At 41.9% G+C, this 121,896-nt stretch overlaps 2 protein-coding genes across 7 annotated transcripts; one reads left to right on the top strand and one right to left on the bottom strand.

Annotated features, from left to right (window-relative positions):
• Window positions 1–39,166: 39,166 nt before the first annotated feature.
• Window positions 39,167–106,833, top strand: TPP2 (tripeptidyl peptidase 2). 6 transcript variants are annotated; one of them, XM_042979820.1, is made up of 31 exons: window positions 39,168–39,390; window positions 46,563–46,691; window positions 55,251–55,346; window positions 57,104–57,208; window positions 59,130–59,254; window positions 62,165–62,328; window positions 65,426–65,580; window positions 66,200–66,276; window positions 68,246–68,373; window positions 70,473–70,572; window positions 73,856–74,004; window positions 75,772–75,887; window positions 76,396–76,564; window positions 77,244–77,401; window positions 77,684–77,760; window positions 79,720–79,826; window positions 81,788–81,942; window positions 83,053–83,169; window positions 83,411–83,511; window positions 84,129–84,225; window positions 85,268–85,405; window positions 86,712–86,956; window positions 87,213–87,291; window positions 89,458–89,496; window positions 94,949–95,100; window positions 96,197–96,293; window positions 97,332–97,462; window positions 101,693–101,900; window positions 101,994–102,065; window positions 103,647–103,766; window positions 105,865–106,833. In XM_042979820.1, the coding sequence occupies exons 1-31, from the start codon at window positions 39,226–39,228 to the stop codon at window positions 105,952–105,954; spliced, it is 3,861 nt and encodes a 1,286-aa protein (XP_042835754.1). In that variant the 5' UTR covers window positions 39,168–39,225; the 3' UTR covers window positions 105,955–106,833. The 6 variants fall into 6 exon arrangements, with proteins under 6 accessions (XP_042835767.1, XP_042835768.1, XP_042835754.1 ...); XM_042979824.1 differs by lacking the exon at window positions 101,994–102,065; XM_042979822.1 differs by lacking the exon at window positions 89,458–89,496.
• Window positions 106,834–113,201: 6,368 nt separating this feature from the next.
• On the bottom strand, window positions 113,202–121,692 carry METTL21C (methyltransferase 21C, AARS1 lysine). Its single transcript, XM_007075304.3, has 5 exons — window positions 121,584–121,692; window positions 121,221–121,355; window positions 117,752–117,903; window positions 114,609–114,726; window positions 113,202–113,596 (listed from the first exon to the last, which is right to left on the bottom strand). The coding sequence occupies exons 1-5, from the start codon at window positions 121,690–121,692 to the stop codon at window positions 113,202–113,204; spliced, it is 909 nt and encodes a 302-aa protein (XP_007075366.1).
• Between the last annotated feature and the right edge of the window lie 204 nt (window positions 121,693–121,896).

Below are 121,896 nucleotides of genomic sequence, written 5' to 3' on the forward strand. Positions count from 1 at the left end.
TCACAGTGTTCTTTGTGGGGGGAAGATGGTAGAAAACTATTCGGCCATTTTGCTGACATCATTCTGTGCAGAACCCTGCAGCGTCCCTCCACAGAGTCCCTCTACAGCAACTAATATTTAAGCACCCTCACTTCTGGAGTGGGGCCCTGGAAACTGTACTTTAAGCAAATATCCCAAATGACTCTCGGACAAGTAGTCTGTGCCATACTGTAAAAAATATTTCAAATACAAAGGCTTCAATTCAGACCTGTCCCACCGTGTTCATGTTTTTGCTTTTTTGATATCACAGTATTTCCTGAATTCAAGATAAACACTGAATAACAAAACTATTCTTTATATACAATACATTAGAACATCCTGTCTTTGTTTAAGCCAAGTATGTATCCTCTACCATTAAATATGATTGCTAAATTAAAGTGGCCTCAATTAACTGAGAACAAGCCATTATCAATACTAAATTACTAAAATTGTTAACATCATCGAAAATAGGAAAGAGAAATAAAGGGGCCTTTTCAGACAAGGACTTAATAAGGGAGATGGTTTCACTTGCCAAGAAAATAAGAGCTATTCCTTATGTCAGAAGAGTCTTGGCCAAAAAAAGCCATTGAAGTCAAAGCTTGTCAGTGACAATTATAAATTAGCTCTAACCACTTTCTCCTGTCCTCTGGTTAGCGATGGGATCTACAGCAGCTCTTAAAAATGTGGTCGTCAGACCAACAGCAGCATCACCCAGGACACCCTCAAAATGTAACTTCTCAACCACCCCCCACCAGACCTCCTGAGTGAAAAACCTTGGGGATCAGGAACCCATCAATCTATGCTTCAACAAGCTTTAACAAGAAACTCCTGGCAGAGGTCGTGCCTCATTGGTAGGGATGTGGAGAAAATGGAACCCTTGTTCACTGATGATGGGAATGTAAAACAGTACAGCCACTCTGGAACACAGTGGGAAGGTCATTCGAAAAATGAAAAGTACGAGTACCATATGATCCAGCAATCCCACTTCTGGGTATTTGTCCAAAAAATATTGAAATTGGGATCTCGAAAAGATAATCCACAACTCCCATATTCATTGCAGTATTCACAATAGCCAAGATGTGGAAACAACCTAAATGTCCATGATCAGATGAATGGATACAACAAATGTGTTATACATGCACATCAGGATACCATGTAATCTGTAGGAAGAAGGAGATGTTACAGTATATGACAACAAAAGATGAACCTGGACGACATTGTGCTGAGTGATATACGCCAGTCACAGGCAGGTGAATACTGTGTGATTCTACTTACATGAAGTTTCTGAAGAGGTCAAAGTCATAGAAGCAGAGAACAGCATAGAGGTTGCCAGGGACCAGGAAATTGAGAGTATTAATCAATGAGCTTAAAGTTTCAGTTCGGCAAAAGAAAGAAGCTGTGACGATTGTACCTATAGCCAACAATATTGAAAACTCTTGAAAATTTATGAAGAGGGTTAAGTGTTCTATGGAATGGAATGGAATGGAATGGAATGGAATGGAAATCTCCTGGTGACTGACACAGGCTTAAGTCTGAGAACCTCTAGCATAGAGAGAACATGTTATTTCTGTATCTTGCAGTGACTGAAAGAACGACTACACTCAAGTAGTTACAGGAAACGATGTAAGAAGCACTAAGGAAAAAATCGGCACAACTCTGATGTACACAGAATCTGGTTATTTTCAGACAGCTGATTCAGATGCTCTAACCCTTTACAGCACCCTCCTCCCACCTCTAGTCTACGCTTTCCCTCCACCCTTCCCCACCCCCCGCTGGAAAAATCCTCCCAATAAATTTGATTAGCATTACAGTTTACTAGGTGTGTTCCTACACATTATCTCATTTTATCCTCATAGTAATCCATGCAATAGGCAGGGATTATTCCCATTTTATAAATGAGACAGCAGAATTGGAGAGATTAAGAGATTTACATGAAATCACACAACTATTAATTAGCAGAACCAGAACCTAAATTCTACACCTTTGCTCATTCTCTAATCCATTCTGCCTTTTTATTGACTAAATTTAGCTACTTTCTTTATTGATTTCCTTAAGGATTTAGTCCAGAGTTTCTCAGCCTCCGCATTTTGAACTGCTGGGCTCTTTGTTGGGGGTGGGGGTGGGGGTGGGGGGGCAGGGAAAGGGCCCCCCCCCCGCATGGTTAAGATGCTCAGCAGCATCCCTGCCCTCTACCCACTAGATGGCAGTAGCTCCCTTCTCTCAGTTGTTACAACCAACAATGTCTCTAGACATTGTCAAAAGTCTCCAGGAGGCGGTGGAGGGCAAATCCACCCCTGTTGAGAACAACTGATGTAGTTTAAACCTCCAACAGCATCATCTGCAGACCTCCTTAAACTTCAGATGGCTGGGCCCCACCCTCAGAGTTTCTGATTCAATAGATCTTGTGCCATCTGAGAATTTGCATCTTTAACAAGCTCCCAGGTGAGGGCACTGGTTGGGATGAGCACTGGATGTTATATGTAAGTGATGAATCACTAAGTTCCACTCCTGAAACCAAAACTACACTATATGTTAACTAACTATAATTTAAATAAAAATTCAGGAAAAACAACCAAACAAGTTCCCAGGCAATGCTAATACTGCTGGTTTGGAGACCCCACTTTGAGAAGCACCTGTCTAAACTGTTTGCGAAGTCAGAAAGTATATCCCCGAAAAAGTGTATTTGCTATTGAAAACATTTCGTCCCCAAAATAAATGAATAATAAAAACAAGCAAATCCAGGGCACGGTGGTTCTGTACGTATACCTTCTTCCCGCACACCCAAGCTGAAACGGAAGCTCAAATGAGTTTCCATTATTAATACATGGCCCTTGGATATTATTTAAACAAAAAGCACTCTTATGCTGCTGAGGGGAAATCCCTCATACTTTTACTTCCCACATCTTTTTATGAAATTTTAAAATTTATTTGACCTTCAAATCTCTCTGGTGATACAGGAAAGGTGCCATTCTCACTCCTTCTGCTTACCACAGTTACCAGAGTGGGAATCCCTCACACAACTACAGAAAGGATCATATCTTTTAATGAATTTGAAAATGCTCTCTGAGAGAGAGAGAAATACTGAAGGCCTGAATATAGAACTTTTTGATAGATGTTCATATTCAGAAGCTAACACAAGTCCGTTTCTATGGACAAAAGATTCTATCTTGTTACTTCCTGGATTTTAAGGAACTATTAATGTGTTTCATTCAAGATGTACAAATATTACCTTCTTAATCTCTTTTGAGATAGATTTTTAAATATTTTAAAGTATTTTTGTTTTATAACTCTGAGATTCATTTTTAGAAATTTGATTTTTATGACACAAGAACAGACACTCAGATCAATGGAACAGAATAGAGAACCCAGAAATGGACCCACAAATGTATGGCCAACTAATCTTTGACAAAGCAGGAAAGAATATCCAATGGAATAAAGACAGTCTCTTCAGCAAGTGGTGTTGGGAAAACTGGACAGCGACATGCAGAAGAATGAACCTGGACCACTTTCTTACACCATACACAAAAATAAACTCAAAATGGATGAAAGACCTCAATGTAAGACAGGAAGTCATCAAAATCCTCCAGGAGAAAGCAGGCAAAAACCTCTTTGATCTTGGCCACGGCAACTTCTTACTCAACACGTCTCCCGAGGCAAGGGAAACAAAAGCAAAAATGAACTACTGGGACCTCATCAAAATAAAAAGCTTCTGCACAGCGAAGGAAACAATCAGCAAAACTAAAAGGCAACCGACAGAATAGGAGAAGATATTTGCAAACGACATATCAGATAAAGGATTAGTATCCAAAATTTATGAAGAACTTATCAAACTCAACACCCAAAAAACAAATAATCCAGTGAAGAAATGGACAAAAGACATGAATAGACACTTCTCCAAAGAAGACATCCAGATGGCCAACTGACACATGAAAAAATGCTCCACATCACTCATCATCAGGGAAATACAAATCAAAACCACAATGAGATACCACCTTACACCTGTCAGAATGGCTAACATTAACAACTCAGGCAACGACAGATGTTGGCGAGGATGCGAAGAGGATCTCTTTTGCACTGTTGGTGGGAATGCAAGCTGGTGCAGTCAATCTACAAAACAGTATGGAGGTTCCTCAAAAAACTAAAAATAGAACCACCCTACGACCCAGCATTTGCACTACTAGGCATTTATCCACGGGATATAGGTGTGCTGTTTCAAAGGGACACATGCATCCCCATGTTTATAACAGCACTACCAAGAATAGCCAAAGTTGGGGCGCCTGGGTGGCTCGGTCGGTTGAGCGTCCGACTTCGGCTCAGGTCATGATCTCACAGTCCGTGAGTTCGAGCCCCACATCGGGCTCTGTGCTGACAGCTCAGAGCCTGGAGCCTGTTTCGGATTCTGTGTCTCCCTCTCTCTCTGCCCCTCCCCTGTTCATGCTCTGCCTCTCTCTGTCTCAAAAATAAATAAAACGTTAAAAAAAAATGTAAAGAATAGCCAAAGTATGGAAAGAGCCCAAATGTCCATCGATGGATGAATAGATAAAGAAGATGTGGTATATATATACAATGGAGTATTACTCAGCAATCAAATAGAATGAAATCTTGCCATTTGCAACTACGTGGATGGAACTGGATGGAGGGTATTATGCTAAGTGAAATTAGTCAGAGAAAGACAAAAATCATATGAGTTCACTCATATGAGGACGTTAAGAGACAAAACAGATGAACATAAGGGAAGGGAAACAAAAATAATATAAAAACAGGGAGGGGGACAAAACAGAAGAGACTCATAAATATGGAGAACAAACTGAGGGTTACTCGAGGGGTTGTGGGAGGGGGGATGGGCTAAATGGGTAAGGGGCACTAAGGAATCTACTCCTGGAATCATTGTTGCACTGTATGCTAACTAATTTGGATGTGAATTTTTAAAAATAAAAAATAAATTTTTTAAAAAAAGAAAGAAATTTGATTTTTAAAGTAAGATTTTTTAAGAAAGACTTTTTTTCATTAAAAGAATGACTTGCTTTTATTCAAAGATTTCCAAGTTTATAATGCTAAGAAAAATGTCCATAGTAAACACTTTTAAAGCAGTCGTTTTGACAAAATACAGCATCCATTCTTGATAAAAACCCTCAACAAAGTAGGGCTCGGTGGAACATACCTCAACATCATAAAGACCGTATACAAAAGACCCACAGCTAATACCATCCTTAATGGGGAAAAACTGAGGGTCTTTCCTGTATGATCAGGAACAAGACAAGATGTCCACTCTCACCATTACTATTTAACATAGTACTGGAAGTCTTAGCCTCAGCAATCAGACAACAAAAAGAAACAAAAGTCAACCAAATAAGCTAGGAAGAAGTCAAACTTTCACTATTTGCAGATGGCATGATACTCTATGTAGAAAATCTGAAAGACTCCACCAAAAAATTGCTAGAACTAATACGTGAATCCAGCAAAGTCACAGGATATAAAATCAACGTGTGAAAATCTATTGCATTTCTATACACCAATGATGAAGCAGCAGAAAAAGAAATCATGGAATTGATCCCATTTGCAATTGCACCAAAAACAATAATACACCTAAGAATAAGCCTAAATAAAGAGGTGAAAGATCTATACTCTGAAAGCTATAGAATACATCTGAAAGAAATTGAAAAGGCTACAAAGAAATGGAGAATTCCATGCTCATGGATTTGAAGAGAAAATATTGTTAAAATGTCAATACTACCCAAAGCAATCTACACATTTAATGCAACCCCTATCAAAATACCACCAGCATTTTTCACAGAGCTAGTAAAAACAATCCTAAAATTTGTATGGAACCACAAAAGACCCCGAATAGCCAAAGCAATCCTGAAAAAGAAAAACAAAACTGGAGGCATCATAATTCCAGATTTCAAGCTGTATTTCAAAGCTGTAGTCATCAAGACAGTGTGGTACTGGCACAAAAAAAGACACATAAATCAATGGAATAGGATAGAAAACCCAGAAATGGACCCACAACTATACAGTCAAGTAATATTTGACAAAGCAGGAAAGAATACCCAATGGAAAAAAGACAATCTCTTCAACACATGGTGTTGGGAAAACTGGACAGCGACATGCAGAAGAATGAGACCAAACCACTTTCTTACACCATACACAAAAATAAATCAAAATCAAAAGAAAGACTTACATGTGAGACAGGAAACCATCAAAATCCTAGAGGAGAGCACAGGTAGAAACCTCTTTGACTTTGGCCACAGCAACTTCATACTAGACACATCACTAAAGGCAAGGGAAGCAAAAGCAAACATGAAGTATTGGGATGTCATCAAGATAAAAAGCTTCTGCACAACAAAGGAAACAATTAACAAAACTGAAAGGCAGCCTACAGAATGGGAGAAGATATTTGCAAACAACATATCTGATGAAAGGTTAGTATCCAAAATCTGTAAAGAATTTATCAAACTCAACACCCAAAAAACCCCAAATAAACCAGTTAAGAAATGGGCAGAAGATATGAATAGACATTTTTCCAACAGACACATGAAAAACTGCTCAACGTCACTCATCATCAGGGAAATACAAATCAAAACCATGATGAGATACCACTTCACACCTGTAAGAATGGCTAAAATCAGGGCATCTGTGTGGCTCAGTTGGTTAAATGTCTGACTTCGGCTCAGGTCATGAACTCGTGGTTCATGAGTTTGAGCTCCGCATCAGTATCTGTGCTGACGGCTCAGAGTCTGGAGCCTGCTTCAGATTCTGTGTCTCCCTCTCTCTCTGTTCTTCCTCCACTCGCATTCTGTCTCTCACTCTCTCAAAAATAAAAATTTTTTAAAAATTTAAAAAGAATGGCTAAAAATTAACAACACAAGAAACAACAGGGGTGTTGGCGAGGATGCAGAGAAAGAGGAACCCTCTTGCACTGTTGATGGAAATGCAAATTTGTGCATTCCCTCTGGAAACAGTATGGAGGTTCTTCATGAAACTAAAAATAGAACTACCCTACGATCCAATAATTGTACTACTAGGTATTTACCCAAAGGATACAAAAATACTGATTTGAAGGGACACGTGCACCCCCAATGTTTATAGCAGCATTATCAACAATAGTCAAACCATATAGAAAGCCCAAATGTCCACCCACTAATGCATGGATGAATAAGATGTGGTATATACATACCATGGAATATTACTCAGCCATCAAAAAGAATGAAATCTTGCCGTTTCTAATGACAAGGATGGAACTAGAAGTATTATGCTAATGAAATAAGTCAATCAGAGAAAGACAGATACCATTATGATTTCACTCATCTGTAGAATTCAAGAAACAAAACAGACGAAAATATGGGACCAGGGGACGGGGGAGAGAAGAGAAGGAAAAAACAACAAGAGACTCTTAACAATAGAGAACTAACTGAGGGTTGCTGAAGGACAGGTGGGTGGAGGGTGGGCTAGATGGGTGATGAGTACTAAGGAGGGCACTTGTGATGAGCACTGAGTGTGGTATGTAAGTGATCAATCACTGAATTCTACTCCTGAAACCAATATTGCACTGTATGTTAACTAAAATTTAAATTAAATAAATAAACATAAAAATAAAAATAAAGCAATAGGAAGATCAGCCAAAGGGAATTATCCCCTATGATGTGCATTTCATAGCCAGTCCCTACAGACAGACCTCAATTCTGCCCTGCAAGCCAGTTTTCAAGGACTACTGAGACAACTAAAGGTTAAAACATTTCGCTAAGTCTTTGATGCTTAAAGTGTAGTCCCAAAGCATTAGCGTCACCTGGGAGCTTGTTATAAATTCAGAGTCTCAGGCCTAACGCAGACCTATTAAATCAGAATCTGCACTTTCACAAGATTCCCAGGGAGTCACATGCATTAAAACCTGAGAAGCATTGCCTAGATGAAGCTGACAATTCTCCAAAATAGAGTGATTAAATAGAAAGAAATTTAGGGAACAGAAAAGGCCAAAATCAATTCCTTCTACAAACCAAACCAGATCCATTCAAAGAAGCTCATAGATGTTCAGCTTCGATTTAAACCATTTCATTGAAGACACATTGTGTATATTAAACTTCTCTGAATTTTTAGAAACAAAATGATTGCTATTGAGGGGTGGCCTGTAAATAAATGCTTTTTCTTTTCATATTTACTCTTTTTCAATAAAAAAATATATAAAGGCTATACCTAAGATTCAAAGTAGACAATATCATAGCTAAGAGAATTCTTAAGTTCCAATCTTAATTTTGGACAAAATTTGTTTCAGAATTTGAGTCTAGATGACTTTCTGGTTCAATTTCGTCTGAACTGAACAGCTAGTTAACTAGATTCATTCATATAGGCAAGCTGGCCATTTAATTTTTATTTTCTTGTTAAAATATTATTTCACTGAGTTTTTTTCCTTCCTCTATATTTTCAAAGTGATATTCAGTAGGTCAGTAACACTGATGTAAAATATCTTGAGGTCATCATGAGAAGGAGCAGTTGCTTTATGTGTTCTACCTTCAGAGAGAAAAAAACAGGGATGTTTGTGCAATGCGATTAAAAAATTATTTTGCTTTGATGGTGCTAACTGAAATACAGCAAATCCATTTCTGTTGCATATCTTACTTTTCGGATCTCATTTAACATTTCAAAATCCAAGCATCACATTTTAACAACCAGTAATTATGTAATTAGAGTCTGTGTATGTTTACATGTTCGAAAGGGTAATGGCACAGGACAAATGTTTTATAATTAATTGAATGTTTTATATGAAAAAATAGAAAAATGACTCAAGGCTAAAATAAGGAAAACTTGCAAATTTTTTTGTTTTAAATAAATTCACTGCATATTCCATTTAGCTGTATAAGTGTAAGAAGGATGTAAATGGGAAATGGATAATTCAAGCAAATATTTTATGGCTTATTCGTGCAGAAGAGCTATCTTTGCCATTCTGGGTATAAGCAGTTGCTCTGAAGATTTAAAAACAGGGTTTTTTGGGGGCACCTGGGTGGCTCAGTCGGTTAAGCGTCCGACTTCGGCTCAGGTCATGATCTCATGGTCCGTGAGTTCGAGCCCCGCGTCGGGCTCTGTGCTGACAGCTCAGAGCCTGGAGCCCGTTTCAGATTCTGTGTCTCCCTCTCTCTCTGCCCCTCCCCTGTTCATGCTCTGTCTCTCTCTGTCTCAAAAATAAATAAACGTTAAAAAAATTTAAAAAAAAACACCAGGGTTTTTTTTCAGGCAAAACTTATTTCCAATACTTATTTCACAATTTCCCTTCTCCTTCAAGTGCTCATCTCCAGGTGCCTAGGGATGCCAAGTGACTGTATCAACCCTACTGCTAGCTGACCCACCAGAGAGGTCTGATACACTAATATGCTCTGATGTTAGTAGCTCTCTAAGGTAAGTGCATTTTCAAGGCAGTCTTCAATGGTCTGCACTAAAGGAAGTACTTCAGCCCTGGCTCTCCTTGGCTTTTTCCCTGGGCCATTATCTGTACAAACCTGAGCCTCAGACCACTTTGGAGAGCCAGAGGGACTCCTAAAACCCTGTAATTATGAGGCTCCCAATAATAGTGCAAAGACCAGTCTCACACCAGTATTTCCACACAAATAGTTCAACCACTTCTTTTTCTCCTAAAATGTCTGCTGTAGGGTTCTCCCCTTACCCCCTTACCAACTGACCATTTGGCTTGTTATCCATCAGCCATGGAAAGTGAATGTAATTCCCTGAAACTTAACTGAACGGGAAAGGGAATCTGAAGACAATTACCTGTTTGACTCAAACAAACAAATGCTTCAGTTGTATTACCTAATAGAAAAGAAACCAGACTAGGTGATTTTTGTGATAACAAAATAAAGTAAAAAATTTGGGCATTACAATACCCAAGGTGGATTTTATCTTGAATTAGCCATTTGTGCTGCCTATTTAACCTAAATTAAACAAATAATGCTTAATCAACATCTCCCCACAAGAGCTTGAATGTTCACAGGCTCCATTGTCTGAATATTTGAGGGAGATTGTTTCTGTCTTACACCATCTACACAATTCCCTTCCTTGTCTACTTCCCACTGGGACCATGGACCACCTGGGAAAGGCATCACATTCCATCAGTCTCCTTCCAACACAGAAATTCCACAAAAAATAGCCAGCTACATCGTTAGTCCTTACTAACGTGACATGGAAATCCTGGTACTATTTAACTTGTAAATATTTCAAAGATAACCATGGAAATGTTCAAAGAAAAATTGAGCTAGGAAGAGTACATCGTGACTTCCTTTATTTTGTGTTGTTAATACATGTATTGAACACGACGTGTCACAAACGATGCCCATGACGATGGACACAAAAGTACGGTCCAGCCTTTGCCTTCAAACAGTTCATGCTCTAGTAGGTAAGATAAAACCAATCATTGCAGATGCTGACTACAAGTATACATAAAAATTCCCAGAGAGCCTTAGGAGTAGATTTGGAGGTCTCTATAAAGTGTTCTACGCAGGAGGGCGGTTGAGGAAAAGGAGGTTTGAGTAGAGAACGGGGAAAAGAACTTGAAGATCAAGGGCAGGATATAGAAACTGTAATTAGCCTTGAGGCTTTCACAGTAGTGACTATAAGGGGGTGTCATGTATGTATTGACATGGCTAATTCGTTTTAAGAAGGGAAAGTACATGTAAAGTGATTTAAAGACATCCTTGAACCTGAGGGGTGTTTAAACATGTTAATTTTACCCTTTTAATATTTAAAGCCCAAGTGAGCCTTATTATGTATCAAGTTTCTGTGTTTATGGATCTCTCAAGGCTGTTTATATTAAACACTTTAGTTTTGGAATAGCTAATATTCTCCTATATTTAAGTCTCTCTGCCATTAAAAAGCTCTCTCCCTTCACACATTGTTTCTCTTCATGTCTCTGCTCCCTGAGGTTAATAATAATGAGTCGATGTGAAACCTTCACAAAACACTTTAAATTGCTCTGGAAATGAAAATCTCAATTATTGTGATTAAATAATCCCTCTATAGAAAAATGAAGAATAATTGGGGGCTGCTAGCAAAGTTAAGCAAAACAATATCCTGAAACATGTTTTTTCAACATATTTTCAATTCCCATTAATATTTCCTGGCATTTTAACATTGTTTTTCCTGAGTGTTATAGCCACTTTCTATGTCTCTTTAAAAAACCATAATAGCCTTAGGATATAGTCCAAAGGGAGCAAGCATTGGGATAGAGGCAAATAAGACCGGAAGCAATGGGAGGAATAATTCCAGAAAAAAAATCACTAAGTAGAAAATTAAACTTGCCAGTTTTACGAGAGCTTTCTGAGAGAATAAATACTATTTTATCAATATGGGAACATAGAGTCCTACTGATGTTCTGATGGAATTACAGTGATGTAAACATACATACAGAAATACATATGTACTCTCTCTACAGAAATATATATACATGAATAGATAACTATATATACTATATACATATACACACATTTATTTACATATTACAATCTATACATACACACAAGACATATACATTATATATGTTATACACATACATCATATGTGTGTATAGATATATAATTTTTTTAATATTTATTTTTGAGAGACAGAGTGTGAGCAGTGGAGGGGCAGAGAGAGAGGGAGACACAGAATCTGAAGCAGGCTCCAGGCTCTGAGCTATTGTGGGGCTCGAACCCTTTAACCCTTGAACCAAGAGATCACGACCTGAGCTGAAGTTGGATGCTTAACCAACTGAGCCACTCAGGTGCCCTGGTATATATGTGTGTGTGTATATATATATACACACACACATATATACATACACACACACGTATACATACACACACACATATATAACATATATAATGTATTTGTCTGTGTGTATGTATAGATTGTATATATATATATATATATACACACATATCTTGCTATCATGTCACTGATCAGTTGCACAGAGAAAATTTTACAGATTTTTTTAAAGTTTATTTATTTTGCGAGCGAGCGAGAGTGCACATGCGTGCGTACGTGCACGCGAGTGGGGAGAGGCAGAGAGAATCCCAAGCTATCAGCACAGAGCCCTATGTAGGCCCAAACCCATGAACCAAGAGATCATGGCCTGAGCTGAAATGAAGAGCCAGATGCTTAACAGACTAAGCCACCCAGGTGCCCTCCATTTTCATGACTAAGGAAGAAGAAAACAAGAAACTATGAGATAACAGGTTGAAACATAACACAGCTGCAGGTTATTTGAGTTCCTGAAAACCATAGAACCGAGTGGACTGTTCAATAGACGAAACCTCACTCTGAACACAAAAGCCTATGCTCTTGATCACCAAAGTATAGGTCCTGGGATTGATGATAATGAAAGGTGTTTTTAGTAGTTACTAATTTCCTGTTGCTATCGTAACAAATTACAACCAAAGTTCACTGAAAGCAGCACATGTGTTATCTTACATTCTGGAGGCCAGAAATCTGAAGTCAGTTTCACCGGGCTAACGTCAGGGTGTCAGCAGGACTGATTTTTTCTGGAGACCTAAGCAGGGGATCCCTTTCCTTGACTTTTCCAGCTTCTGGAAGCTGCCTGTATTCCTTGGCTTGTGGCCCCTTCCTCTCCAAAGTGCATCACGCAGACCTCTGGTGCCGTGGTCACATCATCTTCTCTCTGACTCTGACTTCTCTCTGACTCTTTCATCCAACTCTTAGGAGCCCTGTGATTCCACGGGACCCATGAGAATAATCCGGGACAATCCCCATCTCAACATCCTTAATCACATCTGCAAAGTCCCTTTTGCCATGATAAAGTAACACTCACATGTTTCAGGTATAAGGTGGACATCTTTGGTAGGCCATTGTTCAGTGTATCACAAAAGGACAATAAAGATAAAAGAGATCACAAACCATAGACAACGAAAGAAGACAAATATAAGAGGAACCTGGGTAAGAAGCTTTCTACAAATAAACATATATATATTGGTGACTTAGTAGCAGTCAAAGGCAGAAGAAAATATACTGTATTTTGTTAGCTGGAATAACATGCCAAGAAACTCAACAATTACAGAAGCAGAATTAATTTGCTTGCTTCCAGTTGCTACATTCATCAATGCCACCTACATTAAAGTTTAGGGTCGGAACTATAGACACGCATGAAATTGCCACACACCATCCCTGCTGACGAGCCTTGTGCGCCTCTGCCCTGACTGGCCCAGAAACCAGTCCCCCACAGCTTGCCAGGCCTGGTGTATGAAGGATAGAAGAGGAGAGAAGCCAGGGGAGGATGAGAAACCGAGCCTGTGTGCATCCCTATTTCCTGAAACACCTCAGTTCTCCCCGGAGTCACAGCCTAGCAGGTCACAGAGGGCCTTGTGGGCCATTCTAAGCAATTAGGTGTCTGCTCAGAATGCTCGGGGGTGGGTAAGCAGAGAAGGGAGGCAACCTCAGATGGAGGGGGAACAAGGGCAGAGCATGGAGAGTTAGGGGAACCTCCCTGACGACGTGAGCTCTGCCCTTGTCCATCCCCTATGCCAACCCAATCCCCACCAGCTCTCTCTGGATGACTGCACACGGTGGGTTTCAAGGTCCAGACACACATCCCTCGCAGCTCCAGTGAGTCTCCCGTGTGCCCCCAGCTTTGTCTTAACACAGACCGAACTCTGTCCCGTCCCCACTCTCCTACTAACCAGCTGGAGTGAGCTCCATGTTCTAGTCCATAAAATCCTACCTTCTTTCTCAGAGAAGACCGTTCCCAATCTGTGCACTAAGTGCCCCCACACCTGAATCTGAGTGCCCCTGTCACAATTCTTCATGTCTCTTTATATTGTCGCTTGTTACACAGAAAGATAGTCACCATCTCACCCACTGTTGCTGGATCTCTAAAACAGCATGGCCCTATGGTGGGAAATTTTGCAATATTTCCAAATTTACAAAGGTACTTTTCACTTCAGCTGGTAATCCCATGGCTAGTAATTTATATCCTGCAAACATATGAAATAACAGGTATAAGATGGCTCATTCCTGCATGGTTTGTGATAATAAAAGATTGGAAGTGACCCAAGTGGTCCTCACTAGAAGACTTTAACCCAGAGGTTCTCAACCAAGGTGATTTATTTTTGGCTGTCACACCGAAGAAGGTGGTCCTGGCATCTAGTGGGCAAAGGCCAGGACTGCTGCTCAGTATTCTACATTGCAAGGGACAACCTCCATAACAACACTTATCTACATTGCAAGGGACAACCTCCATAACAACACTTATCACTACCCCAAATTTCAGTAGTGCCAAGGGTGAAAATCCCGGGTTAAAGAATCATACACAGAATGGATATTATACAGCTTTTTTTAAAAAATGTAATCCTAGTATAGTTAATATAGTTAATATATAAAATCACATTCTGGTTATAGTTATGTTATAGTATGTTATAGTAATAGTTATGTTATATTAGTTTCAGGTACACAATAGAGTGATGCAACACCATCACCCCGCGCTCATCATGATAAGTGCACTCAGTCCCCTCCGTCTTTCACCCATCCGCCTACCCACTTCCCTTCTGATAAGCCTCAGCTTGTTCTTTATAGTCAAGCCTGGGGTTTTTTGTTTGTTGGTTTTTTTTTTTCTTTGTTCATTTGTTTTATTTCTTAAGTGCTACGTGTGAGTGAAATCACATGGTATTTGTCTTTCTCTAAGTGACTTATTTCACTTAGCATGATACCCTCTAGGACCATCTGTGTTGTTGCAAATGGCAAGATTTCATTCTTTTTTATGGCTGAGCAACATTCCATTATAGATTCCATTGTATGTTCCATTCCACTGTGTGTGTTTGTGTACATATATCACATCTTCTTTATCTATTCATCTACCAGTGGATACTTGAGTTGCTTCCACAATTTGGCTATTGTAAATAAGGCTGCAGTAAACTTGGGGATGCATGTATCTTTTCAAATTAGTGTTTTCATATTCTTTGGGCAAATGCCCACTAGTGGAATTACTGCATTATATGGTAACTCTATTTTTAATTTTTTGAGGAAACTCCATACTGTGTTCCAGAGTGCTTACACCAGTTTGCATTCCCACCAAGGGTTCCTTTTTCTTCGCATCCTCACCAACACTTGTTTTTGGTGTCAGAAACACTTGTTTTTGATTTTAGCCATTCTGACAGATGTGAAGTGATATCTCATTGTGGTTTTGATTTGCATTCCCCTGATGATTAGTGATGTTGAGCATCTTTTCGTGTGTCTGTTAGCCATCTGTGTGTCTTCTTTGGAGAAATGTTTCTTCATGCCTTCTGCCCATTTTAATTGGATTATTTGCTTTTTTGGTGTTGAATTGTATAAGTTCTTTGTATATTTTGGATACTGACCCTTTGTCAGATATATGCAGTCATTAAAATAGGGTAAGAACACTATGTACAGAAATAAAAAGATCTTTGGAAGACATTAAGTGGCAAAGTAAGGTAAGACTGGTTTATGTGCTAACTTTTTTTAATTTAATTTTTTAATGTTTATTTATTTTTGAGAGAGACTGAACATGAGTGAGGGAGGGGCAGAGAGAGGGGGAGACACAGAACTCGAAGCAGGCTCCAGGCTCTGTGCTATTAGCACAGAGCCTGACATAGGGCTCAAACTCACGAACCGTGAGATCATGACCTGAGCTGAAGTCAGATCCTTAATCAACTGAACCACCCAGGCACCCCATGTGCTAACTTTTTATGAAAAAGAAAATAAGAAAATATGTGTACATGTGTATTTGCTTGCATCTATATAATGCAACATTAAAAGGACATGTTAAATTAATAAAAATGATTACCAACTTGGGATTAATGGGACTTGGAGCCAGGATGAGCGGAGACATAAGTAGGAGCTACACTTCTCAATGTAAATCTCAATACATTGCTTTAACTTGGAACCACATGTCTCTTGTACCTATTTAAAACAATACATAAAGATTTGGATATAAAGATTTTTAAAAAGACATGTGAGGTCCTTGAGAATAAAGACTCTATCTCATTTATCTTTGTGTCCTAATTATCTGGAATTAAGCCTTCTCTAAAACAGGTACTTAAATATTAGATTTAAATTATATTTATTATTTATTTTTATATTTTATATTTTATATATTTTTTATATTTTATATTATTAAGTATATTAAATTATACTTAAAATAATTTAGTTGAATTTAAGCCAACAGCTTTCATACTATTAAGTACCTATATAAATACATTCATAAGCATGGGGAAAAATTAAAAATAATACATGAAAAGTGTAACCTGTAGCCTTTGACCTCATGAAGGTTACAGTACAGGTGTGGAAACAAACACATAAAACAGTTAAAGAACAATACAATTTTTAGTATATGTGCTGCCGAAGCGAGCACAACAATACAATTTTTATATACCCAAAGAATACAAAAGTACTAATTCAAAGGAATACATATACCCCAATGTTCATGGTAGCATTACCTACAATAGCCAAATTATGGAAACAACCCAAATGTCCATCGACTGATGAATGGATAAAAATGTGGTATGCATATACACATATATATATGTGTATATGCACACACGCACGCACAATGGAATATTACTCTGCCATCAAAAAGAATGAAAATCTTGCCATTTGCAACAATGCAGATGGGACTAGAGAGTATTATACTAAGTGAAATAAGTCAGAGAAAAATAAATACCGTATGACTTCACTCCTATGTGGAATTTAAGAAACAAAACAAATGAGCAAAGGGGGGGGAAAGGGGGGCAAACCAGGAAACAGACTCTTACGGGGGTGGGGGATGGGTGAAATAGAGGGTGGAGATTAGACTGCACACGTGATGAACCCTGGGTGATTTACAGAATTGTGGAATCACTATATTGTACACCTGAAACTAATATTACACTGTACGTTAAGTAACTGGAATTTAAATAAAAACTTTATTTAAAAAAAAAGAACACTCCATTTTTTGGGTGACTTAGTGGAAAAAAATGAATTTTTCACCATAATTTTCAGAAAAGTGGAAGTGAGCTAAATTAAGCTGTAAGCCAGTTTATCAACTGCTTCTTTCATTGAACATGCAAATTTGTCCTCTTTTAATTTACAAAGACATCTGACTTTGATTCATATGTTTACTATTTTAGTTAATGGAAGGAAGCATAGAATTAAAACAGTGACATCACATCACATTTGAATAGAGAAGACAGAGCAAACCAGACAACGTGGATTCACTGGAAGCTTACATCATCCCATCTGGGAAAATGACATTAAGTACTAAGGAGTTGCTGCCCCCTAGAGGTCAATCAAAAAACTCCAAAATTAAAAGGATGACATTTAATCATCAAAAGCCAAGCAATTAAGAAGGAATGACAGAGCATGAGACTCGTTTTATACAGGAGTGAGACCCAAATCCACTATTCTGGAAGAAAAAAAAAAGGAAGGGAAGTTTGGCTCCCCTAAGAGTGAAGAAGTGTTTACAGCAAAGGAAAAATAAGCAAAAGTTTTTGCTCATTGCATCCAATGAACACCAGGGGCAATGGGGGGGGGAGGGGGGGTTATTAACTTGAAAATTTTTACTTTTTTATTGCTTCTGCTTCATATTTCTCCACAGATGCTAGTGGTTAGCAACCACTAAACATAGCTAGAGGGCTCTGTGCTTGCTTCAGTGTTTTTGGGAAAAGCTGTGAGCTTTGCTCTACTCAGCAGTAGGCCAAAGCAGGGAAACCCCCAGCAAAATCAACTGTTGAATGCACTGGAAAGGAAAGCCTGCACACAGAAGCCTGAACCACAAAGCTCTTCTTAAAATGGGAAGCAGAAGGAAGAAAGTCTGGGCCCCTAGGTGTCCACTAGGTGTCCAATCTAGCGAAAAAATAGGCGTTTTGCTCCCCAAAGCCTCGGATCTCTTTCACCTCATTTTTAAGCCCCTGCCTCATCAGAAATCCTACCAAGCCAATCCTACCAAGTTCTCAGATGGCTTCCAGTAATTCAGAGTTCAAGTTTTCCTAAACTCTGCTCTTACAACTGGAAAGGCTCTATTCAAACTTCATCAAATTGGAATTCATACGTGAACATTCATTTATGGCTGTGTAGATTGATGTACAGATACACTGTAGGTTCAATAGGTGTGTAGCAGATATTGCTTCTCTGAAGGCCAAGAGCACGCTGTATACACTGTATGTTAGCCAACTTGACAATAAATTATATTTTAAAAAAAAAGAAATACAGTAGGGAAACTGAATGGTTGTAGGAGGACCTAAGTTCATTGAATTTTTAAAAATGAAAAAAAATTGTTTAAATTTCAAATTACTGACTTTTAGAAATTTCTGAAAAAGCGGAATAAACCAGTAAAAAGTCTTCAGGTTTTGGAGTCAAAGAGAGCAAATTCCAGGTATGATTCTGCCCTGTATTCGTTGTCACTTACCTTCCCTGAATTGCAGCTTCCTCATTTATAAAATATGGTTAATACCTTGCAGCATTTCTGAAGGGGTTAGAGATGATATATATGATGCACACACAAAACATATATTCTCAGGAAGTGGTAGCTATTATTACACAATCAGGATTCACCTGTACCAGGCTACATAATGTGGGATCAAATTTAATTGATACTCCAAAATATTTTCTACGAAAACTGTGAGGCTACAGGCCATTAGGAAGGGGAGATCAATGTTGGCTAGAAATTTGAGTAGACTGTATGAATTACTGAGATGAAACCTGAGCAAAACCATGTAGTTCGTTTGAAAAAAAATGTCATTACCACCTTGAAATCTTTGCAGAGATCAAAGACACAAAGTGTCTAATGCGCTTCCAGGCTTGGCTAAACATTAAACTATTACAAAAAGACTTGTCGGCCATATCAAGAAAATGACTTTCGTCATGAGATTATACCTTCTGAATATGGCCATGATGATGACAAGTCCGTATACTTCTGAAAATGGTACTCTATTTTAAAGAGACATATGATTATGGGCAAGACTCTTCCTCTATTCAATTAAAAGCTATATATTGCTTCCCTGGAGCTGCTATAACAAATTACTACAAACTCGATGGCTGAAAATACCAGAACTGTATTCTCCCCCACTTCTGAAGACCCGAAGTCTAAAATCAAGTGTCAGAAAGCAACACTCCCTTTGAAGACTGGAGGAAATTCTCTCCTTGCACCTTCCAGTTTCTGGTGGCCCTGGAATTCCTTCATGTTCCCTGGTTTGTAGCTACATAACTCCAGTCCCTTTCTTTGTCTACACATAGTGTTCCCCCTGTGTCCCCATGTCAGATCTCCCTCTCTTTATGGGCCATTGGATTTAGGGCCCCTCGTATGTAGAATGACCTCATCCCCAAATCCTTTACTAAGTTACATTTGCAAAGACCTTTTTCTAAATAAGGTCAAAATCACAGGTCCCAGGGGTTACTACTTGGACACACCTTGTAGGGGGTCACCATTCAACCGACTACAAGTCATTTCTAGTGAACCTTGGCATATTGCTCTTATTTACATATACCCTCTTAACACATTGGGTAGTTTATTTTGCAGAAGTCTCAAAAAATAGCAACCTGTTATCTGTGTAGGAATCAGAAAATCCTAGTATTAACTAGAACTTCCATGCAGTGGGAAAAGCATGTGTAAACACAGGTGGGTAGAAGGGGCCACAACACAGGCAGTGGCTGCTGAAGATAACTTTCACCAACACAATCAAAATGTATTTAGGATTCACGCTTACTGATCCATATCCTTGCCAACTTGAGCACTTTGTTACAAATGATTTTACCCTAATTATGGTTTACTTATGGCTTTTTCTGCCTGCCCTGACACCCCAATCCCACAATCCCACATTGTAGGCTCTGGTTACATTAAGTCCTTTGCTTTTCCCCCAAATATCCCAATACTCTGTTCAGCTCCTGTCCTCCAGGCACACTACGTGCCATTCAAGCTCAAGGCTGTACCTTATTTGCACAAAGACAGCATCCACTAACCAAGCCCAGTGCCAAGGGGAACGCATCTCCCCCGTGAGGTGCCTTCTTTCCCTCCAAAGCTTGAAGGGGGGCTAGTCAGACTGGCTGATGTGAGACCTGAAAATCCAGGACTGCAAAAGCAGGGCAAAGCCAAGGAAGGGAGAGGGGTTGGAATTAACAGATGGGGGTTTATGATGAAGAAAGAAGAAAAGGATCCAAGAAATCCAGAAGCCATGGTGAATTGATTTTAAGACAGATGAATAGATGGTAAGGATGGAGCCAAGAAAGTCAGAAGCAACAGCTGAGGACTGTCTAGGGGAAAAACCCAAAATGAGTTTAAGAAAATAGTTTGCATTTTTAAACTAGTAGCTCACAACTGACTGATTCTAACATGGTTGTTTGGCCTTAACTTCATCTTTATCACATGGACAGAACAGACAAAGAATAGAGTGGGTTATGTTCTTACTTCTACTTCAAAAAAATTTTTAAGGTTTATTTTTGAGAGAGACAGACAGAGACAGAGTGAGAGTAGGGGAGAGTCAGAGAGAGAGGGAGACACAGGATCCAAAGCAGGCTCCAGGCTCTGAGCTGTCAGCACAGAGCCCGACATGGGGCTTGAACTCACGAACATGAGATCATCACCTGAGCCAAAGTCGGCACTCAACTGACTGAGCCACCCAGGAGCACCTTCGTATTTCTACTTTAATCCGTCAGGTTTTTTTTTTTGCCTTGTTGCATGAAGGATTTAGGAAGTGTGGCATAGTGGTTATGGTGTAGGCATCCATGCCAAATAGACATGATGTCTTAAGCTCCGTCTTTTGGAACCTCAAAATGAGATTCATAATATACCTTGCATGGTTATTGTGAAAAAAGTAAAAGACTATAATTTATGAAAATGTCTAATATAGTATCAGACTCATAGCTGGCCTTCAATAAACATTAAATTTGTTTAGGTTTAGGGTAGAAGTTCAGGTTATTAAGTATGAATGAAAAGTTAAAATCAGAACCAATTAAAGTTTCATTGGAAGACTGGGCGGGGGCCGGGGGGGGGGGGACATTGGATGCAGGTGTGGAAGCCATAAGCGTTGTGGTGAACACACAAATGCACCACCAAGGTCCCCTTTCAGTGAAGAAACTGCGGCCCAGCCAAGGGCAATGCTGTCACATTTTAGGAGTAGTCATCATCACAGTCGAAGGGGCAAGGTCAGAGATCATGTACTGAAAACCAGAAAGAATAAGTATAATAGAAGAGTATTCTGTTCTTCCTTCAGTAGAGGGACAAGGCCAACTCACAGAAAGACAGAAGCTGTGGAAGTTGGTACCCTGGCCTTCCTCTCCTCTCTCCATCCCATCCCTGCCAGGGAGAGAGGCCAAAAGATAGAGGAAAGGGGCCCATGGGTGACAAGGTCTGTCTCCTGGAGCACAGAGAAGGACAAAGAAGAATAGAAAGCAGCCTTGGAGGAATAAATGGAAAATATCCAGTGCACACTGACCCCTCAGTGTAAAAGCAATCTTTCTTCTCTGGAGCCCTAAAGTCCCTACCCCCCCAAATGACTCTAAGGTTAATGAACCAGCTTCAACAAGCAGCAAGAGTGCCCCCTTCTTCCAGCAGGAAGAGCTGTTTCTGAGCACATCTTCCCATAATTCTGGTGGCTTCGTTCCTCCATGCCTCCCAGAGTTACCAGCAACCAGTTTCCTTAGAAAACTCCTATAACCGGTTGGCAACCAAATCCAGACTGCTTGGCTTCCAAACAGATGCTGTGTTCCTCATTGACATGGTTGCTTTTCCTCTGGCCTCATAAAACCCCTACTAGGATGCTCTCTGAACTGAACCTCAAACCCATGGTGTGTGTCCAGTGGACTGTGGTCCATCTCTCTTGGGATAATCGGAGAAAAATGAATGGGAGACTCATGCCTTCTCTTCATGATGACACTGCCTTGTTTCCTTTACTAAAGTCTGTTCCATATGAAGAGCCATCATGTAATTCATTATGAGTCCTGTTGTATGACAGTGACATCCAGTGTGGGGCACCACCCTATTAACCACTTTGCACTTGGTACAACCACCTACTGTGGATTTCAAAAAAAGGTAGGTATATACTCTCCTTAATCTCTGCACTTCGCTGGTGTACATAAAGCAAAAGCCAGGGGGTAGTGACTATGGCTCCTTACAAAACAAAATTTTTGTGACAGATATGGAAAGGAAATTTGGAATACAAATTTCTGGAGTTCTCAACTATGTATATGAAAATTGTAAATGAAGCTGCTTGTCATAATTGACACGAAAACGAATCCCAGTCAACTTAGCAAAGATCTTTTTAAGTATCTATTATACACTATGGCTTTTGGTAAGGACAAAAGAAACAAAAAATTAAAACTTAGAATTCAGTGAAAATAAAATTGAGGGCATTCAGATAGCAATAATGAAAGGAATTGACTTCCTGCCTCATGACTTGATACTTCTGTGCTCAAAATCCGTGATGTGTCCGGCAAACCCATGTCCCTCTTCCCAGGGAGCTGGCCAGGGTGGCGGTTCCATGTTCTCAGCAACGCCTCCCATCAGACCACAGCTGATGCATGCAAGGATGCGTTTGTGTGTTGAGCTGTCCAGTGGGATTTCCTTGGGAATTTTGACCGTCTGACTCAGAAATACAAATTAATGGCCACCTTCCCATTCCCCCAGCATTATTATCCAAAGACATTCAACTTAATACTGGACAGACTAAAGGATAATCTTTCCTCAGTGGAACCATGAGACATTTAACTCAATGGCCATGTGCCCATCAAATGCAGGAAGTATATGAAATAAGAGAGGAGAATGAAGCCAACATACTGAGTAAAACAGAGTCCAGAGCTGGCAAAAATGGCCCTGGTGGCATTTGTGTCCCTGGTTCTGGTCAGTCCTCAGGCCCACCGCATCTCTTCCTTTCCCAAGGTTTATATGGTTGACACTTCCTTAGATTCCTTTGGGTCCTGCATCCCTCAACTAACTTGAAAGCCATTTTCTTGTTAATCTAATGATGTCCTAAGTAACTCAGAGTCCTCTTGTGCACACCTCAGTAAACAGAGGCATGTCCGGGGGTGTCTCTCCATAGTTGTGACACCCAGGGTGGCTGGGGAAATCAAGAATGGTTGAAGGCACGGCAAATTACAAGGGTTCCTTGTGCCCTAGTACAACTAGACCAGACAAGTTGGCCTCCCTCTGCAAGTTTCCTCCCACAGACTCCAGCCATTGCTTCCCTCATCTCAACACACCCCCCACCCCTACCATAACATTCTGCTTCCTGCCCTGCACCTGCCCTTTACTGCTGCACATGGTCCCTACCTCTCAACTCTAGCAAATAGGACACTCATCCCAGTATTGAAAGAGCAGTATCCGCCCAATGGGAGAAATCATAACTGCTCCAAAGCTGGTAGGAACACCACAAGTGTGTGAAATCACCCAACAAATTATAAAATGTAAGCCACGGTTCTATGTCATTGAGTATTTTCTCATGATAGCAAACAAAAATGGACTCCCAGGGCCATCTTGGAGAGAGACCTTCCACGAAGAAGATGTCATTACTCCAACACTATTATTTTACCCACCATATACACCTGTGATGTCACTAGTTACTAGTTTATGAACATTCTCCTTGTCACAGAATAACTCATCTGGCACTAAGCTCCAACATTACTATTGCAGATAGCAATTTGGAGTAAATTCTCTTGTGTCACTAAAGCATTGGAAAGTGACCTGCTAATGCTCCCTTATCAAAGAGTGTCATATATTCTAAGTGAATTTATTACTTTGTGAAGACATGAAGAGCTTGAATCATTCTCTATTGCTTAGAAGTAAAATTTCAGTTTATTACAAAACAAATTATGAAAATCCTCCTTTGGGGTAAACTTTGTTAAGTGGTATATTTTTGGCTTAGGGTGGGAGTTGATTTTTCTGCTAAACTAATACATCCATGTGTCTTCATGATCTCGGGAATACATTTTTTAAAATATTTAGTTACACTCTTATCTCTGATAATTAACACAATTTCTATCTTAAGCTAACAAAAATATGTCCTTACCTTCACATTTAAAAAATGCAACATATAGGGCGCCTGGGTGGCTCAGTCAGTTAAACGTCCGACTTCAACTCAGGTCACGATCTCACAGTTTGTGAGTTTGAGCCCTGCATCGGGCTCTGTGCTGAAAGCTCAGAGCCTGGATCTTGCTTCGGATTCTCTCTCTCTCTCTCTCTCTCTCTCTCTCTCTCTCTCTCAAAAATAAACATTTAATTAAAATAAAATAAAACATGCCTTGTGTTAAGTCCTGGGATCCTCCAGAGATAGATTATAGATGTGAAATACCTTACTAAAAAGGAAGAGGAAGAAATGTCTACTTTAGAGTATACCCTGTTCCAATAAGCTGATTTAATGCCAAAGTGGAGACATTTTTAGCATGCTTCCCAACGGAGACCAAACAGATGCCTTCCCATTTGAGGGGGTGTCACAGGGAATCATCTGAGCAGTCAGACGATGTCACATCGTCACATATGTATGCTCAACAGAATTCAGCATAAACAATTGGGGAATTGCAGTCTGGTAGGAAATTTATGATATTAGATTGTTTCCTTGGGTATTTGCAGACTTAGAAATACAGAGTTGGCCAGTTTTGTCAGAACTTCCATTTCTCCAGCCAGAATGGTGGGCTTGCATTGATAATGTAAGTCCTAGAAACCAGCAATCACAAATATTTATGAAGTATCTATTGTGCTCAAATCCCTTGGCTCAGAAAATCTCTTACATCAAAGACTTCTTACAACACACAGCCCCTCTTGCTACAGAGCGTGGTGTTGCCTAACAGCAAAGAAGAGTCTTCACTGTGCATGCCATCTGCCATGGAAGGCACTTCCCAACCTAGTATGGGAGCCTGTACAACCCCAGAAATTCAGTGAAATGGTCAAATCTGGGAGGGAGGAAGGCAACCATCCAGCAGTGAAGGGCTGTAAACAACAGAAAAGACATAGGAACTGTGGATGACAGTCTACAAAGGAGCACGTGCAGAAAGTACATGGAAATCTCACAGGGACCCTTTCTGGTTCAAGGACTGTTGGTCCCAGTTCTGACACTGAGCCCCTCCCTCTGCCCTGGGAGCTATATACCAGATAACACAGCACAGCATTCCAATGCTGGCCTCACCCAGGCAGTCACCCTCGGGCACCCATACTTGTTAAACACTTTCCTTACTTCTCCTCAGCTTTAGCCCTTAACCGGCACCTATGGACCTGCTTTACAAGCATCTGAATGTCTTATTTTTAAAAGGAAAGAAAAAGTCCCTACAAATAACACTTTTCCAGCCTATTTACTGTATTTGAAGAAAGTTTCTCCTCCAATCTCCATTGAAGGGCGGAGCTAATTTCTCCGGAAATATCACCCATTCTTTCTTTCTTGGCAGTTATGCAAAAGAACATTCTACACATACGGTATTTATTTTTTATTTTTTTATTTTTGAGAGAGAGAGCGAGACAAAGAATACGAGCAGGGGGAGGGGCAGAGAGAGAGAGAGAGACAGAATCCAAAGCAGGCTCCAGGCTCCGAGCTGTCAGCACAGAGCCTGATGCAGGGCTTGAACTCATGAGCCCTGAGATGATGACCTGAGCCAAAGTCAGTGCTCAACCAACTGAGCCATCCAGGCGCCCCTTTATTTTATTTTTTTAATGTTTATTACCCGAAGCAGACTCCAGGCTCTGGAGCTTTCAGCACAGAGCCCAACGTGGGACTTGAACTCACAGACCTCAAGATCATGACCTGAGCCAAAGTCGAACACTTAACCAACTAAGCCAGTCAGGCACCCCATACAGTATTTTCCCCCTGTGCCTTCTCACTCTTATTATTTTAAGTTTATTTATTTATTTTGAGAGAGAGAGAGAGAGAGAGAGAGAGAGAGAGAGAGAGAGAGACCAAACAGGGGAAGGGCAAAGAGGCGGGGAAAGAGAGAGAATCCCAAGCAGGCTCCGCACTGACAGTGTAGAACCCAATGCAGGGCTTGAACTCACAAACCATGAGATCGTGACCTTAGCAGAAATCAAGAGTCAGACACTTCACCAACTGAGCTTCCCAGGCACCTGTCACTCTTATTTTATCATGCTATACTGTAGATGTTCTCAGAGACTTTCAAAGAAAATCTCTTTAAGTCTCTCTGTTATTAATTTTATTAGCCACATGAAATCATTGAATGGTTAAAGTCATTGAGAATGGTTAAAGGAGGGCAGATAAGGAACTCGCTTTCCTTTTCTTTTTTTTAGTTGACATACAACATTGTGTGGTTTTAAGGTGTTGATTTGATACACTATTGCAAAATGATTGCACCCCTAGCGTTAGCTACACCTGCATAACATCACATGGTTACCATTTCTTTTTTGTGGTGAGAACATTTAAGATCTACTCTCTCAGCAACTTTCAAGTATAGAATACAGTATTATTAACTATAATCAAGGAACTCGCTTTTCTAAAGTAAAAAAAAAAAATCTTCACCAACTTGAGCATCTGGGAAGCTATAAATTGAAAGTAATAAAGATTGATCAACCTTCACTGGAAAAAACTCCCACAGACCTTGAAATACTTTTGTGTAGGAGATAAGTAAGACCTCTGACTAATGATCTCACAAATCCAAACATAGCAGGTGAACTGGAGATGCCTGTAGGTTCTTCTGTGTTTGGAGTATGGCTCAGGTCCTACTTCTCTGAGAGAAACCTATATTTACATGCTCCCAGATCTGGTTTGTCAAATCCACTTTTAGCTGAGGTGACTAACTGAGATTCTGATAACATGAACAATTTTCACAAGTGTGTGTGTGTGTGTGTGTGTGTGTGAGAGAGAGAGAGAGAGACAGAGAGGGAGAGAGACAAAGACAGAGAGAGACAGATTTAAGAGATTTGCTTGCCATTAGATTTAGAGAAGGAATAAAAGGAAACAATAATTATCAATTTTTTAATATTCATTTATCAATTCAGGACTCAATTTTGGTTTCTGTGCCTCAACTGAGATCAGCTGGCCCTTTAAGTCAGCTTTATTTTCTGTTGAGAAGTTTGTTTGACAAGTTCACAAAATAACAACAGAAAGGTCAGTTAAGTCTTTTAGGTGTCATTTTTACCTCAGAAAAGACCTCTGAATTATTTTCTATAATTGAGAATTGGTATATGTCTTTTGCTTAAAAGTATCACAATACGACAGAGGATTTCACACACCTAGATACTAGTTTGGTAAGCTGTTGGTGGCCTTAGCTATGGGGAAAATTTGCTTTCAGTACATTGTGAAAGGTTGAATAAATGGGAGTAAATAGTGTAGCTACAGTCATTGAATTTGAGGCATCAAGATAGGAGATTCTCAGCCTGAGAGTCTTGGTGTGAGTTGTCCTGATTATTTGTGAGGTTTGTCACAAATAAATTGTCACCGCTAACAAATTGCCAATTTTATGTTAACCAGGGGCTGCTTGATAGGAAAGGAGTTTCTTATGTTTACCCAGAGACTGGATCCAAGAACAAACGCAGTGAAAACATCCTTGAGCTTTTCACATTAGAGGGAATTCAAGGGTTTTCCTATAACAAAGAGACTCCCATTCATTCTACAAGTGTCTCTGAGAAAGTGAAGGAAAGTGAGAAATCTGGGGGACTAAACATATCTTGTACCTGAATTTAGCAGTAAGTAACCTTTACTATTGAATCTGAATAGTTATGTTGGGTACAAATTGCTGTAATGCATTATTTTTACCAAAAGTAGGAGAAGCTTTTGTGAAAATCTGGGCAAGTTTATGGAAAATTTTAACTTCATACTTCAAAAGGGGAAAGGTGAGGGGGTAGGTTTAAACACTGTCACTGTAGATGGACTCAAATGGCTATCTTCAAATGCTCTTATGAAAGCTCAGTAGATACCGTAGTGGCCCAAAAGACCTATCTTGGTCGTTCCTGACCTCCACATGTGCAAGGTTTTAAGACAGAGTTTTTTGGATATAATCATTTCATCTGGCCACTTCTGCGACTTATTCAGTTGTATTGTATCCTTCTAAAAAACTTTTTAATGTTTATTTATTTTTGAAAAAGAGACAGAGACAGAGTGTGAGCGAGGGAGGGGCAGAGAGAGAGGGAGACACAGAATCCAAAGCAGGCACCAGCCTCTGAACGGTCAGCACAGAGCCCAACGCGGGGCTCGAACTCACCAACTGTGAGATCATGACCTGAGCCCAAGTTGGGCACTTAACCGACTGAGCCACCCAGGCGCCCCCTATTATATCTTTCTAAAAGAGAATTGGCAAATCAGAAGCAAAGAACCATTCCAAGTTTAGACACATTCTTGGTTTATTTATACGCTTAGTTTCCTGCATTCTGAATGTTTTTTCATAATTTAGCACCTATCAGAGCAGCATCTTTAGTGGGTAGTCTCCGGAGATTGATTTACCATGGCTCACTCAAGTATCCCCCGGAACAAAATCACAATTTACCAGGCAGGATGGAACGAGCGTGAACAAGACGCCTGCTTGTAAAGGCAAACTCTTACCAGAAGATGGCACTATTGCAAAACCGATGCTGAGTAGAAAACCCTCCCACACCACCACCCCCCCCCCCCCCAACAAATTACTTTTGAAACATAATATTTTTCTAGGAGCTACTCACACACTTCACACAAATAGATACTGAATCAAAGTTTACATGGATAAGAAAACAGAAATTTTTACTCCCATTAAGGCTAATTATAAAGGAATTATAATTGTAAAACTGAACACATAGTTTCCAACCCCAAAAGCATGCTTTCCTATAAATATGTAGATTTGCAGTCTACTTTCCACTGTAGCCAATTTTTAGTTGTAGATACGACCACCATTTAAGCAAAGCAGTAAACACTTTTCTAGAAATCTCTCACCATGTGCCGGAAGAGTTCTAAGCACCTTACACAAAGTCAATTAATCTTAATGGGCCACTCTGAGGACACTCTTTTTTTTGGAGGCATCGAGTGAGGACACACTGTGGCTATTTTCTACCACGTTCTCCACTCTACCTGCCGAGCTGTATTCTAGTATCTGAAAATGACCTTGGTCCATTTGGCTTGAAATTCTTTCAAAAAGCTGGCCACCATGGTTGTTTGAGAAGAGTCACCTAATTAGAACCAATATGCTTCCATATTCATTTCTTGTTGATTCTTGAACGCTTTTTTCCCACAAGGTCAGGTTTTCATAATTCAAATCTGAAAAATCTTTTCATGCATTTTGAGTAGGAAATGTGAAAATGTATGTACTGTGAGAAATTCCAAAATTCTGGTACCTTTTCTAAGGAAATAATCACAGATACAATCAAGATTTGGGTTTTGTAAGGATGTTTGTTATAGCATTGCTTATAAAGGCAAAACCTTAGAAACAATGTAAATATTCAAAAATAGGGAATGGTTTTAAAACTTTCAACATATTTATTGAACTATAAGTAAATCATGTTTATAAATAAGTCTTTAAAACTGCAAATGTGAATAATATAATGTTAGATGAAAAGTTTGTATATGAAATTCTAAAGACAGTCTAATTTTGGTCTAAGAAGAAGTCTAATTTTGGTCATTGATCTCTATTTCAGGGGAGTGGATTTAGGATGCTTTTCATTAAAATCAAAATCACAATGAGATGTCACCTCACGCCTGTTGGGATATTAAACAAACAAACAAAAAAAGGTAAGTGTTGGCAAGGATGCTGAGACTTTGGAAGCCATGGATACTCTTCTGTTTCTCAGATTTTTGTTATTCTTTTTTTAATGTTTATTTATTTTGAGGAAAAGAGAGAGAGTACATGTGTGTGAGCTGGGGAGGGGTAGAGAGGGAGTAGAGAGGGGGAGAGAGAGAGGCAGGGGAGGGGCCGAGAGAGGGGGAGAGAGAATCCCAAGCAGGTTCCATGTTATCAGTGCAGAGCCCAGAACTTGATCCCACGGACCATGAGATCATGACCTGAGCCAAAATCAAAAGCAGGACACTTAACTGACTGAGCCACCTGGGCACCCCTATTATTTTAATTTCAGTATAATTAACGAACAGTGGTTTGTCAGTTTCAAGTGCATTCACCAATTCTGTGCATTACTCAGTGTTCGTCACGGTAAGTGTACTCAGTCCTCTTCACCTATTTCACCCATCCCCCCCCCTCTGGTAACCATCAGTTTGTTCTCTATAGTTAGGTCTGGGGGGGGGGTTGTCCCTTCTTTTTCTTTGTTTTTTTCTTGAATTCCACATATGCGTGAAATCATATGGTACTTGTCTTTCTCTGACTGACATATTTCACTTAGCACTATACCCTCTGGATCTATCCGTGTTGTGGCAAGGTTATTCCATTCTTTTTACGGCTGTGCAATATTCCATTGTATATGTACACCACTTCTTCTTTAACCATTCATGTGCTGATAGGCAGTTGGATGCTTCCATATTTGAGCTATTGTAAACAGCGCTGCAGTAAAGACAGGAGTGCATTATCTCTTGTCAAACTAGTGTTTTTGTATTCTTTGGGAAGTACCCAGTGGTGAAATTACTGGATCACATGGAAATTCTATTTTTAATTTCTTGAGGAACCTCCATACCGTTTTCCACAGTGGCTGCACCTCTTTGTATTCTCACCAACAGTGCGCGGGGGTGAGACCTGTGTGCATGCTCAATGGGAATGATAAATGGTGCAGCCACTAAGGAGAATAGTATGGAGATCCTCAAAAAATTAAAAATAGAACTACCATATGAACCAGCAATCCCACTTCTTGGTATATATCCAAAAGAATTAACACCAGGTTCCTAAAGAGATACCTACACCCCATGTTCACTGCAGCATTATTTACAATAGCTGAGATATGGAAATAACCAAAATGTCCATTGACAGATGAGTAGATGAAGAAAATGTAGCATAAACATACAACGGAATATAGTTCAGACTTAAAAAACGAAGGAAATTCTGCCATTTGCATGGATGGACCTGGAAGATGTTATGCCAACGGAAATAAGTCAATCACAGAAGGACAAATACTGCATGAGTGCATGAGTCCTTTTATATGAGGCACCTAAAACAGTCAAAGGTACGGAGGTAAGCAACAGAATGGTGGTTGTCTGATGAGGTAGGAGGATGTGCAGAGCTATTATTCAACGGATATAAAGTTACAGTTACACAAGATGAGTACTTTCCAGGGATGTGCTGTCCAACATAGTGCTTCTGGTCAACAGCGAGGTACTGCACACTTATCAACTTGTAAAGACAGTTGAGCAGGTCTCTGGAGCTTGTCTAGAGTAGTTTCTGTTTGTTCCTAGAGCTGTTTCACAAAGAACCTTCTAATGGCTGAGACAAAAGGAAGGAAAAGGGTTCTGCCTCGCTGAACAGTATATTTAATTCACAGCCCCAATGCCTCACATCGTGTGGCGGTCAACACGAAACTGCAGTTTCTTGAGGACAGGGACTGTCGTGTTCCCCACAGTGCCTAATGCAACATTTGCATGTGGTAGATGTTCTGTAAATATCTGTTGACAGGTCTGCCCTCGGAACAGTTCTAAATGAGATGCTGAGGATGCCCCAGATGGAGTGATAGCAGAAAGCAGTGTCTAGGTTTCAGTTCTAACTTTGTCATCAATAATAACTACCATTTACCAAGCACTTACTTACTAGGTACCAGTCACAGCTGTCTTCCTTTATGTGAAGCCTCTGACTCAGGGTAAAGCATTTTCTGTGGACGGGCCAGACTGCCAGGTTAGAGGAGAGTCCCACTGGTAGTAGGGACACATTCTCCTCTCTGTGAGCTCTGAGCATCCAATACATGTGATGCCTCTGCCCCAGCTTTGAAACCATTGCCAGTACAGAAGCCATCCTTTTGCTGCGCTGTCTGTGGTTTTCTGTTATCTTGTCATAGCATCCCACACAGACGAAGACAGAAGGTCATCTTGACAATAGCAGAACCTAGCCTATCATGATAGAGGAGGCTACTGTGTAACCCAGACAGACATCCTGTTGGCTCGAATGAAGGAGTTGGCAGTGAAGGCGATGACAAGGGATCAGACTCTAGGTGGATCTGGAAGATAAAGCCAACAGGTTTCACTGACGACTTGGATGCATGAAGAAGAGTGAGGAGACAAGGAAGATTTCACGATTTCTTACCTAAGCGACTAGAAGCATGATGTTTCCAATAACTGCAAAGATCACTGGGAGAAGAACAGGTCCGAGGAAGATCAGCAGCTGAGTGTTGGAGCTTGTAAAGTGTTGATGTTTTGTTAGATAACCAAGTAGGTATCAAACAGGCAGATGGAATTTAGGAGAGAGAGCCAAGCTGACAACTCAGATTTTGGAATCTTCAGTGAGTAGACGATAGAGAGCCACGCCACAAGATTTCATCATCAAGGAACTTCGGTGTAAATAGAAAAGAGAAGTCTGAGGACCAAGTGGGCTGGCATCTCTAATCCAGAGGTCAAGAGAAAAGGAGGAACCAGCAAAGGAGACATAGTGAAACAGGAAGGCCAAGAAGATAAAACCAAAGGTTGTGTTTTGAAAACCAAAGTCTGTCAAGGGGGACACGGCATTTGGCTGTGTTGAATAGTGTTGTTGATGGTCAAGGAAAAAGGAAGCCACTTTCTGTTAGCCGTGTGGAGGTCCTTGAAGTACATTTTCAAAAGTGGGGGAAATATCCTAATCCTAGTGGGTTCTTAAGAAGCTGGGAGGACTTCACTTGGAAACCACAAACATACACAACCAGCAAAGCTTGGAATGGTGGCAACCGGCAGGGGAGGCACACTTCCAGGGCCCAGCTCCCTTATCGCAAAGCAGGGCAGAGCAGGGTGGGTCTGAATCTGAGAGGCAATACATTGATAGTTGGCCCCCTACCCAGTGAAACAAAACAGCTTAAAGAAACTTTTCAGTTTTAATTCTCTGTGCTGCTGAGCTATCTTAGAACAGAATAGGGCAAATCTCCTAGAAGTAGAGTTTCCCAAACTTTAGTGATGAGAAGAATCGCCTGGGTCTTTGTTAAAAATACACATTCTCCGGGCGCCTGGGTGGTTCGGTCGGTTAAGCGTCCGACTTCGGCTCGGGTCATGATCTCACGGTCTGTGAGTTCGAGCCCCGCATTGGGCTCTGTGCTGACAGCTCAGAGCCTGGAGCCTGTTTCAGATTCTGTGTCTCCCTCTCTCTCTGCCCCTCCCCAGTTCATGCTCTGTCTCTCTCTGTCTCAAAAATAAATAAACGTTAAAAAAAAATTAAAAAAAAATACACATTCTCATGGGTACCTCCCCAAATGCCCCCTCCCCACTAAACATTCTGATTCAATGAGTTTGAGGTAGACACCAGGTCATCTGCATTTTTATCAGGGGCGCTGGATGATTTGGATCATTGGACCAGTTTAGAGACCTCGGTTGAAGAAATTTTTCCTTCGGTCTTCATGTGATTACTACTTCCTGGCTTTGAATGTGTATGTGGTGTGTGTTTAAGTATTATGCATACGATGTGCTTTCGTTAAAATCTTTATCTCAACCTAACAAACATGTATTTAAAAGTTTTAGGAACTCAATAAAGACTTTAATTTTTTAAATTTTTCTAATGTTTTTTATTTATTTTTGAGAGAGACACAGACAGACAGAGCATGAATAGGCACAGAGAGAGAGGGAGACACAGAATCCGAAGCAGACTCCAGGCTCTGAACTCTCAGCACAGAGCTGCGTGTGGGTCTCGAATGCATGAATCATGAGATCATGACCTGAGCCGAAGTCAGACACCCAACCAACTGAGCCACCCAGGTGCCTCAAAAGACTAATTTTCTTAAAGTCTCTTCTTCCACCTTATTTTCTTCTCAAAGGCTTTTATATTCCCTAAAGCTAGCCAGAAAAGCTAAAATTGCTTTGTGATTTATTGGGAATCTTTTTTCCCCCAGATTTTAGTCAGTTTCAGAAGACTTCAAAGAATCTCAGTTTGACATCCCAAAATGCTACCACCAGTGTATGTGGGTGCATGCGCGCGCGCGCACACACACACACACACACACACACACACACACACCCAAACAAGGATTATTATAAGCTGTTCTCCATTTGTGTTTTCTTATTAGAGGAAAAAGAATAGCTCAATAAGATTGGAAATATATCGTGTTAAAGAAAATTCCCCTGCTCACATGCGCTCCTCTCTCTTTCAAAATGATAAACATTAAAAAAGAGAGAGACAGAGGCACCTGGGTGGCTCAGTTAGGTGGCCAGCTCTTGATCACGGCTCAGGTCATGATCCCACGGTTCATGAGTTCAAGCCCTGAGTCAGGCTTTACACTGACAGTGTGGAGCCTGCTTGGGATTCTCTTCCTCTCCCTCTCTCTCTGACCCTCCCCTGCTCATGTTCTTTCTCTGTGTCTATATTGTGTTTCACAAATTCACAAACTGACCTCCTTATCTCAAGGAAACAGGCTTTAAGGTTCTACTATACGCTACCTTGATTTTCAAAAACCAGTTCTTGCAAACTACATATCCTTTGGGGAAAAAATTGCTTTGTCTACTTTATCGAACTCTCTAACTCCCAACGTTAGGTAGTAGGATGCCAAACGAGACAGCCAGGCCTAGTGCATACCAGCTACACTATACTAACAGCAGTTATTTATTGGCACTGTGGGGGGTTCATTTTCCCATTTAGTTCTGATAGAACCCTCAGATTTGTAGTTGAGGACCCTGGGGTCTTGTTAAATGTCATGAAGCTAATTAGTGGCAGAACTAGTCCTCGAAGAGACACTCCCTTAACTTCTAAGTGCTTTTCCCAGCCTATTTTCTGCTTTTCTTGCTCAAGTCAGGATATTCAGGATCATCGCTAGGATTCACCTTTCGTTGGAATGCTAAGGCTAACATGTTTTTCTGGCACCCCAAGTCTGAGCCCCTGGGAGGAGCAATGTCACTACAAATGCTGCCCAGGATTTCAAAACCCAGCAGCTGGGACAAGGTGGATGCTTTCAAAATCTCAACACAGTTTTGGAAACTTGATTAAAAAATATTCTCTAAATGGTGTGGTGCCACAATAGTTGCAAAGAAGGTGAGTCATGGGAAACTACTGCCTCTCACGGCCCCTTTGCATTGGCTTGCAGCCTGGATGGGCCGGGTGATGGGAAAGCAAGGAGGTAGACGGCAGGAACACCTGGCTTAGCACTTCCTACTCTCAACAATGTTGTGTGGGAGGGTTTCGTGTGTGCAGCCTGTTGCTTTACCCCAGATGGGGTAATTGATGCCTTGGTCTGACCCTGTTGTGTCCTGTCCACCCCTTCCTCCTCCTCCTCCCATTCCTAAGCCCTTATTTGATTTATCTGTATCTTCATTGTTCCCTCCTAGTGTCCTCTACTTGTCTCCTTCCCACATCCAAAGAATCAAGCTGTTTGTCAAGTGATGTAAACTGACTCAGCATTGAAAGATTCCTCTCGACTGAGAATGTCATTGAATCAAAGGAAGAAGAGCGTAAACACAGAGTGCAAATACTAAGGATGTGACGACAGAGAATAAATGACTTTGTTTGGAGTTAAAGTGATTTCAGGGGTTATATGAGATAGTGGTTTTCAACTGTGGTGCAAAGTCACAGATAATTTCAACACAATCAATATCTAGACACTGAAAAGTCATGTCTACTCTTTTCTAAACTTCTCTGCTTAAAACTGATCTGCCTGTGGTGGAAGGTAATACCTACTCTCCTTTGCACCTGTGTCACATCTGGGTCTCTCTCACTTGTTAGTAGTAAAGGCATCTTACTATTGGGCAGTGCCCACAGGTAAAATAGACGGTGGGGCATCAAATAAGGGGACAGTTTGAAATATTGTCTGTGAAAGCGTCTTTAACCAAAGCCCAATAACATGTATGTCATGCACCTTTTTAAAAGCTACATTTTAAATAACAATTTTGTTTTTGTTCTGTAATTTGTAATCAAAGCTTAAGATGTATCCATATCATTTTGATCAACTTCCTAGTAATTAAAAGGTAACTTAATCCAAAAGAAAAATGTTAACACTTTTGTCCAGGAAAAAAATTTAAATATTAACACACATTTCTGTTATAGATCATAAATGATCAATAGGATTTTGCATTATAAATATAGATTTCATTAGAAAACTCAGTACAGAATGGAAATAAAGTTTCAAGAAAGAGTGATGTAAAATGACTGATTTTACATATGTTTTGGGGGTGCCTGGCTGGCTCAGTCAGTAAAGCTGGCAACTAACTCTTGATTTCAGGTTCATGAGTTCAAGCTCCATTTTGGGTGAAGAGCTTATGTAAAAAAATACATTTGAGGGGCACCTGGGTGGCTCAGTCGGTTAAGCTTCCAACTTCGGCTCAGGTCATGATCTCACGGTTCATGAGTTCAAGCCCCACCTCAGGCTCCGTGCTGACAGCTGGGAGCCTAAAGCCTGCATCAGATTCTGTATGTCCTTCTCTCTCTTCCCCTCCCCTGTTCATGCTCTGGTTCTCTCTCTCTCTCAAAAATAAGTATTTTTAAAAATTAAGAAAAAAAATATATATATATATGTATATTTGAATATGTCTTTGAATATGTCCAGATAGTTTATAAACAGACACTGGTAAGTATCAAAGAGTAGCATTCAACTGGATATATTTAAATGGGTGATGTAAAAAGTTTCATGAAAGAATGCCAAAACTTTAACATGTCAGATATTACATTCTTTTTTTTTTAACTTTTTTAATGTTAATTTATCTTTTTTTTTTTTCAAAAAAAAATTTTTTAACGTTTATTTATTTTTGAGACAGGGAGAGACAGAGCATGAACAGGGGAGGGTCAGAGAGAGAGGGAGACACAGAATCTGAAACAGGCTCCAGGCTCTGAGCTGTCAGCACAGAGCCTGACGCGGGGCTCGAACTCACAGAGTGCGAGATCGTGACCTGAGCCGAAGTCGGCCGCTTAACCGACTGAGCCACCCAGGTGCCCCAATGTTAATTTATCTTTGAGAGAGACAAAGACGGAGTGAGAGCGGGGGAGGGGTAGAGAGAGAAGGAGACACAGACTCTGAGCTGTCAGCACAGGGCAGCTCCCAGCTCTGAGCTGTCAGCACAGAGCCCGACGCGGGCCTCGAACCCACGAACTGCGAAATCATGAGCTGAGCCAAAGTCAGACACTCAACTAACTGAGTCACCCAGGCACCCTAGATATTACATTCTTTATAATTCCTTAAGCTTATGACAAATCTCAAATGTTATCTTAAAACTATACAAGAAGATACATTATTTTTCTAAAACATTTTTCTAGGACTCATAAGAAAAAAAAAATTAAAGAACACTGGTACAGGAGGCTAATAAGTATGCCATCTCATAATGAACAGTTCATTCCCCATCCAGTCGTTGGGTGGTACAGTAGAGAACAATGTGATAGGAGAGAAAATACCGAGGACTGTGAGAACAGAAATCCAGCTTTCTCACTCTTTTTGTTACTTACTGCAGTCAACCTTTGCAGTCCAGCTTTGTTTGCTCATCTGTAAAATGACAGAACTAGACTATGGTTCATTTTAAACTGGGAGCTATTTCATTCTGTCACCAAATGCTCTACATTGGTTATATTCTTAGAGTTTGTCTTTCTCTTTTCTTTCCTGTTAATTTGAAGTTCTTTTCTAGAGGTAGCATACACAGTTGAGAACAGGAAGGAAAGTGTTAACTATTCTTTTCTTCCTCACCACTAAAGAGAATACAGTTCTCTAAGACTTATGAAATGAATAAATGGTCAAATAATCATTAAAACAGTCACACAGCCATTGTAGTCATTTCTGGGAGTGCATGGAAGATTTTCTAAACCCTGTGGATTGGAAAACGACATACACAGGGCTGGCTTCCCTTTCCATCAGGCATTCTCAGCCTTGGGTCCATGATGGAATCCAAGGGGTTCAAAAACTTGTGTAAGAAAAAGGGAAAAAAATACATCTTTATTTTCATGAGCCTCTTAAATCTGTTTTCTTCGGTTACACATGTAAGCAATACGCAGAGTAGTTATTAGCAGTTACTGTTTGTTACTTTGTCACCAACACAAGTATACAGTGCTAGCTCTGTTATTTAATGTTTATTTATTTTGAAAGAGCAAGAGCATAAGCAGGGGAAGGGGAGAGATAGAGAAGGAGAGAATCCCAAGCAAGTTCCACACGGTCAGTGCAGAGCCCCAGTGAGGCTCCATGTCACCAATGATGAGATGATGACCTGAGCCTAAATCAAGAGTGGCACGGTCGCTTAACCCACTGAGCCACCCAGGCGCCCCGGTTTTAATACTTTTGATAACTATATTTCAACATAATTTTCTTTGTAATCCTATATATTTCATTTTATGCGTTTGAAAACGTTGCTGAAAAGTCCCTAAACTTCACCAGATTGCCAAAAGAGTCTTTGGCACAAACTAAAAGTCTAAGATTACTCAGGCGTGAATATAGACGTAGATCATTAAAGAACCCCTAGCGCGGGCTGCAAGAAGCAATTGACAGCCACTGTGAACTTGAAAAAATGCAAATTGTTTCGATAATTGAGTGAACCTTAAAGAACAACCAGGAACTTCAATTTAAAGGGCCAAAAAGAATGTTGTTTAGAAATCTCGGAAGCCAAAGGTTAGCAATGATGATAGGAACGGCCCGCTTCGGCCTCCTACGTTGTCACTGCCTAAGAGGCCGACTCAATGGCCAAGAACCCACTTCCTGTTGACAGAGGCTCGGGTCTAATCCACCCTGTTCCTCCCAGTCTGGGCCGCGATCAAAGGAGTACACAAATCCTACACCACAGAATCAAAAAACTGTCCTTCAAAAATGTATATCGGGGCAAATCGCCGATATCCTACGACTCCAGGGGGTTTAGCGTTCGAGAGTCGGCTCCCTTTCCTCGGGGCAGCTGGGACTCCTGCAGCAGCGGACCGAAAACTTTCGTCCACAACTTGAAGTTAGGAAGGGTTTCCGCTACTCCAGGCCGGCGGCTCATTTCCTTCCCTGTCCCTCGGAGAGGGTTTCTCCCGGGACTCACAGACCCTTCCCTCGGAGCGCAGCCCTCTCCTAAAAAAAAAATCCCAAGTGCAGGTCTCTTTAAGACCCCAAGTCTAAGAGCCGAAATCTCCAACACCGGAGCCAGACTCCGCCTCCTTCTCTGCGGCCCGGGCAACACTCCGGCCCAGGTCCTGAGAGCGGCGCCGTTGGGTTACGTAGCGGCACGTGATTGGCCGCCTGCCCCTGGCGGGCCGGGATTGGCCGGCGCCCGGCCCCGCCCCTCGCCCCCGCCCAGGCCCGCGGCCGCCCGGGTGTCCTCGCGCCGCTCGTCCACGCGCAGCCTGGCAGTTTGCCTCTTCCTCGTCCTGCAGCCTGCGTCCATGGCCACCGCAGCGGCCGAGGAGCCCTTCCCCTTCCACGGCCTCCTGCCCAAGAAAGAGACCGGGGCCGCCTCCTTCCTCTGTCGCTACCCAGAGTATGACGGGCGGGGGGTGCTCATCGCCGTCCTGGACACGGGGGTGGACCCCGGGGCTCCTGGCATGCAGGTGCGGCAGCCGCGGAGGGCGCGGGGGCGCGGGCGGCCGGCTGGCCGGCGGGCTGGCGGGGGACGTGGAGGGGACGCAGCCTCGCAGCGCGGCAGGCCGAAGCCCGCTCGGCGGCCGAGCGGGAGCCGGCACCGGGAGGAGGCATGGGGGCTCGGGCTGGGCCGTCAGCCCGGCCCAGACAAAAGCGGCGTGCCAGGCGCGGCCGGCCGGGGTGCCTAGGTCCGCCTTTCGCCCAGGAAGCCCCTTCCTGCCCAGGTGCTGCCAGGCCCGGGCCCCGGGGCCGCTTCCCGCCGCGCTGCCTTCCTCCGCAGGTCCCTAGCGTCTCGGGTACCGGCCCGTGCCTACTGTTTTTTGACGGGGATTTTACAATTTTTATTAGTTGTCGGGGGTGGGGGCGGGGAGGAAACAGAACAGTGGCGAACGACCTATCAGACCCTTTTTATTGCTGTCGTTCGGGGGATTTGGTTCTGGGGAGAATTGTTGGTCTTTAGCACCAAAGCCGGGTTTCGAGAAGATAACTCGGTCAACTTCCTCTGGTAGTTTCCTCTGGTAGTTTCCTCTGGTAGTTTTATGTGTTCTATTTTTAAACCATCTTCTGCACTGTACTTGTTTAGGGTCATTGAAGCGCATGGCTTCGTCTTTGTTTTACATAAGAACCCAATTTAGTTTGTTTTTGGCCAACTCTTCAGGCTCTATTAAATTAGGCTTCTTTAATTTTTTTTTTATCTCCAAATATAAAACAACATGCTTTAATTACGATTTTAAAAAATTGCTTAATTTTGCCAGATGCACCTTTGAAATCTTTAAAGTACTGTGCCAAAAGGTAATTTTTTTAAAAATGTGTCTCTTGATTAAAAGTATTCCGTCTAAAGTCTTTGAAGTTTGGCTTCTGTAGATTTCACCTTAGCATTTAATGAAATACAGTCATAAACAAAATATCACTGTTGAAGATCCATCTTTTAAAAATCTAATCTGGATGTAATCCTCTCCCTCTGATCAACCCTTCATCTGTGTATCTTACTCTCCTTTCTTCACTATACTCTGAAGTTTAGTAATTCTCTCCCTCCCCCAAGTCCCCTCTGGCCTCTGGATCCTTTATTGTACTTTGCAATAATCGAGGTAGCATTTTGGAGGTTAAGATGTCGTGCTGGGGAGGGGGCGGGAAGGGGAACCAGTCTGACTGTACAGGATCCCTTTAGGAATCTTGCTTTCTCCTGTTAAGTCTTCAGCAGCACTCTGGAGTACAACACACCTTGGGCTTTTGGGACCAGGAAGCTTTGGTGAATCAGAATAGAGAGTCATACTGTTCCCTCCTGGTAGCTCTAGTGATACAGTTGTTGCATTAATAACTCTGAAGCTTTGCAACAGTGACAGCTATCACCTCATTGAGGCTTGATTGCAGAGTGGTCATGGTTTCCATTCTGTCCTAGTGTATGTTTACTTTTTATAGGGATAAGTGGGAGGAGAACAGCTGGGGTAAGTGGTTCACTGGTTCTTTTGTCAGGATAATAAAAGGATCAGGAGAGTTTGGAGGAGTACTGTCTCAGTAAAAATGCTTTTGTAGAATTTCCCAGTCTGCTTATCACTTTGTTCCGTTACTCTCTGTAAAGTAACAGCAGTTCTCAACACAGTGTTGCTGTGGACATTGATTGAGAAGATTAATTACATGTGACTTTTTCAAATGCTCAAGCAGAGTATTAAGCAAACACTGATTTTTTTTTTAAAGCAAGTTTATTTAGAAGTTGAGGTTGGGATTTAAATCACCCACTGTGTGAAGTATAAATACACACTAGATATTGGCATGTAATAACAAATGTTCAAGCAGTAAAATATTGAAATAAAATGAAAACGTAACTCTTGTCTTCCAACAACTTTAACTCTGAGATACTGACATAAATATGACCAGTTAAAGAAATTCAGTACAGTGGCTTGCACATGAGTGAATTGTCAAGGTTTTTTTTCCCCTGCTTTTGCCAATTTATTTTGTAGATCTGTGTATACATCATTAAGATAAGAAAGTGGATAGAAATAGGAAGGAAAGAAAAAAAGGAGTGGACATTTAGAATGCCAGGTGGGGTCTGCATGGAGGACCAGAGATACAAATAAACCCTTTGGAGATGGCAATGGGGTGTCATTCTTCAGTGAGTGCTTTGGGCCCAGTGGTCTTTTGTGACAGCTGTCTGGGCTTGTGAAAAGCAGAGGGTGGTGGGAACCTGGATGCTTCAGTCGGTTAAGCGTCTGACTCTTGGTTTCGGCTCAGGTCACGATGTCACAGTTCGTGGGATCGAGCCCCTCATGGGACTCTGCGCTGACAATGCAGAGCCTGCTTGGGATTCTCTCTCCCTCTCTGCCCCTCCCCTGCGCATTCTCTCTCTCTCTCTCTCAAAATAAATAAACTTCAAAAAAAAAAAAAAAAAGTAGAGGGCAGACAGCATGAAAGGAGTAATAAGTGCATAAATGATTACATCTTTCCTCATCGAATATCCAGGCACCTGGCAGGTGCCCAAGGGTGAGTTAAAAGCCTTCCTCCTGCAGGCGTCACCAGGATTGATCAGGGGCCAGTGAGAGCTGGCTTTGAGGCCGAGATGGGACTTGCACTGACCTGGAAAGAATACACAGTGGCCAGTTGGTCTCCTGCCACCAGTCTTCTCTTGGCTCCACCCTTTACAATGCCAGATTATTTTCCTTAGAAAAAATAAGAAACTGCTTCTGTAACACCCTTGTGTAATACAAAACAAAGCACTTAATTTTGGCATTCCAGTTGCCTTTGCCTAAAAATTCCAGAATTTGAATATTGTGTGGCGCTTCTCCGTGCAGCTTGACCTCCTCGTGGTGCTTTGCTTCTCACTGTTTGCCCTATGCTTCCATCCAGAACATTCCACCCTTTCCACTCACCCCCGTGTTTCAGGCCTTTCCTCAACACATGAGTTAATCTGCCCGCAAGCCTTCCACCCTCACCTGTAACTTGCGTAATCCTTTAAGACCCACCTGGGTCTTGACCCTATTAGCTTTTGGGACCTCTACTGGCTGAATTAAGACCCCAGCATATATCTACACGTGTGTGCCCAGCATTGTGTTTGACCCGAGGCTTCAGGATGAATAAGGCCCATCCTTACCAACAGTTATTTGGGTGCTTTTTTTCTTTTTGCTTTCCTAGCAATGTGTTCATATCCCCCCTCCCCGCCCCCCCTGTAGCGCTTAAAATGTTTCATTTTAGTATTTCTGTTTACGTGACCTTTTTTCCTGCATAAGTTAAAATTCTTTGACAGCATATGTCCAAATGCATTTTGTAGGAGACGTGCCTATCACATTATTTTTGTTGAATGAGAAAAAAAAAATGTGTTCACAGCGTGCATAATTTCCTCATGGAGAAAAAAATGGCTTGGGGAAGGTTACAAGTGGTCCTATAAAAATCTTTGTTTTTACATTTCCTGAAGTAATAAAGTAAATCATAGATACATAATTGGTTACAAATGTTGGATGCTATGCAGTTGGTTTTAATTTTTATTACCTTTCTCTCGGTTAGTCTTCCCTAATTCCCCCAAGCTGGGTTTTATATTCTTACATGCTTTCATACACACTGTCCTTACCTTTTTTATTTATTGTCCTGTGTTGCAGTTATCTCTTTACTAATCTGTTTTCCAACTGGATTGTAAGCTTTCTGAAAGTGGAGCCTGTCCGATTCATTCATCATTACGTCCTCAGAATAAGTCATTTAATAGTACTTGCTTATGAAATATCTTCCCTTGCTTAAAAGAGTATTTTCAAGTAAATGCTTCTACATTCACCTTGTTTTGCTCAGGATGATTTGCAACTCCCCTTTCCTGCTTTCTTCTGATCCTCGTGTTTAATGACGGGAGCTCCCAGCCCTCACCAGCTTCCTCACCAGCTTCCTCACCATAATCAATTCAGTGGAGACACAAAGTGATTTCGAGTCTTGACGTGGGGGAAACCTTTAGACAATTTCTGTTTTGTTTGTCCAGCATAGCCCCCTAGGCCTTTCTCAGTCCCCCACCCCAGTGCACACGGCGTACTACCCTAGCTCTGCTCATAACATCCTCCTCCTCCCCCTGCAAAGAGGAGGGAATTCATTCTGATGGTAGCAGTTCACTGTCCTACTTCTCCCAAAGCTCCATTGCAAAATCCTCAGCCAGTTTGCCTTTTTTAACACCTCTCCTCCCTAACCCCAAATTCCCTCTTGTGTCTTATTGTCTCCAGTGGCGTGGTTTCCTTTACCTAATGGAGAAAGAAGTACAGGGATAGAAAAATGCATATGTAAGAAGTTGTAATGAAAGAGACAGACTAATAAGTAAAGCTGGTGGCAATAGTAGATGGTAAATAAGTCACCAAATCCCATTAGGTTTTCTTCCTTTGTTCACACACTGATAATGAGGTTTCTAGTGAGAGGGATCTGTTATCTGGCTTGTTAGTGATCTCTTGTGATTCTTGATCTCAAGTCACTGAAGTTGTTTGCTCATTGAGAAGATAAAGATAGGTGATTGTGTTCCTAGTGCTATGGCTTAGCTTTCAAGTTACAGACTTATTTGGAATGCATTTTGAAATCGATTATTTTCTTATGTGATTTAGCTAGTTTTAATTTTATAAGGGAGTATTTCCATTTTGTATTGTGGTTGATTTTCTTATATTTTCCTTCATTTATTTTATTTCCAAAGATGCTTAGCCAATCCCTTCAAAGCCAGTAGCGGATTTAATCAGTTAATTTTATCATGATCTTATCAGAATTTGGTTTGACTTCCAAAGTCGTTTTTTTAAACTGATTTTGAGCCTCCTGAGTATATTATTTTGTTACTAGTATAGACAATTTCCAAGAAATAAGTATCCAGCTTAAAGTTTCCGTTAAAAAATTTAAAAAAGGCAGCTGTACCTGGGAGGCCTTTATGGCCCCAGGTGGTTCTATAGCAATGTCGTTGGAAGAAGATTTGGGGCCCGCCAAGAACCTCTTTGCTTCTGCCTCATAAAGAAAAACTTGTGCCTTTGTTTCCTCTACGTGGTAACTTTCCCTCTCCTCCCTTGGTAACCCTTACCTACAGGGCTTTGAGGACACTACAGTGGGAGAAGTGCCTGGAAAGACACACAGAGGGACACTTAGCTTGATCTTAAAGAGTGTGAATGTGAATTCTCTGGGTGGAAAGGAGTTGGAAGACCTTGTGCTTCTCTGATGCTCTTGGCATTTTTTTTGCGTTCCCTTTTTTCTCTGCCCCCGCCCCTCCTTGAGGATAGGTAGGGGGTTGTCTTTTTTTTTTTAATTTTTTTTTTTTAACATTTATTTATTTTTGAGACAGAGAGAGACAGAGCATGAGCAGGGGAGGGTCAGAGAGAGAGGGAGACACAGAATCCAAAACAGGCTCCAGGCTCTGAGCTGTCAGCCCAGAGCCCGATGCGGGGGCTCGAACTCATGGACCGCGAGATCATGACCTGAGCCGAAGTCCGACACCCAATCGACTGAGCCACCCAGGCGCCCTGGGGGATTGTCTTTTTTCGGTCGTCTTTGTGTCTCCATGCCTGACGATTCCCTGCTGGTAACTCAGTACCTCTATCTTGAATGCTACAGATTCCCTTTGCAAAGCAAGCCAAGAAGTGATTTTTCCAACGAAAGCAGTGTGGAAATATAGGACTGCTGTTACCTGTAGTAGTCTGCATGGCCCCAAAGAAAATTTGTGAACTGGCCAAGAAGCCAGGCCTTAGAAAAATCAGTCTTAATGCTGAGCGGTTTGTGTCAGATCGTTCAGTAATTAAATCTGTATTGAGCACCAACCAGGCACTGCTAGGTTTGGGAGAATTTGGTGAATAAAATAGACCTAGTCCTTGCCCTTAGGGAACTTACTTTCTAATAGTGGAAATAGATGAGGAATCAGCTAACTGTAGAATTACAAATTCTGTGAAGGAAACAAGGCCCAGTGAGGAGGAGTAAGGCTCAGGTTTAGGGTGGTGACTGCCCACAGAAGAGGTCATCACGGAGGCCTTCTGAAGAGGTGACATTTTAGTAGAAGGCCGAAAGATGAGATGGGGATTTCTATGGAACAGCTGAAGGGACAGACAGAGGATCCCAAGCGGAAGGACCGTGTGCACAGAGTCGTGGGGCAGGGAAAGGTTGGCACATGGCAGGAACCTAGAGGAGGCCAGTGTGGTTACAATGGTCCAGGGCCACGGTGGAACGGGTCGCTCAGAGGCTTTTGTGCTGAGTGCGGGAGCTCCATGGCGGGGGGCCGCATGGGAGCTGGCGGCTGCCATCGCACAGCTTGTCCTCTTGCTTCTGGTGCGGGCCATGAACGCACCCGGGAGACCTGCACAGAGCATCAGTGTCACGAAGGCAAGGGTGGTGGTGGGGAGAGGGTTGGGATAGAGGTGGCGAAAATCCAGAGAAGATGGACTCGAACTGTATTTTAGAGGTGGAATGAAGATGACTTCCTGACAGATTTGATGTGGGCAGCAAACCAGAGAAAGGAATCCGAGAAGGACATTGAACTCTCTGGTTTGAGCAACTGGGTATGTGCCGATTCCTGAGATGGCAGAGCCTGGAGGGAAGGAAGTTCGAATGTTAAGTTTGAACTTTGAACTTAACGAAGTTTGAGTGCCGGTGGGCATCCTGTAATGAAATGTCATTACATGTTTTCCCCTGAAGGTTTGTGCTCGTCGGGCCCAGAGCTTACCTTCTTCAGATCTTTTCTCAGATGTTACCTTCTCAGTGAGATCTTTCTTAACCAACCTAGTTACTGAAAACCCCACGCTACCTCCTCCTTCTCCTTAATTTTTCTCCATAATAATTATCACCGTCTGGTGTTAGGTATCTGACATGTTAATTGAGTAGAACAGAAGATCTGTGAGACCAGGGACTTCTAGGTATTGATCATTACTGTGTGTGTCCCCAACACCTAAACAAGTGGCCTGTGGTAAATGCTTAGTAAGTATTTATTAACTGTGTAAAATCACTTGAAGGATTCTTTGTTTTTCATGAGTAATTTTTTTGTAAGTATATCTCCAGCTTTTGGCTTAAAACAACTCAATTTTCTTTTTTAAATGAATGCAGATTTTATAGGGTATTTTATGTATGTGTGCATGTGTGCACACATATATGGGGGTTGGCATTGCTTTTTATAATGATTAAGAAATTAAATCTATAATTCATATTTCAGTTATCCCTTCATTTTCAGGTCACAACTGATGGAAAACCAAAAATCATCGATATCATTGATACAACAGGAAGTGGTGATGTGAATACTGCTACAGTAGTAGAGCCCAAAGATGGTGAGATTGTTGGTCTTTCAGGAAGAGTGCTCAAGGTTAGAGCTTTAATCTTTTAATCGAATTTTTCTTTCCTTTTTTTTGTACTGTTGCCTCAAAGCATTTAGTGTTTTTAGCTTATGGTTACTGGTAGGTTACTAGTTACCTGTTGCTGTTTAACAGATTACCCCCAAAACTTCATGGTTTAAAACAACAAACATTTATCATCTCACAATTTCTGCGTGTCAGTAATCTGGGTTTGACTTAGCTCGGTGCCTCTTGTTTAAGATCTCTCCTGAGCTTGGCCAGGGCTGCAGTTTCATCTGAAGGCTCAGCCTGAGTGGGGAAGGGGAGTCTGTTGCAAGCTCACTCAAGTGGTTATTGGCAGGCTTAGGGTCCTCTCCACGGGGCTGCTATACGCCATGTAGCTGTCTTCCCCCTGGGTGAGTAGTCCAGGAGAGTACCCAAGATGGAGGCCGTGGTCTTTTTACATATTAATCTTGGGATTCACATTCCATTGCTTCTGCCATTTTGTTTTCATTGGAAATGAGCCATGAAACCCAGCACACACTTAAAGGGGAAGGGAATTTTACGAGAGCATGAGGACCAGGGGTCATCTTAGAAGAAGTCATTTGTTTTGTTGTGTGACAGTGGGCTTAGAATTAGGATATATTTTTCATTGTGGTTGCCAAATTCCAAAAATTTTTAAGTTTTGGATAGAAAGATGGGAAAAGTGACCAGGTTATAGTTTTGCCTTGTTTCCTGTTCCTTCTGAGAACTTGAACAGGAAATATTTAGGATTTAATCATTGTGGACTTAAGTAACTGGCTTTGTGTTAACTCTTTGTGCTTGGTAGAAAGGTGAGCTAACATGAAAAATGATTAGATTGCTAACATAAAGCAATTCATGAGATGTTAGCTAATGAGCTTATAGATGTCAAGAATTTGTGGTTTGGTATTTTAAACCAATAAGCAGAATTAGTTTGGAAAATGAATTTGTGCTTATTTATATGTTTAAAGAGCTGTATTTAACTCTGGCCATCTTTTACCGTCTCTCTGAATTATGCTTAGGCATCCTCTTCTGGATAAGGTTGTTGTGCTATGTAGTGAGTTAACACAAATTCAGCTGCTTAAAGCTACATACATTCCTGCATTTATTATTTTACTGTTTCCACGGGTCAGCACTGCTTTCTGTGGTTCTCTGGTCAGTGTCTCACAAGACTGTACTCAGGTATTGGTTGGAACTGTGGTTTCATCTGAGGCTCAGGATCCTCTTCCAACTTCATTCTTCTTGTTGGAAGAAAATATTTCTCTTGCAGCTGTTGAGCTCACCACAGTTTGCTTCTTCCAGGCCAGCAGGAGAATCTCTCTGACCATTGGAATGGCCCCTGTCTGTTTTAAGGAGCCTACCTGATTAGGTAGGCTCACCAGGGCAGTCTCCTTTTTTATTAAATCAGTCACCTAATTACAGACCTTAATTGTATCTGCACAATGCCTTCACCTTTGCTATATTACTTACCATAATACAGTCACAGGAGTGCTAGTCACAGGCCCTGCCTTTACCAAGGGGAGAGGGCTATACAAGGGCATGGGTCTTCTTGAGAATCTGCTACCATAGGCACACAGCAGGCATTAACATCCACGACTGAATTGTTTGTATGACCCCAAAAGTCATATGTTGAAGCCCTGACACCCAATTTGATAGTATTTGGAGATGGTGTTAGGGGTAGGTGAGCTCATGGGAGCGAGCCCCTCATGACAGGATTAGTCCGTGTTCTCTCTCTCTCTCTCTCTCTCTCCCCCTCTCCCCCTCTCCCCCTCTCCCCCTCTCCCCCCCTCCCCCCCTCTACCGTGTGAGAATACAGTGAGAAGGCTGTGCCTGCAAGTTAGGAAGAGTCTCCCCAGAACCTGACCATGCTGGCACTCTAATCCCATGCCCCCAGCCTTCAGAACTGAGAAAATAAATTTCTGGTGTTTGAGCTACCCAGTATTCTGTGGTATTTTCTTACGGTGCCTGAAGTAAGACACCATCTGCCGAAAGAAAAGAAAGAAAGAGAGAGAGAGAGAAAGAAAGAGAGAGAGAGAGAAAGAAAGAAAGAGGAAGGAAGGAAGGAAGGAAGGAAGGAAGGAAGGAAGGAAGGAAGGAAGATTGTAAACTAGAGGGAAAGGAATTTCTGCACATCTGCATTATTCTGAGGTTTTGCCTGCCTTCCCCAAGTCTGTGTTGTTATTTAGACTATATTTCAGAGAAGACACATTGGGATTCCTGTGAGTTACATTCTTTGGGAAATTAGGGAATGCTTCTAGTAGGTTCCAAAGATTTAGAATCCTGTAAAGTTTTGTCCTCAATTGTTGTTTTATAAGTTTATTTTATGAGAGAGAGAGAGAGAGAGAGTGTGAGTGCGTGAGCCGGGGAGGGGCAGAGAGAGAGAATCCCAAGCAGGCTCCGCACATTGTGGAGCCTGACATGGGGCTCGAACCCGTGAACTGTGAGATCATGACCTGAGCTGAATTCAAGAGTCAGATGCTTAACTGACTGAGCCACCAAGGCACCCACTCAGTTGTTTATTTTAAATAACTGTAATAGCCCATGCTTTAAACCACATGGACTGATAACACCACTCGTGCTCAAAGGCAGAAGTGGATGTACCATGTATATGGTAGGAAATAAGATCAGAAAATCGACAGATTACTACTTAAATCTTTTCTCAACCTGATGACCTACTTCTTTAGCTCTACTGTTAACTATTCTCTGCCCATCAATATAGCGGGAGGTTTTAACTTAATTTTTTTTGTATTCATTGTGTCTTCAGAATTTAAAAGGACAAATGCTTGTCCACAGCTTCTAACAGGAGAAGCCGAGTGTGGTGCCCTGCGTCTCCCCTTTCACCACCGATTCCCACTCTCCGAGAGGGAAGTCTTTGATGTTACATTTTCTTCAGGGTTTTAAGTAACATACTCTTCTTAATTCTTGAATTTTTATCTGTGGAATTAGCAGTGTGGAAGAAGAGAGTTCACCTTCCAGGTCGTTCATTTCTGAGAAGTTTCCTGGTATTGTCTCTGGGGTTCTTCCTTCCACTGTTTTTGCTGTTCTTTTATCTGGAATCCTGTTAATTGGACATTGGACCTCTTGAGTTGATCTTCCAATTTTCTTATGTTTTTCCACCCTTATTGCTTGTGTTTGTTTTTTTCCTTCCTGAGAGATTTCTGAGATTTCTCAGTATTCTTTGCTAACTCTCAAATTGAATATTGTTAATTTTTGCCTATTATTTTTAAATGTAAGTCTGTTAATGTCCACTCAGAGCATATCTTCGTGTCATGTATACAACATTTTATGTGGGAATATTGTCTAAATTTTTTTTTCTAGTTTCTTCATCCTCTCTTTACTCACCTTACTCTTCCTCCCATTCTCCTTTCCCCTTTCTCTTCCTTTTTCTTCGCCCCTCCTGTTCCCTCCTCCCTCTTCCCTTTCTCTTCCTCCTCTTCTCCTGCTCCCTCTACCTCTCCCCCTTCCTTGTGCTCTACTTTCTACCTGAGAGCTTTCCCCCAGCTGTCTAGCTACCCTGGCTGTCTCTTGGTTAACAAGGCACCTAAAGGGAACAGAGGTGCTCTCTGCCTTTGCAGGGCCTTGGGGTGTGGGTCTCAGTGATGCTATTGTGACAGACTCCAAAGTGACAGTATATGGCATACTTTTTCCCATTGAGATATGCTCATTTACCTCCAAGAGGACTTGGCCAGTTCGGCCTGGGGTTTGGGGGAGAGGGAGAGAAGCCTCTCAGGGGCTCATGCCTGGAAAGGTGCCTGGAGAGATCTCTTGCAGACTCTTAAGTATGTCTCACCTCTCCGCTCTGCTGTGTGAATCCCTCAAGAAAGCTGACATTTCCATGTCTCTGGTTCAGCGTCCAGTTGACTGGCTGGTCAGGTTTGGGCAGCCCATGGGATGTGCAGCAGGTGTCTGATTGTTCCTCATACAGGCTTTCCACCAGTCTTCTTGGTGTTAGCTCTTTATCTGAACACAGAACATACCCACATACATGTTCAGCTTATTTTCTTTCAAGGAAGTGCAGGTGTTCAGATACTTTGCAGTGGGCATCAGAAAGAATAGTGTTGCTAGTCAGTGGTATTCTGGCTAGCTCGGATCTCTCAGAGCTCTTTAGCACACAGTTCTTAGCAACGTAGCGAAGTATTCAGGTTTCTTTGACTTGACCATGCCTTAAGATGAATTAAATAGCTGTATTTCAGCTTCTTCGAAATCGCCCATAAACTGTTGACAGTTAATGTCTTGCTTTCCCTGTTTGAGATGAACTACTGGTTAAGTGCTTTGAACATTCCAATAATCTCTTTCTCTAAGGAGGCCATTCCTAGGCCTTCTTGAGAAACTAGTGGTCAGTTACTTTGGAAAGTGACACTCCTATGAGCAAGTAGAAGCAAAAAAGTGAACAGGAGCTTAAAATCTTTTCTGATGAAATGTACAGGCATAAAGGAAAGTGCATAAAACACATACGTACAGCTTGATGAATACTGAAGTGGATGCCGCTTTATCTACTACCCAGATGGGACAAAGAACATGACCATACCTCAGAAGCTTCCTGCATTCTCCCAGATCACAACCTACTTGGGCTTTTGTGATGATCATTTCTGTGCTTTGCTTTATAGTTTTACCACCTCTGTGTGGATACATGAAATACATTGTTGGTTTTGCCTGTTTGTGGACTTTATATGAATGACCTCATTTGTGTATCATTTTATATCAGTTGTTTGCAAGATTCTTGCCACTCAAGCCAGGATGTTGCATGTAGTAATGAGTTGTTTAATTTCATTGCTGTTCGAGATACTGAGGTTTGTATATACCAGTTCTGTCCACTCCACTGAGGATGAGCCGTTGTTTCCAGTTTGGGAGTCACTAACAGCTCTTCAGAGAACATTCATGTGTATGTATCTTTTGCACATGTGTGTAGATAACCTCCAGGATGCATACCTAGAATTGCTGAGTCTTAGAGATACAACTTAACTAGGTGATGTCAAACAGATTTTCCAAGTATTTGCACTAACCTGCATTTCTACTAGCAGTGTGCAAGACATTTGATAGCTGCACTGGTAACACTTGGTATTTTTAGGCTAAAATCTTTGCAAATATGTGGGGAATCTAGGTGTATCATGTTGTGGTTTTAATTCATATTCTCTAATTACTAATAAGATTGAACTCCTTTTTATATATTGATTAGACATGAGGATTTCCTCTCTTGGAAGGTACGTGTTCGAGTCCATTTGCCCTCTCTCCCCCAGTGAGTTGTCTTGTTTCTTACTAATTTGCAGAATTTCGTTATGTATTCTGAGAACCTGTCCTGTGATGGACTGTGGGTCAGGTGTCTTCTCCCATTTTGTATGTCTGTGTTCACTTTCTGGGCGGTGTCCTTTGAGAGCTAGAAGTCGTTAAATTTAATGTATTTGGATATTAGTCTTTGCCTTTTTGATTAGGGTTTTTCATGTCTTAATGACCTTTGCATGTCCTTCCTGACCCCAAGATCAAGAAGGTATTCTCCTCTATTATTTTCTAAAAACTTTTGCCATGTTTCTTTTCCTATTCTAGATAATTCAGCTGGTATTGATTTTAGGCTGTATCTGTTTTTCCATCTGAAGACCAGTTGCCATAATCTCCCCACAAATTTTCAGTGTTGCCTTTTACTTTGCAACCTTCACAGTGGGGTGATATAGTTTCAAAGTCTCATTTCCAATTCTCTGTGTCCTTTGGATGTTTTTTTCCTCATTTTCCTTAGTCTAACTTTAGTAGCCATTTGGAAGGGAGCACAGTGCTTTTTAAAATTTACCACATTTAACTTGAAGTCAGTCTTTAAATCATCAGTATTTATTCTTTGTGTGTGTGTGTGTGTGTGTGTGTGTGTGTATATGTAAAAAAGTCCAGGCCTAGTGAATCACTTGGCCAAATGTGGCACCATATTTAGATGCAGTGATAGCTGGCAGGTCCATGAGGCTGACAAGGCTGACATAAAGTTTGAAGTTAAAAAAAAAAAAAAAAAAAAAAAGGGACATTAACACTTATGATGACATTTGGCTTGTTAAGGAAATGTTCAATTCATTAGGCATCCCCTTAAAAGAGTCAGGGAAAAGAGGTGTAATTAGTAATCAAAGAGACTCTGTTTCTTTTATGAAAATGATCTTATTCCATTGCAGTGTTAACCTTAAAAATAAAACTGCCAGTTATTTACCAGCAAAAGTGGGTTTATTCCAGCATAGCAGAGAACTGCAATCCGGATTGAGCAGCCTTTGGCAAAATCGTAGACAAGTCCCCAGAACAAAGGAGAGGACTGCTATTTCATATAGAGGAAAGAGGGGAAGGCAGGAGGCCTGGTGGACACGAAGCGCCCCTTGCAGTAAACTGCCTCCTGCCTGGATGGGAAAGTCTGTGCACCCGCGAGGTCCCCCTCCATGAGTGGTAGTGCATGAGAGCACCCCCTGCTGGCCGCCTGACTCCATGCGAGCAGGTCTCTAGTTCTACAGTAGTTACCATGTAATAAAACCATTTTAAAGAAACCCACTTAAGTGGTCAAAATATAAAGCTTGGATTCTTAAAAGAGACCGAAAATAAGTTCATGTGAATAAAATACTCAAATAGGCAAAATGACATACTCCATAATTGCTTCATAGGATAAAGTTAGCTTTACTCAAATTTGGTTAACTCTAGATAGCAGAACTGTGATTATAACATTTATGATTTTTGTAGTTGAATTTTTAATAAATAACCAGTCTGCCTTTACTGTGAGGAAAATACATAGTAGTGATTTGAAAAGTATCTGGTTGTGTGGACACTGCAGATTTTGGTCTCATTTATGATTAAGTATAAATTATGTCTAGTGTATTATTTTTATTGCGTTACATATATTGTAAGTAATTGTGGTTAAATACGTGTTCGCACCTGTTGATCTTGCTGTTATTTCAGTCAGTCACTCCGTTTAATCCTTCGGCATTTCACGGCCTTTTATAATCTCCTTGTACGAGAAGTTGCCACTAGCCTAGGGTTACAAGACCTGTGTAGTGGGACACCTGTGATGAAATAGTGTTTGAATTTGCCAGCCAGGGATTACTTACTTTTTTGTTGTTGCAACACTGTATTGTTGTGATGTCAAGGGCTGCTGCAGGAACATTAAGAGTTAAGAATTCCTGTTCTCTAAAAGAGATCGGTAAATTGTGAATGAAAAGCACCAGTTTATATGCCATCATATACTCCAGACATCCATTCGATTCAGAAATGTTTACTGACATATGCAGACTTTTAAAAAGTCGATCTTTGAAGTGCTGTGAATGGTGGGTTTTTCCCTCTATTCAGTCATGAGAAAATTTCATCCAAAAGTTTCTTTCCTGGGGACTAACTTGATGAGGGACCAGGGGTGAGCCAGTTACAGATAACTACCCGAGTGAGAACTCAGGAGTCAGCCAACTCTGAGTGGTTGATAGTTCAACCTCATGTTTTATACACATTTGAAAGCTGTTTTTGATGACCGGGGGTCCTGTGATTACAAAGAGAGTGAACATTCCACATTTTCTTGATTGACATTTGAAGTTGGTTGATGTTCAGTGTACTTGTGCAAATCATAAGGTGGAGATTATTTATTTTTTTCCTTTTACACACCGGGAAGTAGGAACCTGTGGGTCCACTCTGGTTAGTGGTAGAGTTTGGGTTCACAGCCAGGTTTATCTTTACACTGGATGTTTTGGTCTCCATGATAGAGCTAGATTCTAGCTTTCTTTTCAGCCTTCCTGTGGTTTGGGCAAGCAGTGTGATTTCTTTTTGTTTCTTTGCTTTTTCCATGTGTACACTGGGCATGCTGTTTACATCATTCTGTTAATTAGAGGCTTTAAGTGTTATTTTTAAATACTTTGAGATATTTAGAAAGACTATTATGTTATATATAATTAATGTAATCTTATATAACTTTTTTCTTAAAGAGCTTGTTTTAAGTATCTAGGCATTATCCCTGTTGATTGTAGAGAATGCACTTCTTAACAGAAAATCTAAGCATGGAGAGGGTCTGTTAACTGCTTCTCTTTGCCCCTAGTTGGGCAGTAAGTAGGTCTGAGAAGGGAGGGAGAGGTGAGGTTTCCTTGATGCTTGAGAACTAAAGATTGTAGCAGTTTAATGAGGTAGCTTATGTTGAAAGCACTTTATAGACCATGAAACATTGTAATTCAAAGGTATCTTGGGGCGCCTGGGTGGCTCAGTGGGTTAAGTGCCCAACTCTTGATTTCAGGTCAGGTCATGATCTCACAGTGGTGGGATTGAGCCCTGTGTGGAGTTCTGGGCTGAGCATGGAGCCTGCTTAGGATTCTCTCTCTCTTCCTCTGCCCCTCTTCCTTGCCCCTGCTTTCTCTCTAGAAAGAAAAAGAAAGATATCCTGAGTGAAACATCTTACGTATGAATGAGAAAAACTCGAGAGAGATATTAAGTGGCATCTTAGAATATGAGAAATATTGCTCTAATACACAACCTTGCTTATCCAAGTTGAGCCATTAGGATAGAAGTGAAATAACCTTTCTCCCCAGTAGTAAATCATTGGAATTGGGAAGCATTTAGTGAGTCAACAATTTGCTCTTTTTCTATAGATTCCTGTGAGCTGGATAAATCCCTCAGGCAAATATCATATTGGCATTAAAAATGGCTATGACTTCTATCCAAAGGCGCTCAAGGAAAGGATACAGGTAATGTCCAGTCTAGAATCAATGACTTCTTCCTCAAATTTTTTTCCTACTGAAGGAAAAAAATTTTCATAAGATCCTGTTAACTCTTAATTATTGTGGAGACCGGGAGCCTTTCAGACAATGACTGCTTAAAGGTTCTGGTCAGTGGAATGTTACCCATTTAAAGTCACCATTCTTAATCTTGGATACATGGCTAAGTTTAGAGAATGTTGTGAATACATTGAAATTCAAGTTTTTGTATATTTGTGTTTTTCTGGGAGTTCGAATATAGCTTTCATTGGAGTTTTGAAGGACTTTTTTTTTTTTTTTTTTTTTAATCTCCAAAAGGCTAAAGACTGTTTAAAGTTGATTTAAAGCCCTGGCCGACTTATTTATTCCTGGTCCTGTAGCTTCTATGATAATTTGTCCCATTTTTCTTAACCATTTAACTAGGCTTCTTGATCTCAGTTAGTCATCATTCAGTACTAAGAAAAGGGTTACTCAGACCAAAGCAGCTAAAGTGTGGAAAACACAAGTCTGTCATTAGAGAAATAAGAATTGCAAATTGAAGAAGGAGGAGTCTGCTTTAAAACGGAGCTACTGAGTAAATCTTTCTGTGATGATGGAAGTGTTCAGTATCTGTCCATCATGGCAGCCACTGGCCACAAGTAGCTGTTGAGAACTTGAAATGTGACTAGTAGGAAAATTTAATTTTATGTAATATTTTAAAATTTAAATCTAAGTAGCAACACATGGCTCCCATATTTGCCAGTACCACTTTAGTAGATTGCTATAATACTGGTAGCTGATACAGGTTCAGAGTTGCAACTGCAAAGGAAGATGTGATCCTTGAAAATGAGCCTGATGGGTAAGACCTATGGAACGTTTCATCTCATCATAGCATTGTTATTTGCTTCTCCACGGGGTCTGTGAACCATAAGAACTACTCAGCATGTTGCATATATAACCTTTACTTATTTGATTCTCATCGTTCTGCAAAAAATAAGGTTACAAAAAATGCATATAACTTACTGGATACTAATTTATTTTAAAATTTCAGGCCGAAATACACATAACGGTATTATGCACTATCTTAAATTTAATCAGTTGTATCAATAAGATGCAAATTAACATGCAAATATAGAGTAAGTTAATATCAACCCCCTCCTTAGCTCAGTGGAGTTGATTGTTTTACTGGAAAGGATTTTTTTTTTTTAAACTAGCAGACCTCCACTGGGTGGCACTATGGGTTAAAGACAGCAGAGATGAAGGTGAGACCAATTTCAGTAACAAAGAACACTGTCAAATCCAAGACAGGAAAAAAACAAGCCAGGAAGGGAGGAAGTCTAGGAAGCCTGCATGTCTCTCTTGCGGCCAGTCTTACTCTTGTGTTCCGCCTGCATGGCTTAAGGCAGTCCTCAGTTCCCTAAGGGCCAGTGTGTAGTATTTGCTTTTATTGTAAATGCCTGGGAATTCAGTTTTTTTACCTGACATGCTGTTATTAATCCTTGGATGGGCTGAGATTGGGACATACGACGTTATCAAAATACATTTGGTTGTGCCTTGGTAAATGTGTTCTCTTAAAACCCACGTGTAGTGAATAGTTTTAGTAATTGACCCATTGCTTTATCAACTTGATGATAAATGATTTTTTTAGCCTCTGTGTGAAAATTGTGTACCATCACAACTGATAACAATTAGGTCCATATATAAATGACTGGCTAGGCTTACCTGGGTATTTGTCAACCTGGTTGTAAGGTAACTTTTCTGTCTTGCAGAAAGAACGGAAGGAAAAAATCTGGGATCCTGTTCACAGGGTGGCCCTTGCAGAAGCCTGTAGAAAACAAGAAGAATTTGATGTTGCCAACAATTGCCCTTCTCAAGTTGGTGCCAGTGGCTTTTATTTACACGTTACCACAGAACCATATTTCAGAGTTCTCAGAGAATTGGCAGACTTTTTTCACAAGTTTTAAATTGTTTAATTTTAGTAATTTTTCTTTTATTCTGAAATCAATTTACACATTTTTCACAACTTCTCATGAATTACCACAAAGTGAACACTCCCTCCCATACCTCTTCCTAATCATTGCTCCCTTCCTCCTCCAAAAGCAACCACTATTGCCTGTTTTAAATTTGCAGAATGGAATCATACAGTGTGTCCTTTTATACATCACTACTTTCAGTCAGTGTTATGTTTGCGACATTCATCCATGTGTGAGTGTGGAAGGAGTTTGTTCATTTCTCTTGCTTATGATGGATGCACCACAATTCATGCGTGCATTCTGCAGATCAATACTTTGTTTTCAGTTCTTGGCTCTTGTGGAAGATGCTGTTTTGAACATTCTCGCGCGCATGTCTTTAGTGGGTCGTAAAGGGGTAGTTCCAGTTCATATTCCCGCAAGGATATGAGAGCTCCCATTATTTCACATCGTTAAATAGCTGTTACATTTCTTTTAATCAGTTAATCAAATGAAGATAATGTCTTGGTTTATAAGGAAAACAACACGTGCTAGTTGCAGAAACTTTTGGATAACACGGGTGTGTAAAGTAACAAGCAAGAGCCTCCAAAGTGCCACTCCCCAGGGATGGTACCAACAACCTGATGTTTATCCTTCTGAATCTTTCTTTTAATGCATACATGTACCTTTTCTTAATCAAAAGTGGAATGGTATTGGTGGTTGTCAGCCCTGGCTGCAGATTAGAATCACATGAAGAGCTTTGTGCCCTAGAGAGGAATTAAATCAAAGCCTTGGAGGAAGGCTGGCATTTTTTAAAGCTCCCTGGAGCTTTAATTAATGCACAGTTAGGGGCGAGGACTACTGGCCTCAATAGATCTACATACACATTTAACTTGCATTTACTTAATCTGCGTACAGCATCCCCTTTAATTGGGTAATTCACCCTCTTTAGCTGCATTATTTTCTGTTAGGTCACTGTTTGTCCTTCAGCCTCTTACTAGTCACATTAAATGTTGTATTTCAGGCAGTACGCATATCAAGTCAACTTTATAGAAGGAGGGATCTAGATTTAATTATCCATTTGATTTTGTTTACCAACAATGTCTGTATAATTGTTTTTTTTCCTTTAAGGAGGAGTAAATGTTGAATATATTGAATAACTAAAAATGAAGCGTAACCAGATTTTTGGAACATATGGAAATTACATTTTAATTCAGTAAGACTGTTCAGGTGAATGTAGAGCAGTCTAATGTAGTACGTAGTTTAAACAAAAATAGTTGGCGTGTAACAGTTCTCATGGTGATGGATCAGAATGGTTAAATAGCTTATCTATACAAGGTCAGGAATATAGTATGTGTTTAGCATGTTCTAAAAGACAGAAGGTAATTTGTGGTTTCTCTTATTTATTTGGATTCTTAAACAGATTTCAATGGAAACAATCCTGATTAAAAAAAAAATCTAAAGGTCAATAGATAACCTATTTTATAGCCATTTTAGAGTTAATTTTGGAAATTAGTTGTGCAGATTATAGATATGTGACTAACATAAGTCTTGGTCAAATGATACCATCAACATGGAACACTGTGTCTTTCCCAAAGCGGTTGGAATAAATAAATGAGAGATTGACTAAAAGAAGTATTATTTTTAAAGTATTCGATATATTAATTAATATCTGCATCATTAAATTGAACTACAAGTTGCATAGATATAAAAAAAATTTCTTACATTTTTCCAGAGTAAAATGGCTTTCCTGTTGGTCACACTGTGTCTTTGGTTACATGTTAATATGTTGTGTGTTTCAAGAGCACAAAATGTACTAATATTAATATATGTTCTTATTGATTAGGCAAATAAACTAATCAAGGAGGAACTTCAAAGTCAAGTGGAATTGCTAAATTCTTTTGAGAAAAAATATAGTGATCCTGGCCCTGTGTATGACTGCTTGGTGTGGCATGATGGTGAAGCCTGGAGGTAAACATCATGTATTATATAGATCTTCACTTAAAGCTGTTTTTATCTACTCTGAAGAACATTAAATTCTCAGAACAGTCCAGAGAATTGGTTTAAGTGACATTAATATCCCTAAGCAAAACTGTTGGACAGCCGAATTGGCTTTTGGGTAGTTTTGGATAAGCTCTTTGAACTTCTTGGTATTTTAGGTGCTAAACCTGTCCCTTGTGTGTTTTAAAGAAGCTTGTTTCATTAACCAGACAGTAACTTAACCAGATAATAGCAGGTTAATCATTGGTAGACATAGAAATGTTCCTGACCAGAGCTGGGCAGTTTGGAAAGTAACTGCAAGAGAATACTAGATACAGAACTGAGCGTATGTGGGAAATATTGGACAGGGACTTAAGGAAATATTCTAATATTCGCAGGGATGGGGTAGTGGGACAATAGGTGGTTCAGTTCCAATGTTTCCTGCATGTACTGAAAACACTGCCAACTTTGTCCTGAGGAAAATATGTTTCCAAGGTCCTTAAGGCAGTTGACAAAGGAAGGGATCCATGCAACGGTTTGTCGACATTATTCTAAGACAGCTTTTAGAATTTTTGCATTGCAAATGAAACTTAGAGGAAATAAAATCTGAAGTCACTGGAGTAACACTTTAGAAAATGTTATAATTAATGAAAAATGCAGCAGAATTGTGGTTTCAGGTGCTACTGGAAATAATTTTTCTGATTGCATTGTACTGTATATCGTGTAGGGCTTCGATTCCCTGCCCCCATCTCAGGGTTAGACACAGAATTTTTTGAGGAGAATCTTAGAGACCCCAAATTACCTAAGGCGAGTCTTGGCACTGTCATTTCAAAAATGCCGGCCACTTCTGAGGGGAGGTAAAGTGACCTTAAGTGCCTTGGTTTTTGTTTCTACAGACTGTCAAAGCTGCCCTCCTCCTGCCACGCTTCCACTGTTGAACCCATATCACTACCCTTAGCAGGGAACCCAATAGAACCATACTCTTAAGTATTCGTCAGGATGTACAGGGTCAAACGCAGTCACTCTCTGTTGAGAAAACTGTTTACAGAAGATTACTTGAAGGAAAGAACTGTTAGTTGGTTTCTTTTCAGTGGTTTTTGACCTTGTTTTCTCAGGTTTCCTTTGAGTTGGATGAAAGCTGTGGACTTTTTTCATAGAGGATAGGATGAAGAAATGTATTAAAAATGTCCAGGAATTTATAACCCATGCCCCCTTTCCTGCCCCCTACCTTCCACAAGTACTCTAATCCTATCCGTGAACCTCATCTCCATGTTCCCTTTCTGGTATGCTAACACCTGTTCCTTGAACTGAGCCAACCACCTTCAGAAAGTTATACCCTGCACCAATATGCATACTTGGCCTCTGTGGAATTACTTAGGGGAGTCACTCAGTTTTATGTTGATATTTTGATATGATGCTTGAAGTGTTGAGTCACTGCATGTTGACGGTGGTTACAAGAAACTGATTTTTGGAATGTGTCACTGTATTTGCTATGAGAATGTTGTCAAAGATGTTGATTCATTCATTCTTTCATCATTGGGCAAATATTTGAGTACTTTTCTTCGTGCCAGGTAGACTCTAAAGAAGCTATTCCGTGGACTCTAGACTCTGTGAAAGCCAGTGTGAGAACATCTGAGCCCGTCCACGAAGCATCAAGAAAGATTTTATTGAAGGATCAGCTCAAGTTAGCAGACAGGGAAGGGGCAGGGGTTAAAGGTCCAGGAAAAGGCCCAGAGGAGATGGAGAGACTTCCAGGGATGTAGAATGTTTCATGGGCCGGATGAAAATGGGGCAGGACTTCCGAGATGATTGCCGGGATGGAGAACTGGCCAGTTACATCTGTAACTTTTAAGAGCCCCAGGTGCTAACTGTTTTGGCAAATAGGATTTGGTGGCATACGTTTTACCTGTTGACCTCAGTCCAGATTCCATTTGACATGCTACTTGTTTCCTGCTTGCTCATTTCCATTAGTGTTCAGTCTCCTCTGTCTTGCTCTACTGTATGTCTTTTTTTGAAATGCCATAAATCATTTTAGCCGCACACTGATTGGGTATACATAAAAACAAACAGTTTCAGAGATCCTTCTGTCTAAATTGTCAAAGTTTGTTAATGAAATATATGCCTTAATATTTATAATAAATGTCCTGTCTGTACTAGTGGGCTTCCATTAATTCATTGTAGCAATTGTGATTGACTCTAGCTTGTTAAAACACAATTCTTCTTATCTAGAAAATGCACACAAAGGCCTAATAGCTAAAAACATAATATTGACCTTAAATGATGTGCATTCCACTTATGACTTTTATTTTAGATTTATTTAGTTTTAACCAGACTATTTTGTAGTATTTGGAATACATATTGTAAAAACTACAGAGGTAATAAAATGGGGAAAGAGCAGACAGGACAACCATAAAACTATGTAGAAAATGCTGTTTGTAAAAAGTAAATGTTTGCCTGAGGCTGTTACAACTGTGGGGAGGGGATGAGGCAGTTTGTCGTTCATCTAGTGTCAAGAAACCTGCATCCGCCATTGGATTCATTAAGCCAATTCTAAAAGAAGGGAGTAAGGCCTAGGCTGTAAGTCGTGATCATCCTGAATTAGTCTGAAACTCTAGGCCAAGCTTTGGTGAAATTTCTTAAGTAGTTAAATGGTTTTCTCCCTGGACTTTTGTGAAGGACAGTGTTCCTAAAGCCTTTTATCCATGGCTTCATTTAAGGGCTGGTTCCTTTAAGCTTCTTACTTAATCGTTACTGATGACTCTGAGACAGAGGACTCTAAACCTGGCAGTTACTGTGTTTGTTGTCATAAAACAGGGAAGTAAGAAGGTACCTAATAGACCATACCACATTATTTTTGGAAAGCCAAGAAAATAGATGAGTTTCACTATTCTCAATTTACAGAGCCTGCATTGATTCGAATGAAGATGGGGACTTGAGTAAATCTACCGTGTTGAGAAACTACAAAGAAGCCCAAGAATATGGTTCTTTTGGCACAGCTGAGATGTTAAATTACTCTGTTAACATATATGACGATGGAAACCTGCTGTCCATTGTGACCAGTGGAGGTATTTTGTTTCCGATTTGGTAACTAGAGATAAACTTGTAACGTGGTAAGGTGATAAATTTCTGTAGCCAAGAAGAAGCCTTATAGAGAATTTAACTTAGAGATTCCACCTAAAGAACTAGGTGTGTGATAATAAATGGGATTTGATTCCCTGGCAAGGTGTTGTTTTCTTTAAAGTTGTAACCATGTAGGATCTATTCCAAGAATACAGATGTAGTCCAGCCACAAAAAAAAACACCCAACATAATTCATCTTATGAAAATTCTTTTGGAAGGAATTTTGCTTCTGTGTTGCTGACTCTTGAGCAGTTCACCAAGTACAGAGTCGGGTAAAAAGATCCTCATGTGGCATTCTGTGTAATTTCAAAGAAGTGGGAAACTATCCATATACCCATGGACAAAAAAGTTTGTTTAAAACTGTGTATTGTTGGGGACTATTATATAGCAAAATGAATAAATCTACATATACCAATATTCATAAATCTCAAATACATAAATTTTAAATAAAAATATATTGATAAAACATTTGTGTAAAATTGTAAAACATGCCAAATAATACCACACAGTGTTCATGGGTGTATGTGTTTGTATGATAAAAATACAGATGGGAAGAATCTACACCAGCTTCTACATAGTGGTTACTTCTAGGAAGGGAGCCAGGATAGCTTTAACCCTTTCTTACCCCCCTCTCACAGTATTACTGAATTATAGTTGAAGTACAATAAACTGCACATACATACACAATTTGATAAGTTTTGATAGACATGTACACCTAGGAAGCCATCACCACTGTCAAGGTAATGGACATATCTATCACCCCTCCCAGTCTACTTGTCTTCCTTCATAATCCACCCTGATGTACCCGCCCCATATAGCCACTGAACTGCTTTCTGTCAGTGCAGATACTTCGTGTTTTCTGGAATTTTATAGAAGTAGAATAGTTCCGGTATGAAATCTATCCATATTATGGTTATAAATAGCTAATTCCTTATCACTGAGTAGTGGCTCATTGTGTGGATACACCAGGACTTACCCACTCACCTGCTGGTGGACACTCAGATTTTTCCAACACTGGTGTGTAGGTCTCTGTGCAAATATGTTTTTGTTTAATTTGGACTGGTATCTAGACAAACCAGTTGGGTATGGTAAATATGTTTAACCTTTTAAGAAACAGTAGCTGTGCCCTTTTATACTCCACCAGTGGGGTGCGAGGGCTCAACAGCTCCACATTCTTGTGCACATGTGGTGTAGTCAGCCTCCTGTGACATTTAGATGCTCTGACTTGTAAGTGGTGATGTCAGGTGTTTTGGGGAGGAGCAGGGGCGGGGGGGATTACATTAAAATCTAGCTTCCCCTTTTTTTTTTGAGAGAGTGCATGTGAGAGTGGGGGAGGGGAATGGAGGGATAGAGAGAGGGAGAGAGAGAAAATCTCAAGCAGGCTCCATCCCAGCACAGAGCCCAACACAGGATTGAGTCTCACAACTGTGAGATCATGAGCCAAAATCAAATGTAGGATGCTTAACCGACTGAGCCACCCAGATGCCCCAAGCTTCCCTATTTTTAATTGGGAAAAATGAGAAAGGAAGAATGGGTAATGGGTCCACAAAGGGGACACTTCTGCGTAAACACATCAAGAAATAAAACATTGTCGAAGCCCATCATGTCTGTTCCTAAACACGTATCCTCTTAGAGTTAACCATGGTCCTGATTTTTTTTTTTATCACCGCATTAGATTGAACCATCCATTATTGCTGTTTTTATAGGTCAGAAATGATTAAATAGTGGCACTTTCACATAGTTCAGTCTAACATAATGTGTTTCCATTTATATAAATGAAATTATTCAGTATATATCCTTTTGTATGTGGTTTCTTTAGAGCAACCTTATTTTTGTGTGCTTCATCTCATAGTGTTTAGAAGTAGTTGATAATGGGGCACCTGGTAGCTCAGTCGGTTGAGCATCTGACTCTTGATTTTGGTTCAGGTCATGATCTGACAGTTCCATGGGTTCGAGCCATGTCGAACTCTGCACTGGCAGTGCAGAACTGCTTGAGATTGTCCCCCTTTCTCTCCCCCACCCCCCTGCTTGCACTGTCTCTCTCAAAATTAATAAATAAACTTAAAAAAAAGTAGTTTAATATTTATTGCTGTGTGATATTCAATTCATTAATATACTATGTATCCATTTACCATTGATGGATCTTGGGGTTATTTCAGGTTTTGAATTTTGCAAGCAATGCCACCGTGAATGTTTTTGCACGTATCTTTTAGTGTACATGTGCACGCATTTGTGTTGGGTGTATAGCTGGAAGTAGAATTCCCGGATTGTAGGGTATTCCTGTGTTCAGCTTTCTGTAATGCTGGTCTATATCCTGCCAGTAGTGTGTGGCTGTTGTCAGCCATAAAGTTTTAGCCATTCTGAAAGGTATGCCGAGGTATATCTCATTGTGGCTTTTTTTTTTTAAAGGTTTATTTATTTTTTTTAATTTTTGAGAAAAAGGGTGTGAGTGGGGGAAGGGTTGAAAGAGAAGGGAGAGGAGCAGAGGATCCAAAGTGGGCTCTTTGCTAACAGCAGCAAGCCTGATGTGGGGCTCTACCTCATGAACCACGAGATCATGACCTGAGCCGAAGTTGGACCCTCAACTGACTGAGCCACCCACGTGCCCTCTCATTGTGGCTTTGAACTGCACTTTCCAGATGACTCATGAAGTTGAACATCTTTTCGTATATTTATTTGACATTTGGTTATCATCTTTTGTGAAATGCTTTTCAAGTGTTTTACCCATTTTTCTCTCGGATCTGAAAGATAATATGGATTTAAGCTCTTTGTCAGCTGTGTGTATTGCAGATACTTTCTCACCTTTGAGACTTGGATCTTGTTCTCAATGGACGGGATAGAATCCAGGGTAGCAGAGTAATTCAAGGTTTCACTTTTTTATAAATTATTGAGAAGAGACTTAAGATGATAGTACACAATTAGATGTTAAAATGAGAGTATTTTTATTAGATTATTTTATTTTATGCTTAATACATAAATTGAATGCTTAAAACTTGGAACCCATGAAAATATTTTGTCATCTTCCCCTCTTGCTGCCTGTAGGAGCTCATGGGACACACGTAGCTAGTATAGCTGCTGGGCATTTTCCTGAAGAACCTGAACGGAGTGGTGTAGCTCCCGGTGCTCAAATTCTTTCAATCAAGATTGGCGATACAAGACTAAGCACAATGGAAACAGGCACGGGCCTCATAAGAGCTGTGAGTGTTTGTGAGGTGTTGATTTAGAAGATTAATGAGGGATAGTGGATAGTCTTGGATATTTTTAGTCTTATAAAGTGTTCTTCAATTCACTAGGAATACATTAGACTGTATTTGGTATATAGGACTTGGTTTTAAGAAGCAAAAATGCTATTTCAGTTTTAAATTATTTTTATTAAAAATTATTCGATAAAATTTTTTGGAAAATATGAAAATATTATTTATGTTTTACTTTTCATTTCCATTAAGCCCCTGACACACTATTTTGAGATACTTTAAAAACCCCAAACAGACCTTTTCACCAGCTTGCTCCATTGGTCTAGGAAGAATCGAACTCATAGTCTGCGTTTCATTTTAACGTATGGATTAGATTTTACTTGAACTTCAGTGATTTTAGAATTCAGTCAGAACCATTCCATTCTGCACCTGCTAGTTGTGTTTTTATTGACTACTTACTATACTGTGTCTCCACCTACCCTTTAAGTTTTTCAGCTTCAAAGTAGAATGGAAGTGGAAGTAGAATATGATTGGTTAAGAAACTGGGAGTCCATGCCTTTATTTTACTGGTCAGTCTTTCTGTAAATTGCTGCCTCAACTAGACTCTTCATCTTTTTAATAGATGATAGAAGTCATCAATCATAAGTGTGATCTTGTCAACTACAGCTATGGAGAAGCTACTCACTGGCCAAATTCTGGGTGAGTGTTCTCAGGCGCTCGTGAGCCACAGGCTCGAGCTGACGAAGAGCATTAGATGTTTCTGTGCCTGGGTGGCATGCCACAGGTGAAACCGGGCATTCCCCTGGCTCGGTAATAAGGGCGGGTCTCGTGGGCTCCCGGCCCCCGTTCTGTGTGTGATGTGGTCATTCCCTCCCAGCCGCCGAGACCCGCCGGCCCACCCGTCCACTGCTGCACTTCCACGTTCCCAAACAGTGTGCTTACCTGACGGAACGTAGACCGCGCATCTCGGTCGCTCAGCGTCGCCTTTGATCATCTGCATGTACTCTTACATGGCCTGCATGGCCGTTGACACCGTCTGTTCTCCTCAGAGACCTTCAGCGACCCTTCCTTTCTTCCCTCGGCTGATGTTCTCACCTCTTCCTTTCCCAGAGACGATAAAAGCCCTGAGAGGGGACTCCTGTCCTTCCTGCAGCCTACCCTGACCCCAGCCCCTCTGCCTTCCCTTCTTGTAGTAAATGAAGTGCCCGGGGTCAGAAGTCCCTCAAGCACTTGCTGTGTGGTTCCCATTTCCCCTCTCCTTAAAAACTCCCGTAACATCCCTCTCCTTTCCTGGATTAATACCACTCCACAGGCACGCTCTACAATCTGCTGCCTTTGAAACAGATCTCTTCATTTCACACTGCTTTCCCTCACTCCTCCAGCAAAACTTGGTTAATGGTGTGTATTCACCACTTCTGAGGCTCCTCAGCACATTTTGACATGTGTCCCAGGTCTTCCTGCTGCCAAATCCAGTGGCTCAGCCTTGGTCTGTTACCTCAGCTTTTTTACCCCCAGGGTAATAACTTTGAAATTATTTAAAGTGTTTACTTGCCTAGTCATCATCTCTCCCCCATTCCCATCACCAGCCCATCCATATCTGCGTGTCACCCAGTGTCTGAAGCTCTTTCATAAAGCCCTACCAAAAGGGAAATTTTACCGAGCCTGGTTTGCTGTCCTCAAGCAACGTAATTTTCTCAGATAACCAGTATTAGATTTCTTGCGACATGTCCCTCCCTGCCCCACCGCCATAACAGTCAGCCTGTCGTGCTCATTTCTTTCCTGAATGTAATCTTGCCTTCTTCTCTTGCTTCAGTACCGTTTTCACCTAAGTGTATTTCTTTCTCTCTTCCTTTGTTTGACCTTCATCCTATTAAAGCCACCTTTCCCTGATACTCTTCCCCTCGTACCCCGTGATTGTTGCATCTTGGCCCTACGCCTTTTTTCCATTTCCTGCATTTCCCCAACTGTCTAACTTCATTTCTTTTATTTAATACCAGTTTGCTTCTTGTTTGCTGTCAAGTTCTCGCCAGATTCTTTATTTTAAATCTTACTCTTAAGTTCTTCCTCTTGCCCGTTTCCCTTTCATCTTTGCCACTGCTCATAGATCTGCATAGGAATCCCCTGAGGAGTCACTTCTGACCAGATCATTTTAAGGGGAGGTGGGAGTCCAGCTGCCTGTTGCCCCACCGTCTGATCCAATCCCTGCCTGTATTTCAGTGTTTGCTTTTAGTCCTTTGGGTTTATTGTCCCTCCATCTATTCACCGTCGTGTCTAGCACTCTTCCCCGTTTACCGCGGTCTCACAACTCCTTCCTTACGCTGAGACCCAGCTGGGGTGTACCACTTGGACTGGCCGTGCCATGTTCCGGCGTTCTGGGGCTGGGTGTGCCACGGGTTACTTGCCCTGCATTCGAACAGCGTGGGGTGTTATAAACAGTGGGAATAAGGCTAAACACGTATAGTTTGAGAACGTCCCCGAGTGATTCTCATGCACGCCTTCTTGTAGCCACTGTTTGAGTTCTACTACTTGGAACCCATATTCTAGTTTGGTTTCTATGTACGCCATATTTGAAAGCATCTTCACAGTATACTAAGACATTTGTTTGAAAAGTGGGACAGTTTTCTATGTCCAAAGGAATTCTCTCTCTCTCTGTGTCTCTCTCTCTCAGGAGAATTTGTGAAGTCATCAGTGAAGCAGTGTGGAAGCATAACATAATTTATGTTTCCAGTGCTGGAAATAACGGTCCGTGCCTTTCTACCGTCGGTTGTCCCGGTGGAACTACATCGAGTGTAATAGGTTAGTTTCCCGTTTCAGAGCTGGACTTAAGAACAAGCCAGCAAACCCCTCAGCGAATGTGATGTTAATCGCATCTCTTTTGCATGCAAGACACCGGGAACCTCCCGTGTGTGCCCTCAGGAAGCACAGGTGTAGTCAGACCTGCTGGTTCGAAGGCGACTGCAGTGAGTGGCTTATGGAAAGTACAGGCACAGCCGGGGCTCACAGAAGTGCAGTTGCTTCTGATTTGAGAATTTAGGTGAGGCTTTCTGAAGTGTGGCAGCGAGGATTTCAGTAGGCAGAAATGAGCAAGGGAAGGGTTTTCCAGACTGAGTGAACAACGTAAACACAGATGCTTGCTTCACTTTTTATTTACGGTGTATGGCGGCTAATTTTAGTGTGGTTTCCTCCTTTTCATTTCTTGTGGGACATACAGGAATAGTCAGATGTTGAGAAAGGGAGCTTTATTAATAAGAGCAGTTGAAACACATTTATTCCATGAATGTGACTTCCTTCCTGCTACTTGGTCTGTCGGATGTGATGCACTCAGTTGTTTTTTCGCTATCCTTGGAGGGGAAAAAATGCCTGTCAACAAGAAGAATTAAGGGAAATCAAAATGAGTTGTGCTCATAATATTAAAGTGGTAAAATTAGCTGTAGCTGCCAACCTGTGTGAAAACACCCACAGAACATAATGCCCTCCCCCTGTTTATTTTTTTTTTTTTAATGTGAGGCATGAATGAGGAGGATGAACCGAGAGAACAAATAGGTAGTAAGTGATACCTGGAATTATTTTCTTTATTTTCACATTGAGAGCACTATAAGGCTTATACCTCTTAGCATTTGTAATTGGATGCATGACAGTAGAAACTGTTTGGTCCCAAATGATTTTTCTGGTGTATACATCAATAACTGCTTGAATAGATACATATTATAGTTGTTACTAAAGGCATACAGTTACTGTAGATGTTATCGATACATAGTAACATCTGGGTATCAAAGTTCAGAAACTAGTCCTTTAAAAATTTTTTTTTAAATAATAGTGATCTTCAATTATAGGATGTGCTTTTATTTGTAGCTTCTAAATCTCAAGCAAGGTATAGCTTATTTTGTGTGATTTAAAACTTCTTGGTTCAGTAGTTCTGTTAAATCCTGTGTTGAGACAACAGTACCTACCAGTGATCTGTCCTTTGTATTTTAGTTCTCGAGATATTTTAAATAAAATGAAACCAGATAGGTCTGAAAGGTACCTACAGATCAAAATACATTATTCTCCCACAATACTCAGTATTTTGTCATGTTCTTACCCCCAGATTCACTGGAAATTTGTAAACTAAATTTTACAAAGTGATTACAGTTTTGTGTGTCTGCATTGTTAACCTAAATCCTGTTAACTCACCTATTTTATCCAGTCTTCTACTCTGTGTCTGTGTTTGCTATAAAGAAGAATTAGGAGCTGGTGGACCTGGATTGTAAGTCTTTCTCCACCAGTCCCTGTGAGCTTAGTAAATTTTTTTCAGCCCTCTCGAGGCTCTGTTTCCAGATTTCTAGAATGAGGAAACTGAGTTTGATCCCTATAGGTCTATGAATTTAGAGTCTTTGTGACTAGTCTGCCTTTACACATTTATCTGAAACACCGAAGCATGTTAATGTCTCTGCTGTTTGCTTGTTTTTACAGCCGTTTCGGGGGAGGGGGTACTGCGAACTTTATGGGTAAGAATATTGGATGCAGTGGTCATTTAAAAATGAAGACCAACTAATTCCCTTACTTTCCTAAAGTTATATTTTATAGTTTATAACACATTTATCTTTCTATCTTATACATACACACAGTTTTAGGTACATTATTATATTTGATTCACATAATAACCCTGGTAGATATTTTTATGGTCAAAACCAAAGCACCTCGTTTAACATCTGGTACATAGTAAACTTTCCTTATCAGATTTTCTTTCTTTCCATTTATGAGCAAGCACTAGGTACAGGGTGACTAAGGGATTTACCCAAGTGAGTAACAGTGATTTGGAACGAAGCAAGTGAACACATAAGCGAGTGAACAGTGGATTTGGAATGAACATCTAATTTTGTGTCCTTTTGTTAACGATGAAATTCATCCCGTAGGTGTTGGTGCTTATGTTTCTCCCGACATGATGGTTGCTGAGTATTCCCTGAGAGAGAAATTACCGGCCAACCAGTACACGTGGTCTTCTAGAGGCCCCAGGTGGGTTGAGAGTGGTACACGGTCTGTTACACATATTTTGTTGAACTACATGGTGGGGAGGAACAGAGTTTTGGTAACTTTACCAGTTCTCTGGGTTTTTACTTTTTCAAGATTATCATTTTGATAAACAGTCTCATTTCAGGGAAACATTCAAGGAACAAATTATAATTATTTCATTGTTAGCTGTATGACATACCTATTCTGAGTGTAAGATTAGAAAAATTGGTTGGAACCTGGTCAAATGTCGTAATGCTAGATTCAAATCCTCTGAGTTCAGGAATCTTCGTAGTCTTTTCTCAATAATTTCTTCTTAAAAAATAAGCTTATTTCAATGGTTGAGTGTAACGGTCATTGAAAGCAGTCGGGCTGTAGGTCTCCATGGGGATCAGCAAGCTTTGCCTGTGCCATCACATCAGCCTACCTAACTGGCCTAAACGCTACATCACTGCACAAGAGCAACTAGGGATACAGTTGGCTAAGGTTTATGTGTTTTACATTCAGTTAATAAAAGTATTATTAAATTTACTAATTCTCTTCTAAAGGTGATTTTGAAACGTTTTATCTTATAGTCAGTATAACACACCAAGTATTAGAAAATGTTTAAACCAGACTTTGTTGTTAGTCTTATTTGCCCATAGAACTATAGAATAATTAAAGAATTATTTTAAGAAAATGAGTTAGTCAATTATGGGGGAAACTTGGATTAGGGAGATACTGGTTCACAAACCCAGTTATTCTAGGAATTGAAAGAATTTGTTTCATGTTTTTACTGTGCTATGAACATGGAATCGTACTTCAAATACATGGTTTAACTATTAGATTTAATTATTACGATATGAAGTCTAAAACATTGACTCATCATCACTGAATGAAACACATTCTGTGTACTATTTGAAAAATCTTCTTTGTCAGGAAAGGTTGTTAGACATACAGAATTTACTTGACTTCCTGGTATTTGCAAGTATGGCACATTTGGTTTTTCTTAACAAATTTTTTTAAGTTTATTTTTAGAGCACGTGTGCAAATTGGCCGGGGGGGGGGGAGGGGGGGTACCAAGAATCCCAAGCAGACTCCATGCTGTCAGCACAGAGCCCTGCCACAGAGCTCTATCCCATGAACTGTGAGATCATGACCTGAGCTGAGATCAAGAGTTAGACGCTTAACTGACTGAGCCACCCCAGTGCCCCAAATACGGCATATTTATTAAAAGACACATTACCAAACAACGTCTACATAAGCATGTTTTGAATTTGTATTGCCTATTGTATTTTAGAAGAACATCATCACTTTTTAAGGATACTTACATAATGTTTATGTAAAGTTTTTTTTTGGTAAGGAATATGTAAGGTTTATATAAAGAATATTTATATGGGTGCCTAGGTGGCTCAGTCAGTTAAGTGCCCGACTTTGGCTTGGGTCATGATCTTGCGGTCCGTGGGTTCAAGCCCTGCATCAGGCTATGTGCTAACAGTACAGAGCCTGGAGCCTGCTTTGGATTCTGCATCTCCTCTCTCTTGCCCCTCCCCCACTCATGCTCTGTCTCTCTCCATCTCTCAAAAATTAACAAATGTTAAAAATTTTTTTTTAATTAAAAAAAAAATATTTGTTTGTTTTTAAAGTAGACTCCATACCCAACACGAGGCTTGAACTCACAGCCCTGAGATTGAGTTGCACGCTCTATACCCAGTAAGTCAGCCAGGAGCCCCCAAATTTTATTTTTTTAATGAAAATTGTATTTACATATCATGGAACCCTTTTTGGAATACTTATTAAATGTTTTATGATTAGCCACTTTAACAGAGTAGTGGGAAATGACTACAGAGAAGCAGGAAGTAGTTAGAATTCATGACTTTTCCTAGTTCTTTTTTCCAGTTGTGAAATGCCACTTGCTCGTTGTGAGTATCGATAGACAATATAGATGGTGCAGATCACATGGGGACATTTTCAAGGACATTCTTTTAGTTACTCTCCTCCTGTACATAAATGCGAGATCACATGATTCAGGCACCCCCATAACCTCTGTCACTCAGTAATACCATATGAAAATCTTTCCAGGTCAACAGGTATTTATTTACCTGGCGGTACTTGTTTTAAGGTATTCACTAAAGGGGGGGCGGGCACCGGCCTATTTCAGGAGGAGGATCTTATTTGCATTGCTTTCAGCTCTGTATAAATTTGAAACCAAATTGCACTAGTATTCCTAGCCAGGAATAAAAATAGTTCAGTCAGTGGGAGGAAGGGTGGTAGGAGGGAGAGGCCAACAATTTATGGGGAATTTATGGCCACTCTTCCAGGGAGGACACAGTAGTGTGTCATGTTATTCCTTTGCTTGGGGCACAGGGCAAAGCTTGTGTTTGCCGACTATGCGATGAGCTCTGTGGATTTTTTATCTCATTAGATCTTGTGCAGTCAAAGCCCTAAACAAGGCGGCTGTGTTGACTTGAGCTGTCCAGGGTGACAGCCACGAGTCCCACGAGGTTAGTCTGAATTGAGATGTGCTGGAAAGGGTGTGTGTCAGCTATTCAAGACTTAGTGCAAAAAAGAATGTAAATTAACTCATTTTTTTCTACCAATTACATACTGAAATTATATTTTGGATACATTGGTTTAAATAAAATACATTATTAAAAAGAATTTCACCAGTTGTTAGCTTTTTAAAAAATTTTTTTTAATGTTTGTTTATTTTCGAGAGACAGATGTGAGTGGGGGAAGAGCAAAGAGAGAGGGAGACACAGAATCCAAAGCAGGCTCTGAGCTGTCAGCACAGAGCCCGACACAGGGTTCGAACTTCTGAACTGTGAGATCGTGACCTGAGCTGAAATCAGACGCTCAACCAACTGAGCCACCCAGGCGCCCCACATTAGCTTTTTTTAAGTGGGGCTTTTGGAAAGTTTTAAATGCCCCATGTGTCCCACATAATTCTTTTGGACAATGATGTATTAAATTTTAGACAAAGGCAAAGCTTCCACTTATTGCAGACAATAAAATACATTCATTAAGGAATCTGAGCAATGACATTTATTTTCCCTCTGTAAATATACCTGATATCTTTTACACATAACCCCAGATACACACGGACACACACAGATTTTGTTCATTTATAGGGAAAATAATTGCTATACAATGGAGAAATAGCTGTGCTGGTTATTTTTTTTCCGATTGATTCTGATACTACAAATTATCCATGGTATTGTACTCTATTTGACCACTGGCATTTTTATGAATGCCCATGTTTATCGAGTCCTCAACCATCATAAGCAAACTTTAATGGCTTTTCATTCAGTGCCGATGGGGCCCTAGGAGTGAGTATCAGTGCACCAGGAGGAGCCATTGCTTCTGTCCCTAACTGGACATTGAGAGGAACTCAGCTAATGAATGGGACATCCATGTCTTCTCCTAATGCGTGTGGAGGCATCGCCTTGATACTTTCTGGTAAGGACATTGCTTAGTGCTCTGCTTGGTCTGACTTGGTACTGTTTCTAAATTCCAGTAAAGTGATGGTGAATCTTAAGTCTATAGCATAATATGAAGTCAGGTATTAGCCATAAAAAATAATTGAATAAATTTACCTTTTTGCAGACAGATGTTTGTGTTTTCTGAAGTTCTCGTGGTGAGAAATTGTGTAGAATTGGTAATGCTCTGGCCCAAAGTAAAGTTTAAGGTGGAGAAAAATTATGTGATTATAATTATTTAAATGTGCATTTGTTCATTCAACAAATATATTTATTGGCTGTTAATGACTATTGAGCATTATTATGGCTCAAAAGTACTTGCCCCTGTGGAGTTTATATTACAGCTGTGGGAGATAGACTATAAACAGAATTACCAGTAGTTTATCTTATGTGTTGAAAGGTAATGAATATTGCCATGGAAAGAAGTAAAGTGGGAAGGGTGATAGGAGTTCCTGGGGTGGTGGTCAGAGGCTCACAGGATTAATTGGGTGGCATTGGCATTGACTGGGACTCAGTTATGGTCACCGGGTTGTTGCAAAGATTCCACCTCAGGAGTGCTCCTCTCATGAAGTCCAAGGACACTCTGCCCTCATTTCTAGCCCCTTTCAACCACATCAGGTATTTAAGTTTGCTCCATACTTCCGGTCCTTGCACGTATTATTCTCTCTGCCCAGAACTCCTTTGTGCCATGTTTTGGCCTTGCAGACTCTTATGCGTTCTGATAAGATTCAACTCACATCTTCCTTCGCCTGATAGAGCTTCACCTTCTTTTGGATTCTCACTGACAAAATTGGCCACTTTTTTGATTTGCTCTGACAGCAGCATCTTTCCACGTTCTCATCTCCTGCAGTATGATAAGCGCACATATGTTTGATGAGCTCTGCGGTGGGCAGGAATGCTATATTACTTGGGGTGCCTGGGTGGCTTGGTTAAGCGTCCAACTCCGGCTCAGGTCATGATCTTGCAGTTTGTGAGTGCGAGTCCTGTGTCCGGCTCTGTGCTGACAGCTTGGAGCCTGGAGCCTGCTTCAGATTCTGTTATCTTTCTGTTTCTGCCTCTCCGCTGCTCATGCTCTGTCTGTATCTCTCTCTCTCTCTCTCTCTCTCGCTCTCTCTCTCTCGCTCTCTCTCTCTCTGCAAAATAAATACACATTAGGGGGAAAAAAAAAGGAATGCTATATTACTCACCTTTTATCTCTAACAACAATCTTCAACACAAAGCTGACAAATTGGTGACCTCCGTGTCCTTCTCACAGAACAGTCCTTCCCAGCTGGCTACTCCTGGCATCACCTGGGAGGCTGTTAGTATCAGTGCCTGGGATCCAGTCTCAAAGATGCTGAAGTAATTGAGCTGTAGTGAGGCCTCAGCATCTTTTCTCGCTTGTTTGTTTTAAGCTCCCTTGGCGTTTGTAACACGCAGGGAGGCTGATGAGTGTTGGTACTGCTGGCAAGCATTGGACCAGCAGTGTTTTAATGAAAGTGTCACCTGAATGCCTTTGGCATCTCCTCTGCAGAGAGGGCACTAATGCCACAGCATAATGGGCATCAAGTGATTTTTGTTGAATGACATCTGTGCGTGATGCCAGCAGCTTGAGTCAGACTGTTGTAGTTCAGGTTTTTAAAAAAGATTAAGAAATGGGCACGTTAAAGCTGGGAAATGTGTGTGTTATTGCTGCTGGTGAGGGAAAGAGATTTCAAGTAGCAGACTCTCTAATACTCCTTTTCTTGCTTTTGCTTTGTCATTTCAGGTCTGAAAGCTAATAATGTTAACTACACGGTTCATTCAGTCAGAAGGGCTCTAGAAAACACTGCCGTGAAGGCTGACAATATAGAAGTATTTGCCCAAGGACATGGTATTATTCAGGTAGTGTTGTGTGTGTGAAAAATGGATTGCTAATCAAGATGCAGTCTTAGCTACTACTGGATAATATTTGATGTAATAACAGTGATTGAGTTGATCTAATTCTACGTTACGTGATCGTAATAGTTTCCGAACTGGTAAGCAAACAGGGTATGAAGCAGATTTTGTAGCTAAGACAGATTTGTTGCAGTAAGAGAAATACAGTAGATGTAGGACACACAGGGTAGAAATTCAAAGCGAAGAGCTCGAGGGCAGAAGCTGTCACTATAACGGCGTATGGAGGAGTCCCTAACTTTGGTCACTTGGGAATAGTGATGTGAGTCCAGAGAGTGGAGTGGGGTTGTGGGGGTGGTTGAACTGGTGTTTTGTCTGAAAAGGTAGACTTGTCCTCTTAGGCAAATGTACAGACTAACTTTTCGCCTGTACTTTGCTACAACCGAAATCAAGTTGGTGATTTGTTAATATTTTCTTGACCCAACCATTGATATTTTACTTTTTTTTTTTTAATTAGGTTGATAAAGCCTATGACTACCTCATTCAGAATACGTCATTTGCTAATAAATTAGGTTTCACTGTTACTGTTGGAAATAATCGAGGCATCTACCTCCGAGATCCCGTTCAGGTGGCCGCACCTTCAGATCATGGCGTTGGCATTGAACCTGTATTTCCGGAAAATACCGGTAAGTAATAAAGGGACAGTAAGCTGAGGTGCTCACATTTGTGGTTTGAATGAATAGTATCGTACGAGAGAAAGGCCATTTGGGTTAACGTTCTAAAGAGAAAACATGAATTGCCAATATTATTATCTTAAATCTTACATAGTTTAGGGAGATGCGATCGCAGGTAGGGTCCTGATATCATGGCAATTCAGTGAGTCTGGTGACTGCGGAGGGAAACAGTAGCCTAGGCCTTCAGTGACCCAGGGTTTTATTAAATTGTGGATAATAAAGCATCAGGTTCCTTTTCTTTGCCACTTTGCTTGGGTGTAAGACAGAGAGGTTCGGTCAGAGAGTGGGTGGCAGAAGCAGCCAGCAAGAACCACAGCTCTTGGAGGTAGGAACAGAATGGTCATCACTGTATCCTTGGCATCTTCCTTTGGGTCAGATGGCACATAGTCATGAAAACACCCTGTTGTGAGGCTGTAGCCACGCAGGTAAAACGTGAACAGATCACAGGTGCACTACAGCCTAGGAAGGTCCTGTGGCTGTTATTTAAGCTGTGTTTTAGAAGCCCATGTCCTAGTGCATTTTTACAATTGATTAAACTCATTTGTTAGGTTTTAAGAAAAGGTAGAACTTTTGAAAATGGAAGAAAAGGAAAAAAGTACTAATCTTTAATTTTTGGTCTTTTTAATGCTAGAAAACTCTGAAAAAATATCCCTTCAGCTTCATTTAGCTTTAACTTCAAATTCATCTTGGGTTCAGTGTCCCAGCCATTTGGAACTCATGAATCAGTGTAGACACATAAACATACGTGTGGATCCCAGGGGCTTAAGAGAAGGATTGCATTATACAGAGGTATTGGTGCATCTCCATTTTACTTTCTAAATATTCTTTAAAATGTGTAAAAGTACCTTATGTGGGAGTCTGTGTTCCCATTGGTCTGAATTAGTTAAGGGTGGGTATGCATGCATTTGTTATTTTGCCATTAATAATGTGACCCGACATCAGAAAAATGGTGTCCGCTCGTGCTTAAGGCTTTTAAATTTTAATATTAGATTACTCTACTCTGTGAATAGATTTTACCTTTTTTTCTCTTGTAAAGGTTTATGGATACTGAAACTTCCTCTTTTCTTCTAGGTGTGTGGCTATGACATAGCCTCCCCTAACGCAGGTCCTCTGTTCCGAGTTCCAATCACTGCAGTGGTCGCGGCCAAGTAAGTAACGAGTTACAGCAGCTACTGTTACATGGAACTTTTTCATGGCTATTTATGGAAATAGTGTGAACTTTTAAAGGATTGATAGACCAGAATCAGGTAACTGGGCTTTAGTTCTGCTTCTTGCTCGAAGTTCAGGGTGGCACATAGTCTTTGTATCACTTGTTGACTATGAGAATACCTGGGGACGTCTCACGTGCCCTGCCCCAGCACTGTGCCCGGTCTGATCCGTCTGCGGTATTTGATGGTATTGTTTCGTCCCTTCACCTACTGTTTCCAGACTCTTCCCTTCCCATCTTGTCTTTCACCCCAGAACCGAGGAACTCTGATCTGATCATACTGCTTCCTGTTTAAGATACATTGGTGGCATTCCCAAGGATCATGCTCTTTAAAACAGCAAACAGTGATCCTTCAAAACCAGCATTTCCTATCACCCCATCCACCCAGCTGCACGTTTCCACTCACTGCTGCCGGCGCCCAGGTTTCCTCAGACTGGCATGTTCCTGGTCATCCCTAGTCGAAGGCAGTCCCTTCTGGCTGCCTCATGGCACTTTTTACTTGCCTGCGGTACAGACTTTAGCCATTATGGTCAATGTTAGTTTACCCCGTTGGACTGTGAGCCCGCTGAAGACACAGGGACTGTATCCTACAAGTTCCTGTGTGGAGCCCATTACATAGTATATTCGGAACAAAACAGATTGTTTAGTAGATGAAGTATGAGATTGAGATGGGAATTCTGGAAACAATGGGAAGTTCTCAGTTAATGGTTTCTACTGAGTTAGTTACACTGGTAAATATTAAATATGCCCTAGGTCTCAGCCTGTAAGAAACCTAGGATGAGATTCTGGAGATAAAAAGTGACATACACATGGAGAAATTACAGAACACTTAAATTCTCAGATTTTCCCTGGAAGTCCAGTAGGAAGTTAGACAAAATAATATAGAAGATTCAGGAATTTGCTGAGATATCATCTCCTTCAGGAAGCTTTTCCACAAACCAAGTACCTTTTCTTTCTTTACTGCTAACACTTCCTATCTACCCCAAGCATATTATGTTAAGTGTTTTTGGTGGTTTTTCTGTCTCCTCCAGACCGACTAGGGCAAAGGAAAATATTTTATTCAGTGTCGTATTTGAAGCTTCTAACAACAGGACCCCATAGGTATAGTAGGCACTCATTAAATGTTTGTCACACTGACTGCAATTTATCCTTAGCATACTCTTTAGGTTTCTATAGTGGGTAATTACATATTTGACTTTTTGTGTCATTGATTTCTTACAAAAATGCTGTGAAAGTACTTTTCTTCTTTACTGTGCCATTATAGCATAGCGTATTTTGAAGCTATATAAAGAGGTTTAATACCAGTCTCAGAGCTATAACACAGTATCGGTGACGGGGCACCTGAGTGGCTTAGTCAGTTAAGCGTCCGACTCTTGATTTCCACTCAGGTCATGATCTCATGGTTTGTGAGATCTAACCCTTCATCAGGCTCTGCACTGACAGCCCAGAACCTGCTTCGGGGATTCTTTTTCCCTCTCTCTGCCCCTCCCTCACTCACACACTCTTTCAAAAATAAATAAACTTAAAAAAAAGACCGTATCAGTGACACAAAACATTACGTTTGATTTTAATATTTAGAACTCATGATAGTTTAGATTCTAGTAATTGGGAAATCCTGTGAATGAAGGATCCATGTATGTGTGTCTTCCAGACAGATTGTAGCAGACAAGTAAATAGGAGAAAAATCACTATCCTGGGCTATCCAGAGCTTATCACTACTAACATGTTGCAAAAATGAGAATACTGTGCGAACTGTTTTGTAACCAGCTTTTAAATCCCTGTGTTTATTTCCAATGAGCTGTGTTTATTTCTAATGTTAAAATCTAGAGTACCGGTGGGCTTATAATATAAAGACATTTTTGTGACAGTGTCACATTTAGCTGTTTATTTTTATTTTCAGAGTAAACGAATCATCACATTATGATCTAGCCTTGACAGATATACATTTTAAACCTGGTCAAATTCGAAGGCATTTTATTGAGGTTCCTGAGGGTGCAACATGGGCTGGTAAGTAACATTTGAGTCCGTCCTGACCACTTACCTTTATGTACGTTCTATCCTCGCTGGGATTGGACCACAGAAAGTTTGTGTATCTCTTATATGGGCCTTTCTCCTGACAGTACTACCTCTGACACTCTAGATTTGCTGTTAGATTTAAAACATTAATAAGATCTTGTACTATTTTGCATTGATTCATACATCAAATCATCTAGGCTATTTTAAGGTGTTTTAATATTCAAATTTTTAGCTTAGTTTAACATTTTTTATTCTTTTAAGAGACAGAGAGGGACAGAGCACGAGCAGGGGAGGGGCAGAGAGAGAGAGAGAGACATAATCGGAAGGAGTCTCCAGGTTCTGAGCTGTCAGCACAGAGCCCAGCGCGGGGCTTGAACCCACGAACTGTGGGATCATGACCTGAGCCGAAGTCAGACGCTCAACTGACTGAGCCACCCAGGTGCCCCTTTTTAACTTAGTTTAGAATAATACTTTGTCAATTAATGATTAGAGTCAGAGCTGTATTGTTGAGAACTCTGGGCTACCGCCCATATAGGGCCCATGGAATTGTCTAATACTGAACTCTGATAAAATGTACGCTAATAATACTAAAGGAAAATCTATGGTTGATTAGTATTGAATCTGATATCTTTTTAACGGTTAATGCCAGTAATTATAATGCTCTAATTATGATTTGTTCAGGTTGCTATTGAAAACAGGGTTATTTTTATAGGAATTTATTGGATGATCCAGAATGGAAGTAGCTCAGAGCATATAGCAGTCTTAGATCAGCAGTGTGCTGGGGGAGGGCAAGGAAACGGGAAGATGGCGGTCAAGGGTACAGACTTTCACTTACAAGGTGAATAAGTTCAAGGAATCTAATGTCTAGCACAGTAACTGTGGTGAACTGTTCTTTATTATGTATTTGAAATTTGCTAAAAGTCAGGTTTGAAATATTTTCACAACCACAAAACAAATTGGTAAGTGTGTGAAGTGATGGATGTGTTAACTAGCCTTATTTGTGATAGCCATTTTACAATACATGTGTGTATATCAAATCCCCACGGTGTACACCCTAAACTTACACACAATGTCATTTGTCAATAACAAATACACTGCATCTCAGTAAAATGGGGTGGGGGGGGGGGCAAAAAAAAACAACAAAACCCAGAAATGTGCAACAGATGATTCCTATTTCAAGTAATTAGAAATACTATCCTAACACTAGGTTTTGTATTCTTAGCAATTGATTAGGTTCACAGAGCTCTGTGCCCACTTGACCTTGGGAACCAGAGGCTAAACCTTGCTCTAAGTTCCCTGTATTAGAGTGGGTGTTCATTAGATAAGATGCTGATTCTGCCTCACAGGGATTGTGGCTTTGCCTCCAGCTCGGCCTCAGAATAAAGCTAAGCACATGCAGTTCTGACAGTCATACTTTCTAGAAGCAGACGGGAGGGAGAGACTAGGAAAAGTTGTCAGTGAAGTTGAAGAAATAGATACTAATGGCATGGTATCTAATAGATACTAATTTAATAGATACTAATAGATCCTATTTAATAGATACTAATAGGCATGGTAACAAGTAGAGGTTTCCAAAATTAAAATCCTTTATCAGGAATTGATTGGTCCTCAGCTAAAGCAAGTTTCCTCATAGCAACAGAGGGGAGCAGGGTTTTGTGTAATCGTGCCCATCTGTGGACAGCTTGCTGTTCCGCGGTGTTTGGAGTTTGCGGCGTGGCGGCGGCTCATTTTAATGCTGTTCTGTTTCTTTTCCGTAGTCGAGTCTTCTACCCTTTTATCTTTATTCATTCTGTTGATTCTTTGTTTTTGAGAAAATCCGCGCATTTCCTTTGAGCATATTATTTTATTGGCAATATGTCGTTTTCTAAAAAGTTGGCATTATTACAATACTTGTATGTCTTTTTTTAAATCCGATCAGTTTAAAGCTTTGCTTCCCCCCCATCTGACTCTAGAGGTGACTGTGTGTTCGTGCTCTTCTGAGGTGTCGGCCAAGTTTGTTCTCCACGCAGTGCAGCTGGTGAAGCAGAGGGCGTATCGAAGTCATGAATTCTATAAGTTCTGTTCCCTTCCGGAAAAAGGGACACTGACTGAAGCTTTTCCTGTCTTAGTAAGTTTCAATTAATAGTTTGAAATCCTAAAATGATGTATTTTTTTATTTTTGGTATGGGCCAAACCTAAGTATTTGAATTTGGTTTTATAGTTTGTATAGAGCATATTGGGACTGCATATTTTATTGATGCTGAATAAGTAAAGTAGGAAGGTGGGTAGTCTTGGTGGGTTAGTGGAGACCAAGCAGGAGGTAAATATTGTTTGAACTCTTCGATAACTTAGTGAAGAAAAGTGCTGGTCTGCTAGGTTCTGATGCCTTGCGACATGGACCCCGAAGTGGATTGTTTTCCTTGTCACACAGATTACTTCCTCATTTACGTTTTTCTTCATGTTTTCTACTTGTTGCATTATTAATGCCCCGTAGTTAAGAATCCATGAGGCTGTTTTGCTGTAGAGGTGAAGCTGTTGCCGCTTCCCACCCGCAGGGCTGCCGCGTGGCAGGGCCCCTCCTGCGTGGTTTCATTTGTCCTCTGCAGGAGCCGGCGTTCTTTCTCAGATCTGCTTCCATAGTGTTTTCAGTTGTATCATCTTTCCCGGATCTTATGTTTTTGATTACTTTTTCTTGTATGTGTTAGTGTCCTGTGACCCATCTTTAAACTTTCTGACGCACCGAGTACTAGAAAACCTAATTTAAAACTCAGTGCTTCAAATAGTTTTTGCTTTTAATTTTTCTAAGAGAAAGATGTAAATGACCGTAGTTTCATTTTGCTTTGATTGCCAGGCAGCTCTGAGCCTGCAACTCAACTGTGGGTATTGAATAGGCCTTGCAAAGCTGAAATACCCCTCTTATCATTGTTCTTATAACTTTTCCTTTGGCCCTAAGTTTTTATTCCAGTTTGTTTTCATCACTGTTTTATTTCATGTACTCTGAAAAGCTGCCTCAGATCTTTTATGACAAGCACTGTAGGATTCTGAGTAAATAACTGTGTATTTAAATGCCTGTACTCTATCTCTGCAACCATAATTTTCTAACTCCACACGTAGCTGTACAAATAGGAAAAGTTTGAAAGCCAGAATTGCTTTAAAACACCTACTAGTTATATTGTGTACTTTGAAGGAAAGTGAGAGAAGGGAATTACACATCTCTGATTTTCATCTTTCTTCACAGGGTGGGAAAGCAATTGAGTTTTGCATTGCTCGTTGGTGGGCAAGTCTTAGTGATGTCAATATCGATTACACCATTTCCTTCCATGGAATAGTGTGTACTGCTCCTCAGTTAAACATTGTAAGTTCCATGTTTCCATCATTTTTAACGTCACTTATTTGCGTTAGGGAAAAATAATCTCACTGGTTGGATTTAAATGTTAACGCGCAGATTACCTATGGTTCTGGAAATAACGGTAGTCTTTATTCATAGGTGTTTACAAACTTTGCGTTAGACATGTCTATTTTAGGTCCAAATGTTTAAAAATATGGTTTATTATCAACAAAGTTTGAGAATCTAACTTGATAAATATCCTTTGTAGCATGCGTCGGAAGGAATCAATCGTTTTGATGTTCAGTCCTCCTTGAAGTATGAAGATCTGGCTCCCTGCATAACCTTGAAGAGCTGGGTCCAGACACTGCGGTATCTTTAAATGTTTTAGGGCTACAGATGTTGAGCATCGGTGTGGTGGGGAGTGGGGACATCTCTTACACTCTTTGAAAGGAGTCATCTTCTTAAATCATCTGAATGCTGGAAATACAAATGCACTTTCTGACTTTCCAGCCTAGGAATCCTGGCAGCCCTCAAGGAGGCAGCCCTAGCAGTAGCTTCCAGCCTTAAATAACATGGAAGTAAAGCTCTGGGTGTGGCCCCTACAGGACCCAGCCTGTGATGTGTGCGTTGCCATCTGCAGTTTGGACAGGAGGGTGCGAGTCAAAACCTGTCTCCACTTCGACAGTGTTAGCAGTTGCCCCAATATTGGGATCTGGTTACGTGTTGACTATGTGTTGACATTTGAAAATGTTTTTGTAACCTCACAAGATTTAAACTATGTATTGCTGTGGTTCAGTCAGTAGAGAATTCTCTACGTGAATACTATATTAAAATACTATAAAATATACTGAAAATATAATAAAATATACAGAGTTTAGGAATGTTCATTGTCACTTATTGTGACACGCCATAGATTTTGTTGATTATAGTTTCATTGGTCTCAGTAAATGAACTCTTAAATCAGTTACACATTTGTCTAATTACAGACCACTGAGTGCAAAAACAAAACCTTTAGGATCAAGAGATGTTTTGCCAAATAATCGTCAGCTTTATGAGATGATCCTGACCTATAACTTTCATCAAGTAAGTGTTTATATAATGAAGTATAACCTTAAAATGAACTTCTGGGTTTTGTTCATGAATCATAAAGTAAAAAATGGAAGGACAAGGGATTGAGTGTGTGTGTGTGTGCGTGCGTGTGTGTGTGTGTGCGTGTGTGTATGAAAGAGTCAAGTAATTAACTGTGGTTAATTTGGAATTATTCTTTGGAAAGTAATTATTTGTAACGATCTAAGTCCCATTTGGGTCTGAAGTCATAAACTCTAATTTACTGGTAATTTTGCCTTTGAACCTTAGTGTTTGTAATCACTGATAACTGTTCAGTGGTTAGACGTCTCATCAATGCCAGATGCCTTCTGATTATGGCAGATGGCCTGACTGCTTTCTCTGAAGCATACATTAAAACCATGAGAAGTCGGAATAACTCTTGGGTTGAATGACTAGTAAAAGGTAGTTGAAACTAGTGTAAATGTGGGATCTGAGAATTTATGTAGGACCAGTAAGATTTCAGCAGAATGCTTATTGGAATATAATATGAATTTGGTTTTAGTGTTTAGGAGATGATTGATTTCGGTGAATTGTCAAATTTCAGTTTTATCAAGTAATTAGAGGTCCTGAAGGATACATATTGTATTCATTAATGCATACAAATGGCTGGGTTTGTATTTTTAAAAGCTCGTAAAGGAGAAATATTTTCTATTACTGCCAGAATATTGGATGTTCTGCATTTTAAAAATCGGTTACCAAAAGGAAATGTTTTTAATACTTTTTTTTTTATTGTCTATTTATTTTTGAGAGAGCACAGAAGAGGGGCAGAGAGAGAGGGAGACACAGAATCCGAAGCAGGCTCCAGGCTCCGAGCTGTCAGCACAGAGCCCAACGCAGGGCTCGAGCTCAGAGACTGAAATCATGACCTGAGCCGAAGTCGGACGCTTAACCGACTGAGCCATCCAGGCGCCCTGTTTTTAATACTTTTAATGTAAAAATCTCATCAATAACAGTTTTGCAGATCTACATCAGAAATCATGTAAATCATGTCAAGTAATCATTCGTATTTTTTTTGTAGCCCAAAAGTGGGGAAGTAACTCCAAGCTGCCCACTACTTTGTGAACTATTGTATGAATCAGAATTTGACAGCCAACTGTGGATTATATTTGACCAGAACAAAAGACAAATGGGTTCGGGAGATGCCTATCCACATCAGGTATGAAATCAGTAGTGATTTTTAGAATTAACAGAGGCTGTTTCCTGAGATAATGAATCTCTGATTTCTTGTTTCTGGTAATTTTTGTTTTTCTGTTTTGTTTTGTTTTTTTAATCATATAGTTTTGTATTTACTTCTTTGACATACCAGTCGAAGCTCAGTTAGTTGTCTTGTATAAAATAGACTGTGACAACCTCTCAGCCATGTAAAGTCAGCTGATTCAAGTTTTGGGCTAGAGGAGGGCATGGGTGATGCCTGCAGACGCTGGCCAGCGTAGCTTTTTATTTTAAGTATTTCTCCTTCCTTCCCACTGTTTCCACCCATCTGAAGGCTGAAAGCGGATCATCTAAGGTCATATGAACATCTTGAAATGATCCCAGGTCTGAACTTGGTGAAAAGCACTACAGCAGTGTCTTCAGTTTACTAGAACTTTGACGTTCATTTCTTCCTGACATGGCTGTTTACTCAGCACTTACTGTATGCCAAGCACTGTGCTTGGTACAATTGTCTCAAGGGGAAAATATCTTTTATTCAAACAGTTTGTAGAAATTTCATCCGATTAAAATATCATTACCAAGAAATGAGGTATTTCCTGTAACATCTATAATCTTATGCCAGATAATGAAAATAATTTGTGCAGGTTTTTTTCAGTTCACTAGTCAGGAAATGATTTCCTTTTTCTCAAAGCAATCCCAGCCCCCCCGCCTCCTCAGTGCAGACTGGGTTACACGGTGCCATTACTTTATTGTTTACAATCTCCTCGAGAGAAAGTGCTGATGCAGGATATGGCGTTCCACGCTCCTGAACAGGCTGACTGGGTGAAACGTACTCCTCGATCTCTGCTGGCTCCCTGTTCTCCCTGTTTGGGATAAAGAGGCGCAGCGTTCTGGCTGTAAGATAAAGACGACCCGCTGTATACGCACACACGTGCACGTTATTGGTCTTAGATATCATACGGCACCTCAGTTTTGCTAGGTTTGGTGGCATTTTATCCATGTTCTAAAGACTCACAAACTAGAAAATCGTGGCTCTCATCAGCCTTGAGCAGACACTGGTGTAGCTGAGAGAATGGGCATAGCCTGTTGTCGTGGCAAAGTGAGGGCTTGGGAGGCATTCCCACCCGCAGCTCCCTTACCCTTTAGTCTGCACGTGGCCGTGGACGGTTCACATGGTGCTCTCAGCCCTGGTGTGCAGGCAGGTGTGTGCATGCTCTGTGTGTGCTGATTGTTCCTGCTTATTCTCTTACTCTGAGTTCCATTTACTTGGCTAACCCGTACTTTTCCCAATGTTCTTTGTCTTTTTTTAGTATTCTTTGAAACTGGAAAAAGGAGATTATACAATTCGACTACAGATCCGTCATGAGCAGATCAGTGATTTGGAACGTCTTAAAGATCTTCCATTTATTGTTTCTCATAGGTTGTCTAATACCTTGAGCTTAGATATTCATGAAAATCATAGCCTTGCACTTCTAGGAAAGAAGAAATCAAGTAATTTGACATTACCACCCAAATATAATCAACCATTCTTTGTTACTTCCTTACCCGATGACAAGTAAGTGGCAGCGTTGCTTACAGTTAATGTCTGTCCTAAATACTGTACTGCTTTTATGTGAGTTCATTACATTGGGCTAAATTTACGGTATATTGTTGCATACTGTTTTGGACTAAGATGATTTCTCCCTTTGATTTTTGAAATCTGAGCTACGGGAATTATTTCAGATTACAGTTGTTTTGATGGTTTACTCCGATTATCTTTGTGAGACTTTTTCTTTAGTTCCTTTTTTTTCTCTTTTAAACTTTTGTATTAGAATACCTAAAGGGGCAGGACCTGGATGCTACCTTGCAGGATCCTTAACGTTATCAAAGACTGAACTTGGAAAGAAAGCTGTAAGTATCCATTTTTTTTAATACTGAAATTACCTATTCCAAAATTTCCATTTCTTTGAAAGATGGGAATTAATCCCACACTTTAGAATGGGTAAAAGAGAAGATCTCCTTGGGGAGGGGGGGGGAATTGGTAGTTTTTTTCCCAAATTACTGGAAAAGTCAATTAATACTTGATTATATTTTAAAATACTTCGTATTCTTTTTCCTAAGCCTAAGTACTCGGGTTCAGAACTGACCCTACGTTGCATGGCTAATACACTTGAATTTCCTGTGACTCATGTAGGTTAAACTTGGCTTAAGTGAATGGGACGTTTAAAATTAGAACATTTTATATGATCTTAACCGACATAATATTGTGGATCTAGAAATAAGTCAGATCTTCTAGGGTTACTTTGAGAAAACAGAATGATTATTTCTAATGAACAGTATTTTTTTTTCAGTAGTACACACCTTTCTTTCTTGGAATTTTGCGTAATTGTCTAAATAATTACAAGATACTTCTTTTGGCATTGCCTTTATAGTTTCAAAATTATGTTATTAAAGACATGCTTCTGGTTGTTACATTTTAGAGATAAATGTTACAATTTGATAGGTACCTGTTTTAACTTTTCCATCTGTTTTCATTACAAATTTATTATCTATATGGGTCTGTCACCTTCTGTCATCATGTTAGCTCAGTGCCAGTGAAAGTTGTCATTCTTACAGTTTTGCTTTTCTCCCTAGCATTAGTTCTTTTATAGTAGCCTACCACCTGACACTGGAGTCTATAAATGCCGTTACCAAAATGAATAGATCTCATGCATCTTAACAAGTGTACTTAAACTTCTTGCCACTGTTGAACCAAAGGTCACTTATCACTGTCACAGAAGCATAATTCAGGAATTTTGTGCTTTGAAAAACTCGTTTGCCCTGATATTTCTTGAGTCTCATTTCAGTGGATACTGCAGTTGACCCATGAACAACACAGGTTTGAACTGCACGGGTCAAATTCTCTGTGGGTGTTTTGTTTTGTTTTGTTTTGTTTTGTTACTAAATACAGTGCAATCCTGTAGACATATTTTCTCTTCCTTATGATTTTCCCAGTAACATTTTCTTTTCTCTAGCTTACATTAATGTAAGAATATACACAAAATGATATGTTACTTGTTTCTGTTATCATTAAAGCTTCCGGTCAACAGGAGGCTGTTCGTAGTTAAGTTCTGGGGGGGAGTCAGAAGTTATACAAGGGTTTTTGACTCGTGGGGGGGTTGGTGCCCCCAGCCCCCTGTCGTTCAAGGGTCAACTGTACTTTTTTATGTATACACTTAAGTGTCATTTGAAGAGAATCAGTAGTCACTGACATTGGAATTCATAGATGCAGATTTAAGAAGTCCTAGCTCAGTCTTTTCTTGTGGGCCTCGCTTCCTGGACAGCAGGGCTGCTTCCACTGTGGGGCTCCCCAGATGGGGAGACTGGGATGCTCACCCATATAACTCTTCTCAGACATCTGCTTCCTTGGAAAACCATTGTTACTAAAAATGCACTTTTAGCAGTTCAGAGAGATATAGTACTTCCTGGCTACATCCTTTCAGAGGCAGTTGTGAAATTAAATGATCAAAGTGTGGGATTAACTGTATTTACTACTTACGAGGTAATTACTTGAGGGGTCGATGGTTCTGAAAGAGAGCAAAAACCTAAAGGTGCAGAGTTCATATACTCATAGCACATTGTTTATACTCTTACCTCCCTAGTCGCGTTGCTCGCCGGTGTGGTAGTTGGGAAGGTGACTGCTGTTACACTTCTGCCTTTCATGGTCACCTTGAATGAGGATGCCTGGGCGTGTGTGATTGTGATGTCCTTGAAATCAGACTCTGGACCGTCCACTAAATTTAATGTTTTTCAAGAGTGTTTTGATAACTAATGGATTTTGCTGTCCTCAATTTTTTGAATACAGAGTTGAAAAACATTTGCCCTTAGGAGTAACGTATTGGAGTGCGTTTTTATTAAAATGAGAGTGGCAGTGTTGCTTTCTTGAAAAGCCTGCCTTTGTGATCGTAGACCTGACCCTTCTAAGCACTGTGACACATGCAGGTGAGACGTAAACCGGAAGACAATTAGACCGAGGTGGTGTCTCCATCCTGTGTAGACTGTGCATGTTTTCTTACAGAATGTCGTTCTAACTCCCAGGGGCAGTCTGCAGCAAAACGACAAGGAAAATTTAAAAAGGTACTGATTGTCAGTTCTTAAAAAAGATTTCTTAAAGCCTTATTTGCGTATTAAACTTTTTTTCTGTCACTACTGTAATCTTTTTAAAAAAAAATCTGTCCCTTAGTTTCCTTTCTTTAAGTTCTGCGGCGTAGTGCTTTTAGCTTATCAGTGTTGACATACTACTTTCCTGAAGTTTTCTTTCCTGCCATCAGTTGCTGGAAGACCCCTGTTTTATATGTGTGTAGAAAAAAAATTAGTGCTATTCATTTCTTAACTACAGATATGATACCAAATGGTCATATTTGAAATTTGCATATCTAAAATCCTACAGAGAAATGAATGTAATTGTTTTTTGTAGTTATATAAGCCAAAACAATTATTTTTAAAGTCTAAAAACATTCTTAAATTAGATTTGATCATTAAAATATTAAGGTATTTGAAAAAAAAAGTGTATTCCCTGCTCTGGTGTCATCTTAGTTCTGGAAGAACAGACACAGAGCAGTGGGCAGGAGGAATGGAAATACGGACCATTGACCCAAAATTAAAACTTATGCTAAGAGCATGAGCAGGTTTAAGACCATAACTCGTGTGTGACTGATCGACTTCCCTGCAACTTATTAGACAATGTCTGATTGACTGCTGGAGCCAAATTGAACTCAAAAAAGGCAGAATTCAACTTGGGGTGTACTTAGAGAAAAGGATGTAGGTATTCAGTGAGCTCTCTGATGAAGACCTACTGGCCTCAGTCAGCATTTTCATGATTTCTCATGTTCAGGCAGGAAGCATTGCACGGAGAACTTGTATTTTAAGATATAAACAAAAGATAACACTGTTTCTTAATTCATAGTGATGTGAAACGAAATCACCATTTTAGAACAGGTAAAATTCTTTCATTTAAAAAGACTTATGAAATGTATATGTTATTATGCAATGGTAAACACTTTGTCCAAACAAAACGCCCCACTGGGAGTCGTCTTTCCGGATAGAGGACTATCTACTTCACTGTAGACCAGTATTTCTAGCTGAGATCTTGGACCCATCTGTGGGCCATGTACATTCATTTAATGACGTAGCCAGCTTCAAAATGAAAACAGAATAAAGTAAGAAGTGCCGTTCATCAGTCTCCTAAAATGAATTTCTTTTTATCTATAGATTGTTTCTCTTTGGGTCGTCCTGAAAATGGCTTGAGAGCCACTACTTCAAAAAATGAGAAAAAGGTCTTCTAGAAGCCCATTAAAAATAGAAGGTGCTTATCACAGAGGCATAGCTGGGATTTTTTTCTATTGTATATTTTGGTTGCTCTTCTGGGAGTTTTGGTGGATTTTGTTTGGATTCGGTTGTGTAAGGAAACCATTAAATGAGTAAGAAGGTTATTATTACTTGGTTAGGAAAGCTTTATATAAAGGACGTGGCAGCTAGAGTTGCCTCTTCCCATTTCTCCCTGTCTTCAGGGCAAATACGTGTGAAGCTCTTATTTTAAAAAAAATCATTATTACAGTTTTATAGTCCCATTACCAAAAAGATGTATATGTTACTTTATTGCCTGAACAAAATACCAGCTAGCTTTTGGTGCATAGCCCTCAGTGTATAGTTCCTCTGTATTTCAGTGACTTTTGATTTGAAAATCTAGGTTACCTTTTTTAAGCTCATTGTCGTATGAAAGAATATGGTTACTTTCAACAGATGATAAATAGCATTCAAATATGATACTAATTTTAAAATAGCTAGTTTGTGTGAAGGCATTAAAGTTTTGAGTTTAGCCATTAATAATTTAAGAAGAAAATTATAATTTTTGAACCAAAATTTAAATGGCAGTTATGTTGCCCAGAGAATAATTATCGGTTTTGCAGGTCGATTGGACTTTCTAAAGGAAATGGTTCATTTCAGACACTGTCAAAGTACTTGGTGAATAGCTGAAATGGATGTTTTTTTTAAAAAAATTGTTAAGTATCAACTATAGAGAACTTCAGCATTTCTGCTCTGAAGATTCATCTTGCGTACCTTTTTAAAGCATAATCAAGATTTCTCAAGATTTAATGGCACAAAATGATTTCTATTAAACTGACCCTGTACTAAGTCCTTGAGAAGTGAGTTAAAAAAATATTGACAAAAAGAACAAGTGAACATGATAAAACAAAAAATAACTCAATTTTTCTGTTGATTAGGAATTAAAACTGCCATGTTCATAATTTTTAGTAATAAAAAATTACTGTCCCAAAATATTTTATAGGATTTTATTAACACTTAAAATAGCTAATTTGACATATTTAATATTTAATAATTAAAATGCTGATCACAAAAGCTTGATTTCCCCCCACTTCAAGGTCATTCCTCATAAATTCTCCGTCTCGTGCTTTTACTGATAGTTTATGGTTGCCATGGTACCCCATTTCTTCCTATTTATAGATCTTTGTTAGAGTTTGTTGTTAATCGTACATTAAGTTAATGGATTGCTCATTTTAAATTCAATTCTGTTTTCTCTCTTCTGTACTAAAATGTAATAGCAAATGCCTTACCTTTGAGCTTCAGAGGAGGAATTGCCTCACAGCAGAGACTCCTTCCCATCCTGACAGTTGCCCCTGTCCCTAATCAGGCAAGGAGGAGGGGATCTAAGGGAGGCTCACATTAGAGTAGAGTCAACATGGCCAACAAGGTTGCCTCCTGCAGGCAAGTGTCCACATTCTAGTGCAGTGGGTTCCAAAGAGAATAGGACTGTAGTCAGAGGGTCAGCTTCGAGGCTGTCTCTGCCCCTTAACTCTTCAGTGGATTGTCTGTGCTGCACGGATGACACTGAGTGAGTGATCCTTTCCCAGAAGAACCTGATGGTTAATTAGCAACTCAGATTTTGCAGATGCTTGAACTCGGCTTTGCCCGGGCAGTGCCCACTTAGGAAGGCGACCTCAGGAGGAGGGAGGAAGGATGGGTAGCAGGGTCCTGAGGAGCTGGCCCAAGCAGAACCCCTGCTTCTTTTCCCCCGTCTCACTCTGCACACGCGACCTTGGCTTGCCAGTGCTGGCTCCCGGCCTCCAAGCGGGGCCCTGAGATGGCTGCAGGTGGATGTGTGTGGTTCCGTCCTCCCAGTGGTCCTAGCGGGCTTCAGACGGGTCCTGTCGAAGTGTGGCTCCCGTTTGACGTCGGAATGCTGTCAGAACTGCAGCAGTAGTTGCTTATAAAATTTAATTGTGAGAATTGCTAACGTGGGGATATCCGTGTTGTATTTACACCTGAAAATCCTATTTGGGGGAACGTGGGGGCTTGCAATACTATTTTCTTTGACTTAACCCGTGTAAAGTTTTTTTCTGAGATTCCTGTGATTAGGGGAGTAAAAGTCTTCTTGATAACATAATTTTTTCAGTTTTAGAAACTTTGTTAATTAAAACAAAAGGTTTGAATTTAGCAGCGTTTTTAATATAAACCTGAAGATAGAGTTGGAGAAGTTGACCTAATAAATAATGACTTAATTAAGGGCACCTGGTTATTGTGCCAGAAACAGATTAGCCAGCGTAATATGGGGTTTGATTTCCCAGATAATGCATTAGTTTCCACCAATAAAGACTTCTGTGCTTTCATAGAATAGAGGGAAATAGATGTAATTAGAATTCCATTTCTCTGCTCTCTTGTAAGCGAAGCTTCTCAAACCATCTGTGCCTGTTTACTTCCCACTCTGTCTGCATCTCTCCCAGGCAGCCCTTATCCCCCGCTGTCCATGGAAACAGCTACTCTCTTGTCATCTCTTGCCGTGGTAGCAGCCACTGCTGCCGTTTGGTTCTTCGGGATTCTGTGGCAGGCCCCGCCCCAGCTACAGGCCCTGGTTGACCACTCCTCTCTGCCCACTTGTCCTCACAGCCCCTCTGGGGCCCGTCTCCCTCACTCCCAAGCATCTTTGAAACCGTAGAATGCTTTGGATCAAGGCCTGGGCTTCCTCTTCCCCTCCCTCAGCCCTGCTCAGTCTTATTTGTCCCCAACTTGCAACCCCATCAACACCACTGTCAATTCTGCATCATGGATTTCTAATCCGTCCACTTCTTCCTCTTCTACAGCCTCTTCTTCACATCAGGGCGGTGCTGGGAATTCTAGCTTTGCTCCCTAACTTGTCTCCCTCCTTCTTGACTTCGGCCATCTATCATCCATTCTCCAAATAGTATGAAGAGCTATTAAAAACAAACCAACATTTTTCACATGTGTAGGATCCAAAGTCATTAAATAAAGAGCAGAAAGAAGTCTTTAATCATGCCACTGCCTTGCCTACAACTGTCCTGTAGGCTTCCTCTTGCATTTAGAATAAAATCTGTATTTTTGTGCCATATTCCATCAGCCCCACTTACTATGGTTGCTGCCCATTTGCTCTTGCCGTGTCCACAAGCTCGGGTTTTTATACGTCCTCCTCTTCTGTCTTCAGACTCTTCTCCCTCTCCTCGTTTGGGTCGGTTAGGTTCATTGAGGCTCTTCCATTTAGGTCATGTGGGTTCACTTAGACAGGGTAGTCCCTGTTCCAGCACCACTGTGTCTGTGCTGTTCCCCCACCGTACTGAGCAGCTGCTCTCTGTCCCTGCATTCTGTTTCATTTTCTTCCTATCGTGTGGGATTAGCCGAAACTATTCATTACTTGTATGTGTCTGTCTTGCCCCACTGGGATGTGTTCCCCAAGGGCAAGGAAGGGCCTTGTCTGCTTTGTTCTTCACCTTGTAGAGCCTCACAGGGCCTCAATAAGTCCTGTCGATTGAATGAAAAAAGAAAATTTTTCTTTAAATTTTCTTAGAAAAGAGGGTCTTTTTTAAAATTCTAAGTTATTTCCTTCCCTTCTCAGGTATAAGATGTGAAAGGTCAGTAGACTTTCATAATTAGTACTTTTTGTAATTAGTCTCTTAGGTAAAACTAAGACTACAAAAACACTCAAATGGAGGAAAGTTTGTTCTTGCCTCTTTTATTTTTTTAAAGATTTTTAAGTAATCTGTGCACCCAGCATGGGGCTCGAACTCACAACCCCAAGATCAAGAGTTGCATGCTCCACAGACTGAACCAGCCAAGTGTCCTTTACCTCCTTTATTTTAGAGGAGATTTAGAAGCAACAGTACTTTAAAGTTTGAGAGAAAATTCCTTTGGTCACAGATTGGATTTTGTTTTTGAGTTTTTTTGAGGGAGAGAGAGAGCGCAAGTGGGGAAAGGGCGGGGGGTGGGGGAGAGAATCCCAAGCAGGCTCCACATTGCGCACAGAGCCCAACGTGGGGTGCAGTCCCACAAACCGTGAGATCATGACCTAAGCCGAAACCAAGAGTCGTGATGCTTAAACCAACTGAGCCACCCAGGAGCCCCACAGATTGGAAATATTTATGTATTGTGGCCCTTAGGATCTGGAATATAATGTAGTACAACTCAGTGCAGCCTGTGTTACGTGATATTCAGGTATTGAAGATGATTGTAATTATGTAAAATGAAGCATGTTAATCTGAGACTCTTTCCACATTCATAGGATGTGATCCCTGTTCATTACTACCTAATATCTCCGCCAACAAAGACTAAGAATGGCGGCAAAGATAAAGAAAAAGAGTCAGAAAAAGAGAAAGACTTGAAAGAAGAGTTTACTGAAGCATTACGAGATCTTAAAATTCAGTGGATGACAAAGTAAGTTTTTAATGGATTTTGATCCTCTGTTTACTTATTTTTCCGGTTACGACAGTGTCACGTACAGGTTCATAGGCCATATTCAGGAATGTTAACAGTGGGTGGAAGGGTTAGACGTGCTTTTATTTTAATCACTTAATTTTGATTTGCTCTCAGAAGAGAATTTTATTAGGATGTGTGAAGAAAATAAAAATCACTTTTTTGCCTACTCTCCAGGGGTGGTCGTTGTCCTATCATTATTTTCTCCGTATTTACACATGTAGCAGTATGAATGATGTTGTGTTCCAGTGACTGTTTGATGATGAGCATTTCTTGGGTCATTTGATAGTCCTTTAAAATACCATTTTTAATGACCACATAGGAGGTGGTCCTGTTGATGAAATGTAACCGACTTAAATACTCTATTTGGCATGTACATTTATAGCTTTTCTCCATAATGCTGTGCCGGACATTTTTATACATACAGTGTTTTAAAATAATCCATTAAGGGCATCTGGGTGTCTCAGTCAGTTAAGCGTCCAACTTCAGCTCAGGTCATGATCTCATAGTTCATGGGATTGAGCCCCAGGTTGGGCTGTGCGCTGACAGCATGGAGCCGGCTTAGGATTACTCTCTCACCGTCTCTCTCTCCCTCTCTGCCCTTCCCCGAAATCAAGAGTCAGACACTTAACCCACTGAGCCACCCAGGTGACCCTGGATCATTCTTAAAGATCATAGGTCATAGGTGCAGAGCCCTATTCCCCAAGGTGTCTCCTCTGTCAGCGCAATTGTGATGTGGAGCTCCAACTCACAACTGCAAGATCATGACCTGAGCCAGAATCAAGAATGGGACGCTTAATTAACTGAGCCACCCAGGCACCCCTCTTATTGAACTCTTAATTGAAATAATTTTCAATTTGATTTGCTTCTCTGGGGTTTTTTATATTTGTTTTTTATTTATACTCCCGGCAAATAATGATAATCCTTGTCAGTGATTACATTTCAGATTGATGCCTTTCTTATGTTATGGATTGGGACTTCAAATAATGTTAAATAATAGGGAAGACGAATTGTTTTCTTTTTAAAAGAAATGTTTCTCTCTTTCTTCTATACATAGGCTGGATTCTAGTGACATTTATAATGAATTGAAAGAAACATATCCTAATTATCTTCCTCTGTACGTTGCAAGACTTCATCAGTTGGATGCTGAAAAGGTTGGACGTGTTCAATCTTAATAGGAGTATTTTATTTTATTTGTAACATGAGATACAGTTCGTATGTTTAGTGAAAATGCAGTTTTGTATTTGTTTTGTGCTTCTGCCAAATGAAAACATGTTTCCTCAAATTGAATGTTGTATTGACTATTTTCATGAAGGTAATTACAGAACGTACTCATTCCTGTGAGGTCAGCCTAAGACTCCCGCTCACAGTTTTCATCAGTGGGAGGAAGAGTAGATAAAGAAATCCTAAGGATCACTTTTCTGACATTCACCTCAGGAGCAGTGGTCCTGGCCTGCTGCAGATCTAAACACCGTCAGCAAAAGAATTCCTGCTTTTCATGAACTTTGCTCATTTTTAAAATTGGCCATAGTTCCAAGCTATCTTAACACGGACCAGCTCTCGCTGGTAATGATGGCCGGTAGGAAGGTGCTCGTGGCCAATCAGAAATTGTCAAGGGTGCAGAGTGAACTTGAAGGTGTTGAAGGGAGACCTCTGAGACTAGCAAAAGAGGAGAAGACTGCTGAGAGCACCTGGAGCACCATGGCAACCGTATAGTTAGACTGTTGGGTGCATTCTCGTTTATTCTCACCTTCATGGTTTTAGCAATAAGTTAGGAAGAATTTGTTCATCAGCCGTTTGTTCTTTTTGGGTTTGTTTTGTTTTGTTTTACTTCTCTTTCCGTGTGGTGTGCGGCTGGAGTAACAAAGCAGGTCATGTTTCTAAGAGGCCCAGAAAAGGAGTTGCCTGGGTAGAAAGCTGTTTACATTTCTATGACCACCTTTTACCTCCCTTATTTGCACCGTTTAACATCAGTGGGGAATGTGAATGAGGTCTTTTCTAGAGATGCTGACACTGCAGCCCCCACACTATGAGGCAGCACACACCCCCCCCCCGCCCCCACCACTGCCAGCAGAGGGCTCGACCCCTGACTCTGGAACCCCCACCCTTGCGTTTGAGACGGAAGCGAAGGGACTTGGATGGACTCGCTGACACCATTTCTTTTCTGATTTCTTCTTTTTCTTCCTCCCTAGGAACGAATGAAAAGACTTAATGAAATTGTTGAGGCTGCAAATGCTGTCATTTCTCACATAGACCAGACGGCCCTCGCAGTTTATATTGCGATGAAGACTGACCCCAGGCCCGATGCAGCTACTATAAAAAAGTACCTAACCAGTAAATAATCTTTCTTGCATCTCATTTCTTAGTTACTTTTTAAAATTATGGACAATATTCTTTTCTGAGAATTGTTGTGTCCCTAGAATTATCAGTATTTGAATATCCACCCGTAGATAGTTTGTAAGAATCCTTTCCAGTTGTTGCAGATTTAAGCAAAAGAAAAGGACTTTGCCTTCTCTACCTTTTGGTGCTGCTGGTCTGGAGAGATTTGAGTAGCTGTGACCTAGCGGTCCTCCCATTTGGGAATCAGTGTGAATGTGACATGTGCAGAGGCAAACACCTAACACCCTGCAAAATCAGTTTCTAAACTGCTTATTGACCAATAGCGTGAAAAGCCCAGGTTTATGTAATGCCTGGTAACCCAAATAGAAATAAAGTTAGATTGAAACCATCATAGCCACTTGAGTTAGGAACCGGCTTTAGAGTATTCTGTGCGGTAAAGGGAAAGGGAGGTTTAGCTTTAATAAAACCCAGTGCGAGGCACCGCTCTGTGGTGGGTGAGCATGTGGCCCCCATGTGTTGTGTGAGGGTCCCTCAGCCTCACCTCTGCCTTCCCTGAACTCTCTTGTACCACTTTCCTCTCTGTCACTTTGGTTCATGTTCACCCGAGGGTCATTACCTGCAAGGGGAGAAACACTGCCTCCTCTTACAGCTGTTGTAACGAATGAACCAGAAGTGTTGAGTCCGCCCAGGAAGTGCTGCGATTCTTCTTCAGGATTCCGTCTGCTAGGCAGAATCCTTCTTTCTACATGAAGTTCCTGATTCTGAACTGCCGGAACTCTTGGCATTACGCTACGTTCTAAATTGCTAGAACTGTTGGCAGTACTAATGCTGTAGCTCTTACAAATGTTACAGTTTTTAAGCAGAATAAGATTTATTCAGGTTAGGTTGTTGGCGTTGTGCGCACCCTTTCCCACCTTCTAAGGGAACAGTCTCAAAGGGTGCTGTTTTGTCCATTTCTGAAGTGCCAGGTATGTACAGGGAAATCTTTGGGGTATGTTAAATACGTGACCTCATTTAAACTTAATCTTCTAAAAGACATACCAAGTAGGAGTGTTTTTACCCTGTATCTGCAGAAGAGCAGACAGGCTCAGAGACTGCGTGGCCAGCCTCGGGTGCCGGAGCCGGAAGTGGGAGAGCCGATCACACCTGCTCTGCCCTGGCCTGGGCCCCTTCATGTCTTGATAAGCAGCCCCTTGCATTCCCGCTCGTCGTGAGAAGATTCCCACGCCACTGACCTTTGTCTCTTGGCCCGACCCCTCCCCTCCATCTCCTTCGTAACTGCTGTCTGCTGACAAGCCCCTTTCTCCTGGTCCTCAGGCATCCATATCTCAGCCCACAGCCATATCCCAATGTCTTCTGTCTCCCGTGGGGCCCCTGGCTTCTCGCTGGAGTAGTCTACACTGCACCCTACTACCTGAATTCCACTCCGTGTTAACCCTCTTTCAGGAGTCGTCTGGGCTTGATCACCTGTGAGAAGCTCGTTGCCAGAGACAGTGGCCCCTTTGAGGCTGCCTTGACCTCACTGCGGTATCTGTTATCAGCTGCCCCCATCCTTCCTAGCATCTGTTGTTTCTTAGTTTGGGAAAATAGTATCTCTTCAGATTCGTGTGTGTAGGAAATAACATGCGTGGGCTCGTTTTGAAATTTCAGTAAATATTAAGGTCCGTTTATCCCTGCTCATACTTTGGCCTGTCTTTCCTAAATCTTCCTGTCCATGAAGGAAGCTCTTAATTCGCGGTTAAAGTGAGCTCACAAGACCCAGAGTAGTTGTGTTTTCAATCTTGTTAGTCCCTTTTTTCTCACAGTTTTTATCTCAGGTGCTGACTCCAGTGACTGTCAAAAAGTAACAGTCTGATAGGATCCTGGCTTTAAAGATTGTAGCTGTAGTGACTTTCACACCTGCTGGGATAAAACTAGAAAGGAGGTGTCAGATGTGAAAATTAAGAGAAGCTGGTTAGTCTTTAGCAACCTTAGATCGGTTTGTCCACGCTTATAATTAAGGTATTTGCTGTGGCCCTTGCTTTGGCCAAACCACGATGGGCTCAGACACGCCACGCTGAGCAGAGGGCCTCGTCCAGGCCTGGGGCTCCTTGTTCTGGGGCGAGGACCTCAGGAGCGGGCCGCATTTCTTCCATTTCTTGTAGCAGCAGCCGGCGAGCAGGAGCAGCAGCCCAGCATTCATTTCTCATTTCCATGCAAAACTGCTTTTACTGCGGTCACTCATGAGTCAGAAATTGCGATAGCCATTTTGTGATCTTAAAAATGATATGAGCTTTTCGCAGGTGATCCGGTATCAAGTTTCAGTTAAACTTAATTTATTTAGGCCATTAAAGTATTTGATTGAAGCTCTTCCTAAAATATGGCTATCGCCACTTTGATCGGTACCTAACTAGATTTGATTCAAAGATGTTTGTGGAGCAAACACTGCAGTAAAGCACCACTGAGAGGAATGTGAAAAAATGAGCAGGACGCTCTTAGAAAGCGTGCGCTCTGATACAGAAGATGCAGTTGCTAGGTGGGGTAAGATTGACAGTTACAATGAATACTTTAAAGTGTGAAAGCCCATTGGAAGCAGAGCTGACTTCCTTTTTAGTGGAGAAAGCCTCGTGGATGAAAGTACGTAGTCAGTACTAAATTAGATGAGGGTGGGAAATGAATATTCTAGATATGTGGGATTCAGGTTACTGGATCAGAGAACACTGAAATAGGGGTCTTGTGGGTAACTTAATCCAGGCCTGGCAAGTACAGCACACCTGTGCCACCCCTGAAATTCTGCCTCCTTCCAGCCCTTCCTGGGGCAGCTGGGTCCAGCCAGGACTGCCGTGAACGATCAAACTTGCCTTGCCGATCCACTTCTGTTCCAAGGCCCCCTTTCTCCGGCACAAGACGGGGACAGTGATTGTGTCCCACTCCTCGGCTGCTGTAAAAGCATAAATGCGGTGCTGGTGGTAAGACATTTCAGACGGCGGCTGGTCGGGCACCCGGTAGAGGAGAAGCTGCGTCCGTGCCCTACAGCTCCCAGATCTTTTTGTTCCTGAGCCCAGAGTAACCAAGCAGTTCCCAGGCCCATTTCCACAGAGAGAGTGAAAGTTGGTTCTTTTAAGCTTTGGAACTCTTGGCTGAGTTCCAAAGTCTTAGGCACCTTTTTTGGCAAAGTTTTATAATACTTTGCAGATGTATTAAGGAGGGTGACTTTGTTGGGTTGTAACAGGTTGTTTTGGCTTCTTATTTTAATTGCCTTTCACGCTATAATTCCTGTTGATTTTAGAGCGCCTGCAGATTTCATATGTTGCACATTCCACTCCGGGTCCTTCAGAATCATTCTCACTCTTACACAGTTTGTTCACCAGTGTCTGAGTGCCTCGGAGACACGCACCCAGCGCTTGTAGTCCTCATTGCCCTCACATGTGCGGGACATGAATTGGACAAAATGCCCAGATCAGCAAGTATCCTAAAGACTCACACTGTCCCCTGGAGTGTAGGTTGTTACTGTATTTCATTCAGCGATGATTTATTGAGTTTCTGGTCTTTGCCAAGCATTGTCTGGGCACTTGAAATACATCAGAAGGACATGGCTCCCGCCCTGAAGCAGGACCATGTTACCATCGCGACTAAGAGCAGGCTGTCCAGAAGTAGCTTCAGGTTCTGCGTCTGTTACTGCCTAACTGTAGGACCTTGAACAGATCTCTGTGCCTCAGCTTCCTCCTTGGCAAAATGGGGATGATTACTAACTAGTATCTTACTCATAGAATTATTCTGACTGCAGATGAGTTCTGTATATAAAAGTGCACGTCCAGGGTAAGCGTCATACAGTGTTTGCTCTGTTTATAAATGAAAGTCTACTTCTGAAAGAACTTGTGTGTCTGTACATAAATCTGTAATGATTGCTATTTATAAGAAATCTATAAAAGAGTTCCTTAGCTGACAGAACTTAGAACTGAACTGTCCTTCATTTCTGTTGGTTTATGGCCTCTGTTTCAGCCAGATACAGCTGTCGTGACTCAATCTGTATGTGTAATGCAGTGGCTCATTTGATGTTTGTTAGAAATAAGGACTTTTATTTGATGGATAATGCAGATGTAAATACACAGCTGTACAATATCTCTGCGTTGTAAATCTGAGGCAGAGAACGCATGAATTCAGTTTCAGATAAGTCTGTACTTTTAAAAAATGATTTACTGATCTGTGAGTTATTTTTTGGTTTGGAACACAGTGATATGGACAAACAAAAATCTACCCTCGTGGATGCCCTTTGTAGAAAAGGATGTGCCCTAGCTGACCACCTGCTTCACGCACAAGATCAAGATGGGGCCGTTTCAGGTGATACGGAAGGAAGAGAGGAGGAAGGAGAGAGCACTCTGGATTCTCTGACGGAAACTTTTTGGGAAACTACAAAATGGACTGATCTTTTTGACAATAAGGTAACCTGTCTGCCTCTTGTTTGGGCGCAGTTCTTGGGGGTTGCTTCACAAACCTTTCTTGGGCCCCATTGCCTCCTCTTTGCCGTTCCCCAGCTGCCTGGCCAGAAGAGGAAGACAATACATGGAATGTGGCTAAGCTGGGCTCTGAAGAAGACTCTGTGTTTAGTGAGACCTCATTTGTCTTGCCTGTTTTAAACCGTTCTACCATTCTCTTCTCTGTCTGCATAGCAGCCTTTTGGTGAAGGCAGTTACTTACAAAGCTAGAATTAAGAGCATCTCGAGGTCGTGTTTGTGCCTTCCTGCATCTGTCTATGTGCTGATTTGTCGGGGGTGGAGGGGGGTTGCTGGTTACTTTACATGTCATTTTTCTCAAAACCTCTTTGACTTTTAAATAATTATCACCTGGATTTATAGCTCATCAACTTTAAAATCCAGTTCAAAAAAAGTCACATTGATGAACTTTTTGGATGTGGGTTATAAAAACATTTTAAATCTCTTTTAGCTCTCTACTAGAATTCTCACGGTAGGGATTATATAACTCCCAAGTTGCTGTCAGTCTTCCTTTCTTCTGGAGATAAAAATAAACTAAATGAAATCAGTGGAAATCTCCTGACCCAGCACAAGCCCTTGTTTGTGTTTTACTAGACAGATGCTTGTTTTCTAGATTCACTGTGATCATTTGTAGTACAGACCTCTGAGATAGGAGAAAAGTTTTCACCACAGCACAGTCGTGCTCCTGCCGTGGAAACGGAGTCCTAGGCAGGAAACTGCAGGAGCCAGTGTCACAGCAGAGCTTGAGAATTTGGATCTGAAATCAGGCCCTGGAGTGCAAATCCCACTTCTTCCATTTTTATCTGTATGACCCTCGGCAAGTTTCTGAAACCTGCTGAATGAGTACTCAGTACACGGAAGGGCCTCCGTGATACTTGCTCTTATTCTGAACACACACCTGTTGCACGTCTGCTCCCCACCCAGTGCTGTGCTTGCTGCTGGGAAAAGATAAGAGCCTGGTGGATAAAAACTTGACGAGCCCCGTAATAAAACCATTACGAATAATCCCGTATCTCCGTATCTGCCGCAATACTGCTGTATCAGGGGCCAGGCACTGTATTACCTGTCTGTTTAGCACCTTTGTTACAGTTGAACACCTTGCTTGGCTCTAGAACACAAATAAATGTGATAGGATTGCTTTCTTTGAGGTGATTCTCCATATTCTGAAGGTGGAGACCAAAAACGTAAATAAATGGTTACAGGTATATTTGACAGATGCAGTAATTAAAGGCACCAACGTATACACAAGGAATTGACAGCGTAAGAACGTGTTTGTATAATAGAACACTTTTCTTTTTTTTTTTTTTTTTTTTTTTTTTTTTTTTTTTTTTTACTTTTATCCCCTTTTGCAGTTTTGGTAATTTATAACGAGGTTTTCATAGTTCTGTACTTCCCTCCTTACTCGCGTTTTTGTGATCACTTCTGTCAGCTCCCCTTTGCATAAAGAGATGTTTTGGTATGGATGCCAAGAACTAGTGATTCATCAGAGCTTCATTTTTTTCCCCAACACAAGTTACCTGTTTTGTGGCATATTTAACTTTTATTCTTTCAAAACATTTTTGAAATTTGCTTGATGGAAAATGTTCATTTTAAAAGCTACACTTCTGTTAAGGCCTTCATCTTTTCCTTATTGAAGCTCTAAGCCATACAGTGTAAATATTTCATAGATAAGCTTTATCTTGTTTTACCTTATAGGTTTTAACATTTGCATACAAGCATGCATTAGTAAATAAAATGTATGGGAGAGGCCTTAAATTTGCAACTAAACTTGTGGAAGAAAAACCAACAAAAGAAAACTGGAAAAATTGTATTCAAGTAAGTGATATAAAATCGTCACTGTTAAGTGTCCCCTCCATATTGCATAGTGACAAGATAGAGCCTTATGGTAGTGATTTAGCGATACTGACTTTATCATGACAGATTGCTACTCCAATTAATGTAATGCGAACTATAAAATGAAAGCATGAGAGACCGCCAATAAGCTATTTACATTTTTTAAACTTTTCTTATTAAATTTTAATTTTTTTTAAATGTTTATTCATTTTTGAGAGACAGAACGTGAGCAGGGGAAGGGCAGAGAGAGAAGGAGACATAGAATCTGAAGCAGGCTTCAGGCTCTGAGTTGTCAGCACAGAGCCTGATGGGGGGCTCAAACTCCCAGACCTCGAGATCATGACCTGAGCTGAAGTTGAATGCTTACCTGACTGAGCCACCCAGGGGCCCCATTATTATTAAATTTTTAAAACTCCTGTCCAGAAAGGACAGAAGGGCTGTACTTAGCCTCAGATGTTTACAACGTAGGCAAAGTGCATTATGAATTTTAGATGTATAGTCAGAAGACAGTTTTCTTTATGAAGAAAACAAACAGAATTGCTTTTCAATACATGTTGGCTCAGTTCTAAAATGGTTGAATTTTTAGAGTTTATATTTCAATATTCTTCATTTGAAGTGATAGGCCATTTTGTGATTTTACCACATTCTGTATTATATGCAGAGAAATTATGTGGTTGATACTAGAAACAGGAGGTAAGAAATGCTGTTCTTTCTGTACAAGTTAATTGTCAAGTATAAAGTTTACTGAATTCCAGAGAAATCACTGTAGCCTCATCCTGTCTCTGGGCTGGTTTGTTCCTGAAGGATATTATGGGGTTGGGCAGCTTGGTCATGCCAAATGTGGCCAAGACTCTGGTCTCCGTACCCAAGGTATTCTTTGAATGTAAAACTAATCAGTAGGTTCCTAGGGAAATTTTTTATAATTAGAGGAAACTACAGGTTATCTTTACTCTTAGACCTTTTCTGGCATACCTTCACCAGTCCAAATTGTGAGACATTTTAACTCAGTTCTTCAGATGTTTGAATAGGTTAAGAGAAATCTTTCTGCAATTCACCATAAGGTGTGTAGTGTGATTCTTATCACATCAACTATAATCTGTGAGCTCTCACATCCGTAAAGCCCGTGACTCACCCAGACATTGACACCAGGGGGTGTTTCATAATTTGTGTCCCCTGCACTCTGTTCCTGTACTGCCTGCCCTCCACACTGCTGCTGGGAAAGATGGCTTTTGACACCTCCTGGTGAAGCCCCGGGCGCATGTAGGATAAAATCCAAACTCCTCCCCGTGGCCCATAAGGCCCATGTGATGTGGCTCCTGCCTTCCTCCCCCAGCCACATCTCATCACACTTCCCTGGAATGGCTCTGCTCCCATCTCGAGAGCCGCCTCTGCCTGGCCGAAGCAGCCTCAGCCCTTCCCACCGTGGGACCCAGCTCGTCCAGCTGTGTGGAGAGCTCTTTCCCCGACTGGCAGAGTAGGTCTCTTCTTCAGGTTTCCTCTTAAATGTCATCTCCCCGGAGATCCCACTTGTGACCATCTCACTTCCCAGCCCCTCTGTTATGTCACCATTGTATACCTGACATGTACATCTTAATTATGGACTCGCCTATTCATCTGCTCATGGATTTGCTTTGGCACTCTTTGGTTTTCCTGAACAGAACAGAACTTTCCTGAAAGTGAGAAGTGAGTTTGTTCAGTGCTGTTTTCCCGAGGTCTAGAATAGTGTTTGACTTCCAGTCAGACAGAGAATGAAAGGCAGCTAGGTTGGCAGGAAGGAAGGGAACAAGTGTGTCAGGATTGAAGAAAGAAAGACAGAAAGGCTAGTAGAAAGACAGGAAAGAAGGAAGGTTGGGCGGGATGGTCATAATCACCTGTTTAGGTTGGTTGGTAGGAAAATGAGTAGGTTAGTTGATGGTAAGGAAGAACAATTGGTAGGAAGGGTGGTGGGTGGTTGGGTTGGGATGGAAGGAAAGTTCTATGTGCTACTTTATTATCATTAAATATTTAATGCAGAATTTACCCTGAATATTGAGCTTGAAAAATCTGTTCTTTAATAATACATTTTTGTGTTCTGTTCTAGCTGATGAAGTTACTTGGATGGACCCATTGTGCATCTTTTACTGAAAACTGGCTTCCCATCATGTATCCTCCTGATTACTGTGTATTCTAAAATAGGAACCAAGACTTTAAATTTTAAAAAAAGAAAGTTTTATAGTGAATGGATATAAAAACAAATTTGTGGCATTTTTAGTCTAATGCATGTTTTCATCCGCTATCAAATACTGATTATTAAAATGATGTGTATTTATCAGAGAATTTGCTGGCGTGTGGCTTAATACATGTAAATCTAGACCTCTGACATCATGGTGTTTTTTTAATGCCTCACATGGCTGGCACTGGGCTGTGCCCTGACTGCCAGCACCAAGGACTTTCGGTTGGGTTGCAGATATCACTTGCATGATAGGTTTTGAACAGTGACTTTTAACTGCAAACCTGTAAAATTCTATTTTTTATTTTATAAACGAACAGGGTTTTAACATGCTCAACTTTAATTTTTTTTCAATTGTATGAAGGCCTTAAAAAGCTACATTAAGCGTAGCTAAAATTATTTATTGGACTAAAAAAATAGCAGAACTTCATTTCCAGATTTTTTTTTCTTTTTTTTTCTTTTTCTTTTTTTTTCTTTTTCTTTTGATAAAGGTTTACATTTGATTAAGGGGAAAAAAACCGGCACAAATGAGTGTGTGGCAATTGCTGGAGCATAACTGCTTCTCACTAAATCAGTCTTCATCTTGGAGTTATTTCAGGTCAGTCATTTTTAACATCCTTTTGACGTGCAGAGAGCATCAGAATGAACTAATACGTGTATAAGTGCCAGACTGATAAATCTTTATCAGGTATTGTAAAGATACACATATGGTATGTTTGTTAAAGTTGAAATAATGTAAACACGTGAATACCTGTGCAAAACCAAGATCACAGTATATACCATATGCATTCTGATACCTTGATTTTTTTTATAAATAATAAAAGTGAATATTGAAGCTTCTTAAAGTTGGTCTTAATTTTTCATAAATAAAATTTGGGGTTAAAACAATATATTAGATCAACAGAAAAAAATTCAACGTGAGGTAATTTATATTTCCTATAGGCTTGCAATTATTTGAATATATTGCCAGTTCTTATTATGTGACTAACTTTTGTGTATGTTTTTTGGCTTTTTATTTATCTTTCTGGCTACCATACTTGCTTCTCTCATCCATCCTCTCTCCATAAAATAAAAAGACACACGTAGACGATATTGAAAAGCCTCTACTCACTTAAGCAAACGTGTTTGTGTGTGTGGTTATGGTTTTTAAATCTTGTTCCCTTAGAATGTACTACTGCAAAAGGCCTCCCAGTTCATCCTGTCTGGTCACTCATAACTGGTTTGGGGCAGTTGACCCCTTTATCTGATAAAAACAGAGCCTTTAGGAAAACTACAATTATGCTTGCAAACATTTTCCACATGATTTCTGAGCCATCTAGAATTCAAAATCCCATCAGTGAACAGCCACATGCATATTCTCGCCAACACCCGTGCTTTCATGCTCACTCCTGCGGGTTCCCGTGTGTCCATACAGTCCGTGAGGAAATGGAGAGGCTCGGAAAGGGTAGGGTGACTGACCGACTGGTTATTAGAGAATCCGTTTTCAAACCCAGGTCTTGCCGTTCCTAGTAAGTGCTGCCTGCATGCGCAAAGCCGGGGGGGCGGGGCAGCCACAGGTGGAAGCTTGGGTCCTTCTCAGGTCTTTCGTGAGGATGCGCACAGCCCTAGAATGCACGGGGTCCTCTACATACCCAGGTCTCGAAGCCCGTGTGACATCTCCTTTCCCAGCTTTTCCTCCTAAGCCTTTTGATTAGCCCCAGCTGTTTGCCATCTCAGGCAGCCACAAAAATCACACAGTTGCCTGTAATTATCCAGACGGCCTCCCCTTGGGAAAAGGCTTCTGGGCCTGAGATCGGAGCCCCGTTACATTCAGATAGGCTTGCACACGGGGTTCTCTGGGGAATAAGCGTTACAAGCTTTGAAGGAGCTCCCAACCCTATTCGGCCCCCTCAGGTGACTGTCAGGCTGCTGGTGTTCAAGGCGACCATGCAGCTGGAGACGCGATGGGAACGGGGCAGTTGGACACGTCACAGGGTATGCTGTTCTGACTGACGTCCGGCCACCTCTGAGCAAACACGTCTTGGGTCGCGACATGCATGTGGTTAATTCCACAGTTCTGAAAAAAGTTGCCTCAATTTTTGCCAGTTTCTCATTAGTAATGGAGAAAATCTTCAAGTGCTTTTTCACTGACAAAATTGTCCCCCATTTTCAAGGACCTCACACTTTTTTTTAGAATCCATGTTTAAATTTTAACATAAATTTAAGGTTAGAAACTTTCTGGTGGTATGTTTTGATTTTTTTAATTTAATGTTAATTTCTTTTTGAGAGAGAGCGAGGGAGACAGAATCTGAAGCAAGCTCCAGGCTCGGAGCTGTCAGCACCAAGCCCAACGCAAGGGCTCGAACCCACCAATCGCGAGATCCTGACCTGAGCAGAAGTTGAATGCTTAACTGCTTAACCGACTGAGCCACCCAGACACCCCGGGTGGTATGTTGAAGTACTACCTGCTGAGTTATGTGAAGATGCAATCCTAGGATCCTTCAAATGTGACTTATTTTTACATAAAATACCATTGTTCCAGAGCTTTCAGATTTCTCACTTTATCCCTCAGGTTTGGGTCTTTTGGCTATATTTTTTAATGTGGAAGAAGAATTCAGCCCATGGTGGATTTTCGCTATCCTAATCTTCAAACACAATGTGGAGCTCCAGGTACAGGAGGCGGCCGGGCCCTCCCAACAGGCTGGTTACTGGTTGTGTGTGTGTGTGTGTGTGTGTGTGTGTGTGATGCTGTGAGTTGCTGGCCTCCCTTTGGTACTGAAAAGCAAACAAGTGAATTACGTGTTTTCAGGGGGAGGTAGCAAAATAACAGTTTTTTAATAGTACACAGTAAAGCATGAATATTTTCGGGGAAGTTTTGTTTTGGGGTTTTTTTTTTATAAGGGTCAATAAGCCCTACCAGTTCTCAGTTGGAACAAAAACTTCTATATCTAATTACTATGTATGTCTTCTGTTGGAGCTAACGTCTTCCACAGATGATAGAATTTTGCAATGAAGATTGGTTAGTTTGCTGTGGAAGTTAGACATCCACAGACTGGCAGGATCTGCTTTGAACTGTGTGATTCATAGACCAGCTCTGAGGGTGAAACCTGGGTGAGAGGCCGTGACCATGATGGGGGGTGGGGGGGCAGCCCTACAAAGCTGTCTTGTCAGCCTCTGCTTTCTGTCCCAATCACACTGTCTCCATGGTGACAGCTGCACCCACATAAGCTCTAGAAGAAAGTGTCCTCAGTAAAGTCATTCTTGTTTCTTTGTGATTTGGTTAATACAGGAGGAAAATAGTACTTTAAAAAGCCAGGGATAGGGGGCGCCTGGGTGGCTCAGTGGGTTGAACATCTGTCTCTTGATGACCTCACAGTTTATGGGGTCGGGCTCTGCGCTGACAGTGAAGATTGGGATTCTCGCCCTCCCTCTCTCTCTCTGCCCCTCCGCAATCTCTTTCTTTCTCTATCAAAGTAAATTAAAAAAAAAAAGCCAGGTACACTATTTCTGTTTCCCCTTTCTGATAATGGTGGCCAATTTTTGCTCCACAGCCACCGAAGGCAACTGAAAGAGGTACTTTCTAAAGAAACAGAGAAGGAGGCGCCTGGCGGGGCGGGGGGCGGGGGGGACTCAGTCGATTGAGCCTCCGACTTCGGCTCAGATCATGATCTCATGGTTCGTGAGTTCAAGCCCCACACTGGGTTCTCTGCTGTTAGCACAGAGCCCACTTCAGATCCTCTGTCCCCCTTGCTGCACCTCCCCGACTCGCGCTCTCTCAAAAATACAGAGCACGTGCTCAGTACTAGGTCTGTGGCCCCTTCCCAGTGCTAAGGGACTGTTTCCAGTTGTCACTGGCAGGAGCTTTGCCATCATGGGGTTTCTCACCCCTCCTGTAGTAGCGGCTTCCTCAGATAACTTCTCTTTGCCCTGGAAGAGCATGGCCCGGTGCTCTCCCTCCCTCCTGGTCCCTCTCCTGCTTCTCCCCTGTGACAGTAAGACATCCAAACGCAATGGCTGGAATCCCAGCCTGGGTCTCTGCTCTCTGGTCCTGGTTCAGGCACTGACGAGCCACATCACTTGACCCCCATGGGTCTCATCTAGAAAATTCAGCTGGTGTATTCAGTGTGTCTGTTTCAACTCAAAATCCATTGAATCTGAATTAACTCGAGTCTTCCTCTGCAGCGTTTCATACTCTCAATGGTCCAGGATTTAAAGATGCGTTTTTGTCTTTCTCCGCAGGATCTAAGAGAAGCATGCATAGAGAGATGGAGAGGAAGGAAATGAAATCCTTTTCATTTCCCCATTCTTCAAAAATCCTCTTGAACAGAGAGAATTTCTTAAGGAATAAGAAAGTGAAGAATAAGCACTGGCCTTCATTGGTCTGAACATAATTAACCGGAGGAGAAAACCACATTAGTGATAAGTGAACGAGGGAGCCAGGAACGAAGAGGGCAGTGGGCGTACAGCTCCAAGGTAAAGGGCCGGGGGGTGGAGGGTGTCACCGGCAGGAGCAGCCTTCCGGAGAGCCCACAGACAGCAGGCAGGAGCAGACACGGTCCCCTGCGCCATGCGGCACGAACCCCCTGCACGCTCCTGCAAAGGTATCGTTTTAGTTTCCTTTAGAACCCCTGCTTTTCTGAGAGGATTCCAAAGAATTAACCAGCAAATGTATAATTTACACAAGCCGTGTCCCTCGAGGGTCACACGTGAAGAATTTCAGTTCCAGAAGCAAGGAAGGGCAGATGTCAGTTTCCACGATGCAGTTAGGACCACCTGCATTTCCAGTCCTGAAAGGGAAGTGATTCTAGAATCTTGACCACGCCAAGCCCTATCCAAGATGGGGCTAGAATATCAAGTGACTGGACCTGTCTTCCATAGTTCTCCTTTTACGTGTGATTTTTAAAGTCCCTCCCCTATATCTCAATGATTCCGTGTACTGAGCTACCTCAAAACTCTGTAGCATCCAGGCAGCGATCCTCTCTTTTCACTCATGAGTAGGACTCGGCTGGAGTTCGATCCAAGCCGCGCTTGGCCTGGATGGTTCCACACTGGAGCCATTAAAATGCACAATTTACACAACCGGATAGAGGGACGTACGGAAGGGATACCTTGGTGGTGCTGTCAGCATCATGCGGGGGGGTAGAGATGCTACGGGACACACAGCTCAGATTCCTCAGCAGATACGTGGCACGAGGAAAAAGCAAGAGGTTCAAGCCACAGGTGGAAAGAGACTTCAGGTACATGCCAGTCAGTGAATCAAATTTGTGGACCTTGGCTGGGTCCCGCTTCAAACAAACTCTAAAAGTAAAGGTCATGGCATTTAGCAAACAACTGGAAATTGGAACACTGGGTTTTTCAACATGTGAATATACAGTACTAAATTATTTAGTATAAAATTTTATATTACATCGAATATATTTTTGGATGTGATAAAGTCCTGTGGTTGTGTGTCATATATACGTGTATATATATTCATGTATATATAGAAGTACATGTATATGTATATATACGTGTGTGTGTGTGTGTGTGTATGAACCAAATATATAGAAGAAAGGAGATCTGCTATTTGCTTCAAATTAACACAGAAGTGGAGATGAAACAAGGTTTGCCAGGAGTTGAAATCCATGTGGGGATGCGGGTTCATGATTCTTTCTTTTTTTTTTTTTAATTTTTTTTTAATGTTTATTTACTTTTGAGAGAGAGACAGAGTGTGAGTGGGGGAGGAGCAGAGAGAGAGGGAGACGCAGAATCGGAAGCAGGTTCCAGGCTCTGAGCTGTCCGTGGGGCTGGAACTCAGGAACTGTGAGATCATGACCTGAGCCAAAGTCAGACGCTTAACCGACTGAGCCACCCAGGTGCCCCTCCTAAACTCTTATAAATTCCAATTGTTCCACTGTAGGTTATCTGTCGTTCCAGGGCCAGCAAACCATGGCCTACACAAGTTTAATCCATAGCCTGTTTTTCACAGGGTCCACAAGCCAGGAGTGAGTCTTGAATTTTTATAAATGGTTGTAAAATATGTATGTGTATATTCTGTAGACATGGTATGTAGCCTGAAGATATTTATTAGCTGGCCTTTACAGAGAAATGTTTGCTGCTCCTGGCCTCTATCAACAATCATATCACCCACGAATAGGGTCCCTTTTCTTTCTTCCATTCTAAATGTGCATGTTTTATTCCTCTCCTTTATTACATTGGCTAAAACCTCCAGTATAATGCTGAGAAATGGTGGTAGCTGAATTTTTCATTTTTCCCCATCTCAGAGAAGAAGCTTTTAACATTTTATAGTCGTGATGTTTGTTTTAGATTTTTCGTAGCCTTCCTTTATCAGAACAAACAAAAATCCCATTCTTTCCTACTTTTCTAGGAATTTTATTTTTTAAATTTTTTTTTAACATTCATTTTTGAGAGTGAGAGAGACAGAGCAGGAGCGGGGGAGGGGCAGAGAGAGAGGGAGACACAGAATCCGAAGTAGGCTCCAGGCCCCGAGCTAATCAGCACAGGGCCCAACGTGGGGCTCGTGCTCATGGACGGTGAGATCATGACCTGAGCAGAAGTCGGACGCTTAACCGGCTGAGCCACCCAGGCGCCCCTTCTAGGAATTTTAATCATAAATCAAAGTTGAGGGGGGAAAAAAGCAGACAATCCAGAAATCTAACTTGAAATGGTTGCAGGCAATTAATTGGCACAGGAGCAGGATATTTGTAAAGTAAATTATCTTATGAAGTTCCTAAGATAATATCCCTTTCCACAATCCAGTATTTTTCACTTTTAATTAATGTTAAGCCTAAGTTCACTGTCACTCAAGATCCTCTCCCTTCACTGCAGCTGAAATCTGTATAAGTAGATTCTTCAAAATTAAGTTAGAAGGACCCTGTCAAGCTCAGTTTCAAAAGGCACGTGACAAAGGTGCATTGACAGATTCACAGTAGAAATAACAAGGGGGAAATCCACTGCTTAACTAATGTATTCGTATGAAGTGTATTAAACAATTGAGCCCTTTTGGAAGCCAACAAAGGTACTTTTACGTTTTCATATTATCCTTTGTAGATATTTAGATTAACCAGTTCATCTTAAATAGGTTCTTTTAGAAAGCTGCTACACCATTATTCGAAGCATACAGGTCGGTTTTATGCACTAGCTTCTCAGTCTTATAAAAGCTCTTTTACTGACAGTCCAATTTCTACCACCACTCAACAGACACACTAACGTTTTGAAAGGCATTCTGTCTAATCCCATTTTAGTATTCCTTGGAAAATTTTGACCGATGCCTCTGGAAATTCAGCCAAGAGCGTTGTATCAAAAACTTGCTTGAATTTATCTAAAAATTCGTAGTCGGTGCTGAACCTGAATTTGTTCGCCCAAAGCAGCACCGTCCCCGGCTGGCAGAGGTGCGCCATGGTGGCGAGCAGCTTGTCCAGGAAGTAGTGGTGATAAACCACATCCGAGGCCAGGACGTAGTCGTAATGAAACGATGACCTGGGGAAGCGTTGCTCCAGACTTTCCCCCCAAACCAGTTCTCTCACTTCGGGCAGATGCGCTGTACGTTTTAACGTGTTCTTCAAGAGATTGTACTGAAGGTTTCCTAGGACGTCGGGCAGATCCGTTGCCGTGACTTGCGCTCCTAAAAGACAAAGAGAAAAATTGTAGGAATCACCTAGAAACGTTCAGGCAGCCACAGCAGACACGTACACTCAGGGAGAACACAAGAAATGTAACTGGGCTTCTCAGCTTTGTCCCCATTGACATTCGGGCTGGACGTAGTTGACCCAGTCCCACCGGTAACTCTTGCCTGTGGGGGGTCTGCGCTGAGCACCGGACGTTTGGCAGCACCCGGGTCTCTAAGCCCAACTCCTGGCGATCAGAAACGTCTCTAGACATTTGTGGGGCAAAATCACCACTGAAATAGAATAATGTTAGCACATTTTAAGAAACAGTGGTGTGGTGTTGGGAGATTTCAGGATAATGAGCTGCTTAATAGAAGAATTCATAGTGCTTTTCCTTCTACAATTCTCTTTATCTGAAGATTTGTGTTTTCTTCTATATGAAGTATTCAGCACCCAGTTTTCTTTCTGTGTTGTGTGACTCTCCCCAACCTAAACTTGTTAAGTTAACTGTTAGGCATCTTCAAGCTAGTGACGGGAGTCCCCACAACGGACCGCCACGTTTCCCAGGTTGGCTTGAACAGGAGAACTGTAAAGGCGTCGGCAGAATTATGCCGCACTTGTGCCCACCCCCTGCTCAGTGCTCAGGAACTCACAACCCGCATTTGGGGTATAAGTCTGTCTTCGCCTTGGATTATCTCACTTGTGTCTCTTCAAAGGGTTAGTTACAACATTTCCGGCAAGAAACAGGAGACATGTTCCCAACAGGGGCTGGACAGTCATACCTCCAGAATCTGAACTTCATCACCTGGTAATCGGTGGACTGGGCGAGGTAACGAACCTCTCTCAGATGCAGTTATCTTTTCTCTGGGCTAACAGCTTTCACTCCTCGCTCGTGACATTTTGGGGGACTCAGTGAGTGAAATCGTGACCCGGCACCTGAATCGCAGCTGGCCGGACAGGGGGCCCTCACTATCACTGCTGCCAAAGTGAGGGTCTTTCTGAAACAAAGTGAGCAATAAACAGACAAACCTAAAATACTGGCCACAATGGAAACAAGGCCTGGTCCAGCACCAATTTCAAGAATTTTAGCGTCTTGGAGATTCAGTTCCTCTGAATGTTCTTCCAAATACTGACACAAAGCCGTAGCCTAAAAGAATACAATTGTCACCTGACCATCGGAGCGTTGGAAACCAGTAGCGACCCCCCTCCCCTCCCTACCCCTGCGAAATACCCAAAGAGACGTTATTAATAGTTTCAGTTTATGAAGGGGTTCGTAAGGATTGAAATCTACATTCGATGCCATATCTGGACCTCTGGAACCTGAAAGGTACAACGGGTGTCACAGGAACTGGAAACAGACTTTCTCGATTGCCTCTCTCAGAAGACCCTGGGTCAGTCCGTGTCCAGCAACGGGCAGATGAACTCAGCTCTCAAGTCCAGGAGACGAAGCCTCCAGAACCGCTCTGGTCCGGCCGGGCCGTCCACTCAGGAGCAACTGCTGTATAGTGAGCGGCCTCAGGCTCAGCGAGTTCAGGCTGCTCGGGGCTTCGTCCGCTGCTCTGGACGGCGGGGCAGGTGTTCATTCCGTAAGCGGGCGTCGAAGAGACAGACACCAGAACAGGGCTTGTCTGGCTGCAGTGTGTGCCACAGCCACCTGGGGCCCGGCCAGGGTGCCCACGTCCAGACTGCGTGTCTGCGAGCCTCGGGGCCCTGGCGGCCCTGCAGGTCCACGGCCACACCTCGAGTCGCAGCAACGAGACGCTAGAAAACATGTGACTTTTTACACGGCAGCTCAGACGTCCTTTCCCTCTTCCTTCATTCTCTTCTGCCTCCACCTTCTCCCCACCTTTCTACGAAGAGATAAAGGGTATTGGGTCTGCATGGACGGGTGAGGTGTTTACTCTGAGGGGTATCGGTTAGCAACACCACGGACTCCAGAGATCAGGAAGCTTCCGCAGAGGAAGTCCCCCGAGTTAGGAACGTGAATCCTGGGATGAAGAAGCAAGTTGAACTCCAGTTTGTGCACGGTGTTAGCTCTCTTCTTCCTGTGGCTGCTCTGGGCTCGTTATGATGCCACTTTTGTTTGGGGCCCGGCTGGAGTGGGGGCGGCCCAGACTGTGAGACGTGCCCCTCGCTGTGGCCAGGGCGGGGGCCCCAGAAACCTACCCCACAGGCTGCTCCCTCTCATCCCCCCCATCTGTTCATAGTGAATAGTCACACGCACAGACAGATGTGACTCTCCGTGTCTCCTCTCTAGGGACTCGGCGGGGCTGGGGGAAGGACATGTAAACGGATCCTAAGACAGGTGAGGGGTGTAAAGGAGGCCCCCTCCAGGGACCCAGGGGTCCAGTGAGAGGTGACCTCAGTGCTGAAGGATGAGGGAGCACGGACGGGGCGGGGGGGGCCTCCAGCGAGGAGCGGCAGGTGGAACAGCACCATCGCAGGTACACGGCACAGAGTTCTGGACTTGGGAAGGGAGCTCTCCGGCTGAAGACAGATAATGATTTGTGGTGCAGGGAGGACATGAGGACGTGTCACCCAGAGCCATCACAAGGGCATGCTGTGGAGGGGTTCTCTGAAGAGGCAGCTGCAGGCTTCCCTCCGTGCCCTGCCCTGGGAGCTGACCCCTGTGGGTGCCATCCGGAGACCCAGCTTGATGAACCCCTGTGTGGTGAACACCCCCCTTCCCAGCCCTGCTAGCAAACTCCGAAATGTGGGCTCTTGGGCAGAGAGCTGCACTGGGCGTCACACGAGGCGTCTCCCACCTCCCATAAAGCCTGCTTTCCCAGCTTTCAGGAAACCCAGGTGCCAAGAGAGGCCAGGCTTGTGTGTGAAAGGTGGAGGCCTTACTGAGAATGAAACAGTCCCCGGGGGCAGATGTTCCTCCAGCCCCGATCTCCCGAACCCCCCGCCCTCCTGTCCCCCCCCCCCCCAAGCTGTCCATTCGCCGCATCCATTACACCAGGAAGCTGCGGGGAGTTGGCAGTTTTCAAACGTGTTATGAAGCCAAAGCTTCCTGGGAAGCACATCGGGCTCCCATGCACAGGGGATGAACACCGAGCTTCCTTATCTGGGGGAGAGCAGCTCCAGGACCACCCTCCTGGGCCCCCCTCACCTGCCCCCCCAGGACCCAGGATGCCCTCCCCAGGGAGCCCCATGGCGCCTCCACCCACAAAGCTCAGCATGCGGGTCTGCCTTTGAACCCAGACCCCCGTGCCATCCCCCAGTAACTACAGAGCAGCTTGGATCCGGAGCCTCTCGGAGCACAACCAGCTGGCATTGGAGGGCCACTGTCCCGAGCCCCGGTGGCACAGCTTCCCCCAGCGGGTCGACATTTCCAAGCCCTCAGCTCCCCGGCTGTCAGGTGAAAACAGTGTTGCCTTAGCAATTACTTCAGTGAGTACTCAGGACCCTCCCAGAGTGATCGTGCACCACCCATTGTGCCCAGTGCACCTCCCAGCATGCCCAATGCACTGCCCAGTGTGCCCCATACTCCGCCCAGCATGCCCAGTGCACCTCCCAGCATGCCCAGTACACCGCCCAGTGTGCCCCTTACTCCGCCCAGTGTGTCCCATACTCCGCCCAGCATGCCCAGTGCACCTCCCAGCATGCCCAGTACACCGCCCAGTGTGCCCCTTACTCCGCCCAGCATGCCCAGTGCAGAAGGAAGATCAGGGAGGGAAGTGGGCATCCACAACCACACAGCAGGAACTAGCGGGGCTCCTGACTCAAAATGCACAGCATCTGCCCCATTTCCATGCCGCCCTCGCAGGCTGCTGCAGGAAGGACAGGGAGCCCGGCCTCCACACGCTTCCCCTGGAACACCCACGGCCTGGAAGGGAAGCCAGCACTGGGCTCTGATCGTTTTGGTTTTTTTCCCTCAACGTTCATATGAATTTTTCATCTTCCTGACATGTTCAAGCCTATCTTCATGTAGAAAATACTGTTTCAAGAAACACGGCTTGGAGGGAAGTGATGACTCCTGCAGGAGATGCTGTGCCTTTGCGGAGTCCCGGCGCACCCCCGCGCCCCTGGGGGCCCAAAGCGACCCTCCACTGGGGAAGCACAGAATGCAAAAGCACTTGGCACATTGTCCCAGGTGACCCTGACGTATGGGATTGTCATTGCCGCCCCCAGAAACCCCGCCATCCCGAAGGTGACGGCTGTCTCACCCCCGGCCACACCACCGCGCCGTAGCTCTCTATCGATTCCTGGATGACAATCTTCGTGCCTGCAAACAGATAGTGCTCCTGAGTGTAGCTCTCATAGTCTGTAGGAACGAACTGCTGGAGGCTGTGAAGGGATGGTTCTATCTTGTTAGAGCCTGTGGGGCAGAAAATAAAATAGGTTCCGTGATTTGTGGATCCAGCACAAATACTAAGTAGAGCTGATAAGTCGGGAACAGATTGGGCAGTTTTCCCACAGAGAGGGGGGTTGATGCTGGCAATGACCGTGGCTTTAAACTGGCACAAACCCGAATGATCTGGGGTGATAGGGACACCGAGTTCGGACGCGACATGTTTGTGACACGACAAGATGCCAGAGGATGCCCTGGGTCCTCTCCTCCATGGAGCAGAGGACAGAGAGGCGTGGCTCCCCTCCACCCCTCTGTTCTGAGGCCCTCTGTAGCCAACCAGCAGAATGGCACGGACGAGCTGTCTGCATGAGGACCTAGGCAAACACGGACCCGACTATTTTTAGGTCTCGAAGTGAAGTAACATTCCCGCGTGTTGGCTGGAGCGTGTTCCTTAAATCCTTCCTACGGCTCCTCTGCAAAAGGTACGGGTCACCCGAAGACGAGCCAGCTCCACGGTCCTGGGGTGGTTGTCAGATGAACCCTGGCTATTAAGTTACTATTGCTTTAAATACCCATTAAACTCATGAGCAGCTCTCGAATATCACATAAAATGAGCAGAAAAGAGCACCTGATCGCGGCTGACGTCATGGAAGCACAGGTCGTGCAGATTTTGCAGAGTTCCAGAATAAAAAGAGCAGCGCGCGAAAATGTCAGGAGTGGGGATGCCAAGCACACGCACAGCAGAACGGAAGCTGCTGGTGCCAGCGGTGGGCAGGAGTTAGCAGCAAGGAGCCGGGGGGAGACCCCCACGAAACCTGCCTTGGCTCCCTGAGGCTCGCCTGGGACATTTGTCACCACAGGTGGAAGATGGGCTTTGGAAAGGAGCTGACAGGGGCGGTTGGTTCACATTTGAGCTGCTCTCATCAGAAATCTGCACTCGAGGCGAAAGAGGAGGAGGTGAGGGCAGGGCACGAATACAAGGTGAAGGGTCAAGGGTCTTTGGAGAAACCCAGTGAGGAGCGCACCCTCCAAAGCAGGCGGGGACAGAAGCGATTTGGGGCGTCCCTGATTAGCAGGTGCACCGGGGCAGATCTGTGCTGCTGGTCTGCTCACTGGAACAGGCTCACAGAAGACCACAGACATTTGGAGTCAGCTCTTCCAAATGTTTACAACCGTGTGACCACGCCTGTTGAATCCAATTGTAAGCAAACTGACAAAACCCCCCAAAACAGGGCTGGCGTTTTGTCTTCGCATGTGTTTTCATTTTGTTTTTCTAGCAATTAATTTTTGTGGTATTTTACCAAAAAGGGTCAGCGTGCAGCGGACTGAGAAATGGTCTCAGAGCCCAGCGGAGCACGGGGACTGGTTTGTAGACTAGCATGACGGGCGACCACAGCCCTTTTGGGAGCACTGCTCTTGGCCCCCGGTTCTGATGGAGCGTGGGCTCCAGCCCCCCGGGGAGAATTCTGCGCTCTGACCTAAAGGTGAGCTTTCCAGAGACGTGGGGCTTCACCGAGCAAGAACCTGCTAATAAACAGGGGCCAAGTCAGTCGTGAGACGTCATCCTTTCCTGTCCCGCACCCTGGTAGTGGGGGAAGGAGACTTATGGCCTTCACCTGCCTCTTGTTATGGGACGCTCCTGACATCTAACACCACCAACCCGTTATCTGTGAAAGACCAAAGAGGCCCTAGCTTCTCCCAGGGAACCGGAGGCTGACTGGGCTTTGCAGAGACGATGCAGAGGCAGAGGACTAGACCGTGGTTTGCCGGTAAATGCTTAACAGTAGGTGTGGGGCGAGGGGAGGAAGCACCGACTTTAGGGTCTGACGATTACCATGGTGTCGATGCTCCCACCATGGCCATTTCCAGCCTTCAGCAGACGCCCTGGGGAAAGCTGTGCACCTGCTGACCATGGCAGAGTATTTCCACCACGCAGAGCGATGGACACCAATAACCTCAAGCGCATAGATAATCTTAACGATCATCTTATAATGTAACAAAATAGGTCATGATGAGTTGTATTTATTACCTTAGCCTTTAAATATACCCTTGGCTTTTATCTGATCTATTGAGTGGTAAGTTTTCATAACTTACATTTCAGTAATGGCCATGTTTAACAACCACCCTCAAAAAAATCCCTGAAATTCAGGAGCTGGTACAGGCCAGTCGGTACAAGGAGCCAGTCCAGGGCAACTCCTTTTTCCTCTGAGGTTTCGTCACTGGAGTAGGTGACTCAGAGCAGCCAGACCAGCAGGGACTCATGCCAGCTCCTGCAGGCTTCCCTCCGCCACTGTGGCTCAGATGGCTCCTTCCCTTCCTCCTGCGTCTCACCAGCTGGGGACTTACTTTTCACTGACCGCAGGAAAAGTCAATGGGCTGATTGGGAACGGCTCACCGGTTCATAGGCTAATGAGCTGATAAGTCCTGTTTTCCCAATCAATCTTGGACAGTAACTCGAGCATACAAATATTGTCCCATAAGACCCTTCCACGTCCTACAAAGATAATTTGTGTTTGTTACACATTAAACATTTTCACTTATTGTATCGATGCTAGTCTGAGAGTGTTAGATCAGGATTTAGAGATACAAATGCCTTTCTCTGTAAACTAGTTTAGCAAAAATAAACAGTCCTGATTTAGTTGAGCTGGAACATAACTTTACCATGTTAAATGGTTATAAAGGTTTGAAATGCTGTATCTTGGCTTTTCTGACATTCATCATTACGTCTACCATTTATTACTACTGAGTCCCTCTGTGCAGAAATGCAACCCACATATGATACAGTTGCCGGGGAGAACATTCTGGCGAAAAGCCGAAGCGAATCAAGATTTTGTTTCTTTTTAAAAGTTCTAGGGGCTCCTGGGTGGCTCAGTCGGTTGAGCGTCCGACTTTGGCTCAGGTCAGGATCTCACAGTTGATGGGTTCGAGCCCCTGCGTCGGGCTCTGTGCTGACAGCTCAGAGCCTGGAGCCTGCTTCAGGTTCTGTGTCTCCCTCTCTCTCTGCCCCTCCCTCGCTCATGCTCTCTCTCTGTCTCAAAAATAAATAAACATTTAAAAATATTAATAAATAAATAAAATTTCTTATTAACAAAAAATATAACCATTTGAGATTTACAGACACGCCAAAACAAATTTGTGGACTTTGATAAGTGCATAATAAACAAAAACAAGGATTGCTTTTAATGCTATGCTTCTGCTCGCGTTAAGGCACTTTTCTACCACGCTTCACTATAGGAACCATCTAGAGTTAATAGGAAACGGGAACTCTTGTCACGGAAGTTAGCTGGAAAATGCCGTGGCCAGGGAGACAGCTGAGAAGGTGCTGCGGTCTGGAAGGAGGTTACCTCCTGGAGGGCCACCGGTGTCTTCCTCCCGGGGAGCCCCCTCCGGCGTGGAGCAGCCATCCGGGGTGCAAGGTGCTTCCTGCAGGTGCTGGGACCGCTGCTCGGAGCTCAGACACGCGTCCATGACCGCAGCTGCTGGAGACCAGAGAAGCAGACAGGCCCCCCGCGCGCTCAGCCCAGGCTGGCTGAGCCTCCCAGAGGCTCTAAAAGGTGCAGCTTATCGCCTTAGCATCTGCTGAGCCGCAAAGAACCCCTGCTTTTCAGCTTTAGCTCCCCCCGTCGGCAAAGCAGCTGCCCCAAGGCGCTGCCATCCTGGTTTCGCAGAGCAAAGGAGAGGGGGACCGTTCAAACATCACCCCGCACCTGTTCCGTGCATCAAGAAACGCAAACACAGAGCGAGCGTAGCCGGACACGCACGACGTGGCTGGGTTCTAAACCACATCTCTAATAGCTTTTGGAACCGAATCTTCATGAAGAAAATCTGATCTAGCAGCGCATCGTGCCGTCACGGGTACCGTGTGGGTTGAGGGCTCAATGACATCACGGATGAGAAGGCAGGATTTGAACCAAACCCAGGGCTGCTCCCTTCTCAGCGGAGGCTTTATCGCCAGATCTAGAAAGCGCTGGGGGCCTGAGCCAGGCGCCTGACCTGGCTCCCCGCTGGGGCGCTTGGCAG

The sequence above is a fragment of the Panthera tigris genome, chromosome A1, assembly GCF_018350195.1.
Source record: "Panthera tigris isolate Pti1 chromosome A1, P.tigris_Pti1_mat1.1, whole genome shotgun sequence".
NCBI lineage: Eukaryota > Metazoa > Chordata > Mammalia > Carnivora > Felidae > Panthera > Panthera tigris.

Coding starts and splice junctions, on each gene's coding strand:
- TPP2 (XM_042979820.1), top strand. CDS start 39,226: ATGGCCACCGCAGCGGCCGAGGAGCCCTTCCCCTTCCACGGCCTCCTG. Junction 65,581..66,199: donor GCACGGGCCTCATAAGAGCT/GTGAGTGTTTGT, acceptor TCTTTTTAATAG/ATGATAGAAGTCATCAATCA. Junction 84,226..85,267: donor TGACCTATAACTTTCATCAA/GTAAGTGTTTAT, acceptor TTTTTTTTGTAG/CCCAAAAGTGGGGAAGTAAC.
- METTL21C (XM_007075304.3), bottom strand. CDS start 121,692: ATGAAGATTCGGTTCCAAAAGCTATTAGAGATGTGGTTTAGAACCCAG. Junction 121,356..121,583: donor TTTCTTGATGCACGGAACAG/GTGCGGGGTGAT, acceptor TCTGGTCTCCAG/CAGCTGCGGTCATGGACGCG. Junction 114,727..117,751: donor GCGCGGTGGTGTGGCCGGGG/GTGAGACAGCCG, acceptor GTATTCTTTTAG/GCTACGGCTTTGTGTCAGTA.